Source organism: Acanthaster planci, linkage group LG12, assembly GCF_054643075.1.
Source record: "Acanthaster planci isolate LZ-2023a linkage group LG12, COTS_SCS, whole genome shotgun sequence".
In the NCBI taxonomy this organism is placed as follows: Eukaryota; Metazoa; Echinodermata; class Asteroidea; order Valvatida; family Acanthasteridae; genus Acanthaster; species Acanthaster planci.
In genome coordinates, this window is record NC_141788.1 from 4,604,988 (window position 1) to 4,747,461 (window position 142,474).

Below are 142,474 nucleotides of genomic sequence, written 5' to 3' on the forward strand. Positions count from 1 at the left end.
CTCGTGTCGATGTCATGGATGACATGAATGGATCGCTTTCCAATTCATCAAAAAAAGAAGAAGCTGATCAATCTGACTCGGAGCCCGAGCTACGTCGTTGTGATGCAAAGCCTAAACCACGGGAGACAACTCGTTGTAAGTAATACCTATTGCTAACAGGGATTTATTCATTTTAACCCCAGCCTCCGTCGCCTTTTGAAACGTTCCCTTGGCTACTGAACCTTCGCTTTTTTGACACTACTTGCGCGTGTAAAGGTTGTTGACATTAAATCGCTCTACCTGCCTCGGTCATGCTGGCGTCAATAGCATCAAAAAGCGTCAACAAGTTATACAAGCATTATTTATTATCAGCTGCCCTTCTGAAGGAATAGAGATGTTAATATGTTGATGTAATTCAGAAATACGTGATATTAACACAACTAAAAACAAGTGTAAGCCCAGAATTAGTCATATTAGTAATTGGTCACTCACTCCTTGATCCTACGTATGTTTAATGTCTTGTAATGAAAATCTCAATGGAGTTCCTGGTTGTGGTCCATTTCCAAGCACTGTCCAACTCCGCAAGACTCCAAGGCTGTAATTTTACAACCACAAGCCTGACCACAACTTTAAGGAAGCTATACCACCCAGCCTGCATCCCGCTCTATATAGATTTATAATCACCCCCAAAATGTTTCATGGTCAGTCAGTCCACTCGTCTTTCCGCTAGTCTTCCCTCTGCCTATTTATTTGTTTATTTGTTTTTTTATTTGGTTATTTATTAGCCACATCAAACAGCAGAAATACCACCAGTTACAGGAATGGAAATGAATGAACTCAAATAAAGAACATTATAAACAAAAATACTAGATAGTAAATAACAGATATGTATGTACATGTGTAAATTAATGGAGAATACACATAAATAAATCAGTTGACAAGAAAAACAAGACTACACAAAAACTCTAAGGGAGAATGACGGTAAACCAGGAAATAAGATGTTGTAGGTGTGGAGGGGAATCATTACCCAGGGGAACACAGGTGAAGTGACTAATGAAAAAAAGACAAACAATAAACCGCAGACAAACATATTAACAAACATCAAATACAACACAAATAAACAGACACCTGAACATCTGGGTAAACAAACATGTACATGTACTAGGGGGACTGAGGACACACAAACAAGAAACAAACAATAAGAACATTCAAATGATGGTCAGATTAAACTGAAACAACTTGCACAATAAAACGGTAAATTAAGAACTGATTTGTGTCTTCAACTCAGTCCAATGATAATAGCCTGTCTTTTCCTAACAATACATCGTGGACCCACTCCTTGTCGGGCCACGCTTATCAACTTGTATGTGGCAAATACAACTTTACACAAGGACTGTACAAAGTAATAAAGCCACTAGCAAATGACAGGTAAGGGAAAACCAATTTAATGTGAACCATAAAGGCCTTCCTTTCTGATTAAAAAAAATAATAATTTAGACATATTGATCAGCAGTTGTAACATCTACACATTAGAAGGACATATCATTGTTACAAATGTTTCAAAGAATATAGCACAGACATATAGTTCAGCAATGAAAACATAAAAGGACCATACCAGAAATGAAAGTGATAAGATTGAATAACGTTATTTAATAAATTACAATAATGAATATGACATTCACCCATATACAATGCACATTTACTTTGGTACAAGCTGCTAAGTTAGGTCATCAGAAGACAAATGCAATCTGCAAATATTAATCCAAGTATGCAAGAGTTGATTGATAACACCCCTTATTATAGGAGATTCAGGGAGTGCAACATTAAATTTAAAGGTAATGATACTTGCATGAATGTACAGGGGAACAACACCAGTGGATAGACAGAATTACAATTATGTTCACTCCTTTCCTTATTTCAAGGAGAATAGTTTGAGAAGGGATATGAAGGAACACTGTTGTTGTTGTTGTTGTCTACAGAGCTTTAGTTATTGATTGCCCAAAAGTTACTCTTTTAAGCATGTAAGTTTCAGTTATTGATCATGACTCACAGTCCTCGAATGGGTTTTGTAAGTTCTGAGTGATAGGTGTGACCTTGTCATTCCTAAGACCCTGGTCTTGGTGCTTTGTCCTGCTTTGCTCTGTGGCAGTGATGTAGTCGAGTACTTTTTGAGAACCAACTTCCCTACCAAATATTTAACTAGTTAGGAGTGAACAAAGCTAAAGTACATCGGCATTTTAAGGTACATGCATAAAGTAAGATTACAAAGCAACATAATGACTTCAGACCATCACTGTTTGATTAAAATTAACTTTTTAGGATAAAAGTACTCGGCCGAGTACTCTCTAAAATAAATTTAAGGTTGCAGTTCATCATAGTTTTTTGATATGTCAGCTGAGTCCTTAACAAGAAGATATTATATTAAGATGCAAGCCATTACGCTGCTGAGAACATTCCTTTAGTCAATGGATCAATGCAGGTTTATTTTTGAAATGGTCATAAGTGGCCGAAGATCCTTTTAACTCATCATGATTGATTAAAGTAGACTTTAATTAATGTATCAATAGTCCACGAAATCACTGTTCTGAATTCAAAGAATATAAAATGAATTTGTCTTGAAATTGTTAAGCCTAGTTTCACATCAGAAGTCTCGAGCCAATTTTGGGGAAGTCTCATTAACATTTCTGGATGGTACCCAGGGAAACAAACTCGAACAAAATGGATTATGGAAAAGCTAGATTGACTGTAGTTTCATTAAACTGTGCTGTCTTAATCCAATGTTTAGGTGATTGCTATTAGTGCTGTGCATCCGGGAACAACACAAATAGCTTTTAACACATAGAATATTTTCAGTGGATGTTTATTGTCATATTCTGATGACACATACATACAGTACTTACTTGTCAGAAAATCCTTCAGCCCAAATGTATTGCAGAGACTACGGAAAAAAAACATGATATCTTTATTGACCTACTGAGTGGGTCTGAATGTCTGATCATGGAAGACCAAAACGTTTTGAATGAATGACAAGAAAAGATGCTGTAAAATACGAGCTACATGGAGTATTAAGACACATTCTTTCGTGCCAGCAGGCAGGCATAAACAGTAAGCCCCTTTTTCACTCTATCCAGTCCCTTTTTATTGTGAGTTACCCTCCTCTTGGGGACAGATTAATAAGCCCATGAAACTGTACACCCCCCTTTTACCCCAGATAATTTGCCCACTGTTTGATGACCCTCCATACGAAGAGGCTGAAACGTGGCGAGTACTGTCCTCTCTATCTCTTAGTCAGATAACATGATTTCATTGTGTCTCTAATCAGCAGAGATGGTGACCCTTTCAAGCACAGACATGTATTAAATTGTTGGTAACTGTGTCCAGGGCAACTTCACAAACTCATGTGTCAATCTGCTTGAACATTCCTGCGCCGTGACCAACTGTAGCGATTGAAGGTGTGTAATTCAGTTTCTGAGCTAATAAAGGCCAACTGAGATTTTCTTTCTGACAGTCCACTTGTCTTGAGAAAACCACACACGCATACATTCTATTGTGTCTAGTCAAGCGATAATAATTGTTGAATGCTGTGGTTTGTTACTAAACAGTAATAAACAGTCGCTGATAAGATCCTGTTACCACTCATGTGTTGTTTATTTTTGGTTAATAAAAAGATGGCTTTTCCTGCTACAGATAATTCAGCAGATGCCAGCCATCACATCGTACACATTAAACAATCTCCTTTTAATAAATATGTGTTCTACCATGGTCGGACTTATTGTACATGTACATGCACTCAGAAAAGTCCCTTATAATTGTCGTATAAATCTGTTGACAAAATAGGGTTGAAGTATCAATTTCTTCCAACCTAATGATTACATGGCTTTGACACTATTGGAATGATTTGAAAAGATCAGCATCACATAAAGAAAATTTCTCCACGATCATATGCTAACATCATGGCTTTAATCACTTATGCTTCCTAAATTAGGAGTGTACGTATTTCAATTCAAAACTCATTCATGTAGATCCCAATTTATATTGTTATTTTCTCCTTTTTAAGATAAAATCACTTGAGTTACATTGATTGATTCACACCCACACACGTGTTGGCTATCTACATAGAAGTTTACAGCCACTGCAAAGCTTGAAACCTGAAGACTAAATCTGAAATGTTCAATCTGTGATCTAAGTTTGTATCCACCCCTCCCCATCACCTACTCCTTCTTTTTATTTGCTTCCATGTCCTTGGTGTCTTCCCAAAAATAAATTTAGTTACATCAGCTTTTCCTTTAGTTTCCTTTTCAAGGACTGCATGTGTTTAAAACCACAGCCACTCCTTAGATGTCAGTGGTTTCATTACACGTTCGTAGAATTTCTTCGTGATAATATACATAATTTGTCTTTTTTTTCAGAACTTCATATTGTTTTCAAACCTTATTCAACATATACAAAGTGACACACTTTCATGTTACTGATAAATGTCATCACAAACTTCTCCGCATCTTTCTTTTTAATGAATATAAGGAAAAAACCTCAACTACTTGTTGAGAATTCTGCCCTTTACATGAGATCCTGTCCCAACACAATCCCGAGACATCAACTCCATCCCCAAACTCAGCACACATTAAAATCCACGACTGAAAATACAGAAATGTGAATTTCTAAACATTAAATTCCACTTATGCAACTAATTTGTGGGAGTTCTGTTATAACACTTGTTAAAGGACAAATACCTTCCAACCGATTAGTGAGATATGGTTTTTAAGAGTAAAATTTGAACATGGTTATACTGCTCGCGTAAGACCACCTGCAAATCATCAGTTGTGATATTAATTAGCACGGTTTTGGTTAGGAATAGCTTTTGTGGAATCATGTAATATGATTTTTAGATTTTAACATAGAGTGGTATATCAATTTCTTGCAGGCTTCAAAATGGGTATCTACAATGGGAGCATCAGTGTCTTCATTTGTCACAATGAGGCTAAACCAGGGAGGTCTGGAAAGGGGTGGTATGTATTTTTCCGCCGTTCCTAATTGTAACAAAATGCATCAAGTTGCAGTGAGTTTATCAGAATATTCTTTTTTCTCATGTTTGATGTTTTACATTTAAGTTCCAGCTTTCAATGGGAACTTTTGCGGTGGACCCATTTGTGATTGGAAGATTCAAAGAGGCTGCAATACAGCGTCCTGGTAACTTATTTGGATCAAACTATCATGGTAAATATTAGAATATTCCTATCGCCAGAATTGTGTTTGTGTTTGTTGATTGCTTGGTTACCTGGTATAACTAGTCATCATTTATAGCAGCTCTAATTCCTGAAGTGAAAGCACATTTGTTTACTATTCATACTAAACAAAAAGTAAAGTGTAAAATAATTTTCCCCCTTAAAAAAAAGATGGGAAAAGGAAATAGCTCTGAAAACAAGAAAAACTACTGCTAACCTTCCATCCACAAGTGTGCAAAATCACACCCGAAAGGCTATCAAAACTAACTTCATGGTGTGTTAATAACTTACTTTCACTTCTTCATACTAATTAATTATCACCTCCTTTCAATTTGTACCCTTTTAGTGCAACATCGTAATGCAATCTGTTCTCTCCGCAGTATTTGAGTGAATTCAATGATAATATACCGTCATCATGTGCTTTCATGCACATGACAACGGACGGGTCAATGGTTATCTCAGGCTGTAATCCAAAGGACATCATCAGTCACACATTACGGACAGAGGCGGCAGCCACAGCCAGAATTGGAGCATATTCAGGTGAATTTACTGATTGAATTGGTCATTGAAATAAGCATGAATACACTGATGTTTTTTATTACATTTGTCTTGTGAGAAAACTCTTATAAAGCAGGTTGTGCAACACATGAGTAACTGATTGCCATGTGATAGGATATATGGTTACAATTTATCATCATGCAACAATTCTTTGAGTAATATATGTGTAATAATATAACTATAGGTTTCCCGAGGCGCTGTTGGGGGAATCAATGTCAATCACCTGTGCACCAAAAAAGCATCTTGATTAAGTTTGGGGGAATTATAAATGGGATTTAAGCCTACAACCTCTGAAATACTATCCAGTATTATTCTACCAACAGAGCTATCCAGCTGTATGTTGTCGGGTTTTCCCAATTGCTAATAGCTCTGTTTGGCGTGTGCTAGCCAGAAACCATTAAACCTAAATACCATGTAGCCAGGTATCGCAACATTTTCACTTAGGTTTTTTACCAACAAACTGTAAAATCCCCCCCAAAAAGTCTTCTGAGCCTGTAATCTGCAATTGTGCCTGTACCTCTTGAATGTAAAATGGCTCACATGGTTTTATAATTGAATTTAAGGCCCTTTACAAGAGAGGCAATATTTTCCCGACACTGGTTAATTTGAGAAATCAGCAAATTATTGTGTTCTTTCTGATGCGATTTGTACTTAGAGTTCATGAATACAATATTTGGGTTAATAAGATAAATAAGATTAAGACAACAAAATTTTGTATTCGTGCATTAAAAATAATGATTTCATATGGTGATACTGCAGATGGAGAGTTCTGTTTCTTCATTGGATGTTTACTAACATTGAAATGACAATTAGCATTTTTTTCATATCTAGGAATATGCTTCATTAAACTTACATCATGAAATATCTGCAGAAGACCATTATTCAAATAAAAATGACTATCACATGATGAATGACTGCCCTTTTCACAGGTATTTAAAAAGTAGGGTGGGCTGGGAAACCATAATCATAAGCATTTTATTTTTGGCCTAGAGCTGGAATGCTTCGGTCAAATTATGCACTTTCTGCTACCACCTGCTATTTTTCCAGTGAAAAGAAATTGTTTCAGCATGAGAACCAGTATGCACAAGTTATTTTCCAGTAATTATCAGTTGATCGAATGCAACTTACTGAAAGTTAAGATGCAAGTTTTTTCTTGTTAATACAGTCTTTTGACAGTTGAATATGCCACTTTGAGACCAGAGGAAAACGTGAGAGCAATAAGCAATCCACTTGGGTTACTCTCATTTATTATTATATGTTTAAATGTTTTGTCAGAAATTACAAATAATTCTTCATGTATCCTGAAAAGCAGTTAATCGATATAGACAAGTTTCCTACTACCAAAGTGTTTGATGAGAACTGTGTAATGTCTTTGCTGGTTTTCCAATGCAGGATGCTGATCCTTGACTCTCTGCAGGGGCATCTGGGTCAGCAAGTGTATCAAGAGATCCATCAGACCACCACTAGGTAATGTATGAGAGTGGAACTTAATGAAAGCCTTTATTAAACTGTTTAGAAACATGACAACCGTATCTTATCTGAGTATTATGTATCACAGTTGCATTGTCCCACAAAGGCATATGGCACTTGCTGTCTAAATTTGAAAGTATAAATTTTTTTTAGTTAGTTCTAATTAACTTAACTGTTTCTCATTTATCCTGAAAATGCATGTATGACAAATGTTTGTGATTTGTCAGTGTATATTGAACCGTAATTTCACACTTAAATAAACCCAAAAAAACTTTTTATAACCACTACTGTCAAGCCAGTACAACTTCAGCTGTTGGAACTACACACCAGCATTGTATATCATGCTCACATGAACTTTACACAAAATTCGACTCATGTTCACCACACAGTCATACTTTATATGTCATAAAAGTTTTCCAGATTTTGATTGGCTTTGAGAATCAACTCAATTCTCCGTTTCCTTTTGCCCAGACAAAATAACATAATGTACCTCTGTCTGAAGATCTGATTTGATTAAGTTGTCATACGAATTGTTAGACAAGACTGTCTGCACTCCGTTAGGGAAATTACTCCATTTGTGCTGTTGGATCTTTTTTTTTTCCAGAGTCCAATTATCTTGTAGGTTTTTCATGTATATGATTCTTTGATTCATCACTTCTCCAGATACATGAATCAGATTGCTCGGTGTGCTTGAAAGTCATTTAATTACAGCTTGGAGTTGGAGGTCTGTGAGGTAAGATTTATCTGTTGCAGTTACATCCACATTTCTAAAAATATAAGCACACGGTTGTTACAAAATACACTGCCCATTGTTTTATTTTTTTATAGTTCCTTTCATAACTAAACTGCTCCATATATTAGATTTTGAAAGAAACATGGAACGTAGTGTTGCGGTCAGTGTAGGGTGAATAATGAATGTGGTTGATCCAAGCATGCTTGCTGAGCTATAGGTATCCGATCGGCCCTTATTATTGACAAGGTATTCATGGTTTTGGTTTAAGAAATAAAGTAGTGTTCATTGGGAATCTTAAATGTTTCTGTTTTGGAGTCATCTGTTGTACTTGGTTTGTCTGTGAACAGCATTATCTTAACAGTCGGCATGATTTCATTTATGTGATAAGTTAGGGGCGCATTACAATTAAACACTTCAACTACACTTGGTTAATCAAAGTGCGAAGTTCCATTAAACTTCTGCATAATCCTGCTGATCAGTAGCAGATTGTGATTTTTTGGATATTGTTGATTTCACTTTGTTCCTTGTTTATAGACGTCCTTGACCCACAACCTCAGCAAATATCACATGTTGTGTTAGCTAAAAATTCTCTTCTTTTTTTCATCAGGTGTCGCAGCAGGAAAACCTGCATGATTGCGGTTTGCATGTTCTTGCATACATGGAGGCCTTTCTAAATGTGAGTACTTAGTTTGTATAGTGGTGAAGATGGATGAAGAAATAAGTAGGATTTACGTGACAAACAGCACGGGATGGCATTTTTTGGCATTGAAGGAAATGACACGCTTCTGAGTGGAACTTTGATGTCTGTTATCCAGTTGTATGTCCACAGGAAGGGAGACCTGGATACTGCAGGGGTATACAAAATTCAATCATTCTTGAAAATGAGAATATGTTATTATCAAAAACCTTGGTTTTGCTCCGGTAAAATTGATGAGACAAATGCTCCGACTATTAAGCAGTCCTCGAAATAACTAAGGAAGACCCGTTTTTGGCCTGTATCATGTTATTGGGGAAGTGGCAGTTTTATACATGTGGTGTTTGTTTTCCCCAAATTAGGTTTTCTGGTTTGGTTTGTTGCTGTTATTAGGATGGACTTCATCAGCTGACACCCGGACCATATGGAAAGGTTATGCGGAGAAGGATCCTCCATCTTTCTCATGATGTCGGCACCCAGTCTGTCCCTTAATTGATAATGCCACACTATATAATATTGTTATGTTCGTTATGTAATTGTAACATTAGATACAGTGGTTTGAAGAATGTGTAAATGCATTTGCAGCCTCCCATGAAACTTATTGGAAAAAATTAAATCGAAGGGAAAGCAAAGTTTAAGTAAAGTTTTCAGGAATTCTGGGGATGGGTGTTCGCTTAATAATCCTTTGCATGCAAACACGTCACTATTGCGAATTTTCCTCATCACTGTTTTGTTGATGTATTTTCAACAAGTAATGTACAGCAGCCAATGATTATTTCATAAAATTAGGCCAACACGAACAGTCACGAATTGCCTTCAGTAAATTGTTCATGCAAATGTCCCAACATCAGAATGGAATAGTGAACCTGTGACGAGATTTCGTCATAAAAATAGAACAGTACTTAATTTCAGGAAGGGTAAACAGTGCAGCTGGAAATGACAGTAACCAGTGTTTTGATTAAAGGGTGATACATAATGCTGGCAGCTCTTATAATTTTCTTTTGATGAGAACAAGGCATATCGTTGGTTGGATACACGTGTCAATTCTCTTTTGTTAATTTTACCTTTGAAATGCCAATAATCAACAGTAAACCACTTAAAAGGTTATTTTTACTGTGTCGGCTTCCAACGTTACTTAATAATTAACTTGTATTGACGTATTATTTATTGTATAATAGCGGGTATGTAACAAGATAATGTTCAAGAGAAAAGGGAAACATTGCCAGCTTTACAAACATGATTGTAGGCTTACGCATCATGGGTGAGAGAAAGAAGTAGATGTGCTAGGTTGGATATATAAAACAAGTACAAAAATTTGCGAATACAGTTGCATAAAAGTGTGTGCATTCGTGAGAGAGGTCCTTGTAACAGGAACATGTTATCATGAATAAAATTAATTTCGCTTTCCAAGCAGAACCTTGTATAAACAGTGTTCTTTAGTCATTGAACTGTACAACGAGCATTAACCGCTTACGTGATATCTCTAACCCCAAATCCCTTCAATTGCTAGTGTAACTCTGCATGCACATCACGTACCATGCACAGGCCCGTTAATACAAGTTATATGACACTGTCCTAGTGATGATCGGTTTAGACCCGGTGAGAATTACGGGATACATTTTGTGTTGTACATGTACATTTCATACTTGAACTTTTACAGCCCCACCACCAAGCGTTGAAACTTTTGAATCGTGCACACACCGTTATCTACAAAGATGATAAACCCAGATGCCGGATCAGCCATACTAGTGGTGTGATGCGTCTGTCTGGACGTATTCGGAAATCATTGTAGAACAACGAATATCGTCGCTCTTTAAAAAAAACAACAACAACAACAACAAACAGGTCGTTGCGGTCCAATCGGTAGGCTACGGAGCCGGAAGAGAGTTCAATATAAATGTACAGGCAACACTTGATGCTCGGTGCACAGTTATAAGCCTACGAGACTCTTACGGAAAAAAAATTGATTGAAATTATTTCAGCTTCGGAATTGTTGTAGCCAAATTTTTAACCAGTTTTTGTTCCCAACATTGACTTGTTAGGAGGAAAAAATGCAAGTCGTTTATTTAAAAGACAGAACTATTCAGACCAGTCCCATACGGTTTGTGCACAAATGACGTCCGTAATTCCTTTCTCTTTTTTTTTCAATTTCTAATGGCTATTATAACATTTTAAAGGAAACTTATTGTCGTCCAGAAGGTGCCCATGGTGGATGATCAAGTGACTCCTCCGAAACTCCCAACTCTCTTCAACTCTTACCAGAGAAACCTATTCTAGGGTCGACAAGATACAGAACGCATTCTAACCTGGAATAGAGTAGGTAGGCCTACAAGAAGTTAAGTATTACCCCTGGGAATCTTGACAAACGCGAAGCAGTAAAATCATGACACAGGTATTTGTTTTTCTAATAAGACCCAAATATAAGAAAGCCTTTTTGCTTTCGTAAAACTTTCTAAAAGTAAATTATATTATTTGTTTAAATTATGTTTATTCGGGACACGCTTTCTCCAGTTCGTTTTGATTTATACAAGCCTTGTTTCTATGTCAGGGTATGAACCATTTGTTACATTTTTAAAAAGAAGTATGTTGCTCAGGCAAACATTTTCAATTTTAACTGTCACATACACTTAGAGCTTTCGATTCATTTCTCAATGGGAAATGGAATAAACGTGTCTGCTTAGAGATCTTACAGGAACAAACTGGAGAATCTCTCGAACCAACGCACATGTGAAAATGTAGTTAATGATAACAAACTTTTAAAAATGATACTTAGCAATTTGAATATTTTATTAAGATGGCACTCTGTGGCTTTCGTACGGAGCTACAAAATTTCCATCTGACTTAATTGTAAAGAGGTCCTCAACTGCAAAACCCTAAAAGTTTGATGACGACATATAGAGATAGTTTCACGGAATGACAACATCATCGAAGTTGGGTAAAAACACCTTGAGACTGCGGGATGAAGACAACCAATGGCACTTTCAGAGCTCCGTCTTACGGTTTTGGTCTAAATACTTTTATTTCATCGTTGGCGACAATGTCGCTAATATTAATTTGACACAGAAACATCCCAATCACCGCATCATAATGTTGATAGTAATTTTGTATTTCAAGATTGCTCATCGTGTTTGTTGTCAGAAAGTCGAGGCTTTTCCGCATAATTCACTACCCCTTATATTTATCCAGTTTCCAGTGTCCCTATCCCTGGATACCCGATCGACGTCTATTCCACAAGTCTCCCATTTAATGATGATTTTCAGATCCTTTTTGCTTCTTGGCCGAATTCTGATTTGAGCAATAAAAATTATCTTTTTATCTGATTTTATTCCTCCAAATTAGGAAATTTTATTGTTTGCATTGGTCAGGAAACAACTATAGGCCGTTTATATCACGAGAACTTCATGAATTTAATTTGTTGTAAATGACTTCCAAAACAGCTTCACAGCGGTTCTGACGGACACATTCAAGTTAACGTTATCGCCGTTGTACATCAAGTCTCGTTTCAATTGTAGAAATATTTCAATGCCATTGATATGCGAATTCTAGCGTCGAGCTCAATTGGCAGGGCTTGGTTTTGTCTGATTTCAAATAAACATTCATTGGTGCACTCTGTTTAGGTCTAGCTCTCGCATGGTAACGATTTCCTTGTTTAATTGGGTGTAAATCGTAATTTGTACACTTCGATATTGTAAACCTTTATTTGAAATTACAATAAATAAAAAATGACTGCAGAGATCTTGAAGTGCCATAAGATATGTGTTGAGATCATCGAAATGGCAAACCGTTAATAACGTCGATAAGTGAAAATTTTGAGAGATTTTTCCTAACCTAATTGGGGGATTTTCAAGTCTGTTAATTTTTATGACATTTGCAGATTAAATTGTATGCATTTACGGATTGTCAGGAATCAACCGACAAACTGCAGACTTGGAACAGTTGCAGGCTTAACGGCATAAGAAAAAAACGGCATGCTTCAAATCTTGAACCATGGGGAAAAAATGTAACCGAATTTTTTTGGCCATGTAGAAATGAACAAAGTAATTCAAATATTTGGACAAATATCGAAGAAAACATAATTTTTGTTATAATTTTCCCTATTCAACCCTGAACGTTTGTCAAAAGTTTCTTCGTTGTGCGTTTTGCCAAATGCTTGCATTTACAAATTTCACCCACACTCTTTGCGTTACACTATTACGCGATTAAAAATGAGTCGACGCAAAATTACCTGAAACCCGTGGACCGTGTATTAATCTTGATGTATGATATTGGTTTGGGCTACGGATGTTCGAAATTCAAGTTTTGAAAGAACTGTGCGCGATGGTCCGAAGGGGTACAGGCTAAGCAGCTCCTCATGCATTCTGTTAATTAAATTAAACCGTTTATAATGCACAGGAGCGGAAACACCCCATCATCGGTTGGAAAGAGCCACTTTGGTCCGGATTATCAATTTGTTTGGCAGCGATGAGATTGCAGCACATTCGTTTACTGCTCGTTTGTGAACCAGGGAAGCAAAGTTGCATGAAGGGATGCACTGAACTAATTCAGGCTCCATTACAAAAATGCAAAACCATTAAATTTTAGAGCCCCATGTAAAAGGCAACCGAACTCCCTGAGGCATCTAAAAAAAGCCTTGTCTGATCCTTCAGGTTGCATTTGGTTTTCCATTTTTTATTAGGTTGACGAGTGAATTTTTAAATTATCTATCAAAATTGACCTCGGCCCCCTAATGTGAATGTTCCCAAAGTGTCTCCGCAGCCATTTCTCAAACGACAATCCTCATTTTTTGAGGCTCTCTTGACTAATTTTCAATCACATTTTTTTCTGCTTTTCCTCCAGATGGTTGCCCCTGAATCCACACAGATAATCCTGGGCTAAATACTTACACAACTCAATAGTATCTCGACAAATACGAACCCCTCTTTTTGAAATATTTGTAGAAGTAATTTTTAAGCGCCAACGTGTGGACGATAATTTCCTAGAATTGCAACAGTGCAGGCAACAGAGACTCCGCTTGCCGGAAAGAGCGCCCTCATCAATACCGCCCTCTCTGGGACCAGCTTGAGAGCCTGTGCCCCTGACCATTTTGAAACCACAAAGTCAATACCCAGGCCGACTCCACGGGCTGCAGTCGCATGCTTGATTGCGACCACTGCATCTATGAATAGAGCTCTGATTTTTCAGAATCATAAGCTGCAGTTTACTGTGACCATTTTGTCATTTTTTAAATCAATTAATTAATTCGGTCGATTTTTATCGAAATCGGGAGGGGATTTTTGTTTTATTTTTGCGTAATCAATGTAAGAAATCATTGATTTTTGAATCGCTCTTTACGCTTGTCATGACTACAGGCTAAATACAAGCAGAGTGCCTGCCCCAAACCACGCTCTGCTCACATGCAGAGTTCCCAAGAAACATTAAACTGAACTAAGTGACAATGGGGAAATCCCAAGCGTACTGCCCACTAAAAAGAGCTCACTTTTTAGGTCATACCTTCATGTTGTTCAATGCACCGTGATTGTGATTAACCTTGTGGTCTTAAGACCGAAAAAAACATTTTTACAAATTAAAATATACATGTACAACTTGTGATACACACTGAGTTATCAAAATATGAACCGTCCTAATTTCTGGCCCGGCATAAGTTGATAAGGGACTACTCGCAACAGTTTAAAGAAAACAAATAACACAATGGATATTAAGAAGCACAATGTGTTTATTATTCTGAGAACAGCATGTATATCCTGTCATTTAAACACGAAAGCAGCAAACGTAAAATGGGTTTGCAAACTAGCTGGCAGTGGTTTGATTTATAAGCACAAGAAAGTTCCCAAACAATTTAGATAAATTCCTACATGTGGTGAAGTTGTACATGTACTGACAGAAGCCATAGCTCAAGGTCTGCCCACACAACATTGTTCCTCCATTTCCTTCTCAAACTATTCTCCTTGACAAAGTCATACGAGAACGGAAATAGCTAGCATTGTTTGAGTATGTGGCAAAATAGGTACATGTGGAAAATGAATATGACCTCAATGGTATACAGTACTGAACAACAACAATAACAATAATAGGGTTTTGACACATATCCACATTGGTTCATAGTCTTTCAGTTTCTTAATACCAAACGTGAATAGGATTTTTGATTTTGAGGTCGTTAAGTAGTGCAGTAAAATGTTTTGCAGACTTGATGTCCGCCTTCTTTGACCAATTCATCAAAAGATGCACTGCATTAAACTCCCGACAATGGAAACATTTCAAAAAGCATTTTCCCCGATGAAGCTAATGACTGTGAACCTGTCATGTGGTCGTCCTTGGACGGCGGATAAATTTTAGGGATCAGGGAATGGCATAGTGACTTCCTCGGTGACATCACCGGATGAGGCTTTTAAGACGAATTGCCGAGGAACGATGTTGTAAACATACAATTTTCATCTAGTTTTGACTTTCAAACTCAAATATCATTTCGGAATGCAATTATCCCACCACAACCCCATAAATTTTTCCAGTCCTCATAGTAAAACAGAAGTGGCTAATATCATTTCGCATTTTTTTAGTCTTTGGGTATATTATTTAATGTATATCAGGATCAAAACGTTTCAAATCTGGACGTCATGGAACTGCTTTGTATGAAATGTTTGACGGAGAAAATGTGAGATTCCAAATTTAAGCAAGTCATCTAAATGCGTTATTTTAGATTAACATCTCAGCAACAATGCTCACTTGTCTCAAATATGCACTTGCCATATTACATAACTTAAAGAGAATTTCAAATAGGCTGTACATGCATTTTGGATATACCAAAGAGTAGTGAAAAGATGAATCAACATCAAGTTGAAAAGAAATTCATTCCACAGCCATTTCAAGCAATCAATTTACAGCAGCATGGCACATACTTTCGGGTTCTTCTTAAAGTGATGAGAGAGAAGAGTACAACCATGGAAAGGAAAATTGGGCAATATTCATATGGCAACATCTCCATAGTGAACTTAGTTTTTGGAATCCAAAAATTAGGTTTGCATTTGTCTGCTGGTTTAGCTTTACAAATTGTGTCTGTAGAAATTGTTGCTAATGCATGCAATTTAAATTTGCCAGATTTTCTTAACCCTCCATCATTAACAACATTGACAAATTTCAGGTGGACTAGACTTTGATACAGAAGGTAAACTTCTTTTACTTTGGACTCAGTTTTTTTGAGTTTCTCCACCACATGAATACTCGACAATGCCAAAGAAAGTTGTCCTGTTTCATGTATGAAATCTGCACCTTGATACGCTGGAGACTTGCATTCATTTGCTCTGCAACTTGACTGTTCAGCATCTTATATTGTGGGTAAGCATCAAGTCTATATCCACTTGAACATGCTGAAAATGCACAAAGAGAAAGAAAGACAAATGTCAGATGAGTAAAAGTTACATTTGATGTCGGGCAAGACAACTAAATAAAACCATCACAATTATCACAGCACTTCATAGTTCTGTTGAAGTGGTATTTTCAAGGAACATTTGACAAAATCAAAAACAAATACAGCTAAACTTTAACAAATTAAACTTCTCGAGGTAATCTGTACTACGGACAAGCACAACAATTACCTGTATGATAAGGCCAGTGCAAACTGTCGATGAGGAACTTTGTGTTTCGAAAATGGCGAGGTTCTCGGTTAAGACAATATGAGTGCAAGTGGCAAGCGTTGTCATACATAACGACTGCAGGAGCTGAAAAATATAGAAACAAAATAAAAAGAGTGCAAAAAGTTTGTGCGTTAACACCTCTGATTAACTATTACAGAGTGACATTCAGCACAATTCAGCACAGAACTGGAAGTATCGCACGTAAGCTCAGACCCAGCCAAAAAAAAGTCCTTATAAATTTTAAGAATATTCTACAATAAGAACAGCTGTTGGAAAACTCTGAAACTTACTGGATGAAAAATCCATTAAATTCATATTAGCACTGCACAATCTATAAGTCTCTAACACAACTTTCTTATTGAAATAACCCCCCCCCAACCACTTCCATCCTTTGACATAGATGGTCTAAACACCTACAGTAGTCATGGGAAAAAAACCTGCAAGGAATTTCTCTTTGGGCAGCTGCAATCAATTTCTCTAAGACCAGGACGGACCTACAAAGTGCATTACTGTGTTGCTAAAAGGTATTTTGAGGGTTATTCCAATGCATCTTTGCTTTTAAGCTAAAAAGTATTTTTATATTCCATGTCAGGTCATATTCCTGACCAAGAATATGATGTAAGTCGAAAGAAAAAGCCTCAAATTTAAAACAGTCTGTAGACAAATATGTATTCCATTCTTTGTTGATGTTGCTTAAATACATTCTGTCAAGTTTGATAATTCCTATTTATTGGCAGAGCACTAAGCGTCAATCCCATTTGCATACCTGCAACTGTTGTAAATAAATAAAAGTTTGAATAAATGACATATCAAACATTGAGAAGAGTGCAAAGATACACAAACACCTATCTAAGATAATTCATTACAGCGACACCGTAGCGAAATTTTTTGTCACCCATGTTCCCTAACTGTGGTTAAACTTTTAAAAAAGTGTGGACTCACTAGTTGCAAAACGGGTAAGTAACAGAGTGAATGGAACATTTGGAGATTCAAACCGCTCCATGATCTCAAAACTGTAGCAAATGCCTGAAATGGTAACATTTTTAAATAATGAAAAAAACACAGCAAAACACAAAAAGGAAAAACACACCAGTTAGGTGAAGAGCACATGATACTGAACACTAATTGTTGTACTTATTGAAAAGTCTGATTCATCAAAAGTCAAGTGACCTTTAAAACAATGCATCTCTACTTCAACCTAATTCAATACCCACAACAGTAACAGCACACCATAACTCACAAGTGCATGAACACTTTTTTCTTGTGGGTGGGGTTATCAGGGCATTATGGGTCATCCCAATGATGAAAAATCCTGAATGCTTTCCAAATTTATCCAACAGTACACTTAAGAAAAATGTCCAATTCACTGACGCAATGTTTTTCTCTGATATTAAATATGATAAAGGAAACATGCAAGAGCAATTAAAAAATGTTTACTAAAAATTGTTTCAAGAACAGAAAGTAATGGTGGCACTGTCTCCAAGGTCATTAATGACAACATCAGGTCTACATACTATGATCCCATTTGACACATCTTGCATTTGTTTAGATACAGCTGCAGGCACTGAATAGGAAACTTGCTGGCAGCCTAGCACTTCAGTCCTTTAGCAGAATACATGAAGCATCAGTTAAAAATTAAAAGTCTATACAATCACCAGCAATGGATCATTTTTTATGAAGTAAGGATACCAGGAGATTAGGTAAGAACACGTACCATGCTCACAAAATGCTGCAAATATGCCTGGACTCATCTGCCATATGTTTTTGTTTGTTTTCGACAATCCCCGATGGAACAACTTTTACGGTCTATGTCCACTGAGTAGACTCCTCTGTGTTTCTTCTGTGGCAGGTTAGGCCAAAAAGCAACGCCACAAAATTCATTGCTAGCTTCATCAGTGGTGACACTATTTGCTTCGATACTCGTTGGTATGGTTGCTGGTGCTGAAACAATGGAGCTTTGGAAAGGCGTCCAAGTTCCTCCAACACAGGAATAAGCACATCCGGAAGGTCATCTTGGACTTTATAAAAGTCTGCAAGCAAAGGGCACTGGAGACAAAATAGTCATAACTATGCATTACAAGAGAGAGACAATACATGGTTCACACGTAGTCACTTCCTATTTGACCTTATGATAATAACAGTACTATGCTGTTGAAGGAGGCTAAGCTGTAAATAAACTTGCAGGCTTCCACAAGAAAGCAGAATAATTCTCTTTTTTTTATTTTAGTCAACTGATCAAACTTTGCAGGCAGAAATAAAGAGCAAGTCCAGAATTTCTACTTACTTTTATTTAACAGGTTAGAGTTATGTTTCATGCAAAGTTAGGTACATGTATTGATGCCTGTAGTCTCTGCCCTTCGAACATTAACCCATGTTGCAGAACAGTGATAACCACAGTATTTCAACAATACTAGGGATGGTAACAAAGGAAATCAATGCACCATTATAGATCTCAAACATGTGTGAGAAACTAACTATACACTATTTCAACAGGGTATTCACATACCATGTCCTCGGCTGAGGCAGCAGTGTAACTGTGATCTAAGAATTGAAAACAAAAAGTGTTCATCGACACAGTTTGCAACTATCCATGTTAAATTGCTAACAAGAAAAGTTGTAAACAGCATTCATGCTTGTACATGTGCCTTGGCCATGAGAAGCAGCAGTGATTGTGGCCTGATTATCAAAGTCAACCAAAATCTACTTCAGGCCCATGATGTGTAAACATTTGGGGAAATCCTTAAACACATCTGCAGGAAAATTTAAACAAAACGGGCAAACATAAATGACTTTATACACTTGTAACCAAACAAAAAGATACCGATAAATGGCACACGCTCATCAGTGACACAAACTTGTCTTCATGGACTGAGAAGCATGCAATGTACACATATCTTGAATTCATTTCTCTCAAATTTATACTATACTTATTGAAATATGGAAGCAAATATTAATAAATTGATCTCAAAAAACATCTGACCTTCCATTTTCTGGTGTATATGCACAGAGGCTGACTGGAAAACCTGACTTCTTGCTTGGTCACAGGAGCACTGATATGCCCAATCCCAAACCCCTCGGAAACACATTGCTTTTTTTCTTATCAATACAAACTTATTGGTCTGTAAAGCAGATGTGGTAAAAACAAAACCAAATGAGCCTTTTTTGGAAAAGTCAAGTCAACTTAAATTTAGGAATATTACGAAAACATTTGAATAATTTCGGCTGGCATTCACAAAAAACCAAAAAAAACTTGCCATCCAAAATCTTTTTGAAATGAGAAAGACTCAAATTGTGTCAAGAAATTCTAGGTTATTCAGAGTTGTTGGCTTAGGAAGACTCAAATCAATATGCAATGACTTGTGAAAAATTGACATAGTCAAGCTATGTTAAAAAATATCTGGATTCATTTCAATTATAAAGGGTTTACCTCAGTTACTACCAAAAATGATACCACATGTATAATGGGGGCTGCTGTGTTATGGGGCTTCCAACAATGTACATGTAGATTTGTGTGTTAAATGCATTATCTACAAAAAAGAAAGAATTATGAAGTTCTGAGCCTCCGAAATGGTAATATGCATGTCATAAAAAAAAGAAATAAATAAAAAAACCTAAACAACAGGAAAAATTGTACATTTACCTTCATTACAAAATTCTGGCAATTCAAGTCATTCAATACAAATACCGTGAAAAATTCATCACATGCTGAGATGCAATTTGTCTCCAAGATGAGCTGGAAATAAAGATCACTTGTCTCTAATAATGGCATCTCTTCTTGTATATAATCTGCAAAGTAATAAAATGACACAAGCCAATTAGTAAAACAAAATTAACCTTGATTTTACTTCACCTTTGTTACGTAAAAAAATCTATGTGCCAAGCCTGTGTATTGTTGATGGGCATCAATACGTATGAAGCCTAGGCCTGTGTATGGTTGATGGGCATCAATACGTATGAAGCCTGTGTATGGTTGATGGGCATCAATACGTATGAAGCCTGTGTATGGTTGATGGGCATCAATACGTATGAAGCCTGTGTATGGTTGATGGGCATCAATACGTATGAAGCCTGTGTATGGTTGATGGGCATCAATACGTATGAAGCCTGTGTATGGTTGATGGGCATCAATACGTATGAAGCCTGTGTATGGTTGATGGGCATCAATACGTATGAAGCCTGTGTATGGTTGATGGGCATCAATACGTATGAAGCCTGTGTATGGTTGATGGGCATCAATACGTATGAAGCCTGTGTATGGTTGATGGGCATCAATACGTATGAAGCCTGTGTATGGTTGATGGGCATCAATACGTATGAAGCCTGTGTATGGTTGAGGAGCATCAATACGTATGAAGCCTGTGTATGGTTGATGGGCATCAATACGTATGAAGCCTGTGTATGGTTGAGGAGCATCGATACGTATGAAGCCTGTGTATGGTTGATGGGCATCAATACGTATGAAGCCTGTGTATGGTTGAGGAGCATCGATACGTATGAAGCCTGTGTATGGTTGATGGGCATCAATACGTATGAAGCCTTTGTATGGTTGATGGGCATCAATACCTATGAAGCCTGTGTATGGTTGATGGGCATCAATACCTATGAAGCCTGTGTATGGTTGATGGGCATCGATACGTATGAAGCCTGTGTATGGTTGAGGAGCATCGATACGTATGAAGCCTGTGTATGGTTGAGGAGCATCGATACGTATGAAGCCTGTGTATGGTTGATGGGCATCAATACGTATGAAGCCTGTGTATGGTTGATGGGCATCAATACGTATGAAGCCTGTGTATGGTTGATGGGCATCGATACGTATGAAGCCTGTGTATGGTTGAGGAGCATCAATACGTATGAAGCCTGTGTATGGTTGATGGGCATCAATACGTATGAATCCTGTGTATGGTTGAGGAGCATCAATACGTATGAATCCTGTGTATGGTTGATGGGCATCAATACGTATGAAGCCTGTGTACGGTTGATGAGACTGCGAGTGCGACTGATAATGTATGAAGCTTGTGCATTGTTGATTAGTCTAACTTGATTTTAATTAAAACAAATTTTAGGTCTTACCGGTACCAGCAGCTGCCGGGTGTCCCCCAAAGTCTTCAGCTGCTCTGGTAACGCCTGTAGAACTGGCAGTGGGTCTGACGTCGGGCATATGACAATGTGGATGTGTCACATCGCTGCGCTGCTTTCGCTGTCTTTTCAGTTGGGGCAAGGCTGTGAAATTTGTGGTTTTGCTTTCACCAAAACGTTGAGTTCGGAGGTTGAAACTGTGCCACTCTTCTGAATATTTAGCTCGTTCCGTTTCGTTTTTATTTCTAGGGGAAATATTACTTCTCTGAGACATTTTGGCCAGCCGCGGATCACTCAGGAGGGCAACTGACGATTACTTGGAAAGAACACGTGCATGCGTGACTGAAAATAAGCTGCAGGATCTAGGAGGCCGGGCGCAAGCGGCATGCGCATATCATATGCAGCGCACATGTACATGTACATGTACTGTACACGTACATGTGTACATTGTACACTGTACTGCACACACATGTACAGTACATGTTGATATACCTACTTTACATGTACTACTTCGGAATATATTTGCATGTTCAAGCTCCGCCCACAACGTTCGCATCGGATAATGCTAAAACATTATAAACGGCTGAAAAGTAGGCTACGCTGTCAATAACCTCTCCAATCGCCATTTATAGATCTATTCACTGGTTCCAGTGGCAAATGCGACATTTCAACTGTCTTGCTAGGGTACCAGCCAAACCCCCGTTGAAACGTGTATGGTTGTATTCGAGAATTGAGCTTCACACGTATTGACGCATATATGCCTCCACTTGAGTCAGGGTAACCGTGCGGTGAATGGTCGGGTTCCGCGCTAAAGCCCCGCCGGAGTGGGCGTTGACGTAGACAGAGGGTAGCGGCACAGGGGCGTGCAAGTCTTAAGTCATTGCGGTAGTGCGTGGATGCGATAGTAAAGTGAAGTTTTTTAAAGAGACTCTGCTTTTGTTTCCTTACATAGGAGCGTCAAATGGTGTCTGAGGACGGAGAATGGGCTAGGTATATTTACTCTGCTTTACTCTTCCGAGTGATGTAAATTTCATTTATTACCCAGTCAAAATACGAATATCCTCAACAAGTAACTTAATACTTTGAAGGAAACTGACCTTTTAAACGACAGGACACCTGGGCGCAACAGCTTATTATAATATGGAACTGAACTGCATGGTAATATATTCTGCAGTAACAAAACATCATTGGCCTTTATCGCATGAAACCCAAAGCTATTAAGTGTTTTTTCTAATCAGCAGCGGCTAGTAAAAGAATGTGTGATTTAGGTCAGTATTTACGTGGACTTTGAGAGCAAGATATAGATCATGGTGTTTCGTAAGTGACCATCTCATTTCGGTCACAAGGAGTCTATTTTCAAGCAAACCTTTTGAACTTTGGGAACGCACAAAAACCCAACATGTACCACACTAATGATGGCTTTGCAAATAATCCATTCCCAGTTGAGAATCATTGTGGTTTTCTGGTTTCAATAGCTAATTTATAAGTTATTATTTACAATGGCAAATGCTGTTAACCTCATATAAATAAGCAAAATTTAGAAGGCCTTGTTACTCTGACCGAACATTCACTGTATTTCCTATTTAAAGAAATGCATTTTTAAAACAGGTATTAATAAAAAACTGTCATGCCTCATAAATATATCAAGTATACCCAAAATATTAAAACTCTATAAAATACCACAACTTTACACTTATGTTTTTACAGGAACCAAAACTCCCATTCCAGTAAGGATTTCATTGGGCCAAGGGCAGATCCAAAGCCAAATACTGGGGGAGTCGTTTTGGGGGGAAGCAACACAATTTTGCAGATTTCTATGTTTTTAATTATGGTCTTTTTAAGGGCTGGGGCTACATTTTGGCAATTTTTATATTGCTTTAGAAGGAAGCGAAATGAAATAGAAAAACGCCTCCCTCTCATTATTTTCTTTTAAAAACTGTTCCTTTGGGGGCCAATGACCCCTCTTCTCCCCCCTCCACCATCTGCACTTGAATCGGGCTTAATGAAAGGGGTCGGGTTGGAGTAACCTGTATCATTTTTCGTGATGACACCAACTATGCTTGAAAAAGTAGTAAAAATGTTTGTTAAAAAAAGATACACCGAGCAAAATTAGCCATGATAACCGGAGATCCAATAAAAAGACAATAGCGGACCATGAAAACCTCAGCCAATGCTTGGCACCAGCTAGAGTGATGAATCTGACGGACGTGAACTCGCCATATCGAGTAAGCCCCCCAAAACTGGTTCAAAAAATAAGTGGCGCATCAAGGTCTTGAGTTGGGGAGGGAGTGGGGTAATAGTTATGGAATTTCCCCCCAAACAACAATTTGTTTTATCAGTATCAAAGTATCCCCTAAGAAAGGTGACAGCACCATTTCCTGCATGCTGGCGCCTGCAGAAGGAGAGATAAACGGCAACATGTCTGGGATGGGGCATCTTACCCCTCTATCCTACGGACGCATATAAACCTGGACCTGCAACGCCTTAGTATGAAGAAGCCAACCAGCTGCCCTTTTACCGAGCCGAATACAAGCGTGCGGGTTGGCTCCTTTCTATTGACGTCAGGAAGAACAAAGGCGGCAATGCCAGGAAAACTTTGTATTCGGCTCGGTAAAATGGCCGCGAATGGATTCAATGATCTCTATAAGCTGTTTAAGAACATTGCGAGTCCAGATTTTATTATACACGTCCGTGCGATATCCCCGCTGGATGTTGAAAACATACTCATAGCGAGTCCAGCTGGATCGCCTTACAGTCATGAAAAGAGCGGAATAGTATGCGAGTCACAGCAACAACATAAGTATTACGAGAAACAGAATGGAAAATGGCGATCAAACGAAAACTTGCATAATGTATTAAAGTACAAAAAGTCAACCAACGAAAGTCATGTTTATCATTAAAAATCTAAACCCAAGTTCAGAGTACCATATGCATGTATACTAAATTAATAAAACAGCGACAATGATATGTGTTCTTTTATCGCAAGTATCTTAGTCCCTGTATAATAATTATAACATTTCGACTTAATTAAATCTTGGGTCTTTAGTACTTTGGTCTCATTTGATAGTTTAACTTACGTTATAAGCGTACATTGTGCCTGTCATTCACCCATAAATTTAAGTACATCATTTTCAACAAAGGTAGTACGCGGTACACTGAGATGTAGCATATCTTTACATGAATTGTTTACAACGTTCAAGAGGCATAATTACAAGACAAAAATCATTCTGCAGATGTCTGCAGGAATCTCATCCCTTCCAATGCACCGAACCTTTCATTTCAGCGCCTTAAGTATCGTTCTTAGGCCGACACAACGTTGCTATCTTTACTATTTCCCTATCCTCTTTGTATCGCATCTTATGCTACAACATCCATCCCACATATTTCATTCTTTCCTGATTGCCAACTTATCACTCAGAAGTTTTCCTTTCGGAACCCAAAGCCGTGGTCTTGACTCTTGCGTTTGAGGACCTCCCCGAGGCTTGGGGAGCCGCAGAAGAACACAGTGACCTTGCCTCGTTTGCGCTGGTCGATGTCGTCGAAGACCCGGTCCCAGTCTGGTCGGCCGGCCTGCGTTCGCGTCATCAGGCCGGTAATCATGTCTCGCCGCTTCTTCTTGTGGATGAGATCTAAGGCCATGTGCAGGCCAATTGCCTGTCAAAAACAATTGATCAAAATAATGATCACAGTTTTAATACACGAAAGTATTAAAAATTAGTCTTTCGAACCTATATTGCGGTAAAGCGTGAATGACAGGCAAATAGCCTGGCAGATTAAGTACAAGTAGTGTGCAATGAGACATGAACCAACTGACGCCAATAATGACTATAGTGGAAAGTTCTACAATGACATCGTCTTCAGGATAGGTATAGCTCACTAGCTATACCCTGCTCTATACTGAATGACAGACATGATGTAAGACTGACTTGCTAGTCGATCGAGGACTGACGCCTCAGACTCCAATGATGATTATTTTAGATGCAAAACAAAATAATATATCTATTGGTCAACTGATAAACCGGCTTACGACTTATAAACTGACCTTTGATACCGGTTAAACTGACGGATCAACCAAAATGTCTGTTAATTCACCAAAACAGATAACTCGCACCTTCATGTCATGTTTGCCCAATGCTGCTGTCATGTACAAATTGATATTGATGAATCTGTCGGATGACATCATCTCCTCCTGCTCTAACTCGATGTGATTAAGCAGGCTGAGAAACCATTCGAAAGACCGCTGTTGCCGCGTAATCCAAAAGAAATCAACCTGTGTATAAAGTCATGGCATTAAATTTAAAACAATATCCCGCAACTCATTTTGTTGGGCTGTGAGTGTCCGAAGTTTTCGATTAACATCTCTGTTTAGCAGCACATACATCGTAGTCGAAGTTTGTTAAAACTCTAAACTTTGCAGGCATGTGTTGGAGACGTTCTGTAAAACAATAGAATATCCTTTAAACCAAACAAACTGTGTCTATGGCACTGGTGTGTCCCATGGAACAACGAAGACAAGCACTGGTTGTCGTGAAAAAAATGGTTACCAATAGTTAGGAGCGCATCAGAATTTGCCGCATGAGGGCATTACCTTCTTGAGCCTCAGCAGAGAAGGTGTGTCCTCCAGCCAGGCGTAGTTGCATTTCTTGCATCGTTTGGTGGCCATTTTGTGCCGTTCGTGGATGCTCTGCAGGATGGACGCAAAGGGCGTGATACCGATCCCTGCGCCAATCAGCACGGCGTGGTCGGTCTCAAAGATGTGCTGCGAAGGGGCGCCGTAGGGCCCGTCTATGTACACCTTGTAAATGGAAACGGGAAGGTTGGCTTTTAAGTAGTAAGTCTAGCTACGAGTGTGGTGCGATATCCAAGGCTCTGTTTGCATTTTGAGACATTATTCCTTTGCTAATCTAGAACGTGTACTTGGTAAAAACCGTTTCATATTGACAATGGTGCGAAAGCGAACTTGCATGCAAAATTTTCCATTGTGTCGATGCCTTATTTACACTGGACCTCACCTCAGCCCTACGCTTTCTTCCTAGCATGAACCAGCTTAAGTTCAATTTCACCATTCTTAGTTCTAAACTTAGAGACAGCTTATTTCTTTTAGATGAAGAGGTTTCGTAAATGTTGATGTCATTTTGTGAAAAATGCACGTGGCAGTTATTTTTTTTTAATGGTTTGAAGGAGGACCTATTGGGTTGAATGTGATTTGTGTTAGTGTGGAATTACATCAGAGGAGACAAGTTACTCTTTGTTGCAACTGGATTATTTTCCTGCTTAATTTTTTAGATTTGTAAGACACACATGTAGCAAAAAAGTGAAATACCTCGATCCCTGTATGTTCGTCGGGGTCCTCGACGAGGGATTCGACAACATCCAAGGAATGTTGAGTCAGTTTCCTATTGAAACTGCTGCTTCGCCGCCGTGACACTGGTGGTGACTGCGGAGTCCAGGAGAGAAACGTCCGGGGCTGAGAGCCCGTTGATTTTCCCCTTAGGTCCGTCTCACTGTGGCCCGACGATGCCCTCACACTCTGAAGGACTCGCTGCTCGATTGACACTCCACTGTCTTTTCTGGACGGCCCGGCGGTGGAAGTCGGCGTGGAAGTCGGCTTGGAAGGGGTGGCTTTGGACGATAGCGGTCTGTCTTCAGCGTAGCACTCGCTAATGAGCGGACTCATCTTCTGTATCGGCGGGAGGATCAAGGGCCCAGAGAGTGGCTTAACTTTGGTCGATTCCACTGGCACGACGGTCTCGATACCGCTTTCTGTATCGCTCAAGTCTGTTAACCGATTCTTATCATCTCCACCAACTCCCTGTTCTCTAACGTTATTGCACCTGTCAACTTTTGACCGATAGTCTGTCGTTCGACTTGGCCTTTCGTCCTCGCTACCCAGTGTACCAGGCAGGGCGAACTGAAGCTCGTGTCCCTCCGCGGACTGGCCAGGGCTTCTCTTCGGCGACGCTATGGGGGATCGTAGCGATCCTTCCTCTGCGAGGACCTCAAGGGTTTTACCCTCTCTAATTTCGGAGGCCGGGTTCTCGAAGCACGTTAGTTCTTTTTGCTGTCGTTCCCTGCAGACGGCACGGAGTCGCTTTGTCCAGTTACCGATGGCCCGGATGTGAAGAGTAATAAAAGCTACCAATCAACAGAAAGCAAGCCGGAAAATCCTTAAAACAAACGTCGCAAAAACATAACACCAATCGTTTCGGCGACAGAAAAGTGATACTGACGTAGAATTTTAAATATAAAGTCAATAATCTAAAAGTACCCAACCTTTCTGCTCAGGAGCACTTGATATGGTGAAGGGGTGCCACTCGTTCTTGGCTATCTGGGGGATGTTGATGTGAACGTACTCACCAGGATGGAACCGAAGCTTGGGAGGTCTAGGAATAATGAGCAGGGTCACCTGTGCATCAAACCGTACGTCAGATTACAGATAGGCCTGTAGATGTACTAGTATGCAATGTACATGTATTGAGTTCTATGGACTCGTTTGCTGCCAAAGGCGTGTTCCCCAAAACAAATTTTAAAAGACAAGGTAAGTTGTCCTGATTGTGATATTGAATAGCTTTATGACACATAGCACTTTCTCTGATCATTAATGCAACAATGCATGACATAAACTGACCAACACAAAACCGAGAAATTTTGAACTACATATGACTCGGACCAGCCAACCGACACAGGCAAGCTCGGTGGTCGAGTGGTTAAGACGTCTGCACTAGCAAGCAGGAGGTTGTGGGTTCGAGTCCCACTCGAGTACGCTTGTGGTTTTTCACAAGCTTTGTGTTATAATACATGTCGGGCAGGGCAAAAATCCTAAATTAAATTTAGTTCATGACAAGCGACTTTGAAATTTACTGAAAACTGTCCCGCCATTGGATGTTTACATGGAATTGCCGTAAGAAACAAAAGTGAGGTGTATTTCCAAATAAAGAGTCGTTTGTCTACTTGTTTTCTCAACAATTACGCAATACTCAATCAAAGCTGAAGCTTTCTAGTGCCACTTCTCTTTCTGATAAAAATCAGGCTGTTTTACTACTTCAGTAGTTGGCGCAAAAATGGCCTCCGTATTGCTCTGGAGAACCAGTCTACAGATTTTCATCCATTCATACCATTTTTTCAAACGAAACTCACGTTGGCTGGTAACACGACGGCTTTCTTGATGAACGTCCGGCCGTCTCGAGCCCGGCGCACCAACTTCAGACGGAGGAATCGCTCGATGGCGTAAAGAGTACCAGGCAAGATGAACCACATCCAGAACGTGGTGGCATGAAGGATCAGGAGAATCCAGAACAAAATGGAGAACTGATGCGTCATGTGAAACACCTAGGGCAAACAGTGACGCGCGTAAGACGAGGGAATAAGGAAAACCCGTTGAGTGAAACAAGTATAGTAACTTTGAAGCGCACCTATGAGGGTAAAAGTTACTGCCCAGCGGTGACCATAGGGCATTTGAAAGGCTGTGTAATCGAGTATGGGGCCACACCTAAAATTGGGTTTGTATCGACTATCACACCATCTGTCATATTTTGGAAAACACAAAATATCGTTGAACTTTTGTAACTGTTTTTGAATTCTCCATTTAGGAAACGGGAATGGGGTACATATTTATTTTTTTATCATGACATTTTTAGGCAATCGAAAGAAAGGATGTCCCTTGAAGGGCAACAAAACCCCTCTAAAGTGGCCATTTTGAAAAAAAAAAATCTTCCGTCCCTGTATTTCTTAACACGGTCATCGAGGGGTTGTGTGTTGATAAGAACTTCTCACAGGTTAAAAATTGTTATAAGTCAACATTTCATCAATAAAACAACTGTGTATTGCGCCTTCTGTTTAAAACTTCAATAGATTTCAAACTACGTTGTCGGCGCACTCATTCATTACCGACTTTTTTTTTAAATATGAAAAGAAACTTAGGATCTCACAACAGAAATTTGAACCCTTTTGAAAGAGGAGAAACTGCTTCACCTGGAAGTAACCTCTTCGCCGGATGAAGGAGAACGAGAAGACGAAGATGATGAGGAGGATAACAGTCAGGGCGTGACCTGTGATACTGGCAGTCCCAGCTACCCAACCAATTCCAGGGGTCACCGTGAATAGATACTCTACCAACGTGTAGTTGGTGGCTCCAAGAGACATATCGACTGCGACCAGGAAAAAAAAATCGCCAGTTCATTGTACTGATTATCTGGCCATGAATATTGAAGAACAAAATAAGCAAAGTAAAGGAGAAGTTTTCAGCAAAAATGTGAGATTTCAAAATCTGCACACATGCATTAAGACTTTTTCCTTCCTTCTATGAGTGAAGGACGTATCTGTGAAAGCATGTTTTTTTTTCAATAAATGGTATTTAAGTCATTGCACAGTCTAAATTTCTACACGGTGCGGCAGGAACTTAAAGCCTTCTAGACATGTAAAATCATCTCACTTTTGAAAAGTAATTTGTTCCTTCCATAATAATGAACACAGAACTGTGTGACATCTGAAAGCAAGCCCCGCCCCATAAGAACGACGGGTAAAGAAATTGAGCATGCGCGCAATTAGCGATTTAACAGCAGTTAAGAATTTTTTTTTTGCCTAGCCTTTTATACATTTCACATTGAACAACTTACGGAAATTAAAAACATGTCCATTAATGTGCACAAGAGACAATCCAACGATGGCGTAGCCGACTAATTTATGCAAGTCCACGTGTTGGTCAATCAGGACTAACGCAGCTGCCACGTTGGTGCTACGTATCACAGTCAAGCATTTACGGAGCATTAGACACAGGACGAACACGCAGTCGAAACTCAAACACCGACCTGGTAAGAGAAAACATAAATATTAGAGAGGCCGTTATTCCTCGAAATCAGCAGGCTCTGATTGTAAAAAGCCAATGTGATTGGAATTCAAAGCACTAGTGCAAATCTCGTGAATGCATCACGGACTATTATCTAGACCCGGAATCCCTTTAATAGTCAGCACGCAGAGGTTATTGAAGCCACTGGCGGCCATCTTACCGTGCCGACTACAAAGGTAGTATCTTCTGTATTTTCAAGCCTAAAGCAAATTCGCATAACTCTTTAAAAATGCGCAACTTTCCTCTTCGATAATTTTATTACATCACAGAGCTAGCTAAGTAACGATAGCCTACATGTGTTCCGTAATTTTTGACTGTGGAAGTTTCTGCTGTCTCTCCCATACCCAAACCTTGCCAAATGCATAGTGACCACTATTTTCGGACTTCATTGAGTTACTTCTTTCATCACCTTCGTGTTGATGGTCTATACCAACCCATTAGAATGCAGAAGGGTTTGAAGTGGTGACACTTCTAGCTGTTCAGTGTTATTGTAGATTAAATGGTTGTATGAGGGCACGCCGTACCCACGATCTGTGGAACGTAAACTTTTGATAGGCTTTGAGCGCGCTCACACAAACGTGTTTTGGGGGCAATCGTGGACGTTCCTAATGTCCTCTTTTGTTCACACTTTAACTTTTTTGGAAGGCCTCTAATATGTTTTGTACACGTTTGGCAATCGTGGACGTATCGGGAATCGTGGATGGTCATTAATTCTTTTGTTTCACGTCCACGATTGTTTGGGAACACCAGTGTTGCATGGTTCGCCTAAGGCACAGCAATGACTTTATATCGGTCCACCAACCTCGCCTTTTGTTTGTTTTGAGGACGATGTACTCGTTCAGGCGTCTTCGAGGGATTTCCAAATCTCAGCCTGCCCCCGTTTCAGGCTTCGTCCCCGATACTGTTCGAAGCTTACAAAAACACTTCCCCCTACGGGTCAATAGTTCATAGAGAAATATTGCCATATATAGCAAAACGTAATAGGCTATTGAACTCGATAGTGAAAATTTGATGGATCTAAGACGTGGAAAGCTACCCATATCGAAGATCGCTTGGGAGCTTACAAACGAATGGAAACTTAATACAGTTATGTACTGGTCTTTATCATAACATCAACGACTTTTAAACGCTTTGATTCCCTCTGCAATTATGCTTAACGTCTCTGCTAACGCTCACGATGGCACAAATTTAGGGTCGCTTCAGCAAGGCAGTAGACAGCATGAAATATTCACGTACTTACCCGCTCCTCGGGCCACCATCAACCAGGGTTTGTCCGGGAAGGCTCGCCACGACCCGACGACGCCCCACACCGTCAGTCCGATGTGAAGCGCCACGTAGACGGCGATAAAGATGATGATGCTCTGGTTGTTACGGACACTCTTCAACCTGAGCCGCGGGCAGCGATTACGGCAGCAGTCGTGGCTGGCCGATTGCTTCTTCTTCTTCTGGGATGCAGATGGGGGGCGCAACCAGTCGGCGGCACTGTAAATATTGAATTTAGTGCAAATAACTTCATTGACATTTTTTGAGGAGGGGTCTAAAACAAATTGTTCATACCCATCTTGCACAGTTTCTCGACTGAACAAAAGCTCCACAACTCATAAAAGCAGCAAATTCTACATTATTATGATTAGATTGCCGTTCAATACAATGTTGCATTTTTCTAGTTTGCATCATGGACTGATATTTTTCAGTTTACTGTTACTTTTACTTTGCGGCCCCAGTCAAAAATGTCCAAACGCGCAGCAAGAGTATTCACAAGAGGATGAGGAGGGTGGTCGCTGCAAAATACAACAGACTGCCTCCATAATATTGAAAGGGGCAAATATAGCATCTAAACGATTGCGTCCGGGACAGACATTCTTTCCTTTGGCTTTGGCTGCCCACCATATTAAACCAATGGAAAAACCTGACAAGCCGTAGCCGTAACTGAATCGGACACCTCTACGTGGTTTTCGCCCACCTTATGGTGAGGTTCTCAGCAATATCCGGGTACTTCTCGAGTTGTGCCTGAAGCTCCTCGAAGCTGATGGCGCCGCTCGAGTCCGTATCGGCCTCCTCGAACAACACCTCGGTCAACTCGTCCAGGGTCTCCTCGCTGAGCTGGAGAGCGCTCTCCGCCGTGCAGGACTTCAGCACGGTGCGAAGCTCACTGAAGTCGATGGACCCGTTGCCTGATATCAGGGGAGGAAGGGTACGTGGATTAAAGAGAAATCCTGTTCTAGGAGAGTGGTTTATAACCACACAACCTGTATAACTGTGTGTATATCCTTCACAATATATATTGTGATCAACCTAAATCGATCATGCCCAGTGTCAAATTTTCGATGTGCGAAGCCTACCAATCTGAATTTTTCCCTTATCGAAAACAAGAAAAGCACCGATTTGCAAGCAGAGGTGAGAGTGGTTTATGATCTACTTAAAATATATTCTCCCGGACAGCATTTTTCCAATATCTCTTTTTTTTTCATTTCATCAGATATTTGTTACAAAACAATTTATCTTTTTTTCAAACACGAGGATTATGACCATCAAATGAATGTACGGTGTAACAGCTGTGCGAATTAAGTGTCGTTAATACCAAAACAAGAGCAGGCTTATCGATTGACTGATAAGCCAATTTAAAAATATCCTTTCATAATTATTGTCTGTAATGTATACAAATCCAAACTGCACAGTTTGGTTTTCTGAGCGTATGTCACTGACAGTCAAATGTTTGGGGTTCGAAAAAGCTTGGTAAAAACCAACAAGTCGCGTGAGAGACAGGTCTGCCTTCGTAAAGCATGCGGGTCAAGGGCTCAATCCCAACATCCTAATCCTCGGTAACCTAAAGGTCAGGTTTTACACAGAGACGGGCTTTATACAGAAAATATATTTTTTATCCTATTAATGCAGTTTTTTCCACACTTAGTCTTAACAGCTATGCAATAAACCTATATTTCAGGATACGGAAGCACTCGCACCTCGGATAAAATCCTGTCCCATACTATGCACAAAGCTGCACAACATTACTGAAAACTCCGACTACAGTGCTTTTTATTGGAGGGTCACCTCAAAAGTTCTCATTTCTGTCACTCTAGAATTTTGTTGATGGAAAAGTATCTCCCCGATGCAAAGTACATCTTGACGGAAGAGTATGCTGCTGATTGTGTTGTGGACAAGTTTACGTCATGATCTTGCATGGTTCACCACAGCAACACCCAGACGTCACTTCTTGTACATTGTCAGAAGATGAGTGATTTATAAATCATGTTTATGAAGTTTTAGGTAGAAATTGAGGTAAAAAGAACCATCATTAGAGATTTGTTTCCTCTTTTTCTGTCCAACCCCACTGTTGAATATAATGGACAACATGTGTGTTCAAAACCAAATCTCTGTCGAGAATAGTACGTACAGTACAATGTTATGTAATTTAAGTATGCTTTAGTGACTTTGGTTCAAGGCACACTCGTGTGTGTGCTGGTAGCACTACCATTGCAGCCTGAGTGGTGTAAAGATGGGTAGTCCACCTGTGTGGTGAGGTACAAAATACTGAGTGTATTGTACCTAGTGCGTGGCCCTAAAGGAAAGCCAGTTTGGAAAACTGTAAGTTAATTTCATTTATTATATTAATAATAATTTATATTGTATGCAACAACTGTGGAAAAGCTCAATCTTGAGATACATTTCAAAAAGAAAGTATGCATTTTGGCACGAGTTTGATCATAAACGTAAATCAACCCTGGGTTAAATGAAACTGGTGGCAACAGCCAAACTAGGTTACTATTATCACAACAGGGGTTACATTATGAATTATTTAGATTTATCTTTAAAGGGCTTTTTCCCTGAGGGGAATCTCAAGTCTTGTGGGTTCTGAGTGAACCATTTGGTCTGCGTGAACAAGTCACAACTACAGGACGGTTCTAGGTGAACCTAGAACCTGGTGACACAGGCCTTTCAAGAGGGTTCTCACGCCCATTCTAGAATCTGCGGGAACGTATGCTCCTTCAACAGCCTGGAGATTGACCCCTGCTTCGGGATTCATCGGCTCCGGAGTCAAAGTTTGCACTGACCCAGGGAACTGGCAACAACCTGGGCATCTGTCAAGGACATGCATGCTCTCAGGGCGTGGCCATCACCGTCACCATTGGACTGGTGGATACGGGTTTCCTCAACGGACCTGAATAATTGACTAATAAGAAGACTTTTCAATGTTGGTCCACTACGGGGAAAATGGACCCCTTGGTGTGACACACATTATTAGCCCTACAAGCATACAGGAGTACGAAATCCCTCGTAAATAAGACTTAATTGACACATTCATTAATTTAGGTTATCACCATCGACATCGTAGACCCGAAATAGGAAGCGTAGCTTCTCGGTGGCCGTCCCGTGTACCAGCAGGCGCAGGGCCACCAGGAGCTCCTTCAGGCTAATACTACCGGAGCAGTCGGTGTCAATCAGGTGGAAAAATCGCTCGGCGAAGAACGACTGCAATGACATCGATAAACCAATCGATCGATCAATATTAATGGTTGGACTTATCAATGCAACCGGTGCATGTGAGGTGGGGAATAAAGTGTAACTTTTTTTGGAAAGCCATCTGAGATTTTTTCCCCCGACAAGCGTTAGTCCAAACTGCCGGTATTATTTTTGCATAGTTTGGACATGTATTTCCAATTTCTGGAAATCCTGCCTCTTTTCAAATGGAGCATGAGTGTGATCCTGACAGTTCCAGTATCAACCCCGACCCCCTAAAGCAAGTATTCGTTTTTGCTTTTGTTAGTTTACCGACCATCTTTCTTCAAGACCGGAGCAAAAGGTTTAAACAAGCGTTTCTGGGGTTACCTTCTTGACGTTCAGCGCTTTGGTGAATTCCTCCAGGTAGATGTTACGATCATCGCCAGCCACTTGGCTGAACTGCTCCTCAAAGTGCGCCAGCCACGAGGCATCCTTGTCCATGCTATAAAACGGCAGGAAAATCAAATCCATACTTAGTTTTTACAGGTGGTTTTTACCCTGGAATGACTGAACTGAACTGGCAGTCGGTGCTAAATGTAGACTAGCCCCGCATGGTGCTGTTGGTTTATTAACCCGTGCCCACTCCCAAATTCCAAATCACAAAGCCTTTTCCCTCTGTGCCCGGCCTCTTTGTTCCCTTAAATCCTAACGTTTTCCATTCAGGCCTCTGCAAATCCTAATGAGCCCTCCGTTTTCCCACCCTTTCTTCTCACCACTAATCTGTTGTTGGTGATTTCGGCCCCTGTCTGCTTTACGTCATAACAAAGTTATTTCACGTAGTTTATTTGTTCCAGCATGAATCACCGTACGATGTACTAAACATCTTGGTGAAGCATGGCATTCGCTCAAGTTTGCTCAGTAAACATGACAACGCTTAATGAAGGATGGTCCTCCAGTTAACCATCTTTACAAACCTGAATGATGGATCGAACTATCCCTTATGTTCCACGCGTTCTAGATTCAACTTAGCCACAGCCCATCGTGTTCAGCTGTTTAAGTATTCTGTGCGTCTGGCGTGGCTGGTATAGAGCATGGCATCGTTTGTGTTCATGTTTTGACAATTCAAACTATGGACAATTTGCACACTTCAGTTGCAAGGAACTTAATTGGAAGTTCATCGCTTCTTAATCCCTTGTGCATGATTGAACAGACACACGTTGTGTAAGTGATTTGGGGGGGGAGGGACTTCCCCCTTAGTGGGACAAGCTGCCAAGATCATTTTTTTGATAGAGCAAAAACATAATGCCGTCGCGCTTTGTGTACATGCACGTTTTCCAATGGATCGCGTCCAATCTTGCTGCTCTGGGAAAGTGCACGTGAACAAAGCGTGACTTCATCACAGGTCTGTTGAAAATGTCAAATTATAAGAAATGGTAGATGACCACCTTCCTTGGGGACGGGGTGATTGTTTTAAGAATGAGGAAATTTGACAATCGTTTCCGGAAATTCCCATCTGTCATCCTGGACTATACTATGTTGCAGCAACGTGGTCATTTGGTGCGCACACTGCGCACATGCTTATAGAAAGCGACGATCAATATGCATCGGTTCAAAAACCAGCCAAAACATTCATATGGGCCAAATTGACCGAAGAACATATAGTCAATGGAGTCCACCGTCCCGTTAACTTTCAAAGATATAGGCCTATCCATGTGTTTCCACCGATCAAATGGTTCGACATCACCGGGGCTTACACTACTGAGAACAATTTCAATGTGACAGACGCAAATTTATAAGATTACAAAAGAGAATCATATTAATTTCCAGAACCCGGTGATGTAGGGAAGTTGTTCGCGTTGGTCTGTCCGTGCTGTTATCCCCTTTCACTGGTAAGATGGAAGAATTATAATCAAAACAAAACAGCCAATATTTATTGGCTGTTCTGGGTCTAGGTCCCACTTTTTGGCAGAAGCTCGGGGACTGGCGTTCATCATCGTGAAGGTACTTTAAACTATATGCAATAATATAGCCATTTGGGCCCTCAGAGGCTGAGGGCTATCTGCACTTTTCGACAGCCGCGTCTGCTGTATCGCGCCTATGGTCACGGGTGGTAACGTGATCGTTACACGGATCAGGCGACGCGACACCCACACGCAGGCGGTGACTTTGAGTCGAGTTCCCTGCAGGGTTAACCATGAATTATTGGGTGTAGGACAAGACACTCTGACACTCACATTAAAGGCTGGCCCAATTTCTCCAAGCATTTCTCCGTGTGGCACCGTGCCTCACTGGTTAAAGACATTATCTTGGAATAATTCTTTATTCACGGTGAATAGACACAGTGATACACTGTGACACTACGGAGGGCGGCGTGTCCCCCCTCCCCCAGCGGATGCCCGCCCCCTCCCCCCAATGCCCCCCATTTAAAATCTGTTAAGAGTGTCCGTTGAAATGCAACTGCAGTTTATTTTCTTGTGGTACCCTCTTGAAAAACTATGTGCACCCCTGCAGTGGGTGTCCCCCTCCGGGGAAATTTAGCCCTAGTTAGGCCACTGATGAAATCGTCTATGTGCAGTGTTTTGTTCTTGTATTCTTTATTTTTCTGGATCGTCATAACTTGCGTCTGCAAGTCTCCAGATAATTGAGACCAAACCAGATGACAACCATGCGCAAGGTGTGCCTTCGTGGGAGCCGATTCAAGTTCATAATCATATTACATCTGACACAACTCCAATGAGATTATTTCTCCGAAACGTGCCTTAAATTATCGAAATAAGAAGCGGTATAGGTATGAGCCTCGAGCTGCACCGAGAGAGGGTGCAATTTTCCCAGCAACAAAGGATCCTTTGGTCGGAACAGCACTTAGCTGGTTCACAGACGACTATCTGAAATGCACGCGTTGGGGGCTCGTCGCTACCAGCAAAATGAGCATTCCCAACCAACGTCGCTCTTTTCAACTGATGAGGGGGTGCTTCTGCTCAAAGCACTTACATTTAAAAGTTGAAGTTCAGAGTTACTCAACCGAAGGAGCGAATTGCCAGATATATAAATAATCCGGGATAACGTCTTTTGTAAACCACATGTAGTTCTTAATGTGAACCAGGGTACTTCTTTGATAAATTTGGACATTTTTGGTCTGTTACATCCGGAAAATCAAGAGCCATTACTGAAATCGCAGGAAAAATGAAGAGGAGACTAAGAGGCATCCTGTTAATGATAATAATGATGAAACTTTATAGAGCGCTGGTATCCGCCGCGAACGGCTCTCAAAGACATCCAATAATGATAAGTTGAGGAATATTAACCAAACGCTTGTCGATGGAAACATGATTTCAATCTGTCCTTGAATGTGTCAAGTGATCTCGATAATCTCACAGATTCCGGTAAAGAGTTCCAAAGTTTGGGTGCTGCAATCTGAAATCTTCTCCCCCCCTCAACGATAATGAGCCATGGTTTCCTTGAGTTGATTGTTTTTTGATGACCGCAAACCCAGATGGAGCATCACCCTGTAGGATCTTGAAGATAAGATGTACAATGTGTCTATAAAACTAACGCAATTTAGCTTGTTCTGCCCTTTCAGATCAGCTGACAAGATACAGCATCTTATATCAGGTTTAAATACGAAATTATGTTGTTATAAATTGTCGACACTATAGTAACCTTTCAAACGTATACATCGTCATCTTAGCATTTTTATGTGTGATTTCCCCCCCCCCACACACACACTCACACCCACACTAATCTGGCATTGCAGCGTGCAAAATGAGAGCGCGAAACTAATAATATCACAAGTGTGTCGGAATCGTGGGCGTTTTTAATCTTTCACAAGTATGTCGGAATCGTGGGCGTTTTTAATCTAAAAAAATCGGTAAATGACACACAATCCGATTTCAGAAAAAAGAGCCATTTTTCTCCCACTTGTCAATACTCGCAACGAAATTTCTCTTGACAAAATGACCAATAAATCTTGACCCCAGGCTTGAACACGAACAGATGGTGCTGGTGAATATGCGCATTCCATTTCACCATTTACTTCCATGTAGGCTGTGCGATTTCAGTCGCGAGTATACCCGCAAGGTAAAGCAAGTTGATTCGATCAGAAGTGGCGACTAGATCGAATACCTTTCTAAAGTTTAAACACAAAAATCCACATGCAGTCTTGAACCTGCCATTATGTTATTAAAGGCATTCCCTGACTGAAGTGCTATAACATCACACAAATATTATCATTGGTATTCTCTTACCGCGGAGCACCAGGGTACCATATAATTCAGATCTAGCATGACAGCAAAACATCGCCTGTAAAGCCCGAGGTTGTCCAAGGTGGTCCGCTTGATTACATTGGACAGCCCGCGAGCGTAGTCCACGTAAAGCGCTGTCGGCCAATTACAGCGATGAGTGACGCAGGGGGCAGAGGTCATTGGCGTTGCTGAGGAGACCAATTTGAGACAAGCGAGTACAATTTACAAACTGTACTGGCCCTTCCAGTACCCCCCCCCGCAATCCTTGCCAAAATATAGACTGACGGATCAGCAATTGCTAAGCTTTTTTAGTGGAAACAAATTGACTGGTACAAAATTGCAACGGAAGGGATAGGTGGTATGGGGGCGATGGTGACGATGATGGCAGTGGTTGCAGGAGAAACAGTGATAACTAGGATACCCAATGACCGGTATGATGACAACGCTGGTCACCACGACAAAAGTGATAACGAAGGACACAATGAGAAAGAAGTGATAATGCCGAAATCCCCTCCATATGACGACGATATTGGCTATGACAGTTGTGACGACATTTCTAAACTGATGAGCAGACAAAGAAAACAACAGTGGCAATGGAGAAAGGGACGATTCGTTCGACAGCAGGTGAAGTATTAATTGACTTTTGTAAAGTAAACAAGATGCTCAAAAGTAATAACGATCAGTGGTGTATCCATCCATCGCGAACAGGTGCAGAAATTCATCTGTAACACGTTTCCTTCCCAGCCCGTACACGCTAAAGAATCTGCGTGTAGTATACATGCCATCGGAATGCTGTCGACGATGTGTAACCTATCAGTTCACCGAGGAGACGAACAAATAATGTGGAATATAGTTACCATCATATTGCAAAACAAAAATGGCCCTAAATGATATACCACCGAACAAGCCGTTTCTTAAAACCTGATAGTCGTGATTTATTTGTAAAAAAATAGCTACTTTGACCCATTTCCGAGAAAGCCCAATGTTATACAAAAGTTGCATATCACGGGCGCAAAAAAAGGTCAAGTTTTCTTCACCACAAAAACTATCGAATTACGACGTAACGCATCATACTTGTCCGTTGTGAGCCGGGTTGGGCGTGCCATGCCATTGAGTAACAGATGCAACGAATGATCCCGAGCTTACCGGGTAAAATTTATGTCCTTCACAGATAATGTTGCAAGCCAATATACAATGTGTAAAGGGCCTCCATTCTTTCGTTTCCACCTGCTGGCCTGTATAGTATTTCAGGCGTTCAGATCTGACAACAAAAGTCGATTCATTACCTCGGCCAGAAAAGGGAGGACATTTCACCCCGCCTCGTGTTGGTGAAGTGCATTTCTCCTCTGCATGCATGATCCACTTGGAAAGTTTTTATCCAGTAGACCATGACAGACCCAGGGGTGCTACGCTATCATAAATCTCTCGCCGGAGGATGGAGTCTTTCGAGAAATGTCGGACTGAATGTTTGTAAACAAGAAATCCACACCGAGGTTTCGAGGGGAAATGGACGACAGAAGAGCGTGCTGACTTACATGTACTATTGCAAATCTTGTCGTTGGATTCAACATCATAATAGGTCTACACTAAACTGTAGAAAAACTGCGCGCGAGACACACGCTCTTATTAATATTTTATGAACAAATTCCTTTTGTTTGCCCAGCGATTCCTGTTCACAACGACGGAATTCACTTTACAGGTGTGTTTAAAGGGGGAAAAGGATTACAAGCTTCCCTGCGTTCATCTGAGCAACCCATGACTGTGATCTCCCTCTATTGTAAGGAAACCGACGCCTGTGTAACTCCTTCACCCAATACGGTGTTGAAGACAAAACGAGCCGCTATATCCAACAAGGCATGAGACCGAGGGGTACCCCCATGTCCAATCGCTATACACACTCTAGACTATTGTTATCTAACCCCCCCCCTCATGTGTAAAAAGAATTCCTCAGATTCCAGTGAAACAATGACCAACACAAAGCAGGGGGTTCACTCCGTCTCATCTCTTGCTTCATATGCTCGCAGCTTCCGTAAAACGGTGTAAACTAATACCATACAAACAATAACTTCAACTCAAATAAGTTCAAGCAAAACAACAAAATCAAAGCTTATGAACGACTGCTTTGCTTGTTCCTCACCATCTAACAAAAAATCAAAACTTATCAATTTCCACCAACCAGAGAATTTTGTTTAATCTGTCCTATTATGGCGACAACGCACGACTTGTTGGAAGACGGGCGGTATATTGAAGAAGTTGGGCGATGATGATCGACTTTTCTCCTTTCACAGTCGACCCCGTACCTGCCAAGTTGCACATTTGACGGCTCGTGTGCAACCACTTTCTCCGTCCCATACCCCCCTCCAAAAAATAAAGAAGTCTTTTTCAAAAAAATGGAATTGGTGTCATTATTTGTGTTGTGGGGAGACATTTTACGAGGACGACCCACCCCAAAGATCAAGCGGTTAGTCACTTTTGCTCTGAACACGTCATCAGCACGCCAAATCAAACCCCCGCACCCAAGGACGTCTATATTTCAGCCGAAAAGAAAACATTTTTGAGCGGTGATTACGTGACTCGTCCTTTAAGTCATAAAAACGAAGAGTCTGCGTTTCCTCGTTTTTATTTGCAATAAAACTGAGTGGACAGTCCATAAAAAATGTTAACTGTCGCTAAGGCGACATTGCCAGTCAGCATGTCCTTGTGTCATCGTTTTTCTTCCAACATTTGCCCTTTTTTGAGGTGTCAGAGGATAGCAACATAAATAAGCAGGTTCACCGTTCCAAATAGTTCATGACTTCTTTTGGTCTCACATTTCGAGGATCGATATTTTCATCTTGAATATGAAAAACAAAACAATAGCAATAGATCAAGCAAATGGTACAAAGGGACCAGACAAGCACTTCCTCACAGTTGGTCAGCCCATCGTTGAGGTAGAAACAACCAGTTAGCCAACTAATCAATCTTCCTTCACTCGCAAGTAGGACAGTCGAAAGTAAACAGAATAACCACATAAGCGTCTAAAAACCAAACCACTCATCCAACAAGCGAGGAGATACAGACAGGTTAACCAGCAAACACACGAAATCAAAATCGACGTGTTTAAAGAATTAAACAATCAAGAGTTAAGCCGCTTACCCCGATTCGCTCTCCAGGGTTTCCATGGCAATGCTCTGTTCTTTGCACTTTCCCGATCTATCGGCCATTTCCTGTGACCGGTTACGATACTGGAGGTGCTATGTCCACTAAACCCAGGCACCAAATAAAATGAATTAAGTGCAATCTGGCTTAAAGTCGCTATAAGCGTCGTCGACCCCTTCGTCAGCGCATACGAGGTTCACAGCACCAGTACATGTACGTTGGTAATATAAACCAACCAGCTACATTGCAGGTAGCCGTCACTCACAGCAAATCAGCGTGCATTGTTTCCAGCATTCCGTCATAGCTTGCATAATATTTCTTTTGAGTTGTCGGGAACCAGCTTTTGTTTCTCACGTTCGTTTAGACTTACAAGTTACAGGCGCTAACTGGTAAACACCACAATTGGATCTCCTTTGATTGCATAGGCGAACGACTTAAGTAACACCAAACTGCCACTAAAGGCAAAAATATAACTTGTCTAGTAGTAATGTTGAAAAAATCAGGTGCGTAGCGCCACACGTGTTTGACCGCGTTGCATTCTGGAAGCTGGGTTCGGTCTGATTTGTGAGGTTATACCAGGTAGTTTGAAGCGTACAACGCTCGGACATATAGTTACAAAATATTTATTCGCAATATTTGAAAAATAACAAGATGTTCCTGGGGACCGGAAGGACCAACAATGTTGAAACACGGCATAACTTTCATTGCTCGTTTTCCCGAGACATTTATGTGAAATGATGTAAGGAAACTCCACAAATGGTGCTTAGAAGAGACAAAATAGGGGGGCCTACAGGAACCATTGCCTGGTGTTGTGGCCATTCATACTTCGAGTAACAAAGTCAGGAAAGTGACTTTTAAACGTGTGATCATAAAGTACATGTTACCTGCCGAAATGATATCTGCATAGCTCTGCTTGAAAATGAAGTAATTTTTTAGTTTCAAACTTAAGGTTGGTTTTCCCCGTGCTCACAAAATACCAATCAAGCACTAATCTAAACGACTGCATTATAGCATGGTGAAGCGCGCAAAAGAAGCAAAACGTGCATATTTCGCCTTGTAAAGTAAAAGAAACCCAGATTTAAGGCTTACAAAGAATGACGTGGTAGGTCACGTGAACGCATTCAGTTTCCAACTTTGTCAAAAATTACCATCGTGACTGGATTTCTTCGAAGAATTTTTTCCACCACCGTATCATCAAAGTCGCGCAAGTTGGAGGGGCAACCGAGGGTCAGCCAACGGTAACGCTATACCGTGTGTAACAGCGCGGCTAGCCAAGACCCGAACAAAGGACAGTCTCATATTGAGTTTTGTTGCCGGGCCAACCACGGTCTCTGGTTTGTAGCAAAATGGATCCCCTTTCATCACCGGAAGGGCCAAATTCATGCTCTGTCACCCACAAGAAGTACGATCAACACAAACAAGCCCGGATTGGATTGAATACCTCTGTGTGATTGTATACCCTCTAACGACCCCAAGAAAACTAATGGTTCAACTCCGCAGAGCGTGTTTAATACTTAAGCAACGACCGGTGGTAAGGCATAGGATTGGTACTATCACGCCCCTTATTCATTTCATAATTTTCATTCCTCCCTGGTCTCATTAACCAGAGTGTCTCCACGGGAGGGTGTGGGGACACATCCTCCCCCAACCACAGCGGATGAGGATGTTTGTCCTCCCTGTACACGCTGCAGCAGTGCAGCTTAGTTTTTCAGTGCCTTTTGTGCATTGAGTAAGCATCACACGGTGTCCCCAGCTAGAAGTTCACCCCATTTTACGTCTCCGCTTTTCTACCCTGAACTACACGAGGACTGCCCGGGCCCATCGTAACGTTCCTTCGCCAGGACGCGCGTCTTTTTCACTACCAGGAAAGACCGTCACGACGGTCTCTCATCCCTTCCTCCTCAAAAAGAATAAGAAACCGGGGGAGTCGGCCGTACAGACAACCTCTCCCGCTAAGTTTAAGTAATTAATTCTGAGCGGGCAACCAAAGGGAACGAATTCCCCGTCCAATGCACACCCACAAGAACTACTTTGTCAAAGAGAACTGTCTGATCGACATATATACAATACGATGGTCTTTTTAATAAGATTCAGCGGATTGACCAAGAGTTGTCAGGCAGCACGTTAAGTTCATAAGAACAGTTCATGCACACCCAAAAGCATTATAAAAGGCGCATATTTTTCAGTAGTATATACCAGTAAGCGACCACTCGTAAAACACTGTCCGCTCTGGTACAAATGGCTCACTTTTTACGGCAAGTCAAGGTCACCTACGTGCACCTGTTAATTGTTGTTCTGCACACTAGTACTCAGGGGATCGTTGGGGTTGTATTATGATCTCAAGCAAGGCCGGATGGTTATGAATCAATTAAAAACGATTCTGAAGGACCCTTGTCATATAATGATACATTCTATAATGTAACCTTTCGTTACAAGCCTTGTTATCCTCGCAGATGACCTTGGTACCCACCTCCTCCTTGATAAGACGATTAAAGCCTCTATACAAAATTGTATATCCCTGTTCAATTATGCTAATTGAGGGTCACATGGTCAACTCCGATTGAACGTGCTTCACTACTAAGCTACAGGTGATCGCTTGTTTTATACCAGAACTAACCTTACAAAATGTGCTTAATGTATTTTGCATTGTAGTGTTAAGTTTAATGTTACCGTACATGTATATGGGATGGGATTGGATGGAATGGGATGGGATTGGGTGGGATGGGATGGGACTGGATGGGATGGGACTGGATGGGATGGGGTGGGTTGTGTTTTGTTGTAACAGTGTTCTTTATGATGAGAGTCGACTGTATACTGACTCAGATGACATTTCTGTTTGTTTACTTGTGTCCTTTCCAATAAAGTCATGGAGCTCATGGTCCACTGAACACTACGAGAAAGCACATGCACGAGGAAGTAAGCAAAGTGTTTTGATTCTTTCTGTCATTATTTAAGCCAATAAACCTTTTTGACTACTTTTAATTACCAACCCGTAGGAAGAATCTCCCTACCACGTTAGCGTGCTTTTTAGCCCTTTGAACGTGAGAACGTGACAGAACAACACCTAGACATTTCATCTAACGTCACAGAGTGTGCAGCACCATCCGAATTCCATTTGTGCACATTAATTGCGCCCAAGTTCCCAGAATTCTGAACAGTTCTCGGCTCTTGCTGTACGAAACGCAAATGACCATGACACCGCCTGCCTCTTCAGTGAACAGGCAGGGTAGAAAGGAAATGTTTGCTCTGATGTGATATGACATCATTTTCAAATACAAATTTGCACAAGGCGTGCTTCATATGTCCTGAAGGGAAGAAAGAGATTCAGGTGCACAGTCATTGATCGCAATTAAGGCCAAACACCTTTGATAATCACTTGCTATAAATGAATTACGTATCCGCTTTGTCACTACTGTCAAGTTTCATTTGTCAGATGTCGAACTAGGGCATGAATCGATGATTTTTTTCGAGGGGGGTGATGACAAGGCTAGCAGATCACAGTCCACGCTGACTTCCGGTCTAGCAGAGAGAGATGTGCGAGTTGCTTTTATTTTCGTTTTTACCGAGCTTTAGAACTTCGATTTTCTATGTTATGCAGTGAAACTTTACCCACTGACCCTCCCTCAAGACGAGCTCACGTGTAGCAGGTTGATCCATTATAGTTTCGTTATACTTTTACAATTAGAGCATTCATTATAGACTTTTTACAGTCAGGATGTTCCATGAGAGCACAGAGGAGATTGGAGGAAATAATCGTTGAATTTAAACAAAGAGGAAGTTATAAGGACAGTCTAAATTCTTTTTGGGGAAAACGTCAAAGAATGCAGTGGGTTTATTTTCCAATCGGAAGTGACGCTGGTTGAAAACTGGCTATCTGAAGTAGCAATAACTTTGTACGTGAATTAACCTGTCACTAAATTACGGAAGTGTATTGCTGCCAAAGCGAAACAAATTATTTTATCTCGTTTAAACGACTTATTATCTCATTTAAACGAGATATCGCTATCTCGTCATTTCTATTTATAGCACTGTCGTTAAACGACATAGCTATCTCGTTTCAACGAGATGACAAGTCGTATGAAATTAAGTCGCTTAAAAAATATATTAAAGTCGTTTAAACGAGATGAAATTTTTTTTCGTGTTGGCACCAATACGCTTCCGTACTAAATAAAGATAGTTCGTAGACGAAGTGCTCGTGATCCTCAGTTAAGCAGCGGGGATTTTGTGACTGATGTCTCCATAAGATTAAAATTTAAGAATAACTGAAAGAACTTCCTCTCCCGGTCATTATTTTGCAATTGCTTATTCGTAACACACATGTAAGCTTATGAAAAAGAAGGAAGGTGGGTCGTTTCATCCAAAAAATCTACAAGAGATTCCCATGCACCGAACATATCCGTCTCGATAACATTCGAAGGGGATGGACTAGATATTCATTCGTTTTTTTGGTTTTCGGGTTGATTGCATATGAACGGTAATACGAACCTTTTTATCGTTCAGTGCTACCGTTTTTGTGCAAAATCAAAACTGAATACATTGCAATCTTTGTGTTGTGACGTACACAAAGGACTCTATTTCGCAAGTTCAACCTCGCCTCAAACCTTTTTTCAATGTGACGATTTCATACAAAACATTTAGCTAGAACAACGCAATGCGTTGTTATTACCCCAAGTGAAAAATCGAGTATGCATGCACACCAGGCATTGGTGATGGTTTTCTTGTTCACTGAATACCAAACCAATCTCACAGCATGAACAATGAATGTGTTTCAATGTAAAGAATCCTAAAGAAGGCGTTGAGTCGGGGGCGCCCTGACAAGTCTAGTACTTCGACCTCTGTTTTTTTTTTCAAAATAATCACTGTCAAGGTTGGGACGTGCAGGCATCGGTCGTCTGTTCGTCGGACAGATCAGCCAGTAGTCTGGTTGCAAGCCGAATGATACTAACTATTTAAAGAATCTTTTATTCAGGAAGCCGCCAACAACGAGGAATTGTTCCTGTTTCTGAAAGTATCCCGCAACTGGCCGAAGTCCTCGTGTCCTCGAATTTAAGTCGCTTCCCTTTACAGATTGCCCATACGCATCAGCATCCCAAAATGTGTCTCGGTTATTCTTGGTATTTCTTTGCATACTACTCTATTTAGCACAACTTTGCTTCTGTTGAGGGTTCAAAAACTAATTGACAGGTGTGTATGTGCCGCACCTTAAAACAGATGCGTGGGGAAATCCTCTCCACGTTTTCCATCACAATCTATTTTCTGGGATGGGCTATACCTGCCATTGTATTTCCCTTGCGGCAGGGAACCATCCTACCCTATATGCCTGCTTCCAATTGTACTTGGCTTTGTTGGGCAATGAAGCGAGCCATAACCTTTCATTTATAAACGCATGAGTCAGATGAACCAGGTTGGGATTTCGATATTATGCCAGCGCGTAATAAATTCCCACAAATCAGTAGAGCATTTTGTCAATTTAGTTCAGCTGCAAATAGTGAAGTTGGAGAGGTATGAGAGGTATGGCTGCCTATAGTGTGCCAACGGTTGCAATCATCCTAATCTATCTCTCAACTACCAGGAGCGCATCGCAGAATCATTGCTGCCCGTCGTGTACTTTACAAGCCATCACCCCTCTGAATGTTGACCAAATACAACAAATACGAAGCAACCAAGCGTTGATCCAACAGATCAAGAGCAAGCCGATGCTGGTCTACGACCCGGCATATCAACGGTCGGTTGTCGATCTAACACTGCAGCAGCAGTTTCAGATAAGGAGGAACATCCCTCACTTGTTCATGAGTGTGGACGACTTCAAGAAGTCCAACGTGACGCGGGGTAGAATAACCGTGCCGGGAGAAGAGATGCGCAACCGCCGCAAGAGGCAGGCCATCGGAACGCGGGTTTGTCAGCCGGTACCACGGGTGAATCCTTTGATCCTCGCTACCACGGTCGACGGAGAGGTGGTCGAAATAATCCAGGTATTTTGTCTTACAGTTATATAGGTTGCGTAAGGCCTAGGTAATACTTTACAATCGGGAACGTATGAAGCCAAACCACGGTTCACAACCATGCACCATGCATGACATCTAAATGCTCAACCAACCATTAAAACTTCAAGTGTGAAATTAGACTCTTATAACATTTGGGATTTATTTTCCTTTAAAGAAACCCCCCCCCCTACCCACCATTTCGACCCGGGATTCGAACCCACACCCCATGCATCACAAACCATTATGCTGTAACCGCTGAATACCGCGATGAACGGCTGCAACGCGAGTCCAGTACACATTGGGCATGCGCAATACAAACACAACCAACATGGTTTGGCTTCATACGTACGGTTTGCATATAATTATATCTTATCTTTCTCAAAACATAAATTGGCAGCGAGTTTACTGCCAGAGGGTTTCACATTTTAACACAGGGTTCTTCTCTGTGCAACTATTACCAATATTCTTTACTCGCTCTTAAGAACCTGCACGTTTTCTGTCCTGGCCGTATGACAGTGGTGAGATTGACGATGGTCAGTGCCTTTATCTCCTCGTATATTTCTTTGTAAAGACGCCTCGTCGAAAGTAATGTTCAGAGGGGTGCCGTGTGACCCGTACTTTGCCATGAGACCCAGTTGCGCATCCAGTGGCAAATAAACTTTCTGCTAAAAACCCCTGATCACTGAATGCAGAGGCATTTGTAAAATAACATTGGCTATGGCCGATGTCAATTCTCTTTCTCAGATGCCAGGTCAGGGCATGAATCAGTGGATTTTGGAGGAGACGTGTGACAACGCGGCCAGTACACCGCCGTCCACGCTGACTTGCGGCCTAGCAGAAAGACACGTGCCCGCCGCTTTCATTTCCGTTTCAACTGAACCTTACATCTTCGATTTGGCTTATGTTGTCGTGCAGAGCTGCGTTTCCCTTCATGGGTGAGGGCGTCCCCACCCTGTCCCCCATGATGTCAACAAGATTGCTGGTGAATAAATAAGCAAATAAATAAATAAGCATATGAGCAAACAGCACACAGCATATAGTACCTGCATACAAGGACCGTCACACTTTGCACGCGCCAAAACAAGTAAACGTAACAAAATTAATACCAACGGCCACAAACTGAGAGCGTTTCACGATAGTGCCCCTCCCAGAGTTTGCAACGTGTTGGCCAATTACAATGCACGAAATCTGTCGACCCAATATGCGTTTGAAAAGGGCCGACTCTTGGAGGCGCACTATTGCGAATCGCCGGTATTATGCGAAGATGAATGACGCATAAAATTTATTCTGTACAATTCGTACAAAGGTTGTATGGATTATGGTTTAAATGTAATATAGAGTGCTTTTCGTAGATGTTAAATCAACCAGGATACACATGTACATGCATATAGTTAAGAGGCTGCAATGAATTGAATATCCATAAATGATGCCAAAATATTGTAACCCTTGAAATTAAATCTTTGGGTTTCAATTAACCTTATTTTAAATTTTTGTTTTGCAATTTACCCCATATTTTGATGCTTTTTTGGTTTTATGCTAACGAAATTTGCATATTCATGAGCAGAACTATGATGCCATCCAAGGCACTGAATCTCAATGTTGCACTGATTTTTTTAACCACTGTTATGGCAGATTTCATTTTCTTTGGCAATTTATTGCTGTGTATTAACTTAAGTATATGGCAATAATCCAGCAAAAATCCTTTTCACTGAAATGTTCCCAGATAGCAACTTTGGCGTTCACAATTTGAACATGAAAACATGCAACCTGAATCATGTCTTCCTCAGCTGGATAAAAGCGCCCTCACTTGTCCAGAAATGCTTGGTCAATTTTTAATGTTTGAAAAAGTGCACCGTTCAGTTCACGTAACTCAGAAAAGATGTCAAACAGTTTTAATTCATGGAAGAAGAGTAGAGATACACAAAAAGTGATTTTAAGAAAGTTAATTTCTTGGATCCTTAAACGACACGTGCTCTTTTTTGTTATTGGATTAAAAGCACACACGAATTGAATTTCTGTACGTGTGGTTTGTTCTTCCAAACAATGATACTGTTAAAAGTACGCATACAAACTATGTATTGGACTTGTGTATTGATCTTTTGCCGCCCACACTAGTAAGATTAATCGATTGAATTCTTGAAAATCAACGGTCAAGACTCGGGCAAAAACGATTCCGTTCCATACCGCAATTTCCATCATCTGAATCACAACTTAATCGATACAAATTTTCAACCTGCGACATTAATGCATATGAAAATTGCTTTACAAATGTTTGTGAAATTGCTAACTTAACCTACCAAAGCAGTTGTGGCCTATGTGCCCATGACCTGATTAGGGGAACTACCTGTTCATTCTATTGTGTATATGTTTATGCTACTACCCCTCTGGAAATGCAGCCATAAAGGGTGTAGGGGAAACAATCATTCTTGCATGTTAAACCGAAGAGAAAAATATGAAGACGACGGCTAAAAGCCGCGTGGGCAGAGAGCAAACAAAGACACTTCTGCCACTCAGCAGTGACGCCGATAACGTGTGAGGGCTGACGTCAAGGGAGGAGTTAGGACAACACGCCAACTGCGCATGGCTGCCTCCACGAACCTTACCGAGGAGCATATACCTATTGTAGAAAGATACCCGTGACGCTGGGATTTGGGTTGACTGTTTAGCACTGAGAAATCAATCAAATGGAATAAAAAAGCTTCCTTGTTGGAAATTTAGCGTTGTTATTCTCACAAATCTTTGGATACTAAAAAGGGGAAAGATCATTACAACAAAACACACAAGCACGGAGTATAGGCCTACATGTTGATCAGAATATTCGTATCGGCTAACAGAATGTTGATTGCACTTGCAATTTGGTGGTGAGGGACGCATTAAACATAAAGCAGAGCGTAGTCATTTATCACTTCTTATATGGCTCATTGTGTCCCAAAACACAAATTGTGAAATTCAATATGTAAAGTCTAAAAGTCTAATACCTGGACGTCAGTCAGCGAAGCTAAAATAGACCAGCACGGTATTGCCGCTTCAAAAATGCAGTGCACTCCTGTCTCATTAAAATATAAAACTCCAACAAACCAAGGTCATAATTTCCACAACAGAGACATATACTTGTACATATTCTCGTTCCATTCAGCTGAAAACATGAAGCCTATTGTTGTGTCCACACGGTTCGAGCACTTAACCAGTCCGCCATGTCGGCCGCCCTAGCAAATGGAATGCATGGGGACCCATACGGTCAATTTGAAGTGCATCAAACCGTGTGTTGGATGCCAAGTATTAGGGTTTTAATCGCTGTAGCCCCGCGCTAGGGAATTGTTTGGATGTTGACGAACATGGGAAGCTGTTTCATGCTGCAAGTAGGCCTACTTGCTGTCTACTTGCTCTTGCTTGCTGGCGCCGCCTCCCCGAGCTGCTGCCCGACGTGCAATGTTCGATCCATCGACCCAATGAATGCCGACCAAGTAGAGCAAATAAGAAGCCACCAAGGGTTGATCCAACAGATCAAGCTCAACCCGCTACTGGCCTACAGCCAAAAACATCAGCGGTCAGTGGTGACTCTTACCCGACAGCAGCAGAGCCAGATACTAAGAAACTTTCCCGACTTGTTCCTGAGCGAAAGCGACTTCAGAAAGTCCCTGGCAACGCGGGGCCGGATAACCGTGCCGGGACGGGAGATGTACTCGCGCCGGAAGAGACAGGCGATCGGCACGCGAGTATGCGAGCCTCTCGTGGACTTGGAGCCCTTGAAACTAACCGTGAACCTTGATGGTGAAGTGGTGGAAATCATACAGGTATGGGCCATCTACTCTACCGATTTGAGAGTCCATATTTTCGTTGAACATGATGCATGCTTTCTAGTCCTCGCATCATGTCCTTTTCTCATGGACTGACTACAAAAAGGGAAATGCAAAAACTCCTCTTAAAAAAACCTGAAATTTGGACCGATGATTTTCATAAGATAACTGCACTTTGTAGCACATGAGCATGCAAGCTGTCAGTAGCAGAGACATAAAAAAGCAATGATGAGAAATTGTTGACTTGCAATAAAAATGAAGACCAACTTGACTGTGACAATATGAGTCGGCCATTATATTCGTCCAAACAAGCCTGGACGATGCACAGAAACTTAACGTCCACTCGTCTGACGTTTAGGATCAGCGGTCGTTGGGCTAATTGCTGCAGAGGTACTTGTGGAATCACAATGCAATATACGTTATTTTAAAGCGTGATTTGATATCACGTGATACCGCGACCTGCATCAATGTTAACCTATGGCTCGCAAATGAGTTTCTTGTTTAGCAGGGATGTGGGAAATCTCTTTAATGAATGGGTGAGGCTCTGAACCCAAATCAGTTAGATTACTGGAAGTTTCATTTCTTTTAATAAGACCTTCCTCACTCAAAGAAAAAAACAAACAAAAAAAAAGATTTGCAACAAGGTGCTAACGCAAGCGGTAGGCCTACCTTAACCATTGCTCCTCAGCCAAATCTTCAAATTATAATCAAGTTCGGCAGAAGAATCCACAAGAGTTCGCATTTAAATTTGAGCTTTCGCGCCAAGTATATGAGCCGACCATCAGATAGGTAGTTGTGATAATAATCTGAACATCTGTCCTTTCCACAGCTGCCTGGCCAGAGTTTGAATCAGTGGATTTTGGAAGAGACATGTGACGACCTGGCCAGCCTACCGCCAACAGCATTAACTTGTGGCCTGGCAGAAAGACATGTACCTGCTGTGTTTGCTACGGTTTCATCCGAGCCCTACATATTTGATCATGCCTATGTTGTCGTTCAGAGCTGTGTCACTCTTTATGAGTGAAGAATAAGACTATATAAAAATGGTGCTTCAACGTCATTTTAAAACCGGCAAATGACGTCAATCTGCTAAAAAAAGCTTTGGTTTGTTTTGGGTATGTGTCCAAAATAAAAGAGACTTTAAAAAGTAACAGTTATAAAAAATAAGTGTCGCTTGGTGACATTAACATTTACATAAAAGATGGCTTTCATGCAATAAAAACAAACAAAACAAACCGGATGAACTGGGATGTGCAAAGATTTAAAGTCACTCACAAAATATCGAAACTCTGACGACAGTGTGCGCTTACCATGCCATTGCATGTGCATTTAATCGGATGTTAATTAAGCTTTGGTAAAATTGGTTGTTTCTTGGAAATGGTATTCGTTGCCAAGTGCCATGCAACTTACTTTCGCTTCAGATTGTACCGTCGTGCCATGCGGCACGTACCATTTCAATCATTCACGGCACGTTTAAGACTCCCTTCATTTGCTTATCCAAGAGAAACAAAAACATCAACGGTGGTGCCCTTTGACCCGTGGTTAGTTCATTTTGCGACGAATCTCCTATTCAATGTGGAGTTCCTTTTAAGTTCGAGCTTTTGACTAGAATGACGGGAGTCAGCTCAACTGCCGCGTGGCGTAGCTAAGGAGGGAGGAGGGGCCAGCTACCTCCCCTGTGGGACCTCTTCCCCCCCTCCATCCTGAAAGGAGATCAGCTATGTAGCCTAGGGGGCAGTTGCTTTCCCCTGTGGTGGGTGTTGCTCCCCCCTCCCCCCGAGAAGAGCCTGGCTACATAGCCGGGGTAACTTCCCCCGTAGGAACTCTTGCCTCCACCACAAGAAGAGCCTAGGCTGTCTACGTAGTCGGCAGGGTGTGCCCCTGTGGGATCTGTTACCCCCCCTCCGAGAAGAGCATGGCTACGCCACTGCCGACAGTCCCAAACATCATTCATCTTATATTCTTTAGCCAGAATTTGCATGGGTATAGAGCACCATATAATACTTACAAGCACAAAGTGTCCAGGTCATTTGGGTTAGTTTGTTTCTTTGTGTTTTTCCTTTTCAATCCTTGAAGGGTGAATGTGACTTTTTGAAATCATCCGATAAACAGTCTTACCAAAGGTTTAAGTGTTGAAGCTCGCTCACTACAGAACGTGCTGTTGCGTTAAATCATAAACGTTGAAAAATTCCATTTATCGAAGAAACCTTATCCCGATTTCCAAATTTTGACATAATTCAGAAAGGTTGAATTAACAAAATAGTGCAGGATGGCATAGCGAGCACTGTGTGGGCGAATTGTGTGAGAGAATTTTTCTGACTTATTGCCATGCATACATGCCAGAGAGCTCGTTTGGTGTCTCATTACTCAGTGGCTCACACAACTCTCTGATGGTCACATTTTCCCCAAATCAGAACTAACTTTGACTTCTCAGTGCAAGTTGCTCATATTCATGGCGGTTGTGAAATGCTCGCATATGGCTTCAAAATGCCCGCACATGGCTTCAAAATGCTCGCATTCACACACGTACTTCGTTCAGTTTTATTTCCCTGTTTGGGGAATCGAATCTTAGCTTTTCTGTTCGTGTCAAGTCACAACGTTTCTCAGTAATTCACTCTTCTAATTTTTGTTTTAATTCCATATCATTTTTCCAGTAAGAATAACAAAGTCCGGGGGCCACCGGTTTTTAGCAGGCGGTTGACCGGTAAAATTCCTGCTCATGACCCGCCGGCCTTGTTATTGTTAGCCGTCACCATATGTCGCCGGGCACCGTACGTCGTTTCTGTCATATTTCTAAACATTTTGACGGAGACGAAACACAGTGAAGGGCGCGGGTTCCCGTCGGTTGAAAGTGAAGTTAAAGTCTCCCCGAACACTTGCACTGCATGCCACAATCAAATGATTTACAGGTTGCACGTGAATTAAATTCAGCGTACATTTTCTAATATATTTGACAGGAATTTATTAGGTTGTTGAACCTGACCACTTTCACTATCTCGCCGATGTTTTTCCCATAAATTTGGCTCGAGAGTTTTCTTCTTCCTAAAGTTCCTGGAGAGGCATACACCTCTTTTTGTATTGCAAAGTAGAATACCGTTCCCGGTGAACCTCGTTGCTCACACTGTATGTCTTCTGCCCTCTCCTCCACACTAAGAATAAACGTGACATTATTCCTGGAACATTTGGCCAATTAGACTTCAGAAAGACGGATGTTGGACAGCGTGACCCCCTGTGTAATGTTTCTCTCTGCAAACGTATCCCTGCAGAGAGACCTTAAACCTGTAATGGAACGGATCAGATTATCTGCGGATTGGGCCTAACCCCCAGCATCAATCTTGCCTCCCAGGCTCCTCCTTACAAAACATAACATGTTCTACAAGCTTCAGCACGTAATAAACTACAGCAGTAATTTTAATGGTGCAGTAAAGCTATGTCGGTCCTCGAACAAGAAGAACATTCCACACTCATCCACTCTCATAAAATGATTCATAAATACGACATTTGATGCACGGTATGTGGCAAAGGGGGACCCCCTCTATTGTGTCTTCTTTTGTGTAGACGGAATGATTGAAATTCCTTTCAGATTTTCAAGAGGGATGAAGTAGGCACGATAGCATTAGGGTATATAGATTGCGCATCACGTTAGGGGGGTCCCCCGTTTGCCACATAACGTGCTGGGCATAAAATAGGTGGTTGTTTTCAACAGCCCACTGTGGGGAAAAATCCTCAGGATGTGACGCGATTAACTTGTCACAAGAAAAAGGAGCAGTCTGTTTCCAATCACCAGGAATGGCCGAAATTCTGTTGTCAATGTGCAATGTGCAGACATCCATCTTATGGGGGTTAAATGTTATCAGCTTTGTGGACTCACTGTGAAGACCAAGCATGACTCCCTAAAAACCATGCACGCAAAACCCACACATCTGCAACTTGGCAAGCACAGAGGAATGCAATTGAAATGGACAAGTTACAAGGGGAGCCTTCGCAGCAGTTACCTGCAGCTAACGAGCCCAGACGTACAAGATTCAAATAAAAACCATTTCCTCGAAATATTTCTTCTCAGCTGACGAAAGGGTACGGTTAATAACTCCCAAAAGCTTCTGTTACTGATCTTATAATGGTTTAGGATTCTTTCTGAATTCATCAAACTCGCGGGTTACTCGATTTTTTTATAGAACATACAAAGCCCTTCAAAGGTATTGTTTGATTGTCTTCAATCTGTGATGTTTTGATTTTCTAACTATTACATCGGTAATAATGAGATAAGTATAATGATAAATAATAGCTCAACCAACGAGACTAGTGATTAGAATAAAATATTCCTATTAGATAACAAAAGTTTGTTATGCCTTACAATTTAGATCCGCTTCAGAAGAATGTGACGTGACCATACACAATCAATCACTCACCTGTTAATAGGCCTAGGTAGGGAGAACTTATCGCTTTGCAAGTGTTTGTACTCCAAGCAAGATGAGGCCTTGTGGTCTATCTTAGTTCCAATTTTGAATCTTTCTCCACAAGTATTTCCACTCCTCTTGGTCCGAAAGAGCAGTCGGCGAATCGCTTCGGCTACGCAGAGAAGACCGTTTGTCACCGTCACTTCCAAGCCCGATGAATGACTGCCCGAAGCAATGTGGACACCACCTGCAAGAAGGCGGCCCACAACTTGAACCCGCGCGCTCCTCACTCAAGAAGCACGTAAATAGGTCGTGACGAGGCCTAATTGGGTATGGTGTGAAATTGGGACCCGTTGACGCCCTCAAGCGTTGAGTGGTGTCACGCTATAATGCCCACTTTGGGATGAAATATCGGAAACTATGAATTCCCTGACTAGTACTCAGAATGTACTAGTCAGGGACTTTCAATAGAGTATTATATCTGCCAGGAAAGTAGCAGATTTCGGACAGTTTTATACACGGAGGTATGGTTGTTGACATAGGCTGTATCACTGGCGTATCCAGCCTTAGGTGTGTGTGGGGGGATGCGATTACTTGGTTACTAGGTTGGCCAACTAAGTGGGTCACGCGATTAACAAATTAAAACCCTGTCAGTTGTGGGTTAATCGGCTTAGCCTAACTGTGTAGAGGATTTGTAACGATTATTTTAACCGTCGCCAGTTCCACAGAATGTATGATACTTCTCTCTCTGAAGACACCCTGAAGTATTCGTTTTTTTTACATGCAGAGCTAGGCAAAATGCACTGAACGGAACTTGGTTATTTATTATCGACAACTGTTTCTGTGGCATCCGTGTCTGATTTACATTTCGAAATTGGCCTCCTGCGGGAACAACTTCCACAATGCTACAAATCAGACCTCGTTATTACACACACGAGAATTCTGCCATAGAATTTCAAGTTGTTTATAGCTTGGTTTGGAAAGTTTTTGTTGTCACACTGGCACATTGAAATGCCTCGGAGAAGATATATCCATTTCCAGGGACTCGCCTTGACATCTGGTAACCTAATAATGTACCTTGAACACCGTGAAGTGGGCCAATATGCACTAAAGAGTTTGCTGTCGTGTGAGGGCAAACATTCAGAGCTTTGAGAAGCCGCCAGGAGTTCTCCGCAGTTCACACGAATGGTGCGAAATGTCACTGTGAGTGTGAAAAATGTTTATGAAGATGAACTCCCCGTAATCTGTTTGGAGTTGAATCAACGTTTGACACAGGATTGCGAACTTGTCTACGTGACAAAAGCAATAGAGCCTGAAAGTAAAAAAGGTCACGCAGCAAGCTTCCGGAAACCTCACGCGGGCCTCCTATGGGGATTTCTCATGGGAGCGTCCTATCACGTTCGATAATTTTTGGAAGAATTATTATTAACTGAAACCACCCTCAGAAACACTCGTTTCGGAATTTTCCCTTTGTCCTACTCAAGTAATATCTTGGAAAAGTAACCTGGAGATGGGTAAAAAACGAATTTCGTTAACGACCTTTCACTTCTGATCAGTGTCGTTCCAAGGTCTCCTTGTTCTTGCACGTTTGTTTTCACTTCCCGTGCTTACGTGGAAAAGAATTGTACGACGTTGCAAAGATTTACCTACATGCAGTCGATGGGCTCTAGATTCAGTCGATTTGACCTGATGCAGTTCTTGTCACCAAAGGTAAAATTGTAATCTGTACATTAAAATTTTTCGAAAAAGCAGATTTGGTTTATGTTTGTTTTCTTATAAATTACAAAATCCTTGAGATATTTTGTGCTATATTTATTTTGGCTTTACCAAAAGACTACCTTAAAGTATAAGTCCTAAATGTCATTTGCGTACGAGAGCACTGAATTACACTGTTTTTCGTGCATTTTAGATTTTAAGAAGTGATAGGTAAATATTTGGCAAGATATTTCTGTTTTAGGTCAATTAATTTTTCAGTTCCCTTTAATTAAATAAATTGATATGCTTTAAGAGTTTTAAGAAGTAACTGAACAAAACATCTTACCAATTCTAAAATTTCTGAACGTTATTTTTCCTAACCAAGGGTTCCTGAAGCATGTCAGGCTATTCGCTTTCAAATGAGGCTGTAAATGAGAAAACAGAAGAAATGTATTTATTAATTTCTAACATTTAAATTACGGGAAGACAGAGGGAGTAAATCCTGGGCTGAGTATAACGAGCAGTGGCCAATCAATCAGGTCAGCAGCAGGAGATTAGGATCAGAAGAACTTTGGCAAAGAGTTGGTGGATTGCTTGGTATGCCTGCAGGCTTACTCGTAGAAATAACCTTTTTAGCTTAAGGGGAAAACATGAGATTCGAATTCCTTGCGATAAGGATTGAGAGGCGTTCTTTGTGCTGGTCGACGGGTCACGATGGTACTCGCCAAACAAATGCCAATAATTAGCCTCTTGCGAGTTAAAATTGAATAAAATCTGGTACACTGGGTTATCTGATTTCATATAAACAATTAAACATAACAACAAGCCAGTTCGTAATTGCGAATTGCGCATCCGCGAACGAACTTTTGCAAAGGTCATTTGCACATAAAACGAATTGATTTACGTGTAGCTATATTAATGCGAAATATCACCTTTTGGATGCTTTTCGATTTTACTTCAGTTTCGCTATGAACATTTGTCCCATTCAGTTTAAATAGGGTTATATTTTCTTGTAGTTATGCAGCAGTACGCCTATTCTTCTGATAGTTGCGTGGGATTTTCAAACTTTTTGAATTGTTCTTTTCCTTTTGTACTGACGGCCAGCCATAGTTCTAGCAGAGCAGACTTGTAGGAAAACCACGACAGTGACGTATAATGAGCAGCCTATTCACCCGAACTGGCTGCATCCCTTGGCCAGGATCGAGGCCGAAATCCGGAAATGTTCCATCACCAGAAACAATAGTTCTCTGGAGACAAATAGAAGAAATTCTCAACATGCGTTGGCAAACAACGTGGAGTAAAGTTCCGGATTATCATCGACCCGCTTTTTGTATGAATAGGCCTATGTTATGTGTCTTGATTTTCCCCGATGTTTAATCAAAAATCCATTACGGTGTGGTGTGACCGTTGGGATTGTGAGTGCACATCCAAATTTGGTGGCATCAAAAGACGAAAAAAGTCGATCCGTCTTTTAAAGTCATTTCTCACAATACCCGACCGGATTTTTACGACGTGTTTTAGATGTAGTAATGATCATCATTACTAAGCTAAACTTTTCTTACTGTTGAAAATGCAACGCAACGGTTATCCTTTTTTCTTCTCTCTCTGGCGGTGCGACTAATTTCAGTATAACCGTCACGAACGTAAAGGAATAGGCCTAGACAATGAACACATGCTACACCTTTTTCACTTGAACCTCAATTCGATAGGTACTATAGATATTTCTAGTTCTGCACAACGATGACAGGGAAGATTGCTCCACGGCACACACGATGGGATCTGAAAGTAAGGGACGCCGCGGGGAACAATCATTTCAAAAGATAAGGACCAAATTTCATAGATCGGTACGTTAAGCAGAAAAACGCAGAGTGATTTGTTGAGCGAAAACTAAGTAACCAATTGCAGTTAATGTGACACTTAGATCATGATAGCTTGGCCTGTGACATTTTCAGTGCTAAGAGAAAAGTACATCAGTGAGTGTGTGGCAGCGGTATGAAATTTGGCCCCAGATCTCAAAAAAGGGGAAGACATGTTGCCTCACCCCAATAACCAAATACTGCCGAAATACTCCCCTTTATTGAGAGGTGCGTCTAGATCACGGCATTATATGAGTAAGAGCCACCCACATGATGATAAGAGAAACTTTATAGGGGGCCCTCCACCCCAAGTCTTCTAGGATTAAGGGATATCACCATGATCAAAGGTCTAGCTATGTTGAAAGAGTGTTAAAACGTAAATATGTCAGTAAAATTAAAGTTTGCTCTTTCAGTTTCTTATGTGCTTGAAACAAAAAATGGATGTCCACAGGAGGTAGGCCTATGCAAACTGTAAGGTAAAGCCGTGTTTCCGAATCGCTTTGACTGCGACTTGAAATAATATCAGTCTACATTAGTCGCTGCAGCTACTACGGTAATTTCAAGCCGCTGCCGAGTGCTAGTGGCGCATACTCTGCCGTGTGGGCTGATAACACACCCGCTGTATTATCACATTTCTCTGCAGTAGTATTATCACGATCGCTCTGCTCTTGAGGGCGCTGTTTCCCGCGAGCTCCGGGTACGGTTCGGGTGGCGTCGGTATCAGTTTGATCGTCATATCAATCTGTCCGTGTGACCATGGACGAGGAGGGCTGTTCGAGCGGGTTAACAATTATCGGCGAAATAAAAATTGACAAAGATGAGTTCATGAGATACCTAAATGGTGAAATTCCGTTCGCCGAATGGACTCAAGGACAAGAGGTAATGTATAACAGAAGCTACCTGCACTTGCAGAACTGTTAAAACCCAGTCTGTCCCATAGAAAGCGATGTCTACCCCTACGTTACCCCCAGAACTGTGACTATCAGACTGTGGGCTCCGACGTCCGGCCCCAAAATTTGTGGGGTCAACCAAAAAAAACCTGAAAAGTGCCGGACTCCCTAACATGACTACTCTCTCATTGTCAGCAGTGTGTCAGGGCTCCAATCTTTTTCTTGTTTTCCTTTCCTTTCAAATGAAAGCTGCGCACTATGATTGGTCACTAGTGCAGATGCTACAACCTTAATAACCCCAGCCAGATGCAGCACAGTGAAAAGGTGAAAAAAGGCATCAGGTGAAAAAAATCTGATGCACTTTGACTTTGGAGCTAGTCCCGTTGAGCAATGTCACTTTTTGGATCTTGTGGTGCGTGGTAGCTACAGACTCCGAGGCTGTTTGACCTCGGGGAGAATTGACCAGCTGAATCTGAATTGACCTGCTGAATTGACCTGTAACAACACTGGGCAGGCAAGCCACTTTGAAAGACGATGCAGATGGATGTGTCTGGCAGGGTTTCTAACAGGCGTTAATAGTGTTAAAGCCAGAAACTCTTTTGTTATTGCCCTCCCAGTTGCTGGATGTCTTTGCCATCGATGACAATGCTCCCGAGTCTGTGGAAACCCAAGGAGAGCAAGATGGGGACATGGGAGAGAATGCCAGCGATGGAAGCGATGACGATGACAAGGGTGATGCAGTGGAATCAGCAGACGAGGATGAAGAGGATGAAGAGGAAGAAGATGATGGAGAGAAAGAGCCAGATGAGAAAGATGAGGAATACTTGCCTCATGGGACGAGGCTGCGGAAAGGTCTGTGTTACGCTTTAGTCTTTACTCGGCGAGCAAGCAGTGTTTTGCTTGAAGTTTAGTCCATCATAAGTCCATCACCAGTAGCATAGTTGCAAGTTTCAAAGTCAGAAGCTATTCAGATAAACTGTGGTAGTGACTTTCCTTTATCAACACTTATCGCCTGTTGCTTAAGTTGTGAGTGAACTTGTGATTTGACTTGTAATTGACTTGTGACCGACTCAGACTACACTGCTATCACTATGCTGTACCTCTTGAAAATGCCCTGTTGGCACTACTTTAACCCTAACCCCCCCAAGGGTTGCTGGCCCTAACCTTCCCCATTCACACAAAGTTAAACACCCCTATGGGACTTTGTGCACAGAGGCTGTTGTTTTTCTGAGGTATTCCAAACCCAATGCAAAAGCCAGCTGTTATGGGCCTACCAGACCTATCCCCACAAAATTAAACACTTTACTACTGTTAATAGGGTTATACCGGTGTCCTCAAAAGTCAAATCGTCAGAGTTCATTACAAAATCATCTAGTATCAAGACAAGTTGCATGCTGTTCAGATGAACTGTAAAATTGGCCATCCTCTTGGTAAATTTCATCCGACTCATGACATTTGACTTGTGATGCTCTTTCACCTTATTCCTGAAAATTTGTGAAGGAAAAGTTGCGGCCTGATTTTTGAGACAACTTTGTGTCATTAGGCGTGGGTCTTAGGGATGACATGCATTTCAACATACATGTACCTATGAGTTAGGCTTAGACTTAGCTCTGTACAAAGAGTCAGATGCAGCCTTAACTTATAGCGTTGTGGTGCCGTATTCAAAGTTTTTTCTGGATCCCATTTCCTTCCATAGTCCTTTTGGTTTTCCAAAAGGAGTGAGCATTGGATTCCTGCGAGTGGCATCCTTTCTGCCCAGTGTACCGGAGGGCCCGTGTAGTCATGAATCCACAAAGCACTGAATCCACATGCGCTGTCATGTTGCCCAAACCTGAGTTCTGCAAGGGTAAAAAATGAAAGTCTTCAGTTGATTCACAGACAATCCTAATGGAGTGACAGTGTTCAGTCCACAATTTGGTTTTATTTATTTGTTTTCTATATTTGTGCACCTTTAGGAAAAGTGGGCCGACCCCGGAAACACAGACCAGAACCTGTTACCCCTAAGAGGCCCCGGGGGCGACCAAGAGGCACAGGAACCAGGAGGCATGGGTTCTCATCCTCACGAGGTGATTAAAATACTTATATGTAGTACCCATACTCAGCTGTGAGTATTACTCGAGTTCTGAGACTGGAGTCATACTCTGCATCAATTTAGAACTCATGCTCATTATTAAGGTCTGCTGGGCTCCGTGCTGTTTTACTCTTTCACGGAGGAAGTGAATTCTAAATAGTAGTACATGCACATATGATCACCAGTGTGTTCTAGCTAGAAACTGAACAGTGTCTGCCCTGATTGACATCACACCAACAGCGCCCTCAGTTGTGCAGAAAAACTCGGACAATTTTAAATGATTTAAAAGTGCACTTTGTAGTACTCCCAACCCACAGAGGATGTTAAGTAGTTTTCATACACTGAGGAAGAGTGTGGAGATGCATGAAAAGTTTACCATTAGAGACATTCATCGTAGGGACCTTTAAACAAACAGAGGACTCGCCCATGGCGCATGAGCTGCGGCTGGGCCGAGAGGAGAAGAGACGGGGCCCCCGCAGCCGCCACAGCCGGGTGCCCAAGCCACTGCGGGGCCTGATGGGGGAGGCTCACCTGTGCTTTGCCCGAGGCAGCCACCAGGAGGCAGCCAAGATGTGCCTGGAGATCATCCGGCAGGTGCCGCGTTGCCCGGACCCCTACCAGCTGTTGGCCATGATCTACGAGGACAAGGAGGACATGGAGAGGTGCCTGCAGGTCTGGATATTATATTTACGTGGGAATGGTTGCGGGCACCCTTTGGCCATGATTAGGGCGCATCCTTAGGCAGACCTCCATGAAGAATTGTTATACAGAGTTGTGCGATCATTTTCCAATCTAATGAGCAAGCAGTCAGAGGTACTTCAAGCAAGCACCTGATATCAATGCTGTTCGTGGGCAGTAAGGTGGACATGCATGCAAGTGACATGGAGAGTGCCCAACCATTTACCAATCAAATTAGCAGGGTTCAATAGTTTCGTATGGGAACAGTTGAGGGCACTCTTTGGCCAATTCAGAATTGGCTTGAGTTGGGCCTAATTGCTGATGTGTGATCGGAGTGTTTTTGTAGTTCCAGAAGAAATTCAATCTTGCATCAAGTCTAGCTTTCACTGGCAAAGGGATCACTGCTTTTGTGTTCTTCCCAGTTTTCCCTGATTGCAGCCCACTTGAGGCCCAGGGACACAGAGGAGTGGACGCGGTGTGCTGAGATGTCCCTGGAGCAAGACGACATCCAGCAAGCCATACGCTGTTACTCAAAAGGTAGAACCCAAGTCGTCAACCCTATTGGGTAATGTACATGTGTGGCCAAGGAAAGCTAACAGTTTGTTGAATCAAACTCAAAACCATGTGCATAATTCTGCACACTTGTGTCCTCAGGCAGGAGTCTTTGCAACCGACTGCTTCTCCCCCACCCTGAAGTGAAAGAACCTGTAAGAGCAGAGATTAGACTTTTGTGCCAAAATAGCAGCACTGCTGATAAATGATAGATTTAGATGTTTTACTGACAGAGTGAACAGGAGTCATAATTTGACAAAGAGATTTTCTGTTTTATCCCCCCCACCTACTCTCATAGCTATCAGGTACAATCCCAAGGAGCTGTCCAATCATCTGGAGAGGATCCATCTGTATGAGCAGGTGAAAGACACCAAGAAGGTGATGGAATGCTACCAGATCATGCTAAAAGCCCTGCCGGACGACCAGGGGAAACAGTACATGCAGCTGGCCAAAGAGCTAGTCAAGGTAAGAAGACTACTTTGGGTAAGAAGACTACTTTGGGTAAGAAGACTACTTTGGGTAAGAAGACTACTTTGGGTAAGAAGACTACTTTGGGTAAGAAGACTACTTTGGGTAAGAAGACTACGTAAGAAGAAGACTACTTTGGGTAAGAAGACTACGTAAGAAGAAGACTACTTTGGATAAGAAGACTACTTTGGGTAAGAAGACTATGTAAGAAGAAGACTACTTTGGGTAAGAAGACTACTTTGGGTAAGAAGACTACGTAAGAAGAAGACTACTTTGGGTAAGAAGACTACTTTGGGTAAGAAGACTACTTTGGGTAAGAAGACTACGTAAGAAGAAGACTACTTTGGGTAAGAAGACTACTTTGGGTAAGAAGACTACGTAAGAAGAAGACTACTTTGGGTAAGAAGACTACTTTGGGTAAGAAGACTACTTTGGGTAAGAAGACTACTTTGGGTAAAAAGACTACTTTGCAGAGGACGAACTGGCTCACAAGCTGATTAACCTTCCAGTCCCTCCAAAACAATGAAAGTAGTATGCAAAAACTAATCCTGGACAACCTAGTCCAGCACCTGGTCCCCTGTTTAAAATGCTCAGTAGATTGCGTTGTTGAACACTTTCCAAAAGTTGTGGATGGCACAGTGGTTCTTGGTTCTTGTCTGTACTTTCAGGCTCACCACCAGAACGGAGACATTGCATCAGCAGTGGACATCATGAATACTGCATTTTCCAAGCATCCAAAGTTGATCAGTTCAGAGGGTAGGAAACTGACTTTTATTTGTATAAGAAACGTCCATTTTGTTTAAGTGACTCCGCCGAACTACAGTACTTCTCAAGGTTTGGCTGTGCAGCCATGGTAATTGGGCATTGTTCAAGGCCAAAATGTGCTCCCGCAAGGTCATCATAAAGAGATAAAACATAAAAACATGGGTCTGAGATTTTCTCATCAGGTGAGCTTTCCAACCTGGATATGTTCACTGAGTAAATAGACACAGCACAGGCTTTGTGTGATGACTGACTTTCACCTGAATGTGCACAAATAGACTTCATATATCATGGGAGAGGAGTGTACATGTATTTCACCATGGTTGCCCGACAGAAAAGGTGCTCTTTTACCTTCCTTTTTCAGAATATTTCCCGTCCTGACAGCAGTGCTCCAGTTCTACTTTCTTCGTGTTCCATCTCTTCTTTTGCATAACCCTCAAGGCCTGTTCATACTTTAGGTTCAGGCGTATGCAAAAACCAAGTGGATTTGATGCCCTGAAATCTTTGCAGCGAATTTCACTTAAGTAGAAATGGGTTCAACTTTTGCAACTCGCAGTGCGAATATTTGATCTGATGTCGCAGAATCACATGCATGCTCGCAATGGTTCCAAATTTGAGCCGGCCTTTAGACTGCTAATTTGTTGCGTGTACTTTTGCTGCAGATGTGAATATGCTGGCTGAGCTGCACATCGCCAGTCGTCAGTACCAACGAGCTCTGCAGGTAATCTCGGACCACTGCGCAGTGGTTCTGCGATCTCAGAGCAGCTGTGACCACCTGGATCTGGAGCAACTCTCGCTGGCTGACCGAGAAACAAGGTGAGGAAATATATCCGAAGACTTGGGAGTCATTCCTGTTTTTTGGGGGATGCTCCACTTTGGGGAACGGAATGTATTCAAGCTGGGAATAGGCAGAGTGTCTCCGTGTGGATCTAGCTGGAAGTATTGGCCCCAACTTGAAGTATCCCCTTACCAGCAACGAAAACACAGGGTCGTGGACAATTCTCCAATCAGGCCAAAACATGCACCCAGCTTAAGCGGCAAGCCCCTACATTTTAACAGAAATGGGTCGAGTTTGCTCAGTACATCCCATGCCAAAGCACACGTGGTAGGTTTCCACCAAGGGACTGTCGTCGATTTGTAAAAAAACCCACCATCTCATGTTCCCGCTGGGATATGATATTTAATGTGACTGAGGATTACTGTGAACTTTTCTGCTGGAAGTCCCAAAACAAACTCACCTCCTGTCTTTTTTGCTCATATTTACTTAGGCAAGACACAATGGAAGTTGAAGTCCCAGAGGGACTACCGATTGACCTTCAGGCCAAACTAGGAGTGTCCTTGATTCACTGCAGGCAATTCCAATCAGCAAAGGTGGGTTACCAGCCAAAACAAGGTTGTTGACCCTGGCCAGATACATGGGATTTTGGTTCCCACAGTCTTTGCAGAATTATTGGGGTTGTTTTCTAAGTGATGGCATGGCATTAGCCTTTTTGAAGCATGGTGGGCACAACAGGAGGGCACTATTTGGAAAGGGTAACTTTGGAGTAAACTGACTTGATTTACCAAAACCAAATGGCACCCTCCTATAGTTTCTGCAATAACTCAAATAGGCTATTTATAGATAAAATGGGTCCACTCTCAGCTCCAGCAAAGTTTCTTTGCAGAAGTGGTTGCAAATGATGTACTTGACTTTGACCACGCCCAACCCAACAAGATGCTGTGTAACTGCTTTTGAGGTTAAAATCCATCTGATTATTATCTCTTACAGGAAGTGCTTTCCTTGTTGTATACAAAGGACCCCAACGACATAGGGGATCTTTACCTGGATGTCGCCGAGGCCTATGTTGACCTGGGTATGTCTCACTGACTATTAATTCAACATATTCATGAGCCACAGAGCTTTTCATTGTCGATAACACGTTTCAAGTACAGTGCCGAGTCCCTCACACACTCCCAGTCTGAAATCCTGGGCCAAATTTTGTGTCTGTGTTCATCATGGAATTGTGTGCCTATTATCACCATTTTGTGCTTGGAGCTCCAGCAAAGAAATTTTGTGCTAGCCCCATCATTACAGAATCCTTCGTTTCAAGATGCATTTCCTGATCATGAGCAAAAATTCCTTGCTGACGAGAAACATGTTTACTGTAAGTGCAGATGTTCCAGTTGTAGGGTTGGCCCTGGTCCACTTCAATTCTGTTACACAGAACTTTTGTTTCAAACAAAAAGCTGTGTCTTTTCATGTTTGGAAATTTGGGTAATTTTTCTTCACCTTGCAATGCTCAGGTTGCTATGACGAGTCTGTGCCATTACTGCAAGCACTAGTTGAAACCAAAAATTACAATTTGGTAAGCTCATTTTCCTTTCAATACATATTTTGCATTTAAACTTAGTTTATTCCAGGACATTTCTGTCTTACCCAGGTGTATTGTCTGCTTTTATCACGTAACACATGTAGTGTATGTTTGACATTTGTTTAACATACCTGTGGATTGAGATTTGAAGCTTTTTATGGTGGAGGTAGCAAGTAAACTAGATAGGTTTGCGGTAGCACCATGGAGAAAGTCTCCTGACGATGGAAAGAGCATACTGTCCAAAACGTTGAGTACCACCGGTTCTTTGCAGAACCCCAAATGCTCAAAATAGAGATGTATCCATGGTGCTACCGCGAACCTATCTAGTTTACATACCTGTGAATTACTAAGAATAATAGTGTTAGGTAATAAAGTGATTGAAAACTATAGTTTACATTCGGAGGAGGAAGAACTATTTATCTTAAGAAGTAAGAACAGAATTCGAGAGAAATATTTTGAAAAAAAATGCCTAGGTGAGATGCTGACGTGGGTCATCGATGTTGAAGGTGAGGAGTCAGATTTTGGTGTCAGAAGTGGGATTCATCATGTTGGTAACTTTCCAGTGTTAGTATTGAGAGCACACATCTTTCCCTTACTAGCCTGCCGTGTGGCTCCGTTATGCCGAGAGTCTGACATCCTTGGGGAAGTTGGAGGAGTCAGCGATGGCCTATCGTCAGGTGCTCCAGAAAGCCCCCGGCCATCTGGATGCCCGAATGGCCCTGTCTACCATTGAGCAGCAACAGGGAAACTCAGACATAGCTCTGGAGCTCCTCTCCATGGGTAGACAAAATATCCCTCACACTCTGCTGTCAAAAAAGTACTATTCAGCTTGAGGATTCTGTGTTGTCTGACTACGGACAACTGCCCAAAACCTACAGTCCCCTTGTTCTATTTTACATCCACTCTAGCTCACAAAAGAAATCTTTTTCAAGATACAGCTGCATTCTTACCGTATTACATACTTTCACATCCTAAACTGTGAATTCATTTTGACCCATGGCTTTGAATGTGTGTTTGGTTTCTGATGCCCACCACTGGACCCTTTACACCTGCCTGCCCAATTTAAACAGAATCATGGTCCAGAAGACTCCTCAGTGTTTTGTCTGCATCTCAGTCGTTGGTTTCTCTTCCTATTTGAGTTTCTGGCAAGAAAGGCACTGCTTGAGTTGTAGATACTACATGACAGCAATATTATAGTTGAGACCACTTAAGACCTTCACAAGACCACACAAGACCTCCTGTCTGAATTCAAGTCACAAGCTATTCAAATGAACTGCAGCAAAAACATTCCTTTGTCATTTTTCACTCTCAGTCTAATACTTGTGATTGGTCTTGAGCTTGGTCTTGTATGTGGTCTTGTGATGGTCTCGACTACAACAGTGCATAACAGGGACAAAAGATTCTACCTTTGCGAGCAACTAACAAGCACTCCCCATATCAGAAATATACAGTGTTTATAGGGACACTTGTTTTAAAAATCTGTAAGGCCTGCAGTATGGGTTGTAAAAAAAATGTAATACCGACTTTGGCCCTGAGTATGAAACCAAATGGGAATGACTTACAATTTCTGTCACTTCTCCTTCAGTTGAAAAGAGGTTAGGGTGGTTTCTGTCTATTTTTTATTTAGACAGTGAGGATGAGGCTGCCGCAGATGCACAGCTCATCTGGCAACGGTCCATGTTGAGGTACTCCAAGGGTCTGCTCAAGGAATTCACTCAAGACAGCCTTCTATTGCTGAATGCCTACCTCAACCAAGCTCCAGACAGAAACGGTAAAATGAGACAGACACACATGGCTCCTAGACTGTCTGAGAATCCTCAGTCACATGAGCGGAACAAAGACCCAATATGGTAGTTTAGAGAAGAATGACTGGAACAGCATTCGAACCTTCACTTTGTGGTATTAAGACTGGTTGTAAGACTCACATGACTTCAGACTCACTTTTCGGGATTGAGTCACAAATGTGTCAGGTGGAGTGGAGAGAAAAGAAAACTTCAAACAGATGGAAATATTTCTTTTTTTGTAGTGCCGAAGCAACTTAAGGGTAATCTTGGTGTCATCAGCCATGCCAACTGGTTCTCTTTGTACTGCAAAACACTGGATGCCCTCATCAAGTTGGGCCAGAGAGAGGTTGCAGAGAATTTCTCCAACACGGTCCTGACGTCCAAGAGATTCACCAGAGACCCTGCACAACGATTGGTAGGATGGGAAAAGTCGAAGACGGAAAATCTTTGGGGCGGGATAAAGGAAAAGTTGTACTTATGCATTGTTTATATTTTTAGACTCGGCATTAATTTGGGGTGTTTTCTAGAAAAACATGAATATATTATTTCCTTTCTTTTTCGTACTAGTTTCTGAGGAAGCTTTGGGAAGGAGGTTTGGGGAATGTAAGGAGTAGGGGAGTAAGTTTTGCTCAGCGGCAACAACATACATGCACATGGGCAAAGTCCATCTTTGCGAGAAACACATTTGTGATTTTAGCATCCTATTTGGAGCTTGGAGAGCTCTAAAATCTGTGATTTCAACAATAATATGTCTGACATAATCCAGTAGGCAGAATATAAATTAGCAGTCTAGGTTGCCCTTTATTTCAGTAAATCTGCCCCCATAAATTGGTATGGATTAAGAAGAGTGTGTAAGCCTGGAAGTCGAGGTTAGTGACAGATGTTTGCCTTCTTTCCATCCGCAGGATGTTGAAGTCATGGGCATCTGTGTCAGTTTCCTGAACTCCAACTACCGAAAAGTCTATGAGGACATGCGGCATATTGTGTCTAAAGTAAGCCGCCAGGAACATCTCCACACAAAGTTACAACTGTATTTGATAGCATAAGTGCCAGCTGGCAATTTGTTTGGCTATGTTTTTCTCAAGGATGACTTAACGTCTTGTCTGTTGGTTTTGGTATTTCTACATATGTATTTTCAAGTGGTGAACATTGTCCATAAGACCGACACAAGACCTCACAAGACCTCAAACCTGAATCCAAGTCACAAGCTGTCTATTTCAACTGCAAACAATGGTTGATTCGTGGTCACTGTTCTTCCTGCGCATGATCTGGTGTGCAGAATGTAGTCAAGACCTCTTCAGATAATCAAAAGACCCCACGAGACCAACACAAGACTTCCACTCTGAATTGAAATCACAGGTTCTTCAAATGCATGGTAGCAAAAGCATTTCTTTGTCATTAATCACCCTGTTACTTTTGACTGGTCTTCAGTCTAGCCTTGTGATTTTTTCATCTACATTACCACTCCATCTCTCCGTTTGGTTTTTGTTCCAGCACCCTAACAGTACTGCTGCCTGGAATCTCTTCAGCTTTGTCACCAACCTAACCAACGACACACGACACCACAAGTTCTGCCTCCGAACTACGCTCAAAGTACGTGAAGTACCAAAAAGGAAAAACAACCCCATAGTCCAGAGCCGCATTAGAAATGTGGTCTGCATTTTTGTCGTAATCTGGATGAGGCTGATACAATTTTTATTGTCGGAAACGGCCATTCAACTATTCAGTGCCAAAGAAATTTAAAAAAATTGTCAAGTTTTACATTGTGGATGTGAGTTGAAATTCCCAACCATTTTTTTTCTGCCAAGTGATTTGGCTGCCAAACCTGAATGAATAAAACAAAAGCTGTGCTGCTACTGCTACAGAGTTAAGTTCAACTGAACTATACAGTCAAAACAGGGAATCATTTTCTGCCCCAGAAAAAATACTGAGGATCAAAAGATTTCGGAAACAGGCTCTGTATTAATCTAGTCACTTTCTTTCTCAGAAACCGTTTCTTAAGAATTTTTTTTTTCATCCAGAAACTACACAACAACTTTGCCCTCTGCATCCTGAATGGTCACAATGCTATGGTTAGTGGTACTTTCAAGAATGCCATCGGGGAGTACACCAGGGGCTTCCGTCAGAAGCCTGATGACCCCTTCCTGACCTTCATGATTGGTATCTCCATCTGCCACATTGCTTGCCAGAAGTACACCACCAAGAGACACTCGCTGATTGTGCAGGTGGGTGGGCAGGCTTTATAGTCATGAAAACAGTGGAAGTCATAAATGTACCGCTCTCACCTTACAGTTATAATCATAAAGTTATAATCACTGCTGTACATTTGGGCAACTGTATCTGCCCCTCACCAAGACAGCAGTTCATGTTCCAACCGTATCATACTCAAAAAAAAAAAGTTAAGGACCACTTTTTACTTAACTTGTATTTTTTTCCAACCAATGAGTGGGGTGTAGTTCTTTCATTTTTTGTTTGTCTGGATGGTGTTCTTATTGGAATAAATTTTTTTTTAAATGTTTCAAAACGTCAGATGCACATTTTCGGCCGTAAAATATCTCATACACAAAATAAAAAAGTGGTCCTTAACTTTTTTGAGTAGTGTAGTTACATATGCATGTTGGACATCTATGCACGTCAGATATTGTGGCCATGATTGAGTCAGAACACCATGGATGGTATCTAATCCCACAAATATCCATTACCATATGCCATGGTTGAATGGCAAAGCTGGCAAACCTACTGGTTGAGTATTTTGTGGTCATCCCTTCTGGTGAGCCTTGTGATATATGTTTCCACAAGGAAGGATCTTAGCACAGAACCTCACAATGTTTTCAATATTTTCCCCTGGCTAGGCTTTTGCATTTCTTAAGAGATATGAGGAGTACAGAGGTGTAAGTCAGGAGACATGTTACAATATCGGCCGAGCTCTTCACGAAGTAGGTACGTTGTTAGGCAACATCAGTTGTACTCGGCCAGGTTTTCTTAACTGAAGATTCTACAGAATTGCACCCTTCATAACACTTTGTGTACATGTTTTTTAGGAATGTCATTTCTCCAACAGTTCCTTTTAGGCTGTACTTTTCTCAGTTTGAAAAATTGAAGTGATCTTTAAAATGCCAAAAATGCTGTATTCTGTAAGCCAGAAAATATTGATTAAATTGTCACTTTGACGCTTTTACAGGGATGAAATGTGTACATTTCTTCCCGGTTTATATCTTTAAATTGTGGTGGAAAAGCTTATATGGGAATTTTAGATCATGAACCAGTTTTTGCAACAAAGTATTGAAACTTTCCCATGTTTTCCACAACTGCAGGTTTGCTTCATATGGCTCTCCACTACTACCATAAAGGCCTGGATCTACCACAATCTAGTGATGACCCAAGATTTGACCTCCGCTGTGAGCTAGCCTTCAATTTGTCACTGATCTACAGGCAAAGTGGCAATGAGGAGATGGCCATAGAGATACTGAGCAAAAGTGTCATATGACATGTGCATGGCAAACATGCAGTAGCGTCATATGACGAATGTATGACAAAAAGGCAGATCAAATGGGAAGTGTCATATGACAAATGCTCGTCAAATGGCCACGTGTCATACATCAAGTGCATGGCAAAAAAAGCTGCAGCATCATTTGACAAAGTACAGCAGTGGCCAATATCAGCATATGACAAGTGCAAAGCAAACTTGCAATAGTATCTTTACTTGTGCACAAGCGGAAACCACTACAGTGCGGGCAGTCATTGCAATCCCAAATCTGAATCAGTAATCATAAGATTTTGACTGCAGGCGTGTCAGGACAAGCTCGCGATGCCCCTGTGCATCAGTGTATCAATCCAAACACTGCTGCCATCTCAGAACTGGCACTGTAGATCTTTTGGTGGGATCATAAGCCACATTGACAAGTAGTATCACCTGTCTATTTAACCTGACGTGCTCTCTAAGTAGACACCTTAAAACCAAGCAACAGAAAGGAAGAAGAACCATCAAGTAAACCACCAGTGTGATCTTGTTAATGATACCGTTTATTGGCACAAATTCATTTCGATACAGAGTAACAAAAATCTAGGAGCACTTTTATTTTTGGACATCAAACGCTGTAGCTGACAACACTTTAGCATTGCTTGTACATTGTTTGAAGTATAGTCATTCCAGCTACCTTACAGTCATTTGTTTTGGGACATAACAGTGACAAACATGTAAATAAACCCAACTATTTTTGTAAAAAGAGCAATAAATATAAAAAAAACCCAGGCTGTTTCAGTAACGGTGGTTAAGGTAGGAGAGGGTAACTTTGGCAACTTTAATACAGTCACACCTCATCAATAAGGGGTCCCTCAGACTCTGCTTATTACCTTGTTATAACAGAAGCCTTATACTTTCAGGAATTAAAAAAATGAAGAACAAAGGACCGACATTTCCTTTCCTTATAAGCAGATGGTTATATTTTAATAGTGCCATTAATAGCAAGGTTTGACTGTATTCCCAGATCCCTGTTAAATTTTGCTGATTAACATCTCGTTATTTGGGCCAAACTTTCACACCCTGGGCCAGATAATGCATTGTCTGGATTTGAAAGTTAATACATTAGGATATTATCTTTACATTTTTAACAAATGAAGTCCAAGGCATGTTTCTTACAAATTCCATACTCAAATGGAATTACATGTTCTGACATGTTGCACGATTAGGTTTGTGAAAATGGATGCCCCAAAAGTCTATTTATAAACTGACCATTTCTGTGTTGACTTTGATACAAATAAATTTGCCGTGATTACAAAATTGTAAAATAACCTTTTTGGGGGGGGGTGGGGCTGCCATAAAGTTAAGGAAAACACATATTCTCCGATTTTATCTGTTCAAATAAATATGTGGGCTTAACAACATGTATTGTTTGGCATGCACAAGGGTTTATCCACTACCAGAAAAGGGCAACACTTCCCTTTGTTTTCTCCAAATGATGCAATCTACATTCAGAATTTGCATCTTGGCATGAATAGAAAAAGCCCTTTAAGCTTGTTATAGTTGAGCTCTGAAGACAAATGACAATATGTTCTATGCTTTCATGTTTAATTGAACAGATAAAAACGGAGAAAACATGTTTTCCTGAGAGGTGCTCTTTAATACACGAATAGCCTGCTAGAAAACTATGTTAATCCTGCCCTTTCAAGTGGTACTGTTGGGTGGTTTGGATGGAACTGTCAAAACAAAATTTGTTCCTTGTTTCGTTTAATTAGTATATTCAAGAACTACAACTGCAGAATTTGACATAGGAGCAATGCAAAGGATCTTACCTCTGACACTGTGACTCAGTTTCTTTATGATAGTCCCAGTAGACACCTTAGCCTATTGTACACTACCCCAGTGGAAAAAAAAAACCTTTAACAGGGGGCCCATGCCTTGCTGGAGGCCAATGGTCCAATTTCGATATTCAACCAGATACAGGGATGCGAGTGGGTAGTCAAAAAAGGGTTACGTAGAATGACGTGTGTCATATGCATATCATAATATACAACATTACTTAAGATCGCTCAGGATGCCCAAAATATGTACTGTACACTTGGGTGTACAGGCATGCATGGCATACATAGTGTGGACCTCAGCACAAAAAACGTCCACATAATGTAGGGTGCGACAGCATTCTGTGGACTCGCACACGTCCACAAAATGTTTTCCCCTCTCTGAAAAACAATTTCAGAGGCATTTTTGGGGTCAAGGTTATCTGTGGCAAAATGAAGAGGAACAGTCCAGGGAAACATCATAAAAAATCCAGCTTGAAGGAGTTATCCTAGTTGGAGAAAAAGGAGCATTTTTCTCAAGTTTCCTTAACCACAGGAGAACAAGGTGATGTCCACACTTTGTACATGTATGACATGTACAACCCACAACTTAATTTATGCTTAAAAGTATAAATATTTATGATATGCATATAACACACGACTTTCTACGTGACCACCTTTTCCGAGTAACAATGTGAGTGGGCTCTGACCTTTTGCCCAAGATTTCAGGTACTCAGGAAAAGCTGTCCATGATATCTTCAACTCTTTTTAAGGGGGGGGGGGAAATCAGGCTATAGACCCTTATCATTGGGCAGCCATTCAAAGTAACGTAACCAAACTGAGTCTGGAAGGAGAAATAGTCTGTTCCCTTTTATCAATATGCAAAGTTGTATTGATATTGCCAATGGGTCTACAAGAACAAGACAAACAGGGTAGCATCATGATAAAGGTCTGTTCCGCCTGGACTTGCATCCCTGCAGAAATTTACCGAAATGTGGACCTGGCAAGGTCATCCAAGGTCAATTTTACAGCTCCATTGTCAACAGTGAGGCAACAATTTACGCAGTGCAGAGCAGCCAGCGTCAGTTATGAACCAGAATCACATTTTAGCAATGCAAGATACTAGCAATATACAACATACTAGAGAGCCAGAAAATTTACCAAAAAACCTGGGGACTTCAAAGCACACACAAGGTGGCTTTACAAGTGGCAATGTGTGCAGGAATTGAAGAGAGGTGGAGAAAAAAAAGAGCAGCCCACTTCTCTTTTCTTTGTGCAAGTGCCATTAGCCGATGGAACATTTGGGGCAAAACATACTTTTAGTACAAATACACAAGAAGAGTCAAAAATATCCTAGGACACATAAATAACACTTCAATTTGATTTGAAATCTTAGGCATCTGAGTAACCTCCAGATGTTGGCCCACAGTTGGGTAATCTTTCTATGCATAAATGCAAACAATTCTATAGACGTAAACAATTTGTATGGTAACAGAAACCTGTAAATATTGAAATAAAATTCTTGATTTTCCATCATTACAATCTCAATGCATAAATTCAGGGTTGACGCATGGATTTCGCAATCACATTTAACTTTGTTTTGAACAAATGGTGGGATAAGAAGACAGGAACACCTCAACAAGCTACCCTACATTGCAAGTTGAACTTTGCACTTAATTTGAAAAAAAAAATAAAAAATTCATTTCTCATCCCTATACGTCAATTTCCCAGCAGGTTCCTTAGATGAGCTCTTTTGCTATTCACGAGCTCAACGTATTTATTATATGCACCAGGTTGCACCCTACTCGAATCAAAACGCTGCATGTCCAGCGAGGACAGCTTTGAAGGCCAATTCATATTCAATACAGACAAAGCTTTCCAGTCCAATGCTTTGTCCAGAGGATGTCTACTTGATCGCTTGCAAGTGTCCAGAAATGGGATAGCAGTGCCCCTAGCGTGTTGACTGCCTACATATACCTAGGGCCATTCTGTGCATAAGTTAAGAAAATTGATTCCCATGATGGCTTAAGAAAATGAAGGTATGCGACCACATATACGTGGTTTCAATATTCTAAGGGGGGAAGGAAAGGGGCACAAAGTAAAAAACTAAGCATACAAAACTCTTGGTTTTTTTATCAGTGTCTTACACCAGCTGGGTATCCTAAAATTCAAAGGGGTGCATTAACTATTGAACACTGATTTCGGTAGCCAACAAGATGGGCAGACACTTTAACTTAAAAGTTGTGACAAGAAATTGTTATTTGTTCAAAAATCAGATTCTCTGTGAATGATTAACTATACATTATATTTACACAGTACACACACACATAAGTGCAAACTCTGCCGTATGCACAGGTTATTAAGTCTATCTAAGACACAACTCAGAATGGAAGGCTTGGCCTCCCAAAGGAGCTAGGCCCAAGTTCACGGTGTTGCCTTCTCCAGAAAAAGTTCCACACTACGAGCAGCTGGCAGGAAATTAATGCTTTTATATTTTAATAGTTCTGTTTCCAGTGTTTTCAACAACCAATAACATACTGGAGTCAGTGTGTTGATGCCGTCATGGGATGTGTAATGCCCATGGCCAGACTAGTTTACTAGAACCAGTTTCCAAAAAGACAGTAAATGGCCTCTGTTTGGCAGGTTTTACTATCCTAAAATACTAAATGAGAAAGCCATGTTTCTTTGAACTGAATGACAGTCTGCTGTCCAGGAGTGCATGAACCGACCTCCTGTTTCAGCTGGCACAGTGTGGTCTCGAAACTGGATCATTTGCCAATGGTCAGTTGCTTTTGACAGATGTCAGAATGCTGACAAATACTGACAGAATGGCAAAAACTGTTGATGGGTGGCAGAATGTTGAAAAATAGTGACAGAATGGCAAAAAACTGCATGGATGTCAGAATGGAAAAGAAAACGGATGTCAGAATACCGACAAACAGTGACAGAATGGCAAAACACTTGATGGATGGATGTCAGAATATTGACAAACAGTGACAGAATGGCAAAACACTTGATGGATGTCAGAATACTGACAAACAGTGACAGAATGGCAAAACACTTGATGGATGTCAGAATGCTGACACTGCCAGAATGCCCTCCCCCTAAAGAAACTGTCAATTTTCTTAATCTTAGCCATAACATTTGCCTCCTAGTTTTTTTGGCCGAGCAGGAGGAAACATGGCCCATCTCATACTACTCCCTACTTTACTCCTAGCTTCCAGTCTCCATCGAAGTAACACTGGCTCTTGCAGCAAACACTCTTCCTCGCAGCATTATGATTTTCAGCACTGCCCTATGCACGGATTTCAACAAATGACAGCACCCTATGTCCAGCCATGTTCATAAACTGGCCTTGAAAAAAAAAAGAGAGTCCATTTTACCAGTAACGTTAAGCTATTAGTGATAATGGCTCACATGTACATCTACTCGTGTTGTAGCAAAGGCGCAAATGGTCACATTACACAAATATAAAAAACAACATGCCCTCTGCCTAAATAAAAGTACCACTCCTGTGGCCAAAGACATCTTTAAATTAAGATATTTGTTCTTGTCTACATTAAAACTGGAGAAAAGCCTCGAGCTAAAGAATGCACAGGCACTTCCAAACCACAGCAGTATTTTTTCTTAACTGCTTAGCTGACACAAGTTCATCCAGGATACTTGGCCACTGCGGATGTGTAATCACAAGTACTGGTATGCACACACATGTACAGTAACTGGAGCCTACATGCCCCTTTGTGTTAGGTTTGATGAAGAGCCTACCAACTCAACTGACATTTTGTGCCAAATTAGCTGGAATGATTATGAAACACCGGAACAGGCTTCCTCATCAAATCCCATCCCTTGTGAACACGCTGTGCCTCCAAACATTTGTTTTCCAGATGGCATGCCTTGATAGGAGGAATGGAATTTCCATTCTTACAGAGTAAATTATTCCACCTTTTGAACAGGTCCTTTGAAAGGGCATAAGACATCAATGTCAGTGGGATATTTTGCGCCTTAGGAGGTGGAATGAACCAAACATACTCCAAGTCCTACACATTATCCATGAATTCCCTCTCAACATCCATGCGTTCCCATGGATAGGTTTCTGGATCAACCTTGACACAACCTTGCCTGGTTTGAGTATTTTTTCTTGTCTCGTATCATTATGTTCTGACAATTGTTTTTTAAAGAAATAATTGTGGGGCCCTTTGTTTTGGACAATCTACACAAACAAGTAAAGGCTGTCCAAGGCCAAAAACAAAGTTGATTGCCATGGCAAAAATCTCCTTCCTACAAGCATTGAGGGAAATCTCTGAAATAAATTGACATGAAACATTGTACCTGTACCAAAGAAAATTGCTCATGTTCTCTGAAGTTAAATGAGTACCTTCCACAAAAAAAAAAATGACAAAGCTGGAACACAGTGTTTGGAAAGAAACAATAAATGAAGGACCTACGCTAGAAAGCCTAATGCAGTCAGGAATCACCCGACAGCTACACACTCACTGCTTCCCACATTTCATCAGTCCTCGGAGCAAAGCGACAGGAAAAATCAGCCTTTCATCCATTGCGCCCAACAGAAAAAAATTTAGAACAGACCAACGGTCTCAAGCATTCTAGCTTGAAGCTGAATGATGAGAATGACAATACCACGGTGGATCACAGAAGCCAGGGACGCTGTACTGAAGACTGCGTATCTCACGATTTGTGTCCTCTATAAACCAGATGACTGGTGACATCCATTTAAATCAATCCCATACTGGAATGCATCATTTTATGGCAGCCTGTGACTACAAGCCACAGCCAAAAGTTGTCCTCTGCCGAAGAATTCAACTCTGATCACTTCTGAAAGTGGTCAGGATATCAATTCAAAGTGTTTGGCTTTTGTCAGAGGTATTCCTTCACAAGAATAGGATTCCAGGTCAAAAAGTCATGCAGTTGTGAGAAATTTAAAATGTACGCATCCGGAATCACCGATTACCTTGACAAATCCAAGGTTGATGTGGCAAAATGATATCTGGTGTCAGGGAATTGAGATAACGTGATGCACTGGCATCATGTGATTTGACAGGAGATCTTACACCAAGATGATCTAGCATCAGCTGATCCAACATGAAGCAGTCTCACATCAGGTGATCTATTATGGCATCAGGTGTTCTGATGTCAGGTGATCTGGCATCAGGCGATACAAAATGTAGCAATATGGCACTGGATTGTCTACGATTAGATAATCTGGCTTCTGGTGATCCAGCATAAAGTGATCCAGCATGACGTCACAGGGCACCAGGTGATCCAACATCAGCATCTGGTGATCTTGCATCAGGTGATCTAGAATCAAGTGATTTAGTATCATGTGACCTAGCACCCAACGATGCAGAACATCAGGTGATCCAGAACAAGCTGATCTACAGGTAATTAAACATTAGGTGATCTGGCATCAACTGATGCAGCATCAGCTGATCCAGCAATGTGATCTCAGATCAGCTATTGGTATCCACGTGACGTGTATACTATCTTTCCTCCCGTTTTTTCTTTTCTTTTTCCCTTGAGAAATCACCAACTTAAAGATAGGGCCAAACATTCAGCCCATAGAGGGCTGCATTTGGCCATTTCTGCACTGTACACACTTTTTATTGATGGCTGCGTGACATCACTTCCATACGCAGTGGTGATCGCCTGCTTCCACCAATGATTTCCTTCCAACAAAAGTGCTGAAGTTTTCAGTATCCACATCCTTTCCATCCTTGCAACAGTAAAACTCTAACAGTCAAGTTCGGATGGAAAAGAAAAAATTGCCTGTCCAAAAGCCACAGCTTTCCACTATTTAGCCCAACTCTTCCTTTCTCTTTAATTGCTTGCTGGAGGCGTCTCAGGATTCCCTTCAATTCGAGGATCTGACGGTTCTGGTGAACCTTTGTGAAGAAACGAGGAAAAATCATAACTTTCAGAGTTAAATGATGGGGTTTTTGTTGCAGCCCATGTAAGAATGCAGGCTCAAACCAAAGCCTAGAATAACCTAAATACATCTATATAGCCTGCTTCCTCCGCAAACAGTTTTTTCAGTTCCAAGATAAAGAGCACATATGGCAAACACAGCAAAGAAATCCAGATTTGTACAGTCATTCTAAGCCAGGGATGACACCAACCTTTCACAAAAAAAAGGTTAAACTGGAAGAACTAAGTGCAGAGCTCATTAGATTTACAGCATGGATCAAAGGAAGACGTCATCCTCCAGATACTTTCTGCAGCAATCTACTCCTTTTCTGGGACATCCTATGCAAAACATATTGTAAGGGGAATAAAAATAAAAAAAAACAAATCATGTCTGTCATCAGAACTCACTTCTGTCTGTGAGGGCCGAGTTTGACTGCGAGACAGAATCGTCACTATCGACTGATACAACAGGGAGTGTCGACACTTGAGTAATCTGTTTGCCATCACCGCTGTCATCATCTTCATCTTTGCCTGCCGTCTCCTCCTCCTCTTCAGCTTTTGCTCCGCCCTCCTCTTTGGCTCTCTCAGCTTGCTGCTGCTCGTTGTACTTCAGTTCCTGCACCCTGTATTCGATGGCCCTGTAGATCTGCTCCGCATCTTTTGGGGAGGCCTGTCAGCAATGTGTGGCAAGAGCATGTTTTAAGAGGGAGTTTGAGAAGAAGTCTGAATTTGCTTCACTTTAACAACCTGTCAAAAGTAGCATAACAGTGGCTTTGGTGTGCTGTGCAGGACTGCCAACAACAAGAACTTGCTTCCAAACCCTTGTTTAAGTTTGGAGATTACTTTTTCTGAGAGGAAGTCTTACAAAGGGAAGTAGTAAGGTCACAGTGAAGCTGAATAACTTACAGAGACAAGGAAAACTCTAATGCTGTCACTCTCGCCATCCCTCGCCGACAGGCGTATATTCTTTGGTGAGGCCTTTTCTATTGTCATCCCACTCCAGATCTTGGTGTTCAGGACGACGCGAAGACTCCCTTGTGTGCGCATCACTAAGAATCAAAGACGACAATGTTTAATATTCAAACTTCACTGAAAGTCCCCTCTTCTCCAAACAAGATGAGCCAGTATTTTCTGCAAACACAAGATGAACTACACACTTCCATGCTCACACTTTCATATGAGGTGTCATGTAGAAAACCAATGTTAACGTCCAGCATGTGTCTATGGTGTAAGCTTCAGAAACTACATAAGACAATGCATCTAGGTCTTGGCAAGTTGTCCTTAAAGAACGGTATGAGAGGACAATAGGTCGTCAGTTGGGAAAACTTCCTCCGTTACAAACCTTGCTCAAATGAACAAAAATAGTGCAATGAAGTTTTTCAAACTTTGAAGTGAAAGTATGCCAGACCTCTGGCTTCATGCTCAGCACTTATGCAATAAGCAATAAAAAGAGGGAGCATATGATGCAATAATGACTGCTTCACACTTTATTCAAATGGAAAGCAAAATTTAACAGGCGACATTCAAGATCAGCTTGTGCAGATCTGCAACTTGTCCAACATGCGTCACTGACACTGATTAATTTACCTTGGAATACGCCACTTCACAATAGTGCGCCACCAAGAGTTTGCAACGCGTTGGCCAATCACAATGCGCGAAATCTGTCGACCCAATGCACGTTTGGAAATGGTCAACAAATTTTGCGCGTTATGATCGGTCAGAGCATTGCAAACTCTTGGTGGCGCACTATTGTGAATCGCCCGTATTATGAACTAATACACAAAGACGCCTTTACCAGAGTGGTATCGCATCGACATGCACGTACTTTAACCTGTGGCGCATATTATTTTAGGTAATTCACAACACCCTACTGACTGAAGAGGCACCTCGTGTATACAACCCGCTTGCTGACATGGCGCTACTGCGGTAAATGGCTTCCAATTCTGGTATCAAGTTAATATATATTTAGTTGAGTTCTCAAACCTACCTAGTCTGGACTGGAGTGAGGACTGCTCCGATGATGCCGGCACCTGGTCATTGAGTCGTAGTAAGCCCCGGCCGCGTTCCTGCCAGCTGTGCTTCTCAGCATCAAAGACAAAGAGTTTACACTGGGCCTACAGGAGAGAGAAAGACATTCAACATGATATCACAAAGCAAAAACCTGGTGTACCTTCCCAGTGATGTCTTTAATACTGCATGCATCAGTGACACGGGGCATGCTGCAATTTGAGACAAGCCGGACCACTTAATTCTCTAATGAGTTCTTTCAAAGACATAAAAGTCCTTACAAAAATCTACTATTCTGTATTTTGGATCAGCCTAAAATGCTAGGAATATTGCTGGTTCCCACGGACTTTGAATGACCCATAATCCAAAACAGAGCCTCCCAAACAGAACAAAAAAATCCAAGTTTTCTCAACCTTGTTGAGATTATAGTGCTTTCAACAATCAATAACCCTGCCTAACCTCTGACCAAGCACTGACCTGGAAGACATTCTCTTCATCTTCCTCCCCCGTCCTGCTGGTCACCTCCTCAAACGTCACCTCCGAGCTCTTCTTGGCTTTTTCGTAGGCGCTAGCACTCTCTAGGAGCGACTTGCCAGTTGTCTCTGGCAAAGATGCACGCAAGCAAAGCAAATGGATCCTCATCAAGCGTTTTCCAAAAGCCGGTTTGAACCGAGCCAGGGAATAAAAGTACTTGTGACCATTAGCTAGACAGTTTTCTATGCTTGCATGTCTCCACTTTAAAGACCTGGAAGAGTGCATGCTGAGGCTGGGTTGATTACCGTGTGCGCAATGACAATAAATAGAAGGTCACTTATAAGAACAATTTCTGAAGAACTCCCTCCATCTTAAATTAATATTTGTGCTTTTTCCCTTTGTTTGTACTGCTGATACAATCTCACATACATTGATAATCTCGATGATGTTCAACATACCTTGTGATTTCAGCGGGGAAGTGTCGTCAGGTGGAGAAGCCTGTAAAATATATCATTGCAACATGTCAATACGATCATACAAGCGATCTGAAAGCTTATCATAACATAAAAAGAACACAGGGACAGTTGTGAAACTTTAAGACAATATCACAAACAGTATTGTACTTCAGCCCATCACAAGTCTTTTCAGAAGTCCATTCACAAGACCAGTCTTAGGTAACAGGGTTAACAGTGACAAATGAATGCTTTTGTCACAGCTCATTTGAATAGCTGGTAAACTGGCTTAAGACCAGTGCAGCATATATCTGTGACAATTTCTCCTATCTTTAAACTTAAGTCTTAAACTTAAGATAGCAAAGGATAAACACTGTAAAAGGAAAATGATCTCTGGTAAAAAAAAATCTGAAAACGGGGGAAGAGGAGACCAAGTGCCCCCATTTGGGACCGTAATGCAGTGGTAGGGCTCCGGTGTCCTTATCCTCCGAAAACCTTCTGGTGACTATGAAGAATTTGTTTGGGCAGAAAACAAAAATGCATGACCCATACCTGAGCAGAAAATGATAGGCTAGTCTGGCTACCAAACTGAGCTGAAGTGCCTCCCTGTGATTCCTTTTCCGTCTGCTGTGGGCTCTGTATAAAGAGACACAAATGAGCAAAGTTAAAACATGGGGATAATATTCTGTATCAACCCTCTTCATAGGTAGCATTCTACTAGGGAGAAAGACAAAAAGAGCTAGTTGGTAAATTCAACGGATCGCAATCTTATGGTATGTCATTTTACAAGAAGATCTTTTGGACTTGAACGGCATTCTGCTTCTGACACCTATGTTACTGTCAAAATTGGGAGCAAATATTGAGCATTTTTTTTTTCAGTAGGCTAGTTTCAAAGTACACAGACAGAATTTGACAAAAGCTAAATGGTATTGGTGGTATGGCCTTTATTCAAACATACATGCCTTACAAAAGAAAGACTGTGCAATTATTCTACAGATGCAAGATGCTGTAACAACTCTACCATGCTCAGGAGCATTTCTCTAAAGAGAAGACTCCTACTTTGTGCACATTCAATTGAAAACTGCACTCAAAACCCACATAGGTGGAAAATGATGCATCCTTCACTGGCTTTCAAAAGTGGGCTAACTATCACCACTTATAGTTCACAGTCTGTCAGAAGTCCCCACTCTAGAGACAGTCTGAGACAGTTTGTCCAAGGTCGAGCTGTATTACAGTATTTTCGGAGGAGTAGGTTCAAGAGAATCAGTGAAATACTCACTACCACTCTTTCATCCATGTTCTGACCGAAGACGAATGAGTTGCCAGAGTTGCTTAGTCCCTTCGGGCTCTCAACACCTTCTTCTTTACTGTTGCTGACAATAAAGCCAAGGAACATTTATACCACATTTCAGAAGTCTGGATACAAGACAATTTTTATATGTATATATTCTTCGGTGTTTTTTTTATTAAAAAAATGACACACGGAAGTTTAAAAACTAAATTGCACGCCTTTCGCAAAAATAAAATAATAATTGTTTATTATTTACCATAAGTAAATATCCCAATATGAACCGGATATATTCCGATCAAGTCACTAGGTGGGTGGTAGCTTTCATAAGCAGGCAGACTGTAATATTTCCAGTGGTAGCAGAGAAATTCTGACAACAGCCTAATGCTTGGGGTATGCCGCACTCTTGGATACCCGGAACTGACGTGGTCATAGGCATGTGCTTGGGACCTATTACAAACATGTCCGGTTATGCTCCTTGAGCAAGAGACGTGTACCCAAGGGCACAGTCAGCCTGTTTCATTCCCTACCGACCCACCTGCTGTCCACTTTAGCAAACTGCAGGAAGTAGTTCTCGTTTGTGGTGCCATTGTGGTCAGGCTTCTTGGCAAAGCCGACGTTGGCATTGGAGAAGCTGCCAAACACCCCGAAGCCCCTGTCCCTGTCAGTCTCGCTGGCGGAGAGCTTGATGAAGAAGTTCATCTTGGGTTTGCCGTTGGCGGTGCTGGACTCTGTGCCGCCATCCCCCTTTGTGGGAGTTTCTGTGGTGTCTGTGGAGGCGGAGGAGGAGGAAACTTCAACCGAACCATCCTCTGGGTTCCTCTGTTTCCCATCTGTGAACAAGATTGAAAAATCATCAGATTACAAACTCCATCCTTAATGAATACATGGCCTTGTTCTTAGTTTAAAAGTTAAGATCTATACCATCTGCAATGTTTTTCTGCTGTAGCACCATTTTGAAACTTATGCCAACTCAGAGGCTACCATTCGGGATCCAAATTTTAGAACAAATGAAGGTACAAGAATCCTGAGTCTGACAGTTTAAGGTGACATTTGAGAAAAGGCTTCTCATCCAGACGGTCACCTTTTCTATGTCAGGGACAACATAATGTTCTCTTTTTATAATGTATTTAACGCTTGAGGCAAAATCTGGTGTCACTTTCTTGATCAAACTGGTGTGTTGTAGAAGATTCTAAATAACAGATTTCAAAGAACGTCCCTGAAACCAGGCTTGAGTAAATGTACAATAGCCAAATTAATATGAAATATTAACATTTCAAAGAAAAACATGAAGGAAAACTTAACAATGCAAAGTGACTCTTATGAAAGCTGCCTTAAAATAAATGGTGGTTTGAGATGGCAACATCACAATGTTAGCAGGAAAAAACCAAGATTTTTGTTATAATGCTGAAGAGAAAGAGGCGATGCAGTATTATACCAAGTGCATTTCAACACCCCCAATAAACCAGTCACTGAAAAACCCAATGTTTAATCACGTCAGAATTTCAAACACTAAAAGAACATGATGGCTAAACAACACGCTTTATTTCATGGTAATCATCTTCGAAGCCAGTGCCAAAGAAAATTGCAACAGATCAGTAGACTGTAACTTCCATGCACTGCTACATAACACTGGCTTGTGATTGTGAATATATAAAAAAAAAAACCTAGAAAATTTGAAATGTATAAAATAAAACAATGAAAACCACTTTAAAAGAGCACAGTCCAACTGACTTGCTTCAAGATTGCATTCCAAAAATTGAAGCACAAAAAAAGAATTTCTTTTAAGCATGGCAAGAAGACAAGGTATACACAGGACACATCCATGCATCAGCTGCACAGCCAAATGGGTGCACTTTTCAGAGGGGCAGGTACATGTAAATGACTGCTATTAATTCTGCACAGTTCCTATTGATCTGCTCTACACTTTTTAACTTTGTCCAAAGGATTGATAAGAAATCTGAGGGTATTTCAACACTGGGTGGTTTTTCCTTTGCTGACATTACAGTTTTCATCTGTTTATAGAGCTACTGCTAAGTAAGTGGAGTGGCAAGACAGATGAGGTTTTGCTTGCAACACACAATGTATCACTCAGGTTAAAACATAAAATTGCTTGTGGTTTTAGTTTTAGTTACACGTACGTAACCGGACCCAGCTCATGTACAAATATCTCTCATTGGACACCATCTTTGCAGGAAAATTACAAATGCGTATACAACGCCAACAAATGCGCGTGTGCGCAATGTGCAAAACTCGCACGCGTGTTGGTCCAAATGTGTACAGCACAGTCATGACAATTGCAGTAAAAAATGCCGATGCACATGGTGATCTGCAGGAAGTGATGTCCTTTGAGAGAGACCTACATGTATACACATACATGTACAAGTGAACAGAAAGTATCCTTTTGGAGTAGTGCTCATTTTTGACACAGAGATGCGTCGAGGCATTTCTGTTCCACACACATCAAAAATGCTGCATGTGTCTGCCATCTGAGAGCTTCAATGAGCCACTGTATATGCACAGTAAAGTGTGTTGTCGTGCAGTGGCACTGCAAATTCAGTTGACATGTGGTCTTGCCACACTTGCATTCACTCCCCACTAATCCACATTACACGCTCTGCTCATGAAACAGCGCCCTCATGTGAAAAATGTCCTTCCATGGCGCTCTCTTGAGAAAGCCACGACACCGCCTCCAGGACCTGCAGAATTCACTGGCTGTCTCATCCTCTGCTTTTCTAGGTATGCACTCTGCATACAGGTGTGATTTGGCTTCAGCAAAAAAATGACAAAGCGTGCAAGCGGAAATGGGGTGGACCAAGAAAAACAGTGACATCTGTTATGAAAGGGAAAACGAAAGCGTTCACAGGGTGTAAACCTGATTTTATTAGATGATTCTTTCAAGTGATTACCCACTAGCACACAGGTGAGCATCCCTAGTACCATTTCCAATTTTACTTTAATAACACTGTGTGCAAGACCCAAAAAAACTTTGTGATTTTTTTTTGTTTCCTTGAGAAATGACTACCAATTTTTTTAGGAGTTTTCTGTTCACATTTCCAATATACATATCACAATTCATTTATTGCCGATCTACTAGGTACTGTTACATGAAAGATTCTGTGATAGTATATCCCCCCCATTTTTTTCGGTCACTGGAAATATCTTGAATATGTGGCTCTTAGTCTGGGAACTGATGACAAAAATTAACAAAGGAAAATAAAAGCATGCCAAATAAGAACACCATGATATGGGGATGCACATGCTATGATCTCCCTTTTTTTCTTCTTTTTTTTTTGAGGGATGGTCTTTTTCCAGGCAGGGCATGGTGTTCCCTTACCTTTCCCATTCCATTGAGAAAAGGAAGAGGAGGTATGGTGTGAGGAAGCTTTTAATTTGAATGCTCCTCCAGTGGCAACTGAAAGGAAAAGATGGGGGAGAAAGGATGAGGTTCTTTGTCCCCGGCAGAAGAGAACAAAATTGATTCACTCCCAGCCAACCATTTTGGCTTTGGATCCCACAAATTTTGCTGATTTGTTTTCTTTTTTGCACATTTACCAGTACAATAGGAGCGCTCCATTCAACGGTTTACTAGCACTAGCACTTTGCTGCTACACCTCTGCTGTATCCTCCAAAATGCTGGGAAAAAAACATAAATGTTGACTGGCAAATGCGTAAGCGCAAGCCAAACAACTCGTATGATTTCAAATTTACAGAATAGACTGCTCACCCCCCCAAAAAAAACGTGGCTATTCTTAAGGGCCAACTCAGAAGCTGAGGCACTTATATTATGGCTATAATAATTGCATATTATGGCTATAATAATCGCATATTATGGCTATAACATTGTTACGTCCTCAAAGACTTAATATTTCAGTGCTGCATCTGACGAATAATGTTCAGTTCTTAACTTTTAACACATCATCAGTTCATAACACAACGTGAACTTTCCAAGGACTTCCCTCACTTTTCAAGCCTTTCACAAATTTCACGCATAGGCAGATAGTCTTTTCCCACAAACCCAACCACATCCATTCAGAAAAAAACCCAGTGATTCACTGTCATTTCCCCCCCCCCAGAAAACCTGTAAGCTTCAGCTTCAACATGTACAACCACCAATGCGGCAAATAAGAATTCAAAAACAGTTCAGTGAAATGCTTGGCAACGACTCTGCACAACGCGTGTGATGTGTGGTTTTTTGATCCCCACAGACACCTGATGGTGCCGGCTTTCGTTGATGTTAGAATGCCGTTTACGAACTGCTTGAAAATAAAGTGCATATTTTTTTCTTTGTCCTCTGTCCATCAGACAGTAGCATGGACAGCTCTACACTGCAATAGATGATTCTGAAGACGCAGTGTTCATGAAACATCAGCTCAGTCGTGTTGCCTGATCATGTATCTACGTATTCAGTAGGGTAAAAGCTTCATAGAACAAGGTAGTTTTCAAGTGATAAAGGGCAAAGGTGGACTGATTTGAATATAGGTGCACCCAAGATGAGGTTAGGTAAAATCCACTTCTGCTTTTTTTTTACCTGCAGCAAGGGTGGCCCAGTGCGGCGACGTGTGGCAGAGTGGAGAGGGGCGCAGTAATGGCTTGGCAGGGCTGGCGGTGTCCCCATCAGCACCTGGTGATAAAGGAATACGAAGAACAAATTAAACAAAACAATTTATGTCCAGAAATGCCGCCTTGTCCACCATTTCTAGATGAAAGCACAACCCACGGTACAGGGGCAAGCATGCATTTGACAATGCACACTACTTGATGTCTTGCAGAGCAAAGGTCACCCTGCAAAACCTCATCTAATGCTTCCAATAAACTGCCTCACAAACTGTTGCCTGCATGGCATCTATGCCGTCAAAACTGGTTATCGGTGGGGTGGCAAACTTACTTGCTGTTTTGGGTGCTGGCTTGGCCTTTCCATGGACAAGGGTGGGTGGGTTCAACTTGAAACTAGACTTCACTTCTTCTGTGGGTTAAAGAATGCAATAAAAGTGCAGTGATGCTGAGGAAACGTTGACAGGAAGAAGCAATTGGGAGTGACTGGCAGGAGCCTGATGATTAACTGCAGAGCTGCAAACCACTGATAGTTTCCCCTGCTCTACAAAATTTAGAAAGCCCACTGCAAATTTGAAGGCAGTATTTGACAATTACAATGGCTTGTCTTGCTGACTCCAGCCGATTACGATGCAGTACAATGTTTGCCTCCTTTGCCCTAGAAAGTCTAATCCCTTAGATATACCAATAGATGTGAAGCCAGATGGGACAAATCAGTAAGTGCAACAGGTGCTACCTAGGAAGTGTCAAAATCTGGGATTGAATGGCTGTGGCTTCTGCTTTTACTGCTGATACACAACAATGAATGGCCAAAGGCATCTCTGGCACAACCTTGAACTCCAAACACGAGGATCCAACCCCCTTGCAATGCAATACTAATTGATGAGCCACCTGTGTCTTTGAGTAATAAAGATACATAATTTGTCTCCATTACAAAAATATATTCGAAAATCTTTACCTTTCTCAGCTTTTGTATCTTTTGCAGACCCTGCACGGAAAAACCACACAAACCCAGTGATTGGTACAAATTAAACTGTACAATTAGACAACATGGCTTGTCTGACAGGTATTTAACGCACATTTATATGACGATCATCTTACTTCTAAACACAAAACATCTGAGAATAAATTCAACGTATTAAGCTGTGACAGGGTATAAAAACAGAAACCCCTCAGAAAAAAGCAGCTTACGTTAGTCACGTGTCTCACCTGCAAACAAGATGGGTCTCTGTGCCATGACCATCGGGGATGCCTTGGGGAATTCCCCTGGTTCTTCTTTCTTCTTGTCAGTCTCATCGTCTGTGTGGAATGAAGACAAGGCCCAGGCAAAAGTGACAAATTGTGACCAGCCGTTTATCAGGATTTTAGCAACTGTTAGTGTCACTTAACAGCCGTCATGTGCCATCCATAAATGCAACATGATTCAATAGATGACGTTACAGATTATAGTATCCGGCAGAAAAAACGACGTGTGACTATTTCATGAACTGATGAACTTAAAAAGTGAAAGTGTTGAAAAAAATAAATTTCTTTTTACCTGCTTTCTCAGATGTCTTTCTATCCAGCTGTTCCTCAGCAGGTCTCTGCAAGCAACAGTAAATCTTTTTGGTTACAACACGCACAAGTCACTGAACGTATTGGCAGTCTGCCCACTACAAGTTACCTTGGAAAAATATCAAACTCTGTGCATGTACGTTGCTACACACCTTAAGTCTGTATGCATAGCTAATCCATTTCTATGTCACCAAGTTTGATTAAAAAAAGTAAACACCAAAGAATATTTGGGGGTAACAAACATTTTCCTCCTTGATTTATGAATCTACGCAAGTATTTTCAGCTGATTGGAAATGGCATTGGAATCTTTTGGTAGTAATAGCATGATTATTAGTTTCATTCTTCCAGTGTCTTCAACCAGAATTGTCTCAAGTAGCACACACTGTCACGACTGTACAAACTCAAGATCTCACCTTCAGGACACGGCTCTCCATATTTTCACCAAAGACAAACGATGACGGACCTATGACTCCACCACTGTTTCCTGCTCCATTCCTGCTATCAATGCCTGGTAAAAAAGATCAAGAAATTGCAGTATACTTTGTTTTGTAGTTTAAATTTTCAGCAAGGTCTATGTACATGTAGTACAGAAAAATTCCTCTACATGTATGTGTAGACAGAGATATTTTTTAATCTGTTAAAATTTCTATCATCCTGTTGTCTTGTGTCTTGCAGATAGACTTCCACAGTTAAGGCTATGGCTACAGACAACAAACCCGCCGATGGTAACCACTGGCTAACGGCTACATCCATTTGACACTGAATGTAGCAACTGTCAATTGGCAGAAGCTACATGTAGTTGATACAAATACAGCCCTGGAGAAACCCTCCCCCATACCTGTCAACCTGGCAGGTATTTTTAGTCTTGGTGGTCTTAAGGTGCTAACAGGTTTCAGCGGCTATCTGACTCATGCCTTTCAGAGTCCGGATCTTCCCACTGAAAACAGTAAATTTACAGACATGCTTGTCCACGTGTATAAACACCCACGGTAACATATACATGTACATGTACACGTACATGAACAGTGCATGTACAATGCACATGTATCTTTTTCCAAATTTGAGGTCCAAAACAGTAACTATTTGTGTCCCTGTTCCACCCGACTTGCACAAAATGGCCTGAAATACACACACAAGTATGTACCACTGAGATTAACTTCTAACTTTTGTTTGCCCCTCCTTGATATATGTATGTGTATTTTATAAGCAATCTGATGTAACCAGTCAGATCACGGAGAGCTAATTTGGTCAAGTGCAAATAAGCTTGTGATTTCACTATAAATTTTAAAGTACACTAAATTATAGCCTCCTATCAGATACTACAGTAATTACACGTATATGGCTAGCCAGCGACCAGTTTCTGGATATTAATAGTTCATCCACAGTGTCTTTATGGAATCAATCAATTTCCTGTTCCTTGGCAAACAGCTCAAAAATAGGAAGTACGTGTACATGTAGCACAGAAATATACACACACATGTACATGTAGTTTATCGACCCTTACATGTACATCAACCCCCACGCCCTCTTCTCCCCTGCTTCCCTCCGCTTCCCATGAGCACAGTAAGCGTTACATGCTTCTCAAGCTGAACGTAAGATTACTCATGACTTTGACCTGACTCAGTGAAACATAGGAATCCTTTTGGATTTCTGACTGACATTTGGTTCCTGTCACTCTTTAGAATTTTATTATTATTATTACTGTGCTATTTTATTGTCACCTACTTTGTCCTTGTGAAATGTTTTTCATTTTTGCGTGTCTAAAATTGTTTTCAAAACCATCAAAATGTCACAATTAAAAAAAACACAAAATATGTACGTTGAAATGTTCACAAATACCAAAAAAAGTACAACACAAATTAAAGTCCAAAAGCAGATGATGAGAAAGGGTCTAGGTGTGACATAACTGGTAAGCAGTATAATTTGTGCACAAAAAAAAAAAAAAAGAAGCATCTGAGCTTCTGTACATTCTTAAAAGCTATCGTTAAGGATGCGAACCACTGTGGTATTAAAACTTAACATTGTGCTATTAGAACTGGACTTTATTGAACGATATCGTTTGTTTGACCGCATGAGCTGGAAATTATTGTGTGCCCGATGAAACTTGTCCTCTACAATACACTGGGCTCTCTTCTTGACCTGAGAATGATACAAATCTTCAAGTACTGGGAGCTGACAACCAATGATCTTACTTACAATACAAACGATTCAGCTGAGATGCTTCCTATCACTGACTGTAGCATTGCCCCACCAGACAATGATTGACCATGTCAAAACACCCTCAATCACCGCCCGATAGAGCTTTAACAGCCCACTTTGGAAACTTTTCAACCGTCTTGAAAAGAACAATCTTTGTTGAGCTTTCCTAATAATCTGTGCGAAAATCCCATCTCAAATCTGCTGAAATATTAACGCCTAGTAACTGAAATGTTGCACTCTTTCAACTTCTAATCTATTTCTGACTGAGGGAACGATACAAGAATGGGTTTTCCAAAAGTCTACAACAACTTCCTTTGTCCTTTGCACTTTTTTTCAACTGGGGAATTTTTCAATTAACAATTGCAAATTTGACAGGTCTGCAGAAAAACAACATAGAGTTTGGAAAACTTGTTTTACATGGATACATCTTGGTTAAATTTACGATTCCAGTGCAGACAAGATCTTCATACAAATGATGGTGTATGAAATTGACCAGGGGATATGCATGTACTGTACCTGAACACGCACACATGCATGTGTTTTCCTAAACTTTTGCATTGCATGTACCACACGTCCAAGGCAACTGCTGGGAAGGCATTCACAACGTTAAGAGGACAGCTTTTTTAGGGTGTGGACAATCGGGACCGAGTCGTGTGGTGGCTAACTTGTCTTCGTAACAGTTTTGGTCTCAACACCAAAACTGCGTAAGATACATAAACTTGGATATTAAAGGTTTAGAAAATGTCTATAAAAATTGGTCAGCAATAGTTGGGCCAGTCCAACTACAGCACTACAGTTGGGACATACACTATAGTTGGGACATACGCTATAGTTGGGACGTAACAAACTCAACTATATCAACACAGTGTAGCCTGAGGGCCCAGTCCTACAACTTACAAAAACACAGCAGCATTTAAAAACAGCAGTCACCTAACTGACCACAGACAATCAGTTTAGTTTTGAAAGTCATGTCCACCATAGTCATTTAGGCAGTAATTTACAACACTCTTGTAATGATATAGCCTTGTTGAGCACACGCATGTACACGCCAACCACAACATGTCAGGTGAATTTTTACCTGCTAGTTTCTAGCTTTTAGGTGAATACTGACGGAAAAACTTTCCTGTGCATGGAGGAACTAGTTTATCCATCAGGAAAGAGAAAGGTAGCCTACTGTATATAGGCCCTGCTGTTAATTGCATGCATAGTTTAAAATTCCCTAAACTAAGCCATGCCTATCCAAGTGGCCAGTGACTGGCAAAATGTAGGGTCACCTTTATAGGTTAGTTCTGATTTTGTTCAAAACCAACTACTACACACTTGAAGTTTGAGTCATAAAACAATTAACCCTCCTCAGTCCTCCAAGATCGTTTGGGCGGTTTTGGTGGATTTTGGAGGATTGAGGGTGAATGGCAAAAGCACATGGCTTATTGCCCTGGGCCCTGTCCTGATTAAAAGGGATTTCTTTCGAAAACTTTATCCGGGACATCCAGGGGCATAGACATCCGCTTAATTTTATGAGCTGAAATTGCACCGGTATGTTCACTATTTACGCTGTAAAAAATCTACTTGATTGCTAATTGTAGAAAACTTGTCTTTTCCTCGTTTGGAAGAAAACATGTTGCCTTTTCTGTCATTTCCCACTCTGTAAGAATTTTCACCTGACTTGTACATTACTCAGACTCTTTTGTACGGTTAAGTAATGGTACACAGTACGAGAGCCTGTCTAGCTTGCCCCCAGACTTCAGCACCTACGGATCTCGTTCAGATGTGCGAGAGTACCTGTTGATTTAAGTACTCGTAGAAAATTGCGGCTGTTCTGTGTCACAGCTAATACGCAATGCCCTTGGCCGGTTCCCTGTCCAGTCACATACTGTTTACGTCTAATTATTGGTAGCGCGGCTCGCTCTCTGTAATGTGACACAAAAGTGACGAAACAGCCGTCGCTTTCGTGCAAGTGGGAAAAACTTCGTCTGGAGTGGGAAAACAGCAAAAAAGGCAAACTTTTTTTCCTCAAATGAGGAAAAGGCGAGTTTTTTACAATTAACAACCAAGCGGATGGTTTACCCCGTAAGTAGAGACCATACATGTACTGGTGCGATTTCAGCTCATAAAATCAAGCAGATGTTTAGTTATGCCCCCCGATATCCCGGATAACTTTTTCAAAAGAAATCCCTATATATGAATCAGGACAGGGCCCAGTATACGACGGAGGAGAATTCATCGAGCCCTGTTTACAGGTCTAGAAGGTAGTGGGTTTGACCTTGTGTTGGTTTTGATTGGTCATGCATAAATTCAGCCTGATAGTTCTAATTTTGAATCAAACGCACTGCTCAAGAATGCCATTGGCACTGCCTCAACATAATCACAGGAATTGAAGGAGGATTTTGAAGGATTGAGGCAGCAGGCACACTTCCAAGAAATATTTTCAAAAAACTTTGGAGGATTCTGTCCAGAGGATTGAGAACTGTCCCCAGCAAAAAGGGCCTAGGGGTTAGGGTTAAATGAATAATCCTGTGTTTTTTATAAATTTCAAATTTGTGCTCAATGCTGTCACACCTGTATGTGTGACCCAAGAAAAACTGCTCAAACAATATTGCTCAAGTTGCAATTTGTGCATTTTCACACACTGCGCTCACAAATTTTGACAAAACCATAAAAATAGCATCAACCGACCACACTCCCATTCAATATCATGACTGCACTAGACCGCATTCACCATCACTGAATGACACAACGTCCATGATGTCCATGTTGCACACGGATGTGGACATAACCATGATGACCATGACTGATGAAATACAGTAGGCCTAGCATGATCAGCAGAAGTGAGTACTGCTACGTCATAAAATCCTAAATGCATCGAATGTACTGTGATGTAATGCTTTATCAATTTAATATCTGTGTCTTCCAGCTGTAGCTTAACTGTCAAGTTTTCAAAACAAATTTAATGTCGGCCATGTCATGCATGTCACTGTCAGCCTATTTAGTAACACATGCCTTGTGAAAAACAACCTTACCGTTTTGACCGCCTTCACTTGTTTCAGTCTCATCTTTGGACGAATCTAACCACAAATCAAGAAACCATCAAAACGTCATACAATGTAGTACACGAAAGGATATTCTAAATTCCAAAAATTTCAAATGAGCATTACACTCTTTCGTGGATATATAGTGGAATTTTCCACTTACCTGTCGCCGTTTTCTGGACGTGCGCCATTTTGTGTATTTTTTTCAGCAAAATGGAACACCTCCTTCCCAGAATTAGAATTAAGAGTGAGAATATCTGCTGGCAAAGTTATGGATATTTTGAGCACGAGAATGCTAATTCAAGTAGTCTGGTTTACGTAAAATGAACGCCGAAATTTTTACTACACAGTAAATATACAACTGTTCGGGCGAGGCGGACTCCTGATCTACTGTGTACAAAGTGTCGTAGCATTGAACATGACAAGACGTTGACTTATTTTTACTAAATATTGATAAAATTTGTCGCGCAATTTCAAACAACAATGGAGAATCGACTAGCGTTGACAGTCTGTTTGGTTTTTATAGCAGTTACAGTGCGATGGGCTGTTTCTTTAAACCAATATTCAGGTTGTTGTAAATCCTTACTGTGGTTTAAGTCGTTGCATCTTTTTCGTGAGGAAATGTGAGGCTGCCCTTCGCTTCCCATGTGTGACTAAGTCAGGAATGGGGTGGAAGGCCTTTTCACATTTCTTCCCGTTGCTACAATATTAATTTATTTGCAAGCTTACCAAAAAGAAGTCCCAAGTGTACTAATTGTGCTTGCAAAATATTAACAATGGGATCTCAAGAGCTTTGCGGTGGATAAGTTTTGAATAGGCTGAGGCTGTGTGAATAAACTGAAGTACAATTAGGGACTTAATTATGACAATAAGCTTTGGCTTTTTTTTTTTAAGATGTATTTTTGCGTTGGGGAGATGTTAATTATATATAAAACGGGTTTGCCCTTACCCAACGTATATTAATAAGCACTGTATGCTCAGTGACTGTCCGAGAGCTTGCGAAAAAACCTCACAAGCTTACTTGGGTGGGACTCGAACCCACGACCTCCTGCTTACTAGTGCAGATGTCTTAACCACTCGACCACCGAGCTTGCCGGGGTCGGGTATGGTATTGTTTCAATGCTGGCTGCATTCATGCCTTTCATTTGTTGATTTATCATCGTCGTCATTTTACAGGTGCAGGCACACCGCCCATGTTTGGAGATTATGAAGCACAGAGGCACTGGATGGAGATCACCACAAACCTGCCCATCAAACAGTGGTAACAAAGATCACATAAACTCGTCTTTGGACATCAATAACTCGTGCAGTGCTGCAGTACACCTGCCCCCTCTAACTTTTGGGATTGTAGTGCTGGAACACACTCATAGCCCCTTCTTCTTTTTTGTAAACTTAATCACACGTCCCAGCTTCGCAGTTCCCCCTCCCTTGGCAAAAATGCAGTCCGGTGAGCTTGACATCAAGCGCAGTGAGATGTTGGCTTTACTCATTACTCAAAACCAACGCACAATTTCATGCTTAGTGATTTTCTGCTTGAAGAGCTTCCATTCATTTCACAGAGGCTGTGGGCTGGAGGGCACAACCAGATTTTTCTTAAAATAGTAATTCAACAGTATACATGTCTATTGCTGAGTGCATGCAGCTGTTGACATGGCTACTCTGCAAAATCTTTGCTTGATACACTTCAACACAATTTGTCTGCTAAACGTCAAGCAGCTTCTCAAAAATTAGACCCTCGGATGGGATTTTCTTAGATTTACATGTAAGAGAAGCTCTGTCGAAATTATTTGGTTACAGCTGCAAACACACACACTGATGGATAGCGGCTTCATGTATTTTTCATTGACTGATGAGTTATTGCAAGCCGTAACTAACTAATTCGAGCACAGCCATTGTCTGGGTTGCCAGTTGGTCACATTTCACCAATCTGAATTTTGTCTGCACGCATATTTCTTTGCAGGTACACAAACACCACAGACAATGACCTTCTCTACTGGGGCTTAGACTACCCACCTCTAACCGCCTACCACAGCTGGCTGTGCGGCATAATGTAGGTGGTTTGCCTTACCCCTTACTACTAGGGGGAAGATTTTGATGAGTTCTGGGCCCAATTTCATGGCGCTGCTAAGCACACGATTTTACTCTAACAGGGTCTTTGTGTATTTCATGAAGACTGTAAGCACGGCAAATGCATACCTAGGAGGAAAAATCTGCTTTATGTAGGTACAAAACGAAACAATGGAAACTTCTAAGCACGGGCAACCAGGAGCACAAGGACACCAAGCACCACCTTGGAATAGTGCTAACGGTTAGCAGAATTGTTTGCTATAGTAAGCACAACGTTTCTTGTACACTGTTAAACAGTGCCATGAAATTGATAGCCCTGTTGTGGCTACAGCCAAGAGAACTGTGCAGTCGTTTGTCAGATGTAGTCCACAATGATGCATTCCTGCTTAACTAAAGACCTCATTTGGGCTTCACAGTCCTCCCAGTGTTCCGGCTTCCTTTTATTTATTCTTTTACAGATCGCATATTTCATGATTTCCATTACTTGACTTTGCGGTATATTTCAGAGTCCAAATCTTTTTTTTTTCTCAACAGCGCTTACAAGATTAATCCTGACTGGGTAGCTTTGAATTCTTCCAGAGGATACGAGAGCCGTGAACATAAACTTTTTATGAGGTATTCAGGTAATGTGTGACTTCTGTTGGAATGCATGTGTCTTCTCATTTTCCTCCTTGTGTTATGTACTGTCCCCCTGCTGGGGCTTTACCATTCCTGTCGGACGAAATTGTAAACTTTCTAAGTATCACTCCAAAGCATTGTCTCAGAGTTTCAGAAAAGTGACAGTGCAGTCAGAGATGTTACACACAGAGCTTGAACAAGTGGCCGCCAAGGGTCAGCATGCATTAAGTCCAGCGTTGTGAAGGACTTGAACTTGGCCGTGCCATCTTGTGGTATAAAAATTTCAGTATTTGTGGCCGAAAATAAAAACAAGACTGTGACAAGTTTGTTAAAGGAATAATTCCGTCAGCAAGTGGTTAAGTACTTGTTTTTGTGTATACAAAGACATGGTACACTTCTGGCAACTTGTATTGATTCTGGACTCTTTCTTCCATCCCCCTGACCCACAGTCCTGGCTGTGGATGTCTTGCTCTACATCCCCGCCGTCCTTGCCTTCTGCTCCTGGACCCTGACCGAACAGTTGGAGGTCAACCAACTGAAGACTGCGGCCGCCTTCCTCCTGTACCCTGGACTGATCGTCATTGACCACGGCCATTTCCAGTATCCTTGGGTTTTACAAACTGTTCATCTTGAAAGAGCAGTTAAAAATGTAAAATTTATCCAGGAGAAATATTACAATGGTACATCCTCCAAATTATCGCTGTTGCCATTTTGGCTGTCACAGACATCAACCTGACTACCACATTATAATTTATGCTTTAGATCTTGAGCTGAACATGCTGAAAGACTACATTTTGTAATAATTACCAAGTAATCTCGTAGGAAAGTCTTCCTGACAATGTTCAATTTCAAAGTTACTTTTCAACTTCTGCAATATTATGATATCACAGCAATAATAGCACGCACAGTGTGTTACAGTATCTGTCAGTTAAAGGCGCCAAAATATTGTCATTTTCATATTAACATGCATATTGCGTCTTGTAGCCTGTTCTTCACCTAACAGTCTTGGACCTTCTCTTAGAGTAAGACTAAGGTCCAGAAAAGTTGGAGGCTTCAGTAATTTTTGTTGCACTTAATTTCTTTCAAAATTTCCCCACTGTATCCCTTTCCACGATGCGCCCAAATGTTGGGTTCTGTTGGTTTACAAATTCTGACTATCATGCCCAAGCTTTGCGTTGAGATACAAGTAGCCAATTTAGGCAAGATGCCAGTGGCTTAGAAGATAAAACATTGATGTGATATTTTGAAAGGTCCCAGGTTTTAAAGCTTCTCTAGTTACGTTTGTACTTACTTGTACAGACACGTTTAACTTCTCTCACATTTGACATGTGAAACAGCAAAGAATATACTAGCGTTTCCTTCACTCCAGTTTGATTTAGATACAACTGTGCCAGCCTTGGCTTTGCATTGTGGGCCATGGTTGCCCTGGCAACCAATCACGACCTCCTGGGGTCAATTGCCTTTGTCTTGGCCCTGAACTACAAGCAGATGGAGCTGTACCATGCTCTACCGTTCTTCTGCTGTCTGCTGGCAAGATGCATCTGGTATGTCAAACTAAGAGTCATTTCTCCTTTTCAGATCACATGCCCGGGTTTGCTGCAACTTATTGTCAGAGTATTAGAGCTGTTGTGCCCAACATTGCCCGAGCCTTAGAATGTCTTCACTGGAACAAAGGTGTTCACATTTACAGAATCGTTCACTTCTTTTGCCAGAGTGCTGTGTGTACGAACAGGGATCTAACAGTAGAGATGCACAGCCATCATGAACGATCATGTTTATTGTTTCTGTTTTGCAGGGAGACCAGACTGCCGTTACTATACCGTTTCTGGAAGCTAGTCCAGATTGGTGTTGTTGTCATTGCTACCTTTGTTCTGTGTTGGCTTCCGTTTTTATCAGACATGGACGTCTTTGTTCAGGTGTTGCGTAGGCTCTTCCCCTTTGACAGAGGGCTGTTCGAGGTAAGTCGTTATTTCCAAAAATGTTAGCTTTTGGGTGTCATATTTTGTTGACGAGGCATGTTGTGGATGCAAGTATTTTGGTGCCGATGCTGGTGAGGTATTGCACTGTCAATGACAGAAAATTATTTGCTTCGTTGTGCTCCTAATTCTAAACTTGTTTCAAAGAAGTAATTGATATGGCTCAACTTATAATGTGATATTATAATTATGTCACAAGATAATGAAGAACAGGTATTTTTGTAGTAGCTGATAAATTTTCAGCTCGTGTTTAATTCTTTAACTTTGTAATTCATGGCCTTAGTCAGTTTAGCAAGTCGCATTCAAAAGCTGGTGCCTCTCAGAACCGGCATATCAATACACTTTGAAGAGAAAATCTGGGCCACATGCATAGTGAATTGGATAAGGCTATCCATTATTATTCATTGAAGACCATGTTATTGGACTCAGATCGCACCAAAAGTAATCCTGTTTCTTCCCTAATATTTTGCCCCAGGACAAAGTCTCCAACTTCTGGTGCAGCATCAGTGTCATCATCAAAATCAAGAATATCCTATCCCAAGATGCATTGGTCAAACTCTGCCTAGCGACGACTGGGGTATGCTTACTACCCCTGTGTGCTGATCTGTTGAGAGCCAGCGTTAGATCAGCAAGCAGTATATTAAAATTTCACTACTCCTTGGTGAGTAGAAGTTTCTACATGCTGCCCTGGTCATTTCTTTGTTCATTTTCCTAGTTTCTGTTTGTTCTGTCAAATAATTACTTCTTTTTGGTTTTTAATTTTGCAAGAAACATATTTCTCTTCCAAAAACTCAAAACCTAGTTTTCAATTCTTGATTTAGACTATTGTCATCTTTATAAGAAAAAAAATGACAAAAGTGATGTGGTACTTTCCTAAAGGTACTGTTTCTTTTGTCTTCTTACAGATAAATAGTTCTTTAGTATTCTTCTTGTTTTCCTATCAAGTTCATGAGATGAGCATCCTTCTTGTAGCTTTGTAAGTGTTCAGTGGCTTTTGTTTACAAGTTAACCTCCCCCTCCCCCTTTCAACAACTGCACTGCTCATCTCAGAATTTGCTTCAATCTCACAGAATATTTTATTAGCATATACAGGTGACCGCAACCAGAGTTTCAAATGAAGTATATGGCTTTTAACTGGTTCTCCGGAAGATTTTGCTCAGCAAATAATTGAAGAACCAAAATTTCAGGGGGGAGGCCAAATTCTTCGGGTGCCAATTTTGGGAACATTTTTATCATTGTATGACCTCTGAGGGCTGAGGCTACAATTTGGTACTTTTTACACACTTTTGGAAGTAGGCCCCCAAAGTGGCATTTCATTATCCCCCCCCTCCCCCGAATCATTTGGTCCGTTTTGGGGGTCCATTGCCCTCGTTTCCCCCCCGCCCCGTATCTGCTCTTTGGCCCTGGTCTAAGGGGTTTCAGTACGAAAGTGCAAAGCTAGTATTTCTCCACTGTATTCTTGTTTTGTTGCGTCCAAAGATTGTTCAGGCAGGAGAGGCTTTGATTTTGACAAGAAATATACAGATCCCAATTTCAAGGAGCCACTACTCAAAGAAATATATTTTGGAGTAGAAAATGTTTGCTTAGCAGAGATGAACTACTTGTCAAACTTGCCTGGCATCATGCGAGGCCATGCTCGAACCACTTGGCTTTAAAGAGAATGTGGCCATGTGTAAGCCTGTGGTTTTACAGTGGCAGTCGTTTCCCATATATGAGTATGTTCATGTCAGCTGCAGCCTGGTAATTTGGATGTGGCCTCATACAGCATTGGTGCCTTCATAGTCTGGGGAATTCCATTTCAAATGAGAGTGTGACAAAATCAGGATACCAGACTGAATTCATAGTTAACTCATAGGTGATTTCAATTGGTCTCTGCATTTGCCCTTTCTCATCTCCTTTCTCTCCCCCAATTCTAGGCCTGTTTGTTGCCTTCTTGATGTTCACCCACTGCTCTGTTCTTGGTTTCTTCTTATATCCACATTTAGGTAAGTATGACTGCTAAGACCTAGTAAAATGTATCACTGTGAACGATGCCACTGTAATGTTTCAGGCGAAGTTAGACGACTCGAGATTTTTGTTGAGCCAGATCGGTATGAGTCCCGAGCTGGACCAAAAGAGGGTGCAATATTCCTAGGAAAAAGAGGTTCCGTTGGTCAGAACTGCACGTCGCTGGTTCACAAATGACTACGAAATGGCAGTGTTGCGGTCGCATTAATGCCAACAACATGAACACTCCCAACCAACATGGCTCTTTTCAACTGAAGAGGGAGTGCTTCTGCTTTAGGCAGATACCAACGGCACATGCCCAAAATGAAGCACGTCCAAGGTCGCAGCTTGCATTTTGTTCAAACACTAACCTGACTCATTTTGCTGGTTCTGCTAAGGCTTCTGGTTTCTTCCAAATGTTAACGTATCCTTGAACTGAGGCTTGTTTTTCACCTGCTTGTATGTCTCTCAGCATGCTACCACTTCTCATCAAGGATCAGCTCTTCTTGCCCTACCTTGCCCTCTGCCTCATGTTCCTGGTTGTGGCAAGGATGTCATTCAGGGAAAAGTCTGTCAAATTCAAAGTTCTGGTAAGACACTCTTCAGAACTTTTCTTTATTTCTCTGAAATGGGAACCCCCAAAATTGAACCAACTACCAGTTCAATGCACAGGCTGGGTCAATCACAAGAGCCAGCATTTTAGAAATGGTGCTGTCATTTTTAGGTAAAGGGGTTGAGGTTTCTTTCAATGAGGAAAAAAATCAGTTGTTTTCAGAAACAAATTCCATTCCCACCCCAGACTTGGATGCGCCACTGGCTATATGCTGCTGACGTAATGCCCAAGTGTACTTAACATTGTTCCCTCCACAGGTTGCTTGCTCCTTGCTAGGAGCCATGGCCCTCAGCATCACCAGTGTGATATTGGAGCCCCCAGCTAGGTATCCTGATCTCTATGCCGTGCTGGTCTCGGTGTATTCCTGTGCACATTTCCTCGTCTTCCTGGTCATCTTCTACATCATGCAGCTGACCACGGAGGTGGAAAACATCGCGGTGACCAATGCTTACCACATCAGCAGAGGGAATGCGGCAGCGGGCCACCACTTGAAGCAAAGTACCGGGAAAAAGGGGAAACCAAAACGTAAAATGCAAAAAGTGGAGTAGGTATAGTTTGTCATGTCCTGGGTTGTCACTGATTAATCATTCCTCCAAGAAATTTTCTTTCAATGATATTTATCTCCTACTCTAAGGCAGAGTTTGGGCGGCATGTTCTCGTATGTTCACTAACAGCTTGATTTGTCGTTCTTGGATTGGCCGCTCGAATGCCGGGTACATACTATTGGTTATCGCTGGTAGGCCTAGTTAGTGACAAGCAACATGTCGGCGTCCACGTTAGGCCTGTGCCGGGTACCCGGGGAGCCGCCGGTCGATTTCAAAACCCGGTTCCATTTTTCCGGGCCGGGTACCCGTAAAAAAGTAACTAAATTAGGAACAAACATTCATGCATAAAATGTCTGTGAAATTTCTTACTGAAGGACAGACTTCATGAAAAACCACCGCTAAACCACTAAAATTCACGGGCGATAGGTCACTCGCTACGTGTGATTTTGAACATTTCTTTAAATTGAATAGTCATATAAACCTTTGCATCTAATGTCTGCTTAATCAAAATGACTTTTTTAGAGTTTCCTTTTTGTAATTTACCGAAAACTGCAAGCTTTTCCCCTACTCTCTGATCGCGCGGCGTTACCACGCAAAGTCGTTGCGAACTCAACTACACGGGCGCAGCAGAAATGTACGTGACGTAATGGGTTCGTCAACTGTGCGGCGCGGGGAGGGTAACGTTAATAGCTCACTGTACAGTTGAAAAGTTGAGTCAAACCTTACGCAATATCTACCTTTTTAATTCATTGGAATTCTTATCTTTCATCTAATTTTCTCAAAATTAAAAGATTCTCTATTAGAAAAGCAACTTTTTACAATGGTTTTGGCTGAAAATGGATTTTTCGTGTGGTTACTTTTTATTTGTGAAGACGTTTTTGTCTCGATCTTAAACCGATCCAGAACTAGGAAAGGTGTCATCGTCACTTTCGTCGATCGATCCTGCGAGTCCAAATATAAAAGCTTAGATTTTGAAAAAAAATTGAAGTATATCCAAAACACAAAGTTGACTTCTGACCATATTTCACTCAAATTTGAGGATTTTTTAGCTGCAGTCTTACTGAATAATTTTCGCGATCCGGAACTCAAAAAATGACTGTACCAAACCTATATGAACAAGAGACCGAAGGAGTTTTGTCTTCTGAGGGGGTAGCGCTGTTGATGTACACTTGCATGACTGTATTTGTAACTATCAAACCCTGTCGGCCAAAATGACTTTTGTGCGGAATAAGTAGTGCTTACTGTTTGAATTAAGAGTATTTTTGTCAAATTAAACAATATGAATGAAAATTACTTTATGTCGGGATTGACGACGAAGCGAGAGCGGACTGTGTAATATTCCTGCAGTACTGGGACTCCACGCGGCGTGCGGTAAGTAGTGATGACGCACAAATTGAGCGGTTGATCGGCCCCTTTTCATAATCAAAGCACCAAATGTGCGCTACAAACCCAAAGAGTCAGAGAACCAGTTTAGTTAAGTTTTATACCAAGAAATATTCCGTTTCAAAATTATTTTTGAATTAAAGCAACTTGAATTTCCTCAGTGATTCAGCGGAACTGTGGATGAGGAATTAACCAAAAGAGCAGGAATGATGTTTTCTGTATGTACATGTACTAAAGCATTTCAAATCCAAGTATTTTTTCACTCGAAAAAAAGGAAATGTTGACAGGTGCAAGTCATAATACAATCGGCCAATCAAATGTCACTTGTCGTAGTACTTATACATTAACATCTCGACAACTGAACCTCAGGGTAATGGAGTTATCCTGAAAAAATATTTATTAGACTAAACCACTTCATCGTGGTACGTACCTTCGTGTGGCAAAACTTTCGTATCGCTTAGTCATTTAACAACGTGAAGCGCTGCTATTTTTTCACTTGGGCTTCCCTATGTGTGGTCACATGACCTTTCTTTTTATGGTCACATGGCCGCTGCAGTGTCGGCGATTGGACTGCCTGAAGGGCACTACAATTGGGCCCGCGTTGCAGTCAGGTTAGTTTCAGCGTCTTGAAAGCCAGGATTACACAGTTGCAGCTACGTTGATTTATAATTATGCAACGTGCTGGTCCTCGTCAGAAAAGAAATGAACTTGGGATGACTCCTGACCCTATATAGACTTCCGATACTTTTAACGCCATTTGAAGCATTTTGGTGGCGTTTTTTTTTTAATCAGAAACTTGCAAATAAGTGGATGTATTGGTGTGGGCATTGTTCGAGTTACACTTCTGTGTTGTGAAAAATAATTAATGTTAATTTTGCAAAACTTCCTATTGTCTCCAACTTTGTATAGAATCTCTCTATTTTTTGCTGCTGTTCAAAAATCAAAATCTCACTAGTTTTTCCGTGTGTTCCTGTAAAACCCTGACAAGGAGGTGGTGTGTGATCCTCTTCCGAGAACAGTGTTCTTGGGTCTTGTTCCCGTCGTTCGAGCGCGAGAACAAGAAACCCGTGTCAAGAGCTGGTTAAAAAGTCCCCAGATGAAAGTAAATCCCTGTAAAGTAACTACACACGATGACACTAAGTAAATGGATACATTTTACAATGTATACAGCCATACACATGTCAAAGTATGTTTTCCAACTATTGTACATGAGTATCACACAAAAGAACACATGGGCTTAATTCCTGACTCACCCAACAACCGTGGGCTTGGTGCCTCAATATTCTTGTGGCATCAGGTATTAGAGGCCTGAATCATCCTATACAAAATAAGACAAGGTTTGGAAAAATAAAATACGAGCATGAAACCCATACTGCACTTATGCTTTTTTTACAGTTTATACAAGCATATTATAGTAACCACTGCTCTAGCAAGTATGAACCAACATGCATCATGCACATGTGCACAGAATTCAGTTGCTATGGATATGTGTCAAAGGTCACTGAAAGTTTCCACACCTTCACCCGCGCGCACTGCACTCGTGTGACAGACTGAGATGCATGTCCCCGTACGTTATATACAAGCAAGTTGTGCACAAAGCTATCACACGTGAGTCCAGAGGAGCCCAGCCAAAATGGGAAAATATAATCCGTAAAACCCTTTCTGCCCCAGCAGAAAGGACCTGGGCCAGTAAGAGTAAAGCCTTCAGGGTGAAAAGTAGTTATCCTGCAAACACTGAAGAAGTACATGAGCTGACAAATAGTTTCATTTCATGAAATTTTTTTTTCATCAAAAATAATAGCTTTGGGTGTAGCTTTTTAAGTAACATGGGTGTTTGATTCATAGGCTTAAGAACAAATTGCTATCGAGTCGCAGTTTTTATTCATCCACTTAACTTTGAAGAACTATTCTGAATTTCAGTGAAGCCAGAAAAAAAATGCTACCTGTCTTCTGATCTACCTTACTTACATAGAGTGATCCTGAATTTGTTTCATCTTTTTTTGGGGGGGGGGATACGCAAAATTGGAAATAGACTAAAAATGCGTATTTTTAGCTTGAAAGTGGTGGAAGAAGGTCCAGTGGACTTAATGATACATACAAGTAGTACCCTTTAAGATAGAGTTCCTTACTTTCAATTGAAACAAATGTAACCTGACCTTCCTTGCTTGTTATTTTAAGCAGTGAAAACTTAGTTTGACACTGAATCCGAATTTAAAAAAGAATTAAAAATATCCCCTCCTACTAACCCTGTTTTCAGATGTCATGTACAGGAAGCGGAACTATTTTTTTGGGGGGGTGTAATGTATCATTTTTGCAAAAGTGTGTGTCATTTTTATCAACGGTTTCTACAGCTCCTATTGAATTCCTTAGGGGTTGGCTTACATTCACTGTGAAAATATATTGTGAACTCAATATTAACCGGCAGTTTCCAGAATTGCCAGCAACTTTTGCTTCTCAAATATATTTTTCACCCATTTAACTCATTAGCTCACATTAAATGTGAATTTTTAATCTGCCTTTACCAGTTGAGTTTCCATACAGTGAAATTAACTCTCATCTACAAAAAGTACATTTGTTTCATACAATAAAAAAAGTTAAATAATCCTAAAAACTAAACATTGATAATATTTCTACAAATGGTATAATAAATTGCTTCAAAGACACAAAAAGTTAGCATTTCGTGAATAGCCTCTGAACTGATGTATTCCATATAATCTACCAGTGTTTGTTGTGAATCTCACAAGAATCTCCATCAAACCGTGTGGTTGATATTAATTAGGATGAAAAATGAAAACCCTGCACTGTAATAATGCCTTCAGCATGCACCTTTAAGTACTGTAAAACCAGGTATTGCAATACTATTATCTGAACGACCTTTAGCCATGTTAGCACAGACATAAAATCTATCTTGAGAGTACACACAGCCAGTTGCAGTCACGGAAATAAACTGTGTAGTGCCCCATAAATCACAGTTGTCATAAAAACCACCCACTCTAGTTTCCAGCTTGTAAGGAGAGATTCCATATATTGTGTTGCATTGCATCATGCTGTGCTATTTTGAAGAAACTATGTTACACATGAACAGGCAAATAGCCGGTTTGTTTTGGTTCAAGGAGAGGAATGGAAGATTTCCAAAGGACAGGTTGTTTCTTCGGCCTAGGTCACACCTCAAATACTCCTCTGCCAAATTCAAGGAGACTACCCCTGCCCCACTGTTCCCATATGATGTGTGCAAAAAGACCGTCGGTACGATTCACAGCTTAAACTTGAGATCCACGCACAACTCTTGTGAACTTTGTGGGCTTTTTTAATTAGTCTAACATGTATGAAAATGAAACCTTATGTCATTAATGCCAGCAGTATCTTTAAAATACAGAAATGTAATAGCATAATTAATCTTCAAGATGCGATGTACAACCAACCTGTTCAAACCCTTACATAACCTATCTGGTTAATATTTTCAACTATTTTTTCAATTTACAAAAGCGTATGTCAGTGCAAAGGATTTTTACAGAATCGAAATTACTACATGTCCATGCAGTAGGTCAGGGAAAGATGGGTTTTCTTTCTTCTTCAGGTACTCTGACAACTGCCTTCCGACAGACTTCTGTCCCTGTGGATATCAATCCTAGAGTTGTTACCTGCAGTAATGACAGTCACTCTATTGGATGTTTCACCAATAGAAATTTGGTTCATCGGTACAAAATCTGAAAGGAATAAAAAATTAATACACACTTGGGTGTACGCAAGCAAACGATCATGCATCAATATTTTGTCTCACCTACAGTTTCTCATTATGTACCGTAAGTTTGAATCAAAGCACGATTGGCCTCCAAAACATTGCAAAGTTGGAAACTTGACAAGCTCTGTGACATAAATTTTACCTTCAGACACCTGACTATCTGTTTGCGAATTGAGTGTTGAATTTGAAGAGCTGATTCTTCGCCTTCCACAAGTTACCTTCAGCTTTAAATATAATTAATGTGAGAGCATTATTAAGTTGGGCTATCTGCCCAATTTTGCCTTGCCCACGAATATTCCACAAGGAAAACTTTGTCAACACTTATCAAATTCAGAAACTTGTTCAATTGTCAGAGTATTGTCACTTTTCTCCAAATGCCAAAAACCGAAGTGATGTTTGACATACTTATTAGAAAAAAATAAGGCATCTAGCAAAGTAGTAAAACACGTTGCTTTAGTGTAGGAGATTGGTTTTTGCCTCTTCGGCTCTTTTGACGGGGAGAGGTAGCTTTGACTTTTGGGAAGGAGGGTGTATTTGCTGGTGACGTACCTGTGGTGTCAGATGAACCTCATGGTATTTGCCCTGTGGCATGAAGGCCTCAAATGTTATGTTGGCCGTGGGGAACTCTTTGTCATCACCACAAACCTTCAAGATCCGCAGGAAGCTGTCCGAGCTGCAGGCACGGCAGGCAGGTCCACAGGTGTACGGCAGGTTGGGGAAATCCCTGCCACGGATATCTTTCAGATGAGTATGAAGAAATTGGAGGATCTATGCAAGAGACGGGAGATGAGTTCAAGTCTGAATATTCTCATAACCACTGGCTATCAGTCTGAGATGCCATCAGCTTCAGGAATTTTCTCCTTAACTAAAAAGTGTGGACTGAGATGCAAAGGTGTCAGGTGAGCATAAACCTGATGCTGCTCAATAGGACTTTGTATTCAAGCCAGGCAATAATTTTGGAATTGTTCTTTACAAAGGGACAAGAAATAAGTTTTGCTGACAGTGATGTAGGTTGATGTGCACAAAAACCAATTAAACAACAGTCTGACATGCATTACATGTAACGAGCACTTGTTGTATCCATCATGCAAGACGGTCACTTGAATTGTGTTCTGGGAGACAGAAATCCTCCTTAGCTGAATGGTGTAGAAATTTGATCCCTGAAATCTGAAACGGCCTCTGGTTTTAAAGACCTGCAACAAAGAAGTCCCAAGAATACTGAATTAATGTTTTGTGAGGTGATGTTGAACGATTCTTAATCAGTTCATGTAATTGCCTTGTGGATTCTGATATTCACCCGTTCATTGGGATCTCTGTCACACCAACACTTGGCAAGAAGACGATGAAATAATGGGTCCGGAATCACATAGCCAAAGTCAAAAAAGTATTCTTCATCTTCTGGCGAGGGTTCCCAAAAGTCTGCTTCATCCCCTCTGAACTCTGGCAGGTGACTTGGTAAGATGCAGTAATTGGGAAGCTTCTGTTGGGCACATCCCAAAACATCCAAGCTTGGGTGACAGTCCTCATCCTCTTGCTCCTGGTGAGGTGCTGAATGGGAGCTTCTTGAATAGATTGGTGTCAGTAGGTCGTACCCCTCCATCAATTGCAACACACAAGGTAGGAGGCTCTCTGATCCAACCATGGCCCTGATCAGCTTCAAAGAGGCAATGCCTTCTACTTCCAGTGCTAACCAGTCTTCTGCCTCGGTCAATCTGCGAGTATCTCTGGGAGGGATACGTACAACTGCCTTCAAAACATCCAGCAGGCCCTGAGGTCTGATGATGACATACTCCTTCAGCAGGGTATCATCGCTTCTGTATATAATGTCACCAGTGCGATGAAGACATACCAGGACCTTGTGCAACTCATCCTGGGTCAAGTCTTCATTGCCTATGCAATGCAGAAGGTCAGATGTGGTCATGATCCAAGGCAGACTCTCATCGGATTGCATATCTTGGATCTTACTCAGGACACGTAGATGGCGAATGGGGAAGAGCTCTCTCATGAAAGGGGTCGTCTTTGCAATGCTAATGATTGACTGGCGAAGGTGTAGCCCATCTTGATCAAATGGCTTGGAATTCTCCACAACGTAAAGAGGCCCCTTGTCGCCGTTGATAGCCAATATACTACAGAAGTCATTGTAGAGTTGGTCATCAATCTGGGAACCAAAGTTTGTGATGAAGTCAATCTCGACGCTGTCCCGGTGAGTGCCAATGACAAAAACCAGAGTGTTTGGATTCTTGGAATGAGCCTTCACCATGAACAGCCACTGGCGCAAGCATTGGAGCTGTTGCTGGTCATCCTTACGGGCATCCTCTAAATTGAATACCAGGAGATAAACGGCCTCGGCCGGTCTGAAGAATTGTTGCATGGTCTGGTACACGCTGTCACCAGCATTGTCCCAGAAATGCATCTTGAGGCTAACAGGATTATCTCCCATGGAAGCATCCATCAGAAACTTCTGAAAGGTCGTGATTGGGATGCCAGTCTTTTCTAGATTTTTGATCTTCTGAGCTACCAACCAGTCATACACTGGGAACCCACAAGCAGTGACTACAGAACAAACAATTGACAACCATGTCGATGTCTTGCTAAACATCACAATCTCCCAACCAATCATCTTCCCGACTATGATGGCAACAACAAAGCCAAAAGACTTCTTAAGCGTGTAAGGAAGAATGAGCTTCCTAACGGCAGTTATCTCACGGCCTCTCAGTGCTCCATAGGGATGCACAAAGCCCATTAGAATGCCAGCAAGAGTATCTGACATGTACATGTACACGTCTCCTAAGTAACTTACCCACGGCCAATAATTTGTCACCAGCCCGCAAACAACCACGGTAAACAGACTTACTGAGAAAAATTGATGGCTCTTCACAATTTTCTGAATCCCCTTAAAGCCGTCTCGCATGAGGAGAACACCTAAGAGATTGCCAATGACCAAGGGGGCCAGCGATTTGCCGTTCAGACAAAACAGACGCCTTGGTTTCATCAGACAGTATGCAACTGCGACCCCACTGCGACACCCAAGCCCACACAACAAACCCAACCCAGCACTCATAGCACACACTCCAATGTACAAGATGAAGGATACAGTTACTGCACACAACGGCCCCAACTGATGACTATCTCTTAATTGGGCACTGTACTCTTTTGCCAAGACAGCAACACCAATCAAAACGACATGAAAAGACACTGACGTAATGAAGCGATACGCGGAATGGAAGTCTGATTTAAATGCAGGCAGTGACAAAAATATGGCAAGCCAGCACAGGACGCCAAAATCATTCAGGATGCCTGTGTACGAAAACAGGGCAAAGAGCACAAATGATGGGCCACCAAGCTTCACTTGATAAAAAAAATGCAGGACAATTTTACTGAGTGCCTGAAATGCTCTTCTGACGTCCCCAATAGTTGCGGACGTATCTTGGTTGTGGCCACGACTTTGTGGAGATTTTCTGAGAACACTGTGATCATCCTCAGATAAAGCGTCCTTTTTGACGGTGTTTAAGACACCCCCCATAATATCAATGCCCTTGCAGACACACCAAGCCGCACAAAGGCCAGGGTCATCAGCCGACTTGCAGACACCAGTGGTGCTGGGTCTCCAGGCTGGCTCCTGGTCACAGGTCTCGCCTATGGTGATGTCAATTCCTTCTGTTGCCTGCAGCTCAGCATTTGGGTCACACACCTCTCCACACAGGTACTTCAGGGTGCTAGACTTGCCAACACCTTTATCGCCAATGGTGAGGATCCTTAGTCGATTGCAGGGCAGCGAGCCGCTCCTCAGTGCCTTCCTGTACTCTTGGTGTAAGCCTATGTCATTGGCCAACACTTGAAGGTTAAAACTGCCACCAAACCCATTAAAACCAGAGAGATAGGTTGAAAAATTAACATCCATGGCAACCTGGTAAAGAGGAAAAAACACCAGAAGTGAATCAATAATTCCAATGATAATAAAATGGGCTGAAATTATATCAAATGGTAGGCCTAATGCCACTGGTTATTCCCTCGCGATGCTGCATCATACCGGCAAATTTGAAAGCAAAAACAGAGTCAACGCTCAAATAAAGTCACTATCCATGGTCAAATCTCACGTGTCAAGTCTCTAATTCAGAAGTCATTTAAACGCACCCTCAAACACATCAAAATTAAACTCAATATTGAGTTCTCTAGGGAGTTGACGTGAGGAAATTCCAAACTACACAAGACTTTCTATACAGTCAACAAAATCCCTACAGTACACGATGGTATGCATGCGTTTGCCAGTAAACCAAATACTGCTTATGCAATGAAAATTTGCATGGCAGATAAGCACACTCGAAACTGCCATACATGCAAAGAAAGAACATCTTATTAAAACACTTATTAATGATAGTACATGTACATGCACCTGTGAAATTTTGAAAACACTGAGGTTTTACTCCCCAAGTGTATTTCAAGCTAGCCCATGCCATTGGCCGTTAACCTGAAAGAAAATGTCATTCAATCCAGGAGCGATTTCTTAGTATGGCATTTTATGAAACAGCAACACATGCCTATCACTCTTGCTGCAGAATCCATTTTCTGAGGAGTTACTCCTCAAATTTGGGACTTGCCATAGACCCTACTGTACAATGAACCATCAGAAGTTATGTTTAATAAATTCATAGTCTCATTGCTACGTCTACGCAAACGGTCAAATCATATTTCTTCAGTACCGTAGTCTATATATGTTAGCCCATCAAGTCTATAATCTTGTACACAAGTTGTAACACAATGTACGTTAAAGTGCACCCCAAGACGTTGATAATCACATTCCTTGTGGTATAGCATCCAAGCTGGCTGATTAACCTCCCATCCTCTACATTGGAGAAAGTTTCGTTACCAGTGTCACCTCTGGCAGATCATTATTATAGATTCTGCGATATATAGAGCAAGGAAGCAGATGATATACATGTTTATACAGCCTCTGCCATGTTAGTTTAGACCATAGAGCAAGGAACTCATCACCGTGCAGTTAAACTTAAGCCCCCTCAATCAGCAACAAAAATATGGAAAGAATCCCATAAATTACAGGTACATCGTAATACATGTATTTAAAACAGACCGAACACATACACAATCCATGCGCTTTACGTGCGACACGTGGACGGGCCCGCCGAGCGCGTGCAGCGATCCGAACTCAAGTTGATTTTGTTTGATCAAAAGAGTCACGCTTATTATAATTTATACATGGTCATATACACGTTCGTTGCTTCAAGCTTCCTCCATCGTCCATGTACAGATTCACTGGTGACCTAACGCAAGCTTTATTGCAGGGCAGGAGTGACTCGATACTGAAACATGTAGTTGTCGTTCATCGTAGAGAAAACATAAAGTAACCTGATCATGTGCAATGAAAGTGCATGCTGGAAATTCCCTTCAGGAAACACAGAGCTGACACGGGAAACACAGCCCATAGACGCATGACCCCGTTAAATTAAAGGGGCACATCCGATTGGTTTGGAATGGGGGTTCACATAGGCTTAGATTCTTCCCAGAATTCAGTAAGATCACATAAAATTATCGAGCGTCTCAAACGTCGAACCATAACTTTCACTGATAAGTGGCAATTTTACGGGTATACTAAGACTCGACGCTTTGTATACTTGAGAAGTGAACTTGTATGGTTTTCGGATTTCATTTTGAAATGGATCGAGTGTGATTGTCATTAACATTAAACATCTCATTTTATAGTAGGCCTATATAGTTTCTAAAATGACATTGTATTTGTAGCCCCCCCCACCATTGAGCGCGAAACTTTACAGTGACTAAAATTGTCGGCATGTGGCAATACATACACATGCCGACAAGTGTGGCAATACATCTCGAAACCAAGCAAGTCTCCAGAAATTGACGTTTTGGTGGAGATAAAGGCCCAGGCTCTCTTCACGTATTGCGGCGACTGGCACTTCTCGTGAAAGGCCCATTTTCCGGCCCATCACCGTCGATTTCCCTGTCGTCGACACACATATTTACCCAAATTGGGTTTACTGTAATTTGCTAGAAGGCGTCGGGCCTATAAAAGCCGGAAGACTTGAACCATTACCTGAAGTTGGTGTACTAGCGCTTCGAGCACGACTTCTGGTAATCTGTGTTACTGTAGTACATTACGGACTTGATACACTAAGTTCACGGGCCTCTGTCCCGCTTGAAATTATCTTCAGAAGATGACGTCAGACCTTATAGTACATCGGCGCGTTTGACAGTCACCCCTTCATCCTTGACTGGCACTGCATGAAGAGGTAATCCGAGCCACTAGATTGAACTTAGGCTAACGCTGTTTGGTAACTGTCCGCAGTATATTAAAGGAATATTTTCCGATAGCAAGATCCATCATTATTAGAAGGTAAGACTGTCCAGACGTGCTGTGTCATGTTTCCTCAGTACTGTCCGTGGTATTTTACACTGATGCTCATTCGTATTTAGAACATTTAGAATAGTTCTACATCTCATTTTCTGCATGACAAGCAGAAGTGTGGGTCCTTTTACGCTCATATTTAGTTCAACAGTCAGTTTCAAGAGGTAACCGTGTAGTTACACACGCCAGGCAGCTCATCTTGAAAAACAGTACTTCTGACCCTCTCCACCAGTAGTAGAATTTTGGGGAACTAGTTTTTTAATACAACAAGATGGGGACACTAGCATCTGAATTACGGCTATAAACGTGCCTCTGGGGGATTTTGTCAAAAAGAATTAAAGTCTGAGATTTCAGCACTGGTAGCTTTCACAAGGCGGCAAGATCAAGAACCACGACAGGATCCCTAGAAAGTCCTATAATAAATATCTAATAAAAAAACACGCAGGAAGGAATAGGAAGGCCAATTTCCCCCGAACCCCCCCCAAGCAAGTGTGTATTTGCCTGCAACTGGGGACCCCCTATTGTTCCTCTTTTGTTTGTACTTTAACTTTTTTAGAAGACCACCCATACGTTTTGTACACAGTTGTCAATTGGGGACCCTCTGTCAATCGGGGACCTTATTGTCCTCTTTTGTTCAGGGTCCCCAGTTGAATGCATAAACAAACTCACATTTTTCTTCCGGGGGTACATAGTTCCTACTTTCGGTAAGTCCTTCAACGGGGTTGATATGTTTACTATAGTGAATTATACGAAGCCGAATTAGAGTCAAAAAGATCGGAACATGTTTTCGAGAAATGTAATGCTTTTTTAAAAAAAGGAATTTTGGGGGGAATGTAATTTTTTTCAAACACACTGTACTTTGAATTGTTGACTCTAATTCTGCTTCGTAGACTTATATCATATAAAAATTGTTGCCACGCCTTTATGTAGTACTTAGTGTATCCTGGTTGCCATACGTTGTTCACTGCAGCCTGCGGCTATAGGCTATATACACACTCAGTTATGGATAAACAGTCGTGACTATTTTACGTTTGCAAAGTCTAATGTTTAAACAAACATTAGAAAACTGATGATACATGTTCCATGTAAACTAAGGACAGTTTCCTTTGCCTCTATCGATATACAGCGTAATGTATAAAATGACGTGATATAACTGGTAAGCCGAACAACATTGGAGCCACGTGCAGCACAATGTCTAGCCTCGTCCTCTAGTCGCCAGTATCCATACTACGCATTCGCTGTTTCATCTTACCAGTGTTCATGTTTATATAATGTGCAAATATATGTTTACAAAAATGTATTCATAAAACATGAATTGTTTAATCTATATGGCCTTATGACATTGCTAGCCGACTTTCAGTCGTACGATTGAGTAATGAATTAATCCATTCTGTTTACAACCTTATGAAAGAAAATACTCTGACCTGTAGCCTTCAAAACAGTAACCAGTCCCACCTGAATAATTGAAATCAACTTAAACTTACAACTGAGAACAAGCTGAACATCATTCTTGTTTCTGAATCATATCTGAATGAAGAAAATTACATGTATTAGCATCTTCCATTGATAGAATAATCAAAACTTCCAAAAATTGAAAAAACCTTACTGTTGGTTCTGACCATAACATTCTGTTGGAGTGTCTGATAGGCCTGTGCCGGGTACCCGGGTACCCGCCCGTCGATTTCAAAACCCGGTTCCATTTTTCCGGGCCGGGTACCCGTAAAAAAGTAAAGTAAATAAATTAGGAACAAACATTCATGCATAAAATGTCTGTGAAATTTCTTACTGAAGAACAGACTTCATGAAAAACCACCGTGCCGATGAAAACCCGGTCCCGCGGTCATACATGAAACTTGAATTCGGAGATCGACAGCTAATTTTGTTACCCACTCCGCCCATTGTACCGCAAGTCGTTTTCCTAGTTCCGGAATTTCCTAGTTCACAAGAGCGAAAAAACCACTAAAATTCACGGGCGATAGGTCACTCGCTACGTGTGATTTTAAATATTTCTTTAAATTGAATAGTCATATAAACCTTTGCATCTGATGTCTGCTTAATCAAAATGACTTTTTTAGAGTTTCCGTTTTTGTAATTTACCGAAAACTGCAAGCTTTTCCCCTACTCTCGGATCGCGCGGCGTTACCACGTAAAGTCGTTGCGAACTCAACTACACGGGCGCAGCAGAAATGTACGTGACGTAATGGGTTCGTCAACTGTGCGGCGCGGGGAGGGTAACGTTGATAGCTCACTGTACAGTTGAAAAGTCGAGTCAAACCTTACGTAATTTCTACCTTTTTAATTCATTGGAATTCTTATTTTTCATCTAATTTTCTCAAAATTAAAAGATTCTCTATTAGAAAAGCAACTTTTTACAATGGTTTTGGCTGAAAATGGATTTTTCGTATGGTTACTTTTTATTTGTGAAGACGTTTTTGTCTCGATCCTAAACCGATCCAGAACTAGGAAAGGTGTCATCGTCACTTTCGTCGATCGATCCTGTGAGTCAAAATATAAAAGCTTAGATTTTGAAAAAAAAATTGAAGTATATCCAAAACACAAAGTTGACTTCTGACCATATTTCAATCGAATTTGAGGATTTTTAGCTGCAGTCGTAGTGAATAATTTTCGTGATCCGGAACTCGGAAAATGACTGTACCAAACCTATATGAACAAGAGACCGAAGGAGTTTTGTCTTATGAGGGGGTAGCGCTGTTGATGTACACTTGCATGACTGTATTTGTAACTATCAAACCCTGTCGGCTTAAATGACTTTTGTGCGGAATAAGTAGTGCTTACTCTTTGAATTAAGAGTATTTTTGTCAAATAAAACAATATGAATGAAAATTACTTTATGTTGGGATTGACGACGAAGCGACAGCGGACTGTGTTATATTCCAGCGGTACTGGGACTCCACACGGCGTGCGGTAAGTAGCGATCACGCACAAATTGTGCGGTTGATCGGCCTCTTTTTATAATCAAAGCACTACATGTGCGCTACAAACCCAAAGAGTCAGAGAATCAGTTTAGTTAAGTTTTATACAAAGAAATATTCCGTTTCAAAATTATTTTTAAATTAAAGCAACTTGAATTTCCTCAGTGATTCAGCGGAACTGTGGATGAGGAATTGACCAAAAGAGCAGGAATGATGTTTTTTGTATGAACATGTACTAAAGCATTTCAAATCTAAGTATTTTTTCACTCGGAAAAAAAGGAAATGTTGACATGTGCAAGTCATAATACAGTCGGCCAATCAAATGTCACTTGTCGAAGTACTTATACATTAAAATCTCGACAACTGATCCTCAGGGTAATGGAGTTATCCTGAAAAAATATTTATTAAACTAAACTACTTCATCGTGGTACGTACCTTCGTGTGGCAAAACTTTCGTATCGTTAGTCATTTAACAACGTGAAGCGCTGCTATTTTTTCACTTGGGCTTCCCTTTGTGTGGTACATGACCGTTCTTTTTACGGTCACATGGCCGCTGTAGTGTCAGCGATTGGACTTCCTGAAGGGCACTACAATTGGGCCCGCGTTGCAATCAGGTGGGTTGTAGCTCTATGGTTTCAGCGTCTTGAAAGCCAGGATTACACAGTTGCAGCTACGTTGATTTATAATTATGCAACGTGTTGGTCCTTGTCAGAAAAGAAATGAACTTGGGATGACTCGTAACCCTATATAGACTTCCGATACTTTTAACGCCGTTTGAAGCATTTTGGTGGCGTTTTTTTTTTAAATTTGACTCTTCAAAATAAGTGGATGTAATGGTGTGGGCATTGTTCGAGTTACGGTGGTATTTTTACGGTGTCGTACATAGCACTGATCTGGTCCGCACGTGACACGACCAGCGCTCACCATTTGTGCACGCCACATGCGTTCCGCGTGTACGTGGTCAAGCAGCATCCGGGACATTTCCTTTGAGCGTTTGCAGGTGCGTGTATCATGTAGGTGGTTTGCAGCTCTGTTCTCTTTTCTGACGTTTCCCGTGAAGATTTGTTTTTCTGTTTCATACACCCACAAAAAAATTGCAAACTGAAGGTAACAATTTCGTTTGATAAAAAGGTAGGAGAGATTAACTCCGACGTTTAGAACAATGTTTTGCTTGCTTCCTATGTACCAAAAAGAACCGTGTTTCGGGTACATGATCCACCGGGTCGCGTGCAATGCCATTTGTTACTAGGCGATCTCTTTTCCGGGTACCCGGGTACCCGATGTTATTAAAAAACGGGTACCCGGTTCTAAAAATACCCGCAAATGCACACCCCTAGTGTCTGATCGTCTCCGTCGACCAGATCTGCCTACGAGCTGGAAACCCGGTTTGGAGAAGTGAAGTTTGAAGGTCACGGTCATTACATAACTAACAATGGAGGAGTTGTTGCTGTCCCCAACCAGATTTCCTTAGGTGGTACGTACAATGGTATAATTGACCTTTTCCGTTCACATGGACATTTCCTCCTTGATTTTCTTCCAAACATTACACAGTATTGTTGTCATGTCCACTGTGCGGCAATCAACAAGTCCCCGCAAATTCATCACTGGAAGGCTATCACACGTCATCCAGTAATTTCGGCTACACATTGAAGCTATTTAAATGACTGGTGGCTAAAAGCATTTCCTTGTCACTGTTCACATTCTGTGAGGACTTGTGACTGGAACTATGAACTGACCGACTTTTTATGGACACGACTGTATGTGCTTTTTATTGGAAATCAAGTTGCATTTGACCCTTTCAAAAGTCGTATAGATCTGATTAGGAATTTCTAGAATTTGTTCTGGGCTTCTTTGAAAAACAGTGTGGTATTTAAAGGTACCAAAGTTTCATCAGAAACGAAAAGACCATTGTAAAGATAATACAGATACTTTGTAGATTAAAAAAACTATGGGGAAGATATACACCGTTCACCTCGTTTTTATTCAGAATAGTCTTGACTGAGAGTCACTTCAATTGTGCTACATACGTTTACAGGACCTTTTAAAATTTCCTGTACAAGAATATATGGTACTTATTTTCCATGTAGGGGCTGAATCAGTGGGGCTCTTCTGGAGCATGGGGCCTCTCCAGGTCAGACACTGGGTGTTCGTTTCTTCGTAAAGATACCACTAAGCCCGCGACTGTAGATCTTTATTTGCACCATGGACATCTCGACACCGAAGCAGTACAAACGGCTGCACCGGATGCGACTGCACATGTGCAAGAACGTCCAAAGGATCACTGTCTACAGCGGGCGCAGTAGGGGGCCCTTTTTACTCAACCCAAAATTGGGTTTGCTTTTAGAGTCTTTTTTAAAGAGCAATTTGTTTTGCTGTGTACAGGCCCATTTGAGATTTGAATGAAAATTTTAATTAATTAAACGATTCTTTAAACATAATAAAATTCATAGTTGAAGCAATAAAATAAACCACCCACACTAATATGCGACACATGCTTCCTTTTGTGAAAGAGAGTATTTTTACTAGGCTTACCAGCACCTGTTTTAACAAAGGTTACAGGTTGGTAACGTAGTCGTCATGGTTTTAGGCCTGTGCACTTTGTATTGTTACAACGTACCCGTTATGCTTGGTTCATTTTGCTGGAAACAATACTACAGTCCATTTTATAAAACTGATACGGCATTTGGTAATGTTGAAATATTGATCAGAGATCGATATGTTTGGAACTGTGGGTGGTTTGGCGGAGTTCCGTGCATCAATGCTTCACACGGACTGGTCGCCACCGAGTCCATTCCCAATACGAGTGTCTACCCTCAAATAAACCGGTCATTGATTTAGAATACTTCAGGGTAGGTATGGTAATACGGAGGGTGCTGATGAAGATTGGATGTTGAAGTTTCTAAAAGGCCACCAATCATGCTGACGGAGCCTAAGGGGAGATTCGTGATTGGCCTCAGGTTCTGCTTTTGTTTTGTTCATTAAGACTATATTTGTTTGTTGGTGTTTTTAACACCTCAAGTATTCCTCTACCAAATCCAATTACCTCCCGCACTGTTTATTCCTACATGATGTGTGCAAGTTTCTACAAAGACCGTCTGTTACATGATTCCCAAAATTGAAAGTGAGATCCAACTTTTAAAAGACCCTCCCCCCAAAAAAACCGCTGTTGTGAACTTTGTGGGCTATTTTTGTTTGTCTAACATGCATAGAAGCACGCTATCCTTGAGATAAAAATTAAAACTTATGTCATTAATGAAAGCCAGATCATTGAAATACAAATATCTTTCCATAATTCCTCTTTATAAAATATCTTCACATAATTCATCTTCAAGATGAGATGAACCAACCTGTTCAAACCACTACATAACTAGCACAGAGCATTGTAAGCTACAGGTTAATATTTTCAATTTTTTTTATTTCCAAAAGCTTATACAAGTGCAAGGCATCTTTGACGAAATTCGAGATGACTACATATCTTCATGCAGTAGGTCCAGGAAAGATGGGTTCTCTTTCTTCTTCAGGTACTCTGACCACTGCCTTCCGACAGACTTCTGTCCCTGTGGATATCAAACCTAGAGTTGTTACCTGCAGTAATGACAGTCACTCTGTTGGATGTTTCACCGATAGAAATCTGGTTCATCGGCACAAAATCTGAAAGGAATAAAAAATTAACACACATTTTGGTGTACGCAAGCAAACGATCATGCATCAACATTTTGTCTCACCTACAGTTGCTAACCAAAACACTATTGGCCTCCAAAACACTGCAAGATTAGAAACTTGACAAACTCTGTGAAGTAAATCTTACCTTCCGACACCCGGCAATCTTTTTGCGAGTTAAGAGTTGAATTTGAAGAGCTTCGCCTTCCACAACTTACCTTCAGCTGTCAATATAATTAATATGAGAGCATTATGGGCTATCTGCCCAATTTTGTCTTGCCCACGAATGTTCTGAAAGGAAAAATTTGTCAACCCTTATCAAATCGAGAAACTTGTGCAACTGTCAGAGTATTGTCACTTTTCTCCAAATACCAAAAACCGAAGTGACGTTTATTTGATATACTTATTAGAAAAATATACGACATCTATTTTTTAAAAGAGCAAAACAGTAAAACGCGTTGTAGTTTGTATTTGCTTTAGTGTAGGAGATTGGTTTTGGCTCTTCGGCTCTTTTGATGGGGAGAGGTAGCTTTGACTTTTGGGAAGGAGGGTGTATTTGCTGGTGACGTACCTGTGGTGTCAGATGAACCTCATGGTATTTGCCCTGTGGCATGAAGGCCTCAAATGGCATGTTGGCTGTGGGGAACTCTTTGTCATCACCACAAACCTTCAAGATCCGCAGGAAGCTGTCCGAGCTGCAGGTACGACAGGCAGGTCCACAGGTGTACGGCAGGTTGGGGAAATCCCTGCCACGGATATCTTTCAGAAGAGTATGAAGAAATTGGAGGATCTATACAAGAGACGGTAGATGAGTACAAGTCTGAATATTCTCATAACCACTGGTTATCAGGGCCGAAATGCCATCAGCTTCAGGAAACTTCTCCTTAACTAAAAAGTGTGGACTGAGATGCAAAGGTGTCAGGTGAGCATAAACCAGATGCTGGTCAATAGGACTTTGTATTCAAGCCAGGCAATAATGTTGGAATTGTTCTTTACAAAGGGACAAGAAATAAGTTTTGCTAACAGTGATGTAGGTTGATGAGCACAAAAACCAATTAAACAACAGTCTGACATGCATTACGTGTAACGAGCACTTGTTGTATCCATCATGCAAGACGATCACTTGAATTGTGTTCTGGGAGACAGAAATCCTCCTTAGCTGAATGGTGTAGAAATTTGATCCCTGGTATCTGAAACGGCCTCTGGTTTTAAAGACCTGCAAAAAAGAAGTCACAAGAATACTAGATTAATGTTTTGTGAGGTGATGTTGAATGTTTCCTAATTAGAACATGTAATTGCCTTGTGGTTTTTGATATTCACCCGTTCACTGGGATCTCTGTCACACCAACACCTGGCAAGGAGACGATGAAATAATGGGTCTGGGATCACATAGCCGAAGTCAAAAAAGTATTCTTCATCTTCTGGCGAGGGTTCCCAAAAGTCTGCTTCATCCCCTCTGAACTCTGGAAGGTGACTTGGTAAGATGCAGTAATTGGGAAGCTTCTGTTGGGCACATCCCAAAACATCCAAGCTTGGGTGACAGTCCTCATCCTCTTGCTCCTGGCGAGGTGCTGAATGGGAGCTTCTTGAATAGATTGGTGTCAGTAGGTCGTACCCCTCCATCAATTGCAACACACAAGGTAGGAGGCTCTCTGATCCAACCATGGCCCTGATCAGCCTCAAAGAGGCAATGCCTTCTACTTCCAGTGCTAACCAGTCTTCTGCCTCTGTTAATCTGCGAGTATCTCTGGGAGGGATACGTACAACTGCCTTCAAAACATCCAGCAGGCCCTGAGGTCTGATGATGACATACTCCTTCAGCAGGGCTTCTGTATATGATGTCACCAGTGCGGTGAAGACATACCAGGACCTTGTGCAACTCCTCCTGGGTCAAGTCGTCATTGGCTATGCAGTGCAGAAGATCAGATGTGGTCATGATCCAAGGCAGACTCTCATCGGACTGCATATCTTGGATCTTATTCAGGACACGTAGATGGCGAATGGGGAAGAGCTCTCTCATGAAAGGGGTCGTCTTTGCAGAGCTAATGATTGACTGGCGAAGGTGTAGCCCATCTTGATCAAATGGCTTGGAATTCTCCACAACGTAAAGAGGCCCCTTGTCACCGTTGATAGCCAATATACTACAGAAATCGTTGTAGAGTAGGTCATCAATCTGGGAACCAAAGCTTGTGATGAAGTCAATCTCGACGCTGTCCCGGTGAGTACCAATGACAAATGCCAGAGTGTTTGGATTCTTGGAATGTGCCTTCACCATGAACAGCCACTGGCGCAAGCGTTGGAGCTGTTGCTGGTCATCCTTACAGGCATCCTCCAAATTGAAGACGAGGAGATAGACAGCCTCTGCTGGTCTGAAGAATTGTTGCATGGTCTGGTACACGCTGTCACCAGCATTGTCCCAGAAATACATCTTGAAGCTAACAGGATCGTCTCCCATGGAAGAGTCCATCAGAAACTTCTGAAAGGTCGTGATTGGGATGCCAGTCTTTTCTAGATTTTTGATCTTCTGAGCTACCAACCAGTCATACACTGGGAATCCACAAGCAGTGACTACAGAACAAACGACTGACAACCATGCCGATGTGTTGCTAAACATCAGAATCTCCCAACCAATCAGCTGCCCGACTGTGATGGCAACAACAAAGCCAAAAGACTTCTTAAGCGTGTAAGGAAGAATGAGCTTTCTAATGGTGGTTATCTTACGGCCTTTAAGGGTGCCATAGGAATGTAAATACCCCATTAGAATGCCAACAAAAGTACCTGAAGTGTACAAGTATACGTCACCTACAAAGTAACCCGCAAGTAGCCGATAATTTGCCATCAGTATGCAAAGAACCAAAGCAAAGAGAGTTGCAGGGAAAAACTTATAGCTCTTAACCATTTTCTGCACGCCCTTCAAGTCGTCTCGCATGAGGAGAACACCCAGAAGATTGCCTGTGACCAAGGGGGCTAGCGATTTGGCATTCAGACAAAACAGACGCCTTGGTTTCATCAGACAGTATGCAACTGCGACCCCACTACGACACCCAAGCCCACACAACAAACCCAACCCAGCACTCATAGCACAAACTCCCATGTACAAGATGAAGGATACGGTTGCTGCCCACAACGGCCCCAACTGATGACTATCTCTTAATTGGGCACTGTACTCTTTTGCCAAGACAGCAACACCAATCAAAACGACATGAAGAGACACTGACGTAATGAAGCGATACGCGGAATGGAAGTCTGATTTAAATGCAGGCAGTGACAAAAATATGGCAAGCCAGCACAGGACGCCAAAATCATTCAGGATGCCTGTGTACGAAAACAGGGCAAAGAGCACAAATGATGGGCCACCAAGCTTCACTTGATAAAAAAAATGCAGGACAATTTTACTGAGTGCCTGAAATGCTCTTCTGACGTCCCCAATAGTTGCGGACGTATCTTGGTTGTGGCCACGACTTTGTGGAGATTTTCTGAGAACACTGTGATCATTCTCAGATAAAGCGTCCTTTTTGACGGTGTTTAAGACACCCCCCATAATATCAATGCCCTTGCAGACACACCAAGCCGCACAAAGGCCAGGGTCATCAGCCGACTTGCAGACACCAGTGGTGCTGGGTCTCCAGGCTGGCTCCTGGTCACAGGTCTCGCATACAGTGATGTCGATCCCTTCAGTTGCCTGCCGCTCAGCGCTTGGGTCACACACCTCCCCACACAGGTACTTCAAGGTACTAGACTTGCCAACACCTTTGTCGCCAATGGTGAGGATCCTCAGTCGATTGCAGGGCAGCGAGCCGCTCCTCAGTGCCTCCCTGTACTTTTCGTGTAAGCCTAAATCATTGGCCAACACTTGAAGGTTGAAACTACCGCCAAACCCAATAAAACCAGAGAGATAGGTTGAAAATGTTGAATCCATGGCAACCTGGGGAAGAGGAAAAGACATCAACGGTGAATAAATAAGTCCGTTAATAATAGAACGGGCTAAACGGGCTACATGATGCCAAAGGATACCAGCAATTAGAGAGCACCGTAAGATCACAAATAAAGTCCTTATCCGTGGTCATATCGTAATATGCGTCACATCAGTCGAATCTCTGATTCAGAAGTCATTTACAAACATGCTCCAACTCTTGAAAATTAAAACTCAACATTGAATTTCGAGGAAGTTGAGACAAAGAAATTCCAAATTCCACACGACTTTCTACAGTCTACAAAAGTGCTACACTACACGCTGGCATGCATGCGTTTAACTGGCAGTGCACGTTTTCATTCAAGATAACCAAACATGAAACTGCCTGCAAAATATAAACGTTGTGCACCAACATTTATCTGATGCTACATGCACACGTACCAGTGAAATTTGGAAAAGTACTAGGCTTTGACTCCAGTCGTATTTCAAATGTATACCATGTATCCTGGCATAGGCCTATGCCTATATAGGCAGTAACCTGCAATGCAGTGAAATCCTGTCCAGCAGCAATTCTGCGCCATTTTATGAAACTACAACAAATGCCTCATTGCTGTTGATACAGAATCCTTTTTCTCAGGAGTAAATCTTCAAATTTTGAACTCTTCATACAGTTTGCCATCATTATCATGTAATGATGGCATGGCCTCATTGCTACATGTACGTCCATGCTACGTCCACTAGGCAAACTTTCAGATTACATTTCCTCAGTACCTTACTCCGTAGTCTATGTCTGCACATCAAGTCAACGATATCAATTAACGGTACAAACTGTACACAAACTGTATTACCTTTTGAATAAGGTTAGAAACACGAAGTCAACTCATAGCCTTGATAATCACATTGCTTGTGGTACCGGTAAACCCATGTGTATCCAACGTGGCTGATTAACCTCCCATCCTTGGCATTGTAGAAAGTTGGGTTGAAACTCACGGCAGATCAATTCAAGCCTCGATAGTCACGACAAAAACTGGAATGCTGTAAGTACAATGTGATATGGATAATCCTATTAAAAACGGAGAACACACGACACAATCCACTTCATTACATGCCAAATTTTCCGTACGATGGTCAGTCAACCCGAACTTTGGTTGTATCAAAAGAATCACGCGCCCCATTGCTTTCCATTGTCCTTGTCTGAATTCGCTAGCGCACCTTAGCGGAAGCTTTACTACAGAGCAAAGTGACCTGGAAGAAACGCTGGTCGTCTTTTATGAAGAAAATAAAGAAAAATAGTGGTGATCATTTACAATGAAAGGACGGGCAGGAAACTGCTGTTTGGTTGGTGTCCAAAAATCAATTCATGATCAGAATGATCAAGCCGTTCTGAAAAGGCTTCAAATAGGCTATTGCGACATAAAGGGTTTTGGAGGCAGATTGGCCGACTAGAAACCAGTATACAATGAATTTATCTGCTGACATTCAACACAAGCGAAATAAATAAGAGGCAATTTCTGTCTACAGCTAACTGGGCTGATTTCGGAAAAACGCGAGGTCAAATTTTGTGTTTGAGCAGTTGGGTTGATGACGTAACGGGGAAAAAGCACAACAGGCATGCAGGAAGCATGCATGAAGATACATGTAAACTGACATAGTTGCGGCTCATGTGCATTGAAACGAGGACTTCTGAAAATACACAATACTATATATTAATCTCTGAGATGCATAAACATAAAATCTACTCTTAGCCAGTCAAAATAATTGCGAAATTTATCCCAAAATGAAGGAACTAGTACGAGACGTTGAACGTGCAGAGAAAAGTAGGCCTAATTTGCGTGGTATACAATGACAGTGCACTCGCGTTCAGGTGTAGTGGCAACATACTATTCATACACCACGGAGAATAACTCTGTCAGCGTGGGAATACTTCAAGGTAGGTATGGTAGCACAGAAGGTGCTGAAAATTGGAGGCAGAAGTTTCTAAAAAGCCACCAATCATGTTAACAGAGCCTAAGGGGAGATTCATGATTGGCCTCGGGTTCATGATTGGCATCAATTTGATTTAAACACACCTGTATCGTTTTCAACCAGTTTATTACATTGTCGTACCTTTTAACACATTTTTTCCCTAGTGAATAAATAATCTTTATAGCCCTTCAAATCAGATGGATTTTTCATTTTAATTGAGTTTGAATTTTAATTTTGAATTATCACTCATCTAGGCTATTGTAAATTAGGCTGTGTATCAATTAGCTGGCTGCGGCTTGACATTATAAGGGACTCTTTGGGAAGTGCCTGTTAACACAGAAATGTGTATAACTTAATATGGACACAGTCTTAGCTTTCGGAAATATGATAGAAGAAGAAGCCAATTTGCCTACCAGTTTGCTTACAACGAGTTTTAAGCACCTGTGTGAAACAGGTGACGTGGCGGGATTTGGCCAAATCAAACGAGGCAGGCTGACTTGAGGTACATGTGTAATGAATTGTGTTCGTCATTTCCCGCTCATACCGTGACAGGGTGATGGGATTATGTTTTGAACAATATCAATTAGACCATGAGCCAGAAATCGGAGCTTCTCTGCAACTAGAGGTCCGTTAATTCTCACTTTTGAGTGGCAACATGGAATCATGACTAGGTGAATATGAAGGTGCTGAATCCAAATCAGCCTGTTGCTACCTCGTCAGACTGCCCCCAAGGTCTCCACAAGAGGACGCTAATCCCATTTTGCTAACTTTTGGTCAAAAGCATTATTTCGGGCATAGTTTTCACATTTTTGCGGGGAGATGTGGGAGGAATACTCGGGCTTGCTTGTGCAGTCTGACTGGCCACCATCCTGTTTACGTAGTTCGAGGCCCGATATATTGCGAAAACCTTTCTGGTAGACAATGGAGGAGTACCAGAGTCTCTTAAATATGATTAACCAATTTTGTTGAATCTTTAGAGGGAGGGCAGTTGTGACGGCCCCTAATGTGATTGGCCTAAAAGCTTAGTGACGCAACCCGGACAGAAATGATCTGAAATAAACTTCGTATGGACACCTGTCTTACAATAAATAGGCTGGTTTATTCATCAACGCTCCTTTCAGCCAATACACCAGTAGAGGGCGCTATTGACAGGGAGACTGTATGACTATATGTGCCCGGACTTCGCCCACAGCAGTGAACACTACAGTTTACTGTGGGAATCCAGAGCCAAATCAGGGACTTTAGCAAGTCTCCCGGGATATTGTCAGGGCTGTGCTACTCACAACTCACGTCACGAGATAACAATTCGCCCTTATATCGACTGCAAGCACCTATCAGGAACTATACCGCGCCAGTAATTGGCCCCTCAACCTACCGAGCTCCTCAACGACACGCGCACCACTCGGGACTTTAAAAGGCACAGTCACGCTGGGCTAAGTAATCCTACCTTAGGATCAGCCCTTGAGCAAGACTCAGGACGCTGACAACTAAATTAACATTGCTTGTGCGCCCCTCATATCCTCGCGAGCCTGCCGCTGCTGCAATTCCGCCTGCGCGCACGCGCTACATGTGACCAAGCAGTGACGTGACGTGACTTCCGCTACCCAATCGCCTCATGCGCAAGGCAGAACCTGTGTGCCGCGCTCGCGTAAAGAGCACCTCTAAAGAAAACATGTTTTCTGGGATTGTATTTGTTTAAATAGTTATGGAAGCATCCAAATCGAACGCAAACTCAATGTAGCCATTGTCTGTAGCCATTATTTGGCATGTAAAAGGATTGGCCACTACGAACACAGGGCGAGGGTTCCCTCGTTTTCTCTGAATGACGCAATCTACATTCAGAATTCGCACCTTGGCAAGAATAGAAAAAAACTCTTTTTAGATTGTTATAGTTAAGCTCAATTTGGATGCTTCGATATTTATTTGAATAGATAAAATCAGAAAAAAAACATATTTTCCTTACAGCTGCTCTTTAACACTATGCCCGCCCAACAGCTGCCCTTGTTACTGGGCAAGAGCGCAATCTATACTTACTTCGCACCACCCCTAATGACTAGCGCCTTCTGCACGTCACAATATTATTATCGCATGAAATTACATAAAGGAACGAACCCTGGTATACTGACTGCTTTGCCCATGAATAACGAAATATCTGCTTCTGAAAAACGAAAATGGAAGCTTGAAACCCAGTATATTTTCAGTGAGCCATGTCCACTTATGCACATGCATGCATAATTATAAATTCATTAGTGGAAAAGACCCACTGGGTCTATTGCCCTTTTGTAGAGTTGCATTGGGCCTATAAAAAGCCGAACGACTCGCGCCTGAGCCAGCATTTGGTACGATCACGCCGAGAGCACGACTACTGGCAATCTGTGATATGGTACAAGCTTGGCACACTTTGAGTCCCTCTGTCCCATGTGAAATAATCTTTTAAAGATGATGTCAAGACTTAGTCAGTTGGCCCGTTTGACAGTCACTCCTTCTGCAGCCTTGATTGACACTCAAGTGGCAATCCAAGCGACCGGATTGAAGGCTAACGGTCCTGTGACTATCAGGTGAGGGCCAAATACTCCATGCACACTATTTTAAGGCACAGGAGGAAAAATTCAATTTCAATAAGAGTGAGTCAGTCATGAAAAAAACCTCTCCAAATGAGTGAAAACCACTCCAAAAGAATGAAATTTTCACTCTGCCAAAGAGCCATAAAAAGCAAAATCGAAAAAGGGTTGTCCTTTATAATGACTCCTCTTTTCGAGTGGCTTTCACTCTTTTGGGGATGGACTCACTATTTTTGAGAGCGAGTTTTTCGCTCTCTTCTACCTTTACTTTCGAGAATCCATGATGAATAAGTATTAGAAGGTTAGATTGGCGAGACATGAGGTGCTGTGTTTCTTTTACAAGTACAGCCACTTCTATACATGCTCATTCGTACTTGGGACATTTTGAGGCGATATTTTGTAAATAACGAGTTGTGGAACTGTAAGTTCCCTCATTTGTACATTTAGAAGAGCAGGTTTGGTTTATTAAACCAGCAAGCGATCCGGCCACTCACTTGTGCCGTGTGATTACTTGCACAAAGCTCGGAGTTTTTTTTTGTTATTTCATTTTCAAATTGTTATTGTACTTTTTCGACCTCTCCTCCTCCTTGTAAGCTTGTAGTCTCCGTATCATCCGTTTGTTCACCGCAGCACGCTACTTCAAGGTAGCGTTGTTTTTTATGTACTACCTCATGGGCGTCGCAAAGGGGGTGGGGGACGAGAAAAACGAGAAATAAACAAAGGAATAAATAAAGAGAAAGAAGGGTTAAAAAGGAAAAGAGACGAAAATCACCAGTTTGCTTGAAAAATCTCAAAACAATCCCTTCCAAACTGTTTATCAGTGTGTTGGTGGTGAGAGTTTCCCCCCCCCCATTTTACACTCCCCCCGGGAAAACTGTGGCTTGCTCCCGGAAAAATCCCGACAACGCCCTAGGAATATTTCATAGATGGTCAGTTAGAAAAGGAAAAATGAAAATTTACCATCTTCTTGAGAAGGTCACACGTCCCAAAGTCTTCCCAAGAGTGCAGTTTGTTTACTGGTGAAAATGACTTCTTTTATTAAATGCTGGCCCCTTTCGGAATACTTTTTGTTTAAAGGATCAACATTTGCTATACACAATTACATTCATTCATCGATGGTCCGACGAAGTCTGGAGATTTTAGTACAAACTTATAGGTTCTTATTAATGAAAGCTTTATCTGAAATCTTGAATTCATGGTGCCGCATTTTTCAAAATAATTTTTCTCGCTGATTCCATAAAGTGACTTTTTTGTGTTTCAAGGACATGTTTAAAATACTTATTCTTTTCATTTCCGTTTTGGAGACACCTTTCTTACTTAGGAACGACTTCACCTGTTATGGAGCAAACACTTAACATGGGTGTAAATCCAGGGTAGGGGAGGTATATATCACTCCAGTTTCTGACCGGGGAAGGACTTTTGGACCATCCCCCAAAACACACTTTTTCGTGGCGAGAAATAGTCGTCACCGTTCTCACAAAGTGACGCTAATAACCAAAAAATGACTGTTTTGTCGATTGTAACTTTTTTTTCAATATTCTCTTTTACAATATCGTGCTTGACAATTTTGGCATGCTCCTACAAACAAAGCATCATTACTGTCATAGTTACATTAATGTTTCCCAGGGCAAATATCTTGTAAACAGCTTTTAGCGTTTTCACGAAGAGACTCAATGCTTAACATCCTTTGAACACGTACAAAACGTAAAGGAAATGGCTGAAAACTAGGTCAGCCAGGGATTTTGGTTTTGAAGACACGACCACCTTCCCTGTGATTATTCTCCATTGAACAGAAGGACGTTCATGTTCAAAAACGCAACTTTCGTTGCTATATGCAAACTTGTCACAGTGCCGATATCAGTACCCTTAACACCGGTCTAGTTTGTTCACTCATCTTTGTCAACAACATCAATATAATAATAATAATTAATAATTGTGATGCTTGTGGGCTTGTGGGGCCATTGGAAACTTCGAGTAGCCTACTTAATTGCTTCACTGCCTCATTACAAGCTGGGCTAGTAACAACTGTCCATACCAGTGTCAGTCCTTAATCTTTATAACCTGTCCATGTACTTGTGATTGAATGAGTACATCAAGGCCCTCAGGCTTCAAGGGTGAGTTTCAGGAAAAAAACCAGAAGTTTGCAGCCCTGTACACTGAGAACCTGCTGCTCCTAGCACTGTTGTGCATTCTTTTATCCATTGCTCGTCATCCAGGAGGTGAGGAACCTTCTAAATAATTTCAAGGCAGTTAGATGGCCTAGTCATGGCACAATGAAATGGAGTAAACTTGAACAGTTCAGTAAGCTACAAGATGTAACAGGATCACATTGAGTTGTTTTGAGGCAGTTTAACTTTGAAAGAGCAAAATGGCGGCCGCCGCGTCCAAGTCATATCGCGCGCCCGAAATGTTATGGTAACATATTCAGCGCGCGTGCTCCTGTTGACTTCGTCACAAAGGCGGACGCGCCACGATTTGCAGGCTCTCGTTGGACGATTACTGAAGTTGTGCGTTAACTTCCGGTTTCATGTAAACAGCAATCAATGCATAGGCCGTGTCCGAAACGGGCTTCCAGAGCATTTGGAGCGAAGACCTAGACCTAGCTCTAGACAACAGATTTGGATATGTGCAATGCATGTGCAGTGGGCGTCACGGTGCACATGGTTTAAACTGAAGTGACGTCACACCCACTAACCGGGTGGAACTTAACCATGGTCTATAACACTTTTATTTTTATTTGCTTATTAGGATAACAATGGTTAGTGACAATATCCAGTCAACGTTCTGAGATTCTGAGATTGTTTCTATCAAATAAATCTAGTACGACACAATTTACAGTGTTAAAATTACTGCACTAGGCCTTTTTGTACAGTCACCATATTTTACTGCCGAAGTAGCCTTTGATCAAGGCGCCCGCGACAAAATGGATCGTCGCTGAAGAGCGCAGAGCTGGAGGAGACTAGTTTAAGTACCGAACCCACGCACGAAGAAAGAGCCCTCAATACACTGTAATAAATGGTTGTAATTTCGGTGGTTTCGCAATGTACTTTTTAATAGTGGTGTATAAGCTGTGCAAGCCGAAGTCCTTTTTTATGCACGTTAGACGTAAACTGAATAGCTTAATTCACCTCATTCCTATTCACTTTAATCCATACAAAAGATCAAACTGTGTCAGAATTTTTACCCTTGCTTTCATTCATATTCATAAATCATACCTGACTTTTTCATATTTCTTTAGAAAAGGTAAAAGGTCAACAGTGCCAGACAGACACCTCAACTACTGAAAAGATTCTAAATAAACGATAAAATTACAGAGGAGCAGTGAATAATTCGATCTAATTTTGTCCTTTTTGTGTGCACCGAACCAAAATAAAGTCCCAAACAGGGAAAGGGCCATTGCTTCTTAAAACAGATTTGAAAAGTCAGAGTTGACTTTAAATTGAGAAGAACGTTTCGCCAACATCCATTTTTGCCAATACCTAACGAGCCGTAATAATCACACTTAGATTTCAATTACATTATAAAGTCAGATGTAGTCAACATCTGGACTTTCCATTTATTGCAGTCCCCCGCTAATCCTTCATTCTTGCCATCTTTATCCCCACCATGCAGTTGCGAAAAAAAAAGCATAAATTTAGCACCCGCATATAAAACGCTTCTAATTTCTCAGGACACTTTTCCAATGCAGTCGTAACAAAAATGATGTCAATGGAATTGATCTATACCACCCAGGGCCAATTCTTAATAGGTTTTCGTAAGTGTAACGTGCATTTGAGATGATAGCAGCAGAATGATAGTCACGCACACAAGTACATTGAGTGGAATAGTTTATCTTTTGTCGTTTGTGTTTTATGAAAGCTCCTCTTTGTCTTTGTTCACGGACTTTCTTTGATTTCCCACGGACCTTGGGCGTGGCGCCTGGCCTCAGTCGTTTTATCTAATCCCAAACGAGTCGTACATGTTCGGAAGAAAACACTTTGGCTCGAATTGCTCACTGCACATTTTGGAGCTTGTTGTTGTTGGTTCTGACCATTGGGCCTTGGTCAGCCCGACTTCCGATCTCCAAATTCGCCTAAATTTGCTTTGGTTAGAAAGTTATGCAGGCTTGTCCCATATAGATGATATGGAATTTTTCTATGTTAATGAGATACCTCTCGAGAATGGGGCTATAATAAATTGTCTTCGTCCATTTATTGATCAAAATAGCAACTTTTACATTCTGGATATCGGTTAGAAACGAACTATTTTCGATTAAACCTGATAAAAACCACTTCTCATGGGCCCTTTAAAACCCTGCCACGTGGGAGCGTGTGCCCAGATTGACACAGAAATCACGACCTGATCGAACTCCCGTGACTTTTCCAAACTTTTCCCCACCTAACTATTGAAAAAGGGTATCAATCTTGGTATCGCCCTGGCAGTGACTGAAACGGGGGGTCCATATCCATTCCCATATGTTTGTGCACAAAACACTGCTATTATGATAATACACGCAATACCCACTCCCCTCTAAAATACCCCTCCCCCTTTGGAAAATGCATCAGGCCAATGTCTGGGATGCTTGCCAAAGTGTCTGGAAGCTTGTGGTTGGCGCAAGCACTGTAAACGTATAGTGTTGACCTGGAGTCCTGGGTGAGCCCTTGTGATTGACTGGGCCTAGCCTGGGTCTGGAGAGGCTGGCCACGTGGCATCATTTACACTGCCTAGGCCCACCCGTTGTGCTACGAAGGCCCTGGATGAGTGAGTCGTGGTGATTCAAGGATGTATAGCGGGAATTTCCCGTGTATTTTTGGTATCGCTGATGTATTTCTGTATTGTTGAATTCACTGCAGACAACGCCCCAAAAAGGACACTTCCGCCACACTGAGAAGTCTTTCTAGGAAGGTCTCCGTCTGATTTATTTGGAAAGAAACAGAAAAAAACATTGAATAGTGATCGTCAAACCAATCTGAGACAATTAATGCACATTCTGCATTAGTATAAAAAAGACGTTGTCGGCTCCACGGGATCCCCCCAATACACACCACGCCCCCCAAAAGGACACTTCCGCCGCAAAACACATTGAGAAGTCTTCCTAGGAAGGTTTCCATCTGATTTATACTGAAGAACACTAAAAAAGACATTGAATAGGGATCACTTTATCCACAAATAAATCTGAGACACTTTGGGCGCATGGCGCAACGTGGGCCGTTGTAATGGATACGGTCCCTCGCCGCAGTCGTTTGTCGGTTGAAATGTATGGGCTTCTTGTTCGTGTTCATTTATGTCCCCGTGTTTACCAAAAATGTATCCATAGTATATGTACTACATCCTCAAGATGTGTGTCCTTGGCTGTGGATGCCCCCGTACAATTCTAGGATATGATGACATCATAATACAGTCTATGCAAAGCCCTACTGGAGAAGAGTGCCTATAGCCTGCAGGAAAAAATTATATTAAAATTATCTGGAGAGGCCACTCCTTTTTTACAGTGTTGGAAAAGAAAAAAACACACTTTGTTTTCCTTTGAATCATATTCGAATGACGAAGAGTAATAGGAATTTTCCGTCTAACACACATTGTAAAATGAAAAAAATCTCAAAATCGCAGAACATGTTGGCTCTTTCCATAACATTCTGTGGAAGAGCATTATACTGTCTGTTTGCGTTCGACCAGATCTGTCTCTCAGATGGAAACCCGTCAGAGAAAGGTGAAGTTTGAGGGCCACGGTCATTACATAGCTGACGATGGAGGAGTTGTTTCTGTCCCCCAGCAGATGTCCTTAGGCGGAACGTACACTGGTATGGCAACCATTTTATTGACTATTTGCTGTAGACATGTACTTTCTCCTGTCACTTTTCCTCCCAACAGTACACTGTAGTCTCGTCAAGTTCGCAAGCACTCCCCCGCCAATTCATTATGATGCCTTCACAAGTCTTCAGCCCAAAACCATACGCTAATCAAATGAATTGTGTTCAAAATTGTCCCTTGTAATAGAACCTGTAACTGACAGACTTGTGACGGACTCGACCACAACACTGCTTGTGAAGATTAAAAATAGGATAAGATATGTGCATTTTAGTATAAATCAAATTGCACCAGACCCTTTCCTAGGTCGTAGCCGTTCACTTATTTCTGAAAATAAGGTGTCCTGAAAAACACCGATCTTCTGAGTGGTTGACAAGTTTCCACCTGTAAAAGAAAGATGATACGATTGGTTTATAAATAATGTTGAACAATAGTCAAAGATGTCTCTACTCTCTGTCCTAGACAAAAGAATGTATGCATTAGGAAAGGCATACACCGTTTTCCACTGCACAGTTTTATTTCAGACTAGTTTTGGAGTACAAAAATACTTATTTCCGTTTAGGGGCTGAATCCATGGGACTGTTCTGGAGCATGCAGCCTACTCCGGATCAGAAACTCGGCACTCGTTTCTTCGTTAAAGATGTCACGAATTCAGTGAAGGTGAATCTTTCCTTGCACAATGGACATCTGGACAACAAAGCATTACAAACGGCTGAATCAGAGGCTACTGCGACTGCCGAGAGGTGGTACATGGGCAAGAACGTGGAGAGAACCAGGGTCCACAGCGGGCGCCTTAGGGGGGCCTTATTCAAACCAAAAGGTGATTTTCTGGTCTAATCAGTTTCTATTCGCTGTGTTCAGGCCCGTTTTAGTTTGTTTGTTTCTTTAACGGTGACATATTTTCAATTCGTGTCGCAGGACAACTTTGCAGATAAATGAAGTGCATAATCGGCACATGAAGCCAGCCACAGCGTTTTGCCTCCTTTTTATAACATACATGTACATTATATCCTACCAGCGCCCTGTTTGGTGGGAAAGACTGCAGGGCGGTAAATGACCGGCAGTTATGGCTTTAGACCTGTGCATTTCCTAATGTTACAACGCAGTATTTTCAGAGCCATCGTTCCGGAAACAAGACCACAGCCGGTTTTTTTTAAGTGGTGCGATCCTGCACTGCCAGAAGTCTTATTACTATCAAGATATTTAACCGCAACAATGACAAAAAGCAAATAAGTAATTTAATTTATGTAATCACATGTAGCAACAAAAAATATAATAACAAAGTTGGAGCAGGCATTTTCAGCGAAAAATTAACTTCGTACGTCCCAACGATGTAAGTAAAAATCAACTAGTCATATTCATATTTTAAACATACACAATGCAAGTGCGATAGGTCAGGAGCCACAAAAGCGTATCTAATCACTGTTGCTAGAATTCTAATAACAAGAATTCAAATAACAAAATACCAAATAAGTTTTGAAAATACCGATCAGAATCGATTTTCTTTGTTCAGGATCGGGACCGTTTCCAGGTGTGATCGACATATTCGGAATCGGAGGTTTGGTGGAGTTCCGTGCGGCTATGCTCGCTTCACACGGACTGGCCTGCTTCGCCCTACCGCACTCTTCATATGAAGATCTACCCTTAACAAATGAGGTCATACATTTGGAATACTTCAAGGTGAGTGTATAGAAAGGAGCTAGGGATCACAAAAGAGGCTCTTGTATATTAGTTTAATTTTTAAGCCGTACTTAGTGTAAAAAGCCTTCGACTGTATACACCGTGCCAACGATGAGGTCCACACTCGGCCCCAGGTGTCTGGCTGTTTTTCAACGCTGTAGTTCAGACCACTCTAATCTTGGATCCCATCAACACATCTCTGCTGAGAATATCAAACAAAAACCCAAATAGTCTATTTAGCTCATTAAAGAAGACTGGTCTTATTTCTTCATTTAAAAGTCATTTTAATGTGATATTTTTCTATCATAGTCCATCTAAGCTCACTTGATATGTTGTCATTCAAAGCTGCAACCGCTTTTGTTGTTGAAGTTCTAGGAAACCGCCCGCCCTCTCTTTCTTTTGATCAGGGTGTTTTGTTAATTTGGGTCTTTCGCTCGTTTTTCGTTTCTTTTTATTGTCTAGGAGGCCATTGATTGGTTGAGTGATCAACCCTTCGTCAAACCTGGCGGTGTCAGCATGGTCGGTACCTCGCGTGGGGCCCAGTATGCCTTAGCTACAGCTTCGCATTTTCCTGAAAAGGTAAACTTAACGCATGCAGCGACAACAGTTAAATTAAGGAAGTTTACAAACAAAAAAGCAGGGAACAACAAATGCAAGGGGGTGGTCAGTTTCAAATTCGGGAAACCTCGATTTAGTTTTACAGAATTATGGGGAAGAAATATTTCAGACACTTTGATTTGTTGTCAAGGGTCGCATTCCTAATGTAAAGGGGTTGCCCCGTATCATTTTGAAACGAGCGGTAACAAAGACATTGAATTGGCGTGTATTCTTCCAACTACAAATGTTCCCCCAAACGACATGCCTCGGCAATTTATTTTGTTGAATTTTCTAGAGACACGGTCCGCATCCTCCATGATTTCTTTTAGGGTTAAAATTATCCATCAACGCTTTGCCTCTTCTGTTAAAAACCCTCGATCCTTTCCACGACACCTGTCTCTTCATAGCTTAATGATGATTAAGTACAAAAACAAAAACAATATAGTACAAGTCTAAGCAACACCACATACGGCCAGGTTTCAGACACGAACATTAAAAGCTTCAATTTGTTGACACAATTAAACGAGGGCCACCTTTATTCATTTTTCTGTTTCATATATGTGTATTTTAACTTTCCCGAAGCAGTTACGGGCGGTCGTCGTAATTAGTGGTCTTCATGCTCATTCTTTATTCCCCTGTGCACTCAACGGAGAACATCAGCCGTTTGTTGAGTAAGTACAGTCTTTTTACCACGATTTGGGGTCAAAATCTTTTCTCTGTATTTGTGTTTTTAGTTAATTTTCAAATACATGTATTTCTTTTAATACCGAGCATCCGCCCTTTTCTCACAAGGTACACTAGTCTGCAGTTGCAGCCTAGCTTGCTCTACCTTTTACAATTTTCAAGGAAGGGGGGTCAGCACCATCGACAGTTTAGTTTGGTTTGAGATGTCCTTCCACAACCTCAACAAACCTTGCCTCAGATTTTGTGCGGCGGTGTCCAAATTGGTGTGATTGGGAACATGACAAGAACTTCTTGCAGTGACGGAGGTGTCCTGTATTACGCAAGCGCTGACTAATGTTTTATAACCATTGGAAAACGTTGAGAAGAAAGAAGATGAACATGAATATTGTGATTTTGAGGAGGAGCCCTGCTGTGAATGTTTCTGAACCTTCAACTGTAGGCCTGGGCGTCGAGGGGAGGCAAAGGGGGCGTTTGCCCACTGAAAAATAAATGAAACATAAAAAAGAGGGAAAAGTGAAAGGAACTTTGACGCGTTTATAAACTACACACATCAAACATTTGAACACACGGTGTGTTCAGACATGTTCAACGTAAAAAGTGTTTATCATCGGGGCATGAAATGCCTGTATTCCATTTTTTCCCCGCCAATGCTCTAAATTGCGGATGAAATCAAAATCTCATGGTGTAAGTGGATAAATGAAGCTGCTAGAACGTAGAATATATAGGTGCAGAGGAATTATCACTTGATTTTCACTCCAAAAATAAACACCGTGTTTAGACAATACATCCAGTTGTGCGACACAGCGTTAAAGACACGAATAGGTGCATGTGCCGTATGTACACCCACACCCAAGTGTGTAAATGCTTTCAATCGTGGACTCCCTATTGTTCCTCTTTTGTTCATACTTCAACTTTTTTCGGAAGACCTCCCATATGTTTTGTACACGTTTTCCAACCGTGGACTCTTCGGCAACCGTGGTCCCCCACTGTTATAGGTCCACGATTGAAGGCGTTTCGATCTCTTTCCGCGCGTCTGCTTCCCCCGCGCGTCTGCTGACTGTTGTTAGTTGCAAATGTTTAGAAATCGGACTGATCAGAGTTGCTCATATTACTCGTTTCTTACCTAGGTTCGTGCATGTAACATGCATAGATACTTCAGGATCTCGGACGGGTAATAACTTTCTGAAAACAAGGGTCTGACAACAGTATTTCAACCATTTTTGTTGTCGTGTTAAGTTGTAGCAATTGGCTTACGTACTGCGTATGACTTGAACACGTGTGTGTCATCATTACCCTGTAATGTGCGGTTATGTCAATAAACACTTCACCCTTTGTAAACGTGTCAAAGTGTTTCAAAACACCATCCATAGGCCTATGTTTAATCACAAACATACGTTGCGTTTACGAAATAAAGTACATTTAGTGTTTTCAACGTATAAACATATATGTGTTTATTTATAAACGTGTCAAAATGTTTAAAAAGTGCCACTGAGTTGCATTTAATTTGCGTTTACAAGTGAAACGCTTGAGTTTTAAAGTATACGCTAAGCACCACCATGAAGTAGTGAAATTGGACCCAGTATACTCGACGGATGTTTATTGGAAACAGAGTAAGAGAACAAAACTTAGCAGAAGTAAGCAACTCTTGCGCTGTTAAAAGCATCACCTAGATGCACGCGTTACGGCCACATCGCTACTAGAATGAACGCTCCCGACCAATATGGCTCTTTTCAACCAATAAGGGGGTGCTTCTGCACAAGGAGGAAAGCCAGTCGTCTTATTTGATTGATTCAAAACACCCATTTCACTCATGACACTTCAGCAGCACGAAAGAGGAAAACAGAAGGCCTTGTTTCAGTTCAGATGCAATTTCTCCTTCAACTGAACCCGTGTTGATAAATTTTTGATCTTGAGCAGGTTGCTCCCCACAAATATTGAGCCGTCTTTGAAGTTTGAGGGCGCCAAAGTCGTATTTGCACCCCACAAAGAGATGTATAAAGTAACAGGTGAACATGCTGCAATATTCAAGGTACGCCATTCAGCTTGTGAAATTCAGCGATTCCTCGGACAATTATTAGCTTGTTTGGATGCATGCAGGGATTTTCCCTGTTAATTTCTTTCCTTTTTTTTAGTTGAGTCGGCTTTTTAAACGAGACTGGAGTTGGTGCTCCCCTTCTTATTCACGGTGGTCTTATATAGCTCTATGTTTAAAACGAAAAAGCAAATGTTATACGTCGTACTCCAACTTTTCAAAAGATTAAACCAACGTCTTCACGGACAGTTTGAAAAAAGAAGTCAGACGTTTGAAAATTGAACTACTATGTTTGAAAGCTGAGCTGCGATGTTTAAAAATCGAAGTATGCGACGCTTGAGTATTCAACTGCAATGTTCGAAAAGTTAAACCACGACGGTTGAATGAGCCGTGATTTTAAAAAGTTGAATACGACATTTGAAAAGTCGTTGTACAACGTTTGCCTGTCCGCAATAGAACGCTTTCATTTTGGTTACTTACCTTAATCCTCTTCGCCCCCAGTCGGGTACAAGGCGTAAACGATTTGCTTCCAATAGTTCCTGTTCTTAGTAGCATGTTGTACCTCACCCCAAACCTCTTTCAGTTCTGCCATCACTGTACGTATCCAGGTTGTTTTCGGCCGCCCCGCTTCCTCTTCCCAGGTGGAGTCCATCCGAGCGCAGATTTATTTTGGTCAGGTGCTCAATAAACGTAATTCGGGTCTGTAGTTGCCTGCAGGTTTGATCCAATTTACGTAGCATGCGACGTGAACAATGGACAAAACACGACTTGCATGTGTTTCACGACTTGGGTGTTAAAGACCAAAGAACTAAACCCGACCGTGCGTCTAACGACTTTAATGATAGCAAGATTAGCTTGATTCTCCCTCAACCTTCGACACGGTTAGTGAAAGAGGCGATGGGTTTTAATATTTTGCCTCTTACAGCTGGAAAACGCCAGGCAGTGCCAGTTTCTGTTTATAGCAGGAGAGGCGGATGACATGTATGACAGCTGCTTCAGCGCAAGGGAAGCGGCAACCAGACTGTCCAGGCACGGGTGCTCCAACTATCAAATCCTCAGCTATCCTGACGCCGGTCACCTGATCGAAGTTCCTTATGCTCCATCGGCCTCGGTGTTCTCCCTTCCAGGCTACGGTAAAGTACATTTTAAAGAACCCATCGCTTACATTTCCATCTCTTATCCCTCCATAAATGCTTTCCTGTGTTTGACCTTTAGAAGCTCCCCAACAAACACCTTCGATGACAGTCGCAGGAAGTGAAAAGTTAAACAGACAAAAAAATAC

At 41.4% G+C, this 142,474-nt stretch overlaps 8 protein-coding genes and 2 long non-coding RNA genes across 26 annotated transcripts in view; 6 read left to right on the forward strand and 4 right to left on the reverse strand.

Moving 5' to 3' along the window:
* The window catches only part of LOC147797075 (uncharacterized), a 10,394-nt gene extending 480 nt beyond the window's left edge, over positions 1-9,914 (forward strand). The window contains exons 1-5 of one of the 3 annotated variants that reach the window (XR_015427339.1): positions 1-135; positions 7,152-7,226; positions 7,893-7,962; positions 8,570-8,638; positions 9,050-9,914. The exon at positions 1-135 is cut by the window's left edge and continues 480 nt beyond it. This is a non-coding gene — a long non-coding RNA (uncharacterized LOC147797075). Of the gene's footprint in view, positions 136-5,586; positions 5,742-7,151; positions 7,227-7,892; positions 7,963-8,569; positions 8,639-9,018 lie in introns of those variants that run through there. The other 2 variants (XR_015427338.1, XR_015427337.1) reach the window with 2 other exon arrangements.
* A 5,522-nt stretch (positions 9,915-15,436) lies between these two features.
* On the reverse strand, positions 15,437-22,105 carry LOC147797076 (uncharacterized). Of its 4 annotated transcripts, XR_015427334.1 has the most exons (7): positions 19,925-20,281; positions 19,265-19,403; positions 18,791-18,825; positions 17,999-18,330; positions 17,227-17,310; positions 16,246-16,368; positions 15,437-16,017 (listed from the first exon to the last, which is right to left on the reverse strand). It is a non-coding gene; the product is annotated as an uncharacterized LOC147797076 (long non-coding RNA). The 4 variants fall into 4 exon arrangements; XR_015427332.1 differs by lacking the exons at positions 19,265-19,403; positions 19,925-20,281 and adding an exon at positions 21,358-22,105; XR_015427333.1 differs by having other exon boundaries at positions 19,265-20,270.
* A 710-nt stretch (positions 22,106-22,815) lies between these two features.
* LOC110989372 (NADPH oxidase 5-like) lies at positions 22,816-56,509 on the reverse strand. Of its 3 annotated transcripts, XM_087143967.1 has the most exons (14): positions 42,025-42,342; positions 38,893-39,077; positions 35,036-35,150; positions 34,528-34,678; positions 32,172-32,382; positions 31,449-31,690; positions 29,979-30,170; positions 29,335-29,510; positions 28,501-28,692; positions 27,637-27,769; positions 26,687-27,498; positions 25,952-26,158; positions 25,475-25,633; positions 22,816-25,017 (listed from the first exon to the last, which is right to left on the reverse strand). In XM_087143967.1, the coding sequence occupies exons 3-14, from the start codon at positions 35,147-35,149 to the stop codon at positions 24,778-24,780; spliced, it is 2,829 nt and encodes a 942-aa protein (XP_087000093.1). In that variant the 5' UTR covers position 35,150; positions 38,893-39,077; positions 42,025-42,342; the 3' UTR covers positions 22,816-24,777. The 3 variants fall into 3 exon arrangements, with proteins under 3 accessions (XP_087000093.1, XP_022109398.1, XP_022109397.1); XM_022253706.2 differs by lacking the exons at positions 38,893-39,077; positions 42,025-42,342 and adding an exon at positions 56,218-56,509; XM_022253705.2 differs by lacking the exon at positions 38,893-39,077 and having other exon boundaries at positions 42,025-42,343.
* LOC147797077 (uncharacterized) lies at positions 47,200-50,023 on the forward strand. The gene is made up of 2 exons (XM_087143998.1): positions 47,200-47,999; positions 48,756-50,023. Exons 1-2 carry the CDS (start codon positions 47,532-47,534, stop codon positions 48,948-48,950), a joined length of 663 nt encoding a protein of 220 aa, XP_087000124.1. The 5' UTR covers positions 47,200-47,531; the 3' UTR covers positions 48,951-50,023.
* LOC147797078 (uncharacterized) lies at positions 51,167-53,386 on the forward strand. Its single transcript, XM_087143995.1, has 2 exons — positions 51,167-51,805; positions 52,638-53,386. Exons 1-2 carry the CDS (start codon positions 51,335-51,337, stop codon positions 52,830-52,832), a joined length of 666 nt encoding a protein of 221 aa, XP_087000121.1. The 5' UTR covers positions 51,167-51,334; the 3' UTR covers positions 52,833-53,386.
* Positions 56,510-60,435: 3,926 nt separating the features above from the next.
* On the forward strand, positions 60,436-73,725 carry LOC147797079 (general transcription factor 3C polypeptide 3-like). Of its 4 annotated transcripts, none has more exons than XM_087143971.1 (19): positions 60,436-60,635; positions 61,264-61,498; positions 62,602-62,712; positions 63,115-63,389; positions 63,818-63,932; positions 64,246-64,412; positions 65,084-65,171; positions 65,840-65,993; positions 66,446-66,548; positions 66,946-67,030; positions 67,461-67,522; positions 68,128-68,308; positions 69,156-69,299; positions 69,555-69,727; positions 70,218-70,304; positions 70,807-70,905; positions 71,334-71,537; positions 72,165-72,252; positions 72,627-73,725. In XM_087143971.1, the coding sequence occupies exons 1-19, from the start codon at positions 60,513-60,515 to the stop codon at positions 72,797-72,799; spliced, it is 2,667 nt and encodes an 888-aa protein (XP_087000097.1). In that variant the 5' UTR covers positions 60,436-60,512; the 3' UTR covers positions 72,800-73,725. The 4 variants fall into 4 exon arrangements, with proteins under 4 accessions (XP_087000097.1, XP_087000098.1, XP_087000099.1 ...); XM_087143972.1 differs by having other exon boundaries at positions 63,133-63,389; XM_087143973.1 differs by lacking the exons at positions 60,436-60,635; positions 61,264-61,498 and adding an exon at positions 62,361-62,492.
* Positions 73,313-96,340, reverse strand: LOC147797080 (ran-binding protein 3-like). 4 transcript variants are annotated; one of them, XM_087143987.1, is made up of 18 exons: positions 96,232-96,340; positions 96,060-96,104; positions 91,254-91,348; positions 90,824-90,869; positions 90,496-90,585; positions 90,245-90,274; positions 89,621-89,695; positions 89,264-89,356; positions 88,070-88,147; positions 85,271-85,565; positions 84,724-84,817; positions 83,997-84,080; positions 83,451-83,490; positions 82,996-83,120; positions 82,499-82,625; positions 81,418-81,560; positions 80,920-81,181; positions 73,313-80,489 (listed from the first exon to the last, which is right to left on the reverse strand). In XM_087143987.1, the coding sequence occupies exons 1-18, from the start codon at positions 96,257-96,259 to the stop codon at positions 80,425-80,427; spliced, it is 1,815 nt and encodes a 604-aa protein (XP_087000113.1). In that variant the 5' UTR covers positions 96,260-96,340; the 3' UTR covers positions 73,313-80,424. The 4 variants fall into 4 exon arrangements, with proteins under 4 accessions (XP_087000113.1, XP_087000114.1, XP_087000112.1 ...); XM_087143988.1 differs by having other exon boundaries at positions 84,724-84,811; positions 89,621-89,698; XM_087143986.1 differs by having other exon boundaries at positions 89,621-89,698.
* Positions 96,341-96,425: 85 nt separating this feature from the next.
* LOC147797081 (dolichyl pyrophosphate Man9GlcNAc2 alpha-1,3-glucosyltransferase-like) lies at positions 96,426-121,685 on the forward strand. Of its 2 annotated transcripts, XR_015427330.1 has the most exons (13): positions 96,426-96,636; positions 97,245-97,329; positions 98,029-98,118; positions 98,670-98,758; positions 99,203-99,353; positions 100,133-100,297; positions 100,549-100,711; positions 101,205-101,390; positions 101,635-101,705; positions 102,646-102,714; positions 103,188-103,305; positions 103,586-104,555; positions 117,611-121,685. XR_015427330.1 is itself a non-coding variant. In XM_087143993.1 (12 exons), the coding sequence occupies exons 1-12, from the start codon at positions 96,552-96,554 to the stop codon at positions 103,874-103,876; spliced, it is 1,563 nt and encodes a 520-aa protein (XP_087000119.1). In that variant the 5' UTR covers positions 96,426-96,551; the 3' UTR covers positions 103,877-104,684. The 2 variants fall into 2 exon arrangements, 1 of the variants encoding a protein (XP_087000119.1); XM_087143993.1 differs by lacking the exon at positions 117,611-121,685 and having other exon boundaries at positions 103,586-104,684.
* Positions 108,157-117,521, reverse strand: LOC147797082 (uncharacterized). 3 transcript variants are annotated; one of them, XM_087143963.1, is made up of 6 exons: positions 115,069-117,521; positions 110,296-112,905; positions 110,057-110,191; positions 109,548-109,766; positions 109,141-109,222; positions 108,157-108,963 (listed from the first exon to the last, which is right to left on the reverse strand). In XM_087143963.1, the coding sequence occupies exons 2-6, from the start codon at positions 112,897-112,899 to the stop codon at positions 108,830-108,832; spliced, it is 3,174 nt and encodes a 1,057-aa protein (XP_087000089.1). In that variant the 5' UTR covers positions 112,900-112,905; positions 115,069-117,521; the 3' UTR covers positions 108,157-108,829. The 3 variants fall into 3 exon arrangements, with proteins under 3 accessions (XP_087000089.1, XP_087000088.1, XP_087000090.1); XM_087143962.1 differs by lacking the exon at positions 115,069-117,521 and adding an exon at positions 114,099-115,055; XM_087143964.1 differs by lacking the exons at positions 109,141-109,222; positions 115,069-117,521 and adding an exon at positions 114,099-115,055.
* Positions 121,686-130,203: 8,518 nt separating the features above from the next.
* Positions 130,204-142,450, forward strand: LOC110989383 (bile acid-CoA:amino acid N-acyltransferase-like). The gene is made up of 8 exons (XM_087144309.1): positions 130,204-130,409; positions 136,068-136,192; positions 136,762-137,019; positions 137,713-137,879; positions 138,342-138,458; positions 139,062-139,147; positions 141,078-141,189; positions 142,118-142,450. Exons 1-8 carry the CDS (start codon positions 130,291-130,293, stop codon positions 142,448-142,450), a joined length of 1,317 nt encoding a protein of 438 aa, XP_087000435.1. The 5' UTR covers positions 130,204-130,290.
* Positions 142,451-142,474: the final 24 nt, after the last annotated feature.

What these genes read in the sequence shown, in the direction of transcription:
- LOC110989372 (XM_022253705.2), bottom strand. Translation starts at nt 42,092, where the DNA reads ATGGCCGATAGATCGGGAAAGTGCAAAGAACAGAGCATTGCCATGGAA. An exon ending in GATGGTGGCCCGAGGAGCGG is followed by an intron (nt 30,171 to 31,448) that starts GTAAGTACGTGA and finishes TTCTCTTACCAG; the next exon opens with GTCGGTGTTTGAGTTTCGAC. An exon ending in GGCGAAGAGGTTACTTCCAG is followed by an intron (nt 28,693 to 29,334) that starts GTGAAGCAGTTT and finishes TGTTTGCCCTAG; the next exon opens with GTGTTTCACATGACGCATCA.
- LOC147797077 (XM_087143998.1), top strand. Translation starts at nt 47,532, where the DNA reads ATGAGAGGTATGGCTGCCTATAGTGTGCCAACGGTTGCAATCATCCTA. An exon ending in AGGTGGTCGAAATAATCCAG is followed by an intron (nt 48,000 to 48,755) that starts GTATTTTGTCTT and finishes TCTCTTTCTCAG; the next exon opens with ATGCCAGGTCAGGGCATGAA.
- LOC147797078 (XM_087143995.1), top strand. Translation starts at nt 51,335, where the DNA reads ATGTTGACGAACATGGGAAGCTGTTTCATGCTGCAAGTAGGCCTACTT. An exon ending in AAGTGGTGGAAATCATACAG is followed by an intron (nt 51,806 to 52,637) that starts GTATGGGCCATC and finishes TCCTTTCCACAG; the next exon opens with CTGCCTGGCCAGAGTTTGAA.
- LOC147797079 (XM_087143971.1), top strand. Translation starts at nt 60,513, where the DNA reads ATGGACGAGGAGGGCTGTTCGAGCGGGTTAACAATTATCGGCGAAATA. An exon ending in GCCTCCGAACTACGCTCAAA is followed by an intron (nt 70,906 to 71,333) that starts GTACGTGAAGTA and finishes TTTTTCATCCAG; the next exon opens with AAACTACACAACAACTTTGC. An exon ending in CCGAGCTCTTCACGAAGTAG is followed by an intron (nt 72,253 to 72,626) that starts GTACGTTGTTAG and finishes CCACAACTGCAG; the next exon opens with GTTTGCTTCATATGGCTCTC.
- LOC147797080 (XM_087143986.1), bottom strand. Translation starts at nt 96,259, where the DNA reads ATGGCGCACGTCCAGAAAACGGCGACAG. An exon ending in AGATACAAAAGCTGAGAAAG is followed by an intron (nt 89,699 to 90,244) that starts GTAAAGATTTTC and finishes TTTAACCCACAG; the next exon opens with AAGAAGTGAAGTCTAGTTTC. An exon ending in TTTGCTAAAGTGGACAGCAG is followed by an intron (nt 84,818 to 85,270) that starts GTGGGTCGGTAG and finishes CTTTATTGTCAG; the next exon opens with CAACAGTAAAGAAGAAGGTG.
- LOC147797081 (XM_087143993.1), top strand. Translation starts at nt 96,552, where the DNA reads ATGGAGAATCGACTAGCGTTGACAGTCTGTTTGGTTTTTATAGCAGTT. An exon ending in TTCTTTAAACCAATATTCAG is followed by an intron (nt 96,637 to 97,244) that starts GTTGTTGTAAAT and finishes GTCATTTTACAG; the next exon opens with GTGCAGGCACACCGCCCATG. An exon ending in TAAAATTTCACTACTCCTTG is followed by an intron (nt 101,391 to 101,634) that starts GTGAGTAGAAGT and finishes GTCTTCTTACAG; the next exon opens with ATAAATAGTTCTTTAGTATT.
- LOC147797082 (XM_087143962.1), bottom strand. An exon ending in ACAACAAGTGCTCGTTACAT is followed by an intron (nt 109,767 to 110,056) that starts GTAATGCATGTC and finishes TCTCTTGCATAG; the next exon opens with ATCCTCCAATTTCTTCATAC. An exon ending in AGGTTCATCTGACACCACAG is followed by an intron (nt 109,223 to 109,547) that starts GTACGTCACCAG and finishes TTATATTTAAAG; the next exon opens with CTGAAGGTAACTTGTGGAAG.
- LOC110989383 (XM_087144309.1), top strand. Translation starts at nt 130,291, where the DNA reads ATGATGTCAAGACTTAGTCAGTTGGCCCGTTTGACAGTCACTCCTTCT. An exon ending in GAACATCAGCCGTTTGTTGA is followed by an intron (nt 139,148 to 141,077) that starts GTAAGTACAGTC and finishes GATCTTGAGCAG; the next exon opens with GTTGCTCCCCACAAATATTG. An exon ending in AACATGCTGCAATATTCAAG is followed by an intron (nt 141,190 to 142,117) that starts GTACGCCATTCA and finishes TGCCTCTTACAG; the next exon opens with CTGGAAAACGCCAGGCAGTG.